The following is a 144,179-nucleotide window of genomic DNA, read 5'->3' as shown; positions in this document are numbered from 1 at the left end:
CGCAACAGGTTAAAAATACTCTAGCTTTTTTTTTACTAGTACCTTCCGGACTATAAATCAAAATGTTGCATTAACTATATTGCATGTCGCATAAATATATAATTGTGTAATTGAAAGTGTCATCAGTCCTTGTATCGTCTTAATGAGTAGTTAAATATCTAATTTTTTTGTTTAATTCTGATTAAATATTTTATACTTGATTTTTAAATTTTTCTCAATTATTACTGTTGATTAAAATTGTTGATAGTAAAAGTTAATCAGTGTCAACTTATTTCGCTTTGGTCCAATTAATAGATTTGCAATAATTCGTATCCGAAAACAATGGGAATATAATAATATAATAATTATTGTTGTCCTGATTTAACATGGGACCTAAAATATTTCCTTCTTAGCATTGGATTTTTTTAACATAATTTCAAGCTTGGCTAGTAAATGGTGGCTAACCCTGGTTTCGCGTCTTCGTGCAAGCTTGTTTAGGTTAGATTATAATGGCTGTACACGAGGAACACGCTTATGCCACAGGGTCGATTGTGATACCGTTATGTGTTTTACCCCCTTTCCGCTGATAATCCCTCAATTATTTTCAATTATTCTCTCTCGCTCCTCAATTTTGACCACATTTCAGTTTTTGGCGCTTTTAAAAGAAGGTTAAATTTTCAACAATCTGAGGTCAGGCCGATTTTTTAGGACTAATAGTTTCGCGGGATCTTTTTTGTAGACAATTTTATTCTCTATAAAAATGTTTCCGACACTTTTTTCTCTAAAATCAATAGTGTAGCAGTTAAAGTAGCATCCCGCCTTTTCAAATTTAAACTTATCTTTAATGTGATTTAAAAATATAGGATGATTGTCCAAATATTTAATCAATCAGTTTTGAAAATTACTCAAAAGTAATAGCATTCATTGTACTTACTGAAATATAGGCAACAATATTGTTAACAAAATGCTCCTCATATAGCGCGATACAATCGCAAAGTTTTATTTATACTTCAACTGTATAAGTCAAAGTGTATATATCGCAACCAATTAGCTTAATTAGCCTTCCAATTAATAGCCTAGCCTTTTTACTAAACGGTGCTTTTCAAGTAGTTGCCTGAATGATTTCCAGCCGTATCGTCTAATTCAACATTTAATGAACTGACTGGTTGAAACTTAGGGCTTTCATACAATAGGGTAACCATTTTTCGAAAAAAGATTAAATATCGGACAATAGAAATTGTTTATTTTCGTAATTTCAAAAATAAGATATTGTTTTTTGGTAATCATGAGATCAAATAGCGTAAATTAATAACAAAATACACATATTAGTAATTCAAATATTATTCATTAACGCAAGTTAAAATTCTATGGCATTTTGATCCACAAAGAACTTTCATTTTATATCAAGCACATCTATTATTGTGACACTGAAACACGACAGGCTTACAACTATATTTTTTGAATCTCTGGCCACCAAAAGGTGTCTGAGTTGCTCGAGCCTGTCCCAAAAAAATTGAACTTTCCAAAATTCCGTCCCCATTACTAGGACTGCAACTCTTGCCGGGAAAAACAGTTTTGAATAGAACTTTTTTTTTCTGTAAACTTAATCAAAATGTGAGATATACCAACAATATTGTTCCTTGCTGACTCCAAATTCACATTGTATAGGTTTTAGCGCCAGTTGGCCGAAAGAGGAAATAACTAGACAATGCAAGTAATAAAACGTTATCCATTCAAGTCATTTGCCTAGGTTTTCAATTGAATGACTGAATATCGCCTAGTCTACCAGTTGAAAAACATATAAATTATAAATAAAAAATTTCAGTAACAAAATACGAATAATGAGATAAATTCGTGAGTAACGTCTTGATACTAGACGACGTACCCGTTACTACGAATTCCTCATATACGGTTGGTTACAGCTTTATTATTTATACTATAAAAAGTATAGTGAAAAGTTAACCCAGGAAAATAGATCGGACATCGGCGAAGAAAATCTTTGTAATGAGGTAGGATTGCTGGCTCTATTTTATAAAATTAATAATAACGCAACTCAACTCGACGTACTAAATAAAATTTATTCTTATAATTTAATGTCCGTATTTCCTAATGTTTCAACATCTTTACGTATATATTTAACATTTCCTGTGACAGCAGCAGAAGGCGGAACTCCTATTCGAAATTGATATTAAGTTTGACCATATTAAGTATCGAATCGAAAGTAGATTTCAAAACAGACCATATCATTAAAAAGTTTACCAACCTAAATGCTAGAAAAATTGAATTTGATGTTTAAATTACCTAATTAGATTAACTATTAATTACTTGTCTAACAAGTTATTTGTCGTAAACTTATTGTTGAATAACAAAAAATAAATAAATATTCTTAGGCTTGAGTGAGTTATCAATTACTTAGTAATTGAGTTATCAACCTACTTTGGCTTGAGTATCTCAGGAATACAAAGGTTGTTCTGCTTAAAAAATCCAAGTAAAGTTATCCATCAGGGCTAATGATAAGAGTAAAGTTATCTTTATTCAGATATAAAAAATGACTTATGTAAAGTTCATTGCAAAATTTATTCAAGGTTCAAGGTCGCGAAAATAAGTTTTTTTCAAATATCTCGTAACTATTAAGTTTATGGTAGCTTTTATAAAATTTGTAAATTATTGTTTTCTATACTACACGAAAATATTAATAATATTTGATAAATTAAAAATAATACAAAAAAAAAAAAAAAAAAAAAAAAAATACAAATAAAATATATACAAATATTAAAAATAAGTATTGTTAATTTTTTAAATATTAAAAATATTTTTGTTGATATTTTTTTTCAACCAAATATCACTAATGCTTTTACTGTAATTTTGTGCAGGATCTTTTTTATGCAAAATAACTCACAAGAAAATTTTATAAAAACTTAAACTGCCATAAACTGAATTGTTTACGAAATATTTGAAATTAAAAAAAAAAAACTATTTTCGCGACCTTTGACCTTGGGTAATTTTTTATTTTTGTGCACAAGATTTTGTCATGGATTTTTTATAGGTCATTTTTTGCATGCGAAAAAAGATCATTCCGATGAAAAATCTTCACTTTGATTCTTTAATTAGCAGATCGGCTACTTTATTGTCTTATTTCTCTTTTTTATTGTTTTATTTATTAAGCCAAGGTCTGGTCTATTTTTGGGCCAATTATCTAACAAAAAGTTCTTATTTAAACACTCGCATAATAATAAAACAATTTTCGCTTTAGAAGTACGGCATTAATCAAAGAGATTATACATAGAGGCTTAAAAGCAGAGGCAACACAATAAGTGAATTATTGCCCACTAAAAAAGAGACCGAAAAGGGGACCGTCTTCCCTCTTTGTTTCGCAGTCTGACAAAGCGCGAGTGTTAATATTTTGAATTATTTTATAGAAGTAATAACAAAGAGCTGTAATGTGGCCTTCCTAACGCTTGGTCGTTATAGAGAGAGACCTAAAAAAAGTACGCGTATAGCTGTCTATACACCGACATGCACGTGTTTATACAATAATTCAAAATATTAATATTAGCGCTTTGTCACGCTGCGAGACAAAGAGGGAAGATGGTTCCTTTTTTTGGTCTCTTTTTTAGCGGTCGATATTTCACTTATTGCATTTCCTATGCTTTCAAGCCTCCATGTTATAGGTATAACCTCTTTGGTATAAACACGTACATGCGTGTGTATTTCATAAAGATTATATAAGAGAGCCGAAGACAGCTATATGCGTAATTTTTTTGTGTCTCTATAACGAACAACCATTTGGATGGCCACATTACGGTTCTATGTTGTTACTTCTATGGTTTTAATATTTTATTAAGGCTTATAATAATTGTAAGAGTAAATTTTCAAAGTGTATTATGCTTGACATATAAAATAAAAGAGCTCTAATTGGGAATTTTAAAGAAAATTAATGAAAACTCACTAAATTTTTTCTTATCATCGCAACCACTGGGTTAACAATTTTGGATGAATGGAAAAATATATAATTTTGAGCCTTTTTCTTAAACAATAAACACGTAAATTTATTATTATAATTGTTTATTTTTTGTTAACTAAATTTTGAATACAAATTTAAACATCAAAGTCGATATTCGATTTATTATTAATGTTCACAATACAATGTCGTATACTGTAAACACAAGTAACTTGTCTAACTAATTATTTAATGTTGACTAATAGTACAGTAAATGAAGATATTTTACTTAAAAAAAAAGTGAAAAGAACCAATTAACTGACTTAATTGTTGGAATACCATGTATAAAGTGTTTATTATGAAATCGTTGGTTTTTTAAAGATGGCCACTCTTAGATAGTCACACAGAACTGATATTCCTATATAATACACACTATATAATTTGCGCCTCATTTGCATGGGTAAACAGGGATGTTTTCGAAAAAATGTTTCAAAAGTAATTTTTTTTATAAGGAACATTTTTTACATTTAATCTTTTGTTCTATCTCTAACGGTTTACAAGATGGGTTCTACGGACTCAAGATCCGGTTGAACTATGTTGCTCATTTAAGAAATCGACCTCACTTTTTACGTCCTGTGCGATATAAAATTTTCAGCTTGATATCTTTTTTCGTTTTTGAGTTATAGTGTTCACAGACGAACGGATGGGCGGACGGACAACCGAAAATGGATTAATTAGGTGATTTTATGAACACCTTTACCAAAATTTTGTTGGTAGCATCAATATTTTTAAGCGTTACAAACTTGGGACTACATTCAGTATACCTTGATATATATTACATACCTATACATATAAATGGCATAACAATACTTAATGGCTGAAAATTCTATGGGGTGTTTGGGGGCATGCCTTAAGTCTTAAACCGAGTTTTGTTATTCGTGGTGGCGGAGGAAGATACCACCCCGTGTCAATACAGAGTGACTTGGTTTTTATTAGTTATCTTTGTTGCCATCGCACGTAAAATCAAGTTCTGTACATCAATTTTTTGGAATTTTCAATATCTTTCGAATGGTCAATGGCAATGAAAATCAGTAGGTCAATAAGGTCAATGGCAATGACCGGTCAAAGGTCAAATGTGAGAGGTAGTTTTCGTTTATTTATAAATACTCAATAATTGTCTTGTTTTTTCGTTTATTTAGACTTCAAACCTATTACAGACACTAAAAAGTAAAAAATTAAAAAAACCGACTTCAAAAACTAAAATTTAATTTAATATTAAAATAGTATTTTCTTAATATTAAAGGATTATTATTTATTGTATCCATTTTACTTACAATAGATTTAAATTTGATGATATTTAATTCTTTTTTATAATTTTGATTATCTAAACGTACTTGCAAAAGTCGGTGTACGTAACTATTAAAGGGGGACATTTTAACAGACCATGATTGACATGAAGAATTTGGAATAACTGCATCCGTAGTTGTTGGTTTTCTATAAATACTATAATTCAATTTATTAATTATTTGTATCAATTGATATGTTTAAAGAGAAATAGTTAATCGATTTATTAATTTCTTTTATATTGTGAATTGAATTTTGGGATTAAATTTTTCAAGAAGTACTAAAAAGCTGGATAATTGTCTAGAAGTTCCGTACCAAATAAAAAAATATATCATCAACATGTCGTCGCCAGAATATTATATTGTTAAATTTTTTAATAAAAAAAATTTCTATCACTCAGGCTTAATTATACGACAGGAATTCAAAACATAGAGACATCGTAGGTAGTAATTTCCCGTTGCATTCCAGTACCATGCATGTTTTTAAATTTGGGTCAGATATACAAAGCTACAAAGGCAATGAAATTGCTCTCCATGCAAGTTCAACTCATTACTTGGCTAGTTTTTTTAAAATTAATTTAAGGTAGTGCGAGCGCCAAGGAAAGTTCAGACTTGTGGTGGAAATTATTTGTACCTTATTTTCAACTTTAATAATGAATTTTGTTCATCACAGAACGTCATGAATGTAGACGAATAATAATAATAAAATTTTTCGATCAATAGCTTTTCAAAATATCGAAAGCTAAATAATTAAACAAAATTTTTAATTTCCGATATTTTGAAAATTACTCCAGATATTGAAAAATTGTAGTCTTATTAATCGGGCACAACGGTTTTAAGTTTAATTTAAATAGCTTTTCTTTAATTTCCAATGACTAATTTTGGAGAAATCTATCAAAACAAATCACCCATCTACCGTTTTCCCGAAGACCAGTGTTAAATATGCCTACTTTTGAAGTGGTTTGTTTCCAACTTCATATTTAAAAAAAATCAAGCCATTTAACCAAAATTATCTTGGCACTCGCTCATCCTTAAACTTTAGGAATTTAGACGCCCTTTCGGAATTAGCTAATATCGGCTAATTCCGATAAATCATGTTAGACTACACCAAACCGCTACAAAGCGTACATAACTTATTTGTAGTAGCCTTATCAATTTGTGAATAGCTTATCCATATTCATTTGATTTATATTACTCCAAAAGTGTATGCAAATACACCCATTACGGCGTGCTACTTTTTCTGCTCGAAAACATTTTATTTAGGTGTATGAATATTATGAAATAGGAAAGGGCTTAAAAAGCTAAGTCTTTAAGCAACCTTTTCCTTCAGATAAATATTTTTCCAGATGGAAATTAGCCGAAACAAATACTGAACCAGGCTTGGTAACCTAGAAGTTGTGAGATTCAATGATACCGCAGTGTATTGGCTAATTAAAATTAAAAAATTATAAAACTAAAACCATTTTACTCTGGTTTAAATAAATATTTTTCTTAAAACAGTTTGTTGTTGTTCTAAAATAATAACAACTCTTGTATCGATAAGCAGCAGCGTGGCGTGCTGTTTGTAAACGTATTTGAATTGTTTTGGTTGAGATTAATAATAGATGTCTGAACTTAATATTAAAGTACAGGTAATAGATGTGAACGAGTATACTAAAAATCGTTGAGCAAAAGTCTATTCTAACTACTCTTGGAATCATTGTAATAAGAAATTATGAAGTGGGTTTCATTTAGATTTTACCGCTAGGTCGGCGAGGGTAATGTGTTTGACCGATTTGTATATACGTATATTCAACTGTTCTCTCATAACTTCTAAACTACTTATCATACTTTTACAAATGAGATATTGTTAAAAGCTTTTTGATCGTCCGCTGGTTATAAGGTATGAGACGTCACATTAAATTGAATATGGCGTCCTCTAGAAGACTTAAAGTCATGAACTAAAATAAGCTTTTTTTTTAAATATGTATATTGTTATATTTTATCACGAATTTATAACCTCATAATCATTTAAAATGAGATATTTTTGAAAGCGTCTTGATCGTCCGCTGGCTATAAGCTAATGACGTCACATTAAATTGATTATGGCGCCCTCTACAGATAAAGTTAGGAAATAAAAACAAATTTAAGTTTAATGACACCGTGTTAGGTATCAAATGAAAGGACGTAATTAGCAAGCGGCAAGCCGTTATAAACAAAATAATTTGTTAACTAACAGTGGTTTTTACCCTTGTGTTTTTTTCGAAAAGATCTTAAGCTTTAATTGACTATTTTAAAAAATAGAAAATATACATTTTTCTCATCGGAAAATCTATGTATACTTGTAGCGTTTTTTTCCGAGTTAAAAGATATTATTTATTATACGCATGTAAAATCGCGTCAACTTGTAAACACACATTAAATTGAATATGGCGTCCTCTAGAGGACTTAAAGTCATGAAGTAAAATAATCTTTTTTTAAATATGTATATTGTTATATTTTATCACGAAATTATAACCTCATAATCATTTAAAATGTATTTATTTTCGTCTTTTTCCTCCTAACTTCTTAACTACTATCATATTTTAACAAATGAGATATTTTTGAAAGCGTCTTGATCGTCCGCTGGCTATAAGCTAGTGACGTCACATTAAATTGATTATGGCGCCCTCTACAGATAAAGTTAGGAAATAAAAACAAATTCAAGTTTAATGACACCGTGTTAGGTATCAAATGAAAGGACGTAATTGGCACTTATTAAGAATCAACCCTATTTGTAAATTTGTAGTAGATATGCGTATAATAATGTCGTTAACTCGAAAAAAAATGCTACATGAATACACAGATTTTCCGGTGAGAAAAATGTATATTTTCTCTGTTTAAAAAATAGTCATTTAAAGTTTTAGATCTGAGGACCATTTTTCTGTAGGACTTTTTTGAATTCAATCAATTTAAGACATTTTTTGACTTTAAAATGTTTATAACTTTTTATATACGCATTTATTCGAAAAAATTTCAAGAGTAAAAAGTCTATTATTTTACCCACAGAGAATATAAAAACAACTGTTTACTAGTTAACAAATTAATTTGTGTATAAAAATTAATAACCCACTCGCACAAATGTGTTTTTTTACCAATCGACTCTTTGGTCTAAGGTTCACGAAAAGTTCAAGCATGCTTAGTCGCATTCACATTTATGTTGATTAGTCAGTCATTTTAGTTTTTCAAGGGGCTTGCCGATTGCCTCAACATATTTTTTTCTTTCTTTCCCATTCATTTGAGCACGATTTAGACCTTGTAAAATCCGTCATTGAGTATGAATAGCATGGGAAATTTTTTCAGGGTACCGTTTTAAAAATGCTTCTGAACGTAATAGTAAAGGTTGCCGGTGGGTAGCACGGTAATTTTACGAATTTTTCACTCGAATTTTTTCACATTTTTTGTTCATATTGACCCAATTATATGATAAAATTTCCGAAACGATTCGGTCAATATTATTAATTTGTTTAAAAAAATTTGTTTAAACAATATTCTACCGGGTTATCCACCGACTACCTGTACTATTTTTCCATGCGAAAATTATACATGCTCAATGACGGATTTAACCGATCTTATTATAGGTAATCGAAAAATAAAGTAAAAAATTTCTGAGAGTTCCTAGAATGCTTGCATCACGAAATGCATAATTATTTTACTTTGTCTTTTAACTGAAAGAATCTGCTCATCGATTTTTACTATCTCATTAACGGCTAGATGTACGTAATAATATACGTACTTAAACTTTACTTATTACAATTAGTACATGCTATAAATGTTTTAAAATTCTTAGCTGGGCAACTATGAATAGTTTTATTTCAATTTTATGTTTAAAAAAATTCAGCTATAATTAAATTTTTCTCGGATTAAATGATACACTAGTTAAATAATTTGTATATTTTAAATAAAAAATAATGACTTTTGAAACGGATGGCTTAAAATAAACAATGAGTAGTGTCTAGTAACTAGTTGGATATATATTGTTTTACTGTCCTAGACTTCTATTTACTAGGTTTGAAATTTATTTACGATACGACCGACTTGTTTTAAAAACTTAAGAAAACGACTTATACGCAAGCGGCAAGCCGTTATAAACAAATTAATTTGTTAACTAACAGTGGTTTTTGCCCTTGTGATTTTTTCGAAAAGATCTTAGGCTTTAATTGACTGTTTAAAAAAATAGAAAATATACATTTTTCTCATCGGAAAATCTATGTATACTTGTAGCGTTTTTTTCCGAGTTAAAACATATTATTTATTATACGCATGTAAAATCGCGTCAACTTGTAAAGAGCACGCACAAAATGGGTTCCTATATTCTTTGGATTATTTTTCCACAATATTGAAGTGGAAAGCGGAAAATCGAGAAAATTCGCCGGTTTTTATTTTAAGGAAAATGTAACGAGTTTTAATGTAATTTTAACTTATAAAAGTGAAAACAAACAATTGACTGAGTTAATTGTTGAAATATCATGTATAGATAGTGTTGATTACACTGTCACATTACACATACATACATGCCACACATATAAATATAACTGATATACGCATATAATACTATACAATTTGCGTATAATTTGCGCTCTCACGGGTAAACAGTGACGTTTACGAAAAAATGTTTCAAACAAAAGTTGTTTATTTTTTTATAAGGAATTATTCAGATTTAAACTTTTGTTCTATTTCTAACGGTTTACAAGATGGGTCCTACGGACTCAAGACCCAATTGACCTATGTTACTCATTTACTAACTTGACCTCATTTTTTACGTCCTCTTATTTCAGCTTGATATCTCTTTTCGTTTTTGAGTAATCGTGATGACATACGGACAGACGCCAGGCAGACAGACAGACAGACAGACAAGTGAAAATGGACTAATTAGATGATTCTATGTACAGCTAAAATATCTGAACAATGTAGAAGAGATGTGAAAATTTTCAGATACATGTGATTGCTTGATTGTGTGATGTATCATTTTTGAGTATTTTTCGCTGATGTTTTTGAACAGTAAAAAAAATAATTTTTTTCCAAAAATCTGTGAAAAATTCCTGTTTACTCAACTTACGTTACATTTTTAAAATCTGGAATTTCAGTAATTTAACTGGTTTTTTCGTGCTGAAAAATTTATATAAAAAATATTGTAATGGCGCTGAGTGAATATTGACATTTTGTGCTGTTGCGGTTTTAATAAAATTAAAAATATTATCTAAGGGTGTTTTTTATTTTATTTGTGAAAAACATAGTAATAACCAATTAAAGGAAAGCTAATCGTTTTAAAAAGTTAATTTAAGTGTTAATAAAAGTGAAAATTTCTAAAATCTGTAGGTGCATTAATAACCTAAAAGCAAAATTGGGTTTTATCTTTCTGATGTAAACCAACCTGATTAAAATACTAGTTCATTGAGACGAAAAGTGATTATTTAAATCATTGTGAATTTTTAATAATATAATTAAGAGTGTTTAAAATTGATTTGTTTAAAAAAAAAAAAAAAACAAAACAAAAAACAAACCAACAAAAAAAAAACTAAATCCTGAACACATTTTCAAATAATAATTGGTTTACAATCAAAGCGATTCGAATTGATCATTAATCTATCAACATTACATTCATAAATCATTACGTGGCTGAGTGGAATAGAGAGATAGACTTACAAAGTTTGATATTATAGTGACCTAGGTTCGAAGCCGATTAGGTGGACGGTTGTTCTTTATTAATTTATTTATTATTTTCCCTGTGACTACTTTGGTTTTGTTTAAATTATTATCAAACTGAATTACCATACAATGAAGAAATTAAAATAATAGTATTAATCGTAATAATAATTAATTAAATTCATAAATAAATAATAATAATATTTGAAAACGTAAAATGTCTAAACTAACGTTGCAAGATACCATGAATGAATTCGTTTCACTAACAAAAACAGTCAAGGATGTAGATAGTAAAATCGAAAAAGTAGCGAACAACATGAAATATTGAATGAGAAAATGAACCATATCAATAAAGAAATTGCAGAAGTTAAGAATGAAAATGAACTGCTTAAAAAAGAGTTAAATATTCAAAAAAGTGCAATATTAGACCTAAATATAAATGCCAAAAAACGAAATATGATAATCATAGGAGTACAAGATATTGAAAATGAAGATCTTGAAGAGCAAATTAAAAATCTAATGGAAGAAAAATTGTAAGTGAAATTAGAAGAAAATGATATTGACGAACTATTTAGAATGGGTAAAAGGGGCATTAATAACCGACCAGTATTTTTGTCAACATCAACAGTAAATAAAAAAATGGAGATAAATAATCAAAATACGTGCACAATTAGGTAGATTCATGATCAAAAAAATCCAAAAAGGAGCGAAGGCTAGCATAAGGAAAGATAAACTCTACGTTAATGGTAAATTCTACAGATTAAAAAATCTAATAGAAGAAGAAAAGGGTGAAAAGAAACGATCAAGAGATGAAGACAGTCCACCGAGTACTGAAAATCAAAGAACTAATGAGTATAAACGCTTTGCTTCACCAATAAGAAGATTTCCTAAATCGAGCAGAGCAAAAGAGGCCAATAACGATGATGGTAAAATATAGCTCACACATGGCAAAGGATTGGAGTGTATAAGGTTATGTGCATGGAATATGGAAGGTTTAAAGAATAAATTAAATAATAGTGACTTTTTAAATTATCTACGGAATTTTGAAATAGTGATATTAGTGGAAACATGGCTTTCTTAAAATGACAATATACAAATTATTTCTTTTTTAGGGTATCATAAATATAAAATAAGAAAAATGGAAAAGGGTAGGCATCCTGGTGGAATGAGTGTATTCATAAAAACAAATTTATCTAATCGCGTTGCAATATTAGAAAATAAAATGGATGATGTACTTTGGATGAAGCTGTCTCTAAACGACGATTCATGCGTAATTGGGGCATGTTATAACCCACCAATAAGTTCAAATTACTGCAATAAAATTTTCTTTCAAGAACTTGATGATGAATTTAATCAAATGAAAATAATCATCCTGATTCACGTATAATAATAACTGGGGATTTGAATGCTCGCACAGCAGAACTAAACGATGTTAATCAGTATGATCATAGTGCGTTTGATCCTAAAAACTATATAGACACTTGTACTCCAATTAACTACAGAAAGAATAAAGATAAAGAAACTAATAACTATGGAAAACAGTTAATCAAGTTATGTCTTCAAAATAACATGATAATTCTGAATGGTAGAAGTAAACAAGATGACAATGGTGAATATACATTTATATCGAAAATGAGGAAAAGTACCATTGATTATGTAATAACCGAAAATGAAACATTCGATGAAGAGATGCATTTGAAAGTCGATGAGAGATCTGAATCGAATCACTTACCAATTATATTCCACCTATATGATACATTACACTATACAAAAGCAGAAATCAAAAGTGGAAAAAATATACGAACATTATAAACATATAGATGGGCCAACGATAAGAAGAATAGCTTCCTTAAATTACTAGATGATGCAGGATCAGAATTAATTAGTATAGGGATTCATGATTTCCTCAATATCGGTAACATAGATCAAGCAAGTGAACTAATTGACACATGTATTCAAAGAGCTTCCATATCCATGATTAAAAATAAAAGAAATTGTAGATATCTACTAAGGACATATAGGAGAACTGATGATGATCGAAACAAAATACTTATTGGAAAAATATTCAAAGAGTAAACAAATTTATAAAGAAACACGCAAAACAAAAATGGAAGCCTACTATGAAACAGAAAACCAACAATAAAATATATTATTGAAAACGAAAGAGGAAAGCGATTTTGGAACATTTGGAAGAGCAAGAGAAACGATTCCCTTAACCATCTTGTAAATGATAAAATATGGATAGATTACTACCTAAATATGTTTAATAAAGGTAAATATCTAAACTCGGTTCAACTAGCATACCATTATGATCTTTTTGATACAGATATAACGATTGAAGAAGTTTATTCTGCAATAGTATCCATGAAAAACAATAGATCTCCCGGATATAATGGAATTCCAACAGAAATATACAAAAATGGTTTGGATACAAAATATATTAATGGTGAATTAAATTGTAAACTCTTCAATAAGATATTTCAGCAGCAAGATATACCGAAAAAGTGGAAGATAGTTGTCATAAATAACATATACAAAAGAAAGGGAATTCCTTCGAGCCCAGATAATTACCGACCAATTACAATAACAAATGGATTATATAAAGCATACGAGTAATAGTTAATAGATTACAACAATGGCTGGAAATCCATGGAGCTATATATATGTATCAAGCGGGATTCCGAAATAGTTACAGTTGCATTGACAATATTATTTTAATTTAAACTATAATTGAAAACACCTTACGTTTCAAAAAGAAAAAACTTTATACAGGCTTCATAGACCTACAAAAAACGTTTGATACAATCGATCGAGATGCTCTGTAATATAAACTGGCAAAATGTCCATTTTTCCAATAAGTTTATAGATGTCCTTAAGAGTAGTTACAAAAATTACTCTTTCTGTATAAAAGTCGGAGAAAATGCAGTAAGAGAAAACTTTCCAACTAAATCTGGTTTAAAGCAAGGTTGCCCTCTCTCAGCAATACCCTTTAATGTATTCATCAATGACATTACGGATTATATGGCAAAAGCCGATACACATGCTCCTAATATTGGTAATACCGAAATACCCCAACTATAATTCGCGGATTATATTACAATTTACTCCCTATCACCTGTTGGATTACAACGAGCTTTTGATGTAGTGAAAAAATACACAATAGAATGGAATCTTAAAATGAACATCCAAAAGACAAAAGTCATAATATTTAGAAAAGCATTCAAAATAAATACAAAAAAATTAAACTTTTACATAAACGAGCAAAAAAATAGAAGTTTTTGATAGTTTTGTCTATCTTGGAATCCTTTTCAACTGGAATGGAAAGATGGAGAAGCACTTAGAATGGAAAAACGATCAAGCAAAAAATGCCGTCCATAGTATTAGGAAAGGAATTTTCCAAAAGGATTATCTACCAGTTAAAACTCGATTACTACTATTCAATACCATTATTAATCCAATTATCACGTATGGAAGTGAAATATGGGGTCCCCTAGTACCTGAAAAACATAAAGACACAATTAAAAGATCTTACTGCAAAGAAATTTTATAGTTAAGAAAATCGACTCCAAACTGTGCTACAGACATACAACTTGGCAATATTCAGACAACAGGTAAAATTGAAATGTTAAACCTTAACTTTTTTGTAAAACTATGACATGATAGTCGAAGAAAGTTGGAAACCATTTGCCTTTTTTCCAACATGAAAAATTGGATAATAACTCATGGGCCAACATAATTCTTAGTCGTATAGAAGAACTTAACATCATGTTTCTACTGGAAGGCGATTTGTATAAACCAGAATCAAAGACAATTATCCATAATGCAGTCAAAAATAGATTAATCCAACTAAATATATGTAAGATTATGGAGTTGAAAACGCTTACTCATCTTAATAAAGAGAGAAGAAGACCTCTATCCTGTCTAAGATTGGGTACATGGATTAGAGAAATTCCAAACCATCAACTATCAGCGGCAAATAAGTATGTTTTATGCAATGGACCTGAAGACGCTGAACATTTCTTCATCGATTGTGACGGTACGTCATCTATGAAAATGAAAATGAAATACAAAATACCTACTTGTGTCTCGAAGTATGAAGTGTACGAACTATTTAACACTAAAGATCACTCATGAACACTCTTAATGAACTAGGCCGGTTTATTGAAGAGTTTCTACTAGCGAGGAAAAACAAAATATAACTTGATACCACGATGCCTTCTTCTTACATTCAAAAATTTTATTCGAGTAAAGTAGATAAAACAACACACAATGTAAAAATTATTATATAGATTGATTTAATGTCAAATAAAATATACTATTATTATATAAAAAATTAATCTATAAGCTACAACTCAAGTCAAAATACATAATTTTGCTATTTTTTACAGTTAAATTACATTTTTTTCCATTTTTATACCAGCGTTTTCTTAATATTTTCAGAAAATTTTTAAAGATCCTCGCTATAAAATCGTGTAATATTGCAAACAAGAATTTTCCACAGATTTTCGATGAAAAAATAATTTTTCACTTATCAAATTCATCATCAGTGACCGAAAAATAGTCAAAAACGATACATCACTCGATCAAGCAATCATATTTTTCTTAATATTTCACGTCTTTTCAAAAATTTTCACCATTTCCCACAAATTATCTCTTTTTTAAGTTAAAATTCGTTATCAGCGTGCTTAAATATATAAAAGGATATAAAACTCGTTATTTTTTTCTCTAGTTAAATTGTTGTTAAATTCTCTAGTCATCTCTTGCTGTTTTAAGCATGAATCGCAACTCTCACCCATACAAAAACAAATCATCGCAATTTTTGTAAAGATATAAGGACTACCATTAAGTCCCCTTGGTTGACAGATTAATTCATATATGGCCTCATTAAAACAGAAACAAACGTAAATATTTTCTGTTACTCGGATGAACAGCAATTAAATAGTAGGCATCTTTTATTATATTGAACCCAAAAAACAATTTTTCTAAATTAGCTTGCATACCGTACGGTGATCTGGATCTAAAGAGGCATTTAAATCCTTTAGGTTTATGATAAACCTATTAGCAACGTCCAGTTTTTGGGTCAGAAAAGAACGATGATATAAATTGATCATCAACAGGTTCACATAACTCAATGGCCCCTAATTCTAGCAGCTTATGTATTTCTATTTGAATTGTTTGCAATTCTTAGAGTGACCAATTATTTGTGAAAGGAAGCTGGCCCTGTCAAACCCTTCTTACAAAAGGTAATATTTATCCTTTAATATAACCAACAATAAATTCGCCCGGGGTCATTGTAGATCATTGTTTAACAAATTCCTTCAGTTGGCCTGTTGGCCTACTACTTTATTCTTTTTTTTTGCGAATTTTTTATTTGCTCTGATATTAGTGCTTGAATTTGGTTGCAGACTTATACGCAGATTTTTCGTTTGTTATTATTATTATTTTTTAAACTTTGGCTGAATTTTTAATTCATTGCCACGTTTTGAAATCCAAGTTGAACTGGGTCTGATTTTTTAATACTGTGAAGATCGATACTTTTCTGGCAATTGTCTAACTATTCCGGTGAATTTCTATTATCCATTGAAGTGCTTTCTATAAATATTCCAGCCTCTTTTTAAAATTAACTTTTTTATTATGTTACAGTTATGGCTCAATAACTAAAAGAAAAATTCAATAACCAAAAGAAAAATTTTGTGTAATACCAAAATAATTATCTTTCCTTGAATTTTCCTCATTAAGACAAAGTCATTATCTCCATTGAGAATTGAGTCTTGATATAACAATCCCCTGAACGCGGATATTTTGTAAAACAGCATCCTTGGCCTACTTTCAGGCAGTTCATCCATCTTGATGAAATGTGTATCGCAAATATGTGTCAAGCCAGTCTGTTGAATAACTGGGTTTTTATCAATATAATTTCAAGTACGTCCGCTACAAGTGCATCTTGCGCCAAAATTTCCGTGAGGCTTTTATATTGTAACCCTAATTCAGCAGAAGCCATACTTGGTTTCATAACTGATTTTGGTGGTGTTCCGAGACTAAACATCTGCGTAAAGTCTGAAGTCTGATAGCACTGGGCAATTAGCCCATGGCGAGGTATTCATGGAAATTCCAGCGCCTTAAGCAATAGTCTGCACTTAAATTTCATTTTTATTAAGGAAAAAACCGCCTTATTTATTAATTACACTAATTAATATTTAGAAAAAATTAGGAGTAATCCATAATTTACAACTCTGTCATACCTCATGTTTATGCTCAGCTGTTCAGTTATCCACATGGATTTTATTTTCTGCATTTATATCCTTTATAAATTTAATTTGCAATATAGGAACAGCTACGTCAGAGCTCTGGCGAAAGGTACACTGTGCAAATACATCAATTATCCACATACCTCATGACAATTTCACCGACTCTTAACTATTTTGATGAATTTATATCCATAATAAATAATATTTTACAGCTATGCCAGAGTCCCTTGGAAGCTCAGCTGTGTCAATATACCCGTATCCACATAAGTCATGACAATTTGACTTATTTTTAATTATTTTTATGAATTTGTATCCATAATAAATATTATTTGTAAAAAATACAGCTATGTCAATCCTGTCGTGAGAGCTCAGCTGTACAAACATACCAATTATCCACATGGCAGTTTCATTAATTTTTAATTATTTTTATGACTTTATATCTCAGTTTTCCGCATAGCTCATGACAATTTCACCGATTTAGAATAATTTAAATGAATTTATATCCACAATAAATAATAATTGCCAAATTCCAGCAATGTCAGTCCTCTCGTGAAAGCTCAGCTGAACAAAAACATCAGTTATCATCATAACTCATGACAATTTGATATATAATTACTGTTATGATTTGATATTCAAAATAAAAATTATTTACAAAAATTACATCTACACCAGACCTCTCGTGAGAGCTAAGCTGTTCAAATACATCGGATATTCACGAAACGCAAGACAATTTTACTTCTTTATTTACTTAGTATTTTTATGACATTATATTCATAATAAATATTATTTGCAAAAAACTTACAGCTATGTCAGACCTCTCATGAAAGCTCAGCTGTGCAAATACATCAGTTAACCACGAAACTCCAAACAATTTGACTGATTTATAACCATTTTTATGAATTTCCATCCATAATAAATATGATTTGCAAGAACTGCAGCTATGTCAGACCTCTCGTGAAAGCTCAACTGTGCAAATACATCGGTTAACCAGGAAACACCAGACAATTTGACTGATTTATAACCATTTTTATGAATTTCCATCCATAATAAATATGATTTGCAAGAACTACAGCTATGTCAGACCTCTCGTGAAAGCTCAGCTGTGCAAATACATCGGTTACCCACGTAACTCCAGACAATTCAGTGATTTATAATCATTTTTATGGATTTACATCCATAATAAATATTTATATCCATTGATATTATGACCATAAATTATACCATTTCCATCAATTACATTGATCTTTATCTTAGTTCCTAGGAACTAGACTTTTTTATCTTGTCTCGCTCTACCATTGTTTTTGCAATGCCCAAAATGTAGGTGTCTACCCGTGTGTAGTTGTATCTTGATAATAACTGACAGTTAGTAGGTGATATTCTTAATACCAAATTAATTGCATGCTTTGCAAATAGAGGTGTAAAAGTAACGAAAAAAAAACCTATATACCCGTATGTATTCGTTACTATACATTCAGTACTCGTTACTATCGTATCGTTACTCGTTACTCCTAATACCTCACAACATGCTATGTTATGCTAGAGAAACAAGAGTCGTATTGTTCTTTCTATAATTATACCATGTATATATATAATATACATAGTATATTAAGTTTAGTCCCAAGTTTGTAACGCTTAAAAATAATGATGCTTGGAAAAAAATTTTTTCATAAGTGTTCATAAAATCAAATAATTAGTCCATTTCCGGTTGTCCGTCCGTCTGTGGACACGATAACTCCAAAAAAGGAAAAAAGATATCGAGCTGAAATTTTTACATCGTACTCAGGACGTAAAAAGTGAGGTCAAGTTCGTAAATGAGCATCATAGGTCAATTGGGTCTTGGGTCCGTAGGAGCCATCTTGTAAACCGTTAGAGATAAAACAAAAGTTAAAAGTAAAAAATGTTCCTTATCAAAAATTAAACAACTTTTGTTTGAAACATTTTTTCGTAAACATCACTGTTTACCCGTGAGGGCGCCAATTAGGCGGAAATTTTATAGTATGTACCATACTTGATTATCAGTTATGTATGTGTGACATGTATGTATGTGTAATGTGATATAGAAATCAACACTGACTATGCATGGTATTTCAACAATTAACTCAGTCAATTGTTTGTTTTCATTTGTTTTATTATAAGATATGACTTATGCACTAGGTGCGGCATCGCAGCATTCATAATTTCAATTTGTAGAAATAATACATATTCATTACATGCCAAATTGCATTTTTTACTTTGCCGTAGTTTAACCAAACTTATATTTATGTTTTAATGAAAAAGCTACAAATAGGCGCCAAAATTATTTATTGTCAATAAAATTTAAACAACATTTCAACCATAAATCAACATAAAAATAGTTTTGCTTAGATTGAAATTAAACATAAAATTAAACACAATACCTTTAATGAATATTTAAATATTAAGAAAACCTGGATAACGAATCTCACAAATCATCAAACAACGTTATTTTCTTTGTACGTCCTTAAGTTTACATTACCTTTTTAATTCGCGGAAAATACGCACGCATGACGCAAAACGATCAGTAAGAAACGTTTCAAAACATGTATGTAACCATGATACGAAACATGCGAGTAACGAAAAGTATTCGTGAGTAACGTTTCGTTACTCGGTACTAGATGGCGTACCCGTTACTCAGTAACGAATACATACGGTTTGCTACAGCTTATTATTCAAATTAAAAACGATGGTATGAACATTTTCCGTTCATACTATTAATATCACTATCTTTATTGGTTGTTTGAGTTTTATTTTTTCGATATTGAACAATTTTTTCCTCCGTAAGTTTAACTTTACAATCAAAATATCGTAATCAATATGATTATGCGATGATTTTCTTTCTCTTCTTCGATCACTATCATGTGACGATGATTTTTTTTTTATATTTAGACATAATTACACGATTAATAAATTAAAAATTTTTATAAAATAACAGAATAAAAATTTTTACGTGTGACTTATAACGCTCAAAAAAGTGTTATGATGAACATGACGGGCGGATGGTGCTGCCAGGAGAATGGTGGTCATTTTGAATTACTACTCTGAAATCGTGGACTTAGAGCGCAACCAGTGGTACTACAAATGTTTTCTTATACTGCAATCTTGAGGGTGAGCTTCGAAGTATAATTTAAAATTAATTTGTCTATAACAATTAATAGCCCATATATATCTATAAAGAATAAGAAGAGAGAGTTCTTAATACTTTTTTTAAGTTTCTAAGATTTTTTCAGAGTTTCCTTAGACTTATTAAGACTTATTCTTTTTTCAAATATTTTTTCCACCAGGGACTCCTGTTGGTCGAAGTCTTACGAAAAGTATAAACATTTTCAGTCGCATTTACATATTCAGTGATTGGTCAGTCATTTTCATTTCTGCGCACTTTTTCAGGGGTTTGTCGCTTACCTATTATTCCAAGCGAAAATAACTAGGTTCGAAGACAGCAGAAGAAGACTTCTGGTTTGATCATTTCTGAGAAAATGTTTCAAATTTCAACTTGTAAATCGCATTCAATAACACTAAAGGTCTTGTTAATATCTTTTAATGTCACATTCGAAATAGACATTAAACATTTATCTGTCTTATACAGTAGAAATTATATCTATTTAAGAATTGCAAATTAAGGCTTTAAAATGTAGTGATCTGTTTATTCTTCAGAATTTTTTTAAGGAATGTTTAGAGATTAGGAGTTTTAGGAGTTTGGTATGGAAAAACTTTCAGCATACTTTTTCAGCTTTCATAAAATAAAATTAATGTAAACCAAGTGAAAACAAACAACTGACCGTGTTAATTGTTGAAATACCATGTATCGACAGTGTTGATTACTCTTATCACCGTACACATAAACCTATACATTCGGTTCTACAATTTTTTTCCGGAGTTACCCACAAGACAAAAAAAAATCAAAAATAACAAAAACAAAAACAAAAGTCAGTATTGTGTAAGAAAATTAGTGAATTTTGTTGATTCAGTCATTTTTAAATTCCAATTTTTCCAGAAGAAAAAAAGTGAGTTAATTTTGCGCGCTTGGGGAAAGTGTCCCCCCTCATTTTAAGTGAACCACTAAAATCATCTAGTATATTTATCGATACATTGCTCTCACGTGATCAAATTAATCGTTCAACAAAGACTTATGGCGATGTATAAGCTATTTAAAGTATTTAAAAATCAATAACTTTTTGAAATTAAATTTACTTTAAATATGTTTTAAATATTTCATTTAATTTTTTTTTTTTTAGCTAAATATCTTGAGAACTATTGCTACTACGTATATTTTGTCTAGACCCATTTTTATTTAAAATTAAACTTAATAGTTTACGAGATATTTGAAAAAATGATTTTTTCGCGATTTTTGAACTTAAATAATTTGTTTTGCACCAATGATTCTTCAATGAACTTTTTACAGGTCATTTTGCATCCAAATAAAGATGATCCTAATGAAAATACTTCAATCGAATTTTTAGCTGATCTGTTGTTGTTTTGTCTTATTTCTCTATGTGATGTACGCGTTAAATAATCTCCGTTGCACTAGGTACGGGGTTTTTTTTTCTATGAAGATGTAATGAACAAAATGGTCCTCCCTTATTAGTCATCATGTGGTGTTGCTTGAGTGTTGATTTAACCTCTGATACTAATTGATGATGCTAGGTAAGGTTAGGTTAGGTTATATTGGCTGTCCACGAAGGACACACTTAGGCTATAGAGCCCATTGTGATACCATATAAAATGTTTTACCACCTATCCCCTGATAATTTCATTTATCAGCTCCTCAATTTCAGAGACTGAGTGCACCACCTTTATGCATATACCACTAATAATTATATTAATTTTGTTGCGACGGCGGGAATCGAACTCGCTACCCAAGCATACCGCGGCGGGAATTGGTTACCCCTTAACCAACTGAGCTAATACTTTGGTGATGCTAAATAAATTAACAATTAATATTCTTTATAAATTGATGACCAAACAAAGGATTTGGAATCATTTTACCCACGTAGTTTATAAGTTGGGGAAAATGATCCCTTTTGAGAAATATTGAATAAAGATGTACAAATTTAAAAAAAAGAAAGGAATGCTAATATTATTACAGTTAAATAAAGAAACCAAAACATTTTCTTTACTCTGCATATCTTGAATAAAATAATATACAGACTGTTCTATAATCGACTGTAGAAATCCAGATAACCAAAATAAGCTCATCAAGATCAACGAAAAAACTCTTTTCCAAACTTGAATCTGAGGCCTAATTTGGAAGATACGGGGATGGCAAAATTGATAAATTTGTTCATTGACTGACTATCATTCTACCAATGATAATCAATAGACGTTAGTAGGTGTCATTTTATAATTGTAAATATGATTGTAATTTAATAAATAAAGATTAACAAATAATGATGTGGGTGGTCACTGTGATAAGGCGTATTTCACAAAAACGGAGGTTAAACCCCCATTATTATAATTTAATAATATGGAACTATGGAAGGGATTTGAAAAAAGTATAAAATTATTTAATTAGATTTGGTCAAATTATCCGACTTTTTCTATTTTTATTATATTATTGTGAGAAATCAAATATTATTGTGAGTAAACATTACATTATTGAGGTTAAACAAACAAACCATGAACTTCATAAACCAGGAGCCAGAGCTAAATATGTGTATTGTGACAAATGTATCTTGTACAGAAAATAGATTTATATTTCCGATGTTACCAGAAACCCTATTAACCCCTCCAATTATTCTATACATCTCCCCTTCAACAGAAGCAGTCAAATATCTATCTTTGAACCCAGTAAAGATATGTTATTGGCAGTTTAAAATTCTATTGCCAAAATCCTAAAATGACGTTTGAACATTTTTTTCTAGTGAGTAACTACATTTTGTTTAAAGTATAATTATGCAATTAAAAGATATGTGATGTAACACCAAGGGGAGGAGTCTTCAAAAATGTGGCCATAAAAAATGTTAAATTTGGGTGGCATAATTTACGGATGGTCCCTTACTCTTCTTGACAGGATGGGCGGACAAACAAAAATTGAGCTGATAGGATGATTTTATAATAATATACATTTTTACTTGAACATACTTAGAATTCATACTTTTCCTATTCTACATAAATCAACTTGCCCACCTATTTGCAATCGGCTGGCAACAACTTTGAGGGTCACCACTTTGAAACCAAAACATGGCATAAATTTAAAAGCTTTTAGAAATACATCTGTTTTTAATAACTATAGTTTCAGACACAAAAGAAATACAAATTTTCTTGTAGACCAACTGAATGGTATTTTGTTAAGGAAAAAATTAGTTGCAGGATCGGACCGGTTTTTTTGTGTAGGACATAATATGTATAACTCAGGAAACAAACTTAAAACAGCTTAATTTAGCCGGAAAGGGGTGCGCCGGGGGTGAAAAGGGGTAACAAATAGTTTTTAGCGATTTATGGCTAAAGTATTTAATTTAGGGAAAAAAGTTAAATTGGAAAGTTATTGGTAATAAAAAAATCTATAACTTTTTAATTACCATTTTTTACATAACCTCAAATTTAACGAGGAAAATGTGAAAAAATAATTTTTTTGTTTTGAGCTTCTCTTTTTTAAAAAAATAATCGGAAAATTTTGAAATTTTCAGGAAACGTTCTTTTTTTAACTAGCAATAAGTGGAATTTGGCTTTTATAAAAAAAATTGAATATTTTTTGAGATATTCAATTTTTTAGCAAAAACCACCCCTTTGTTGAGCTGTATGAACAATCTATTTTTTTTCATCGTATAGAGTTGAACATTTTGTTTGTTAGGATGTATATTTTAATTTAAAAAAATAAAAACGTATCATTGCAATGAAAAAACATTGTTGAAATCGCCAAAAACTAAAATTTAATTTTTTTAATGTATACATTTTTAATGTATATTGCCTATGATAATTATACAATTAAACATTAAAAACGTTTTCATAATTAATGTTTTTGCGTTCCCTATTTGTTCACTGTCATTTTATATATAAATTTCAAAAAAATTCAGTACTAGGAATGAAATATTAGGTTTTAAAAATAATTGAATGAAAAACCAAAAAACTTAGAATTTGGAACAGAGAAAAAAGATCTAAGGAAAAATAGTTGCGAGAAGTGCAAAATTTGAGCGAACTAGATATTTTTTATAGTAAAGATGCTGATAAAAAAATACTTTAGTTTCTGACCAAGATTAAGAACAGCCAAATTATTTGTTAAACATTCAAGTTAACGAAGGAATTACTATCAAATTCGCGTTAATAATCGACCAGAAGGAAAAAGAAAACAATAAAAACCCCAAGAAAAAGAAAGTTTAAGGCAAAAAAATAATTGAATGTGTTACTTAAATTTGTATAATATTAAAAAAATCCAAATTCTAAGCTTTTTGATTTTTCTTGCAATTATTTTTAAAACCTAATATTTCATTCCAACAATGAAAATGAAATTTTTTTAGAAATTTATATATAAAATGACAGTGAACAAACAGGGAACGCAAGAACATTAATTATGAAAACGTTTTTAATGTTTAATTGTATAATTATCATAGGCAATATACATCAAAAATGTATACATTAAAAAATTGAATTTTGGTTTTTGGCGATTTCAACAATGTTTTTTCATTGCAGTGATACGTTTTTATTTTTTTAAATTAAAATATACATCCTAACAAAGAAAATGTTCAACTCTATACGATGAAAAAAAATAGATTGTTCATCCAGCTCAACAAAGGGGTGGTTTTTGCTAAAAAATTGAATATCTTAAAAAATATTCAATTTTTTTTAAAAAAGCAAAATTCACTTATTGCTAGTTAAAAAAAGAACGTTTTCTGAAAATTTCAAAATTTTCCGATTTTTTTTTTTAAAAAAGAGAAGCTAAAAACAAAAAAATTATTTTTTTTAAATTTTACTCGTTAAATTTGAGGTAAAAAAATGGTAATTAAAAAGTTATAGATTTTTTTATTACCAATAACTTTCCAATTTATTTTTTTCTCTAAATTAAATACTTTAGCCACAAATTGCTAAAAACCATTTGTTACCCCTTTTCACTCCCGGCGCACCCCTTTCCGGCAAAATTCATCTGTTTTAAGTTTGCTTCTTGAGTTATAAATATTATACCCTTCACAAAACAACGGGTCCGATCCTGCAACTAATTTTTTCCAAATTTAACTAATATCAGAGGTATTTAGATTGGTGTATTGATTTAATTTTAAAAAGGTACCATATGTACGATGGCCATCAGTCAACACAGTATGTTGTGTTTATAGTACAAACAATGAACATAGAATTTTTTTATTCTTATGAAAAAATTGTTTGCTGGGTGTATTGAGTTGCGGTTTGTTGAATTGGCTTCAGAAAATTATCCTTACAAAGTCTGTATGGCTTATTTCGGAACTTTTTAATTTTAATCCCCGCGTCATTGCAGTGAGTGGGGTTTATATCATAAAGTATATCAGATAACTTTTAAAAGATTTTAAAGATATCAAAAAAAGATCAAAATGCTAAAGCAACTCGAGATTTAAGATATTTTTTATTAATAAACTTCTTTTTCAACTGCCTCTCCCTTTCATCTTTTTAATGACGTATAAGAGGGTTTTTGAGGTCGCTGTTCTCAAATTTTAAGTCGAAATGTTTAATTTGTTACCCCCTCTTCTTTTTTTAGCCCACATAAGTAGATCCCTTAGATAAATAATACCATTTTTCTGAAAACAAGCCTTTTTAAGGCATTTAAGAGGGTTTTAAGGTTGTAGATCTTGATTTATGGTCAAATTGATTTTTCCTTTTCCTTTTCCCCTCTTTTAGCGTACATAAGTAGACCTTCAGGAAAATAATAAATTTTTTTTTGCAAATTAAGACTTAAATTGACGTATAAGGGGGATTTTGGGATCGCTCGATAAATTTATAACCCCCCCCCCTCTTTTAGCACACATAAGTAAACCACCGAAATAATAAATACCATTTTTTGGCAATTTAAACCTTTTTTAAAGGCATTTAAGGTAGTTCTTAAAGTCACTGATATCGAGTTGAAGGTCAAATTGATTCAATTTTGTCCTCCTCTCTTTTAGCTTACATTAGTAGAGCCACGAAATAAAAAATACCATTTTTAAGAAAATTTCATCCTTTTTAAAGCATGCATAGGAGTTTTGAAATCGATCTTGAATTAATGGTTAACTTGATTCAATTTTCACCCCGCCCTCCTTTTTAAGCTTAAATAACTGGGCCCACGAAACAACAAATATCATTTTTTTGAAAATTTAAGACTTAGGCATGCTAGTGTTATAATTTATTTTGAAGGTTTATTTATGCAAGTTAAAATAGACGGGTTGAAAATTGACTCAATTTGACGTCCTTTGATGCTTTTAAAAATCTTAAATTTAAAAAAAGTGGTATCATTTATTTAACTGGTCTACTTATGTGTGCTAAAAGAAGGGGAGGGAGTAACAAATTAAACATTTTGATTGAAACTTCAAGATCAGCGTCCCTAAAAACCCCCTTATACGTTATTAAAAGTCTTCATTTGCAAAAAAAATTGTCTTTTTCATTTTAAGAGTCTTCAGACCCGAAAAGCAGGGGCAGGTGCATAAAGAAGTTTATTATTAAAAATATTTTAAATTTCGGGTTACTTTAGTATTTTGGCCTTTCTAAAATCTTTTAAAAGATATCTGATTCAATGACGCGAGGATTAAAACTAAAAAGTTCCGCTTTAAACCATATAGACTTTTTTAAGGATAATTTTCAGAAACGAATGCAAAAAACCGCAAGTCAATACACCCAGCAAACAATTATTTCGTAAGGGAAAGGTTCGTTTTATTACTATATAATAGTACAATAAATAGAGATTTCAAGCTCAAAAATAGAAAGTTTAAAAGATATAAAAGATATAAGATATAAAAAGTGTGAAAGATGCTTTCATGTGCAGCTTTCTCAAAAAAAAAAATTGGAAAAAAAAAACAGTTTTCCTACAACAACTTGAAACTGAACTCCCCCCCCCCTAAAATTTTCAGAATTGATTTAGACTTAGTCCAACTTCAGAACATTTCAAGTCTAATTTCTTTCTCTATTGCTTGTGCTATAATATTTTCACGTTATAGTAAATATTTAAATATTTCATTATTATTTATCATCATGCCACTTTCACCTTGAAATTAAGTAAGATCTTGTATTTTATTACCAATTACAAAATGAATTGAATCATAATCGTTCGAAAGTGAAACGAAATAGAAAAGTCGATCAAGAGTTTAACTACTGTCAGGATCAATCCTAGATCCTTTTTTTGGGGGATTTCACTTATTCTTACTAGTTTAACATCTCTTTCTTTCATATTAACCAAGTAAGAAAGTGTGTAAGTATCGTGAACCGATGGCAAGGGCTGTAAAAGCTCCGCCTGGTAAAATTCTCTACAAACCAAACTTCTAGCTATTTTAACGATTATATAATGCAAGTAACGATATCTAGAATAATTTTCAAAATATCGAAAATTGAAAATTTTATTTAATTATTTATTTTTCAATATCTCGAAAACCAAGGAGGATATCGAAACATTTTTATTTTATTTTTCGTCTACATTCATGAAGTTATAACAAAATTCATCATTAAATTTAAAAATAAGGTACAAATAATTTCAACCACAAGTCTAAATTTGCCTTGGCCCTCGTACTATCTTAAGATATAACATGTTTAAGTTGCTGTAAGGAAAATGTTTTAGAAATTGTTTTTTCGTTTTTTCGGGTTTTTAATCAATTTTTTGTGGACTTCATTATATTCACCAATGTTTTCAATACATCGACTGTCGCCCTACTATTACCACTGCTAGCCGCTACGTGGCGCTACTCGAGTTACTTGCCTCAGAGTATAAGTTTATATTTTCGGTAAAATTATGACCGATATATAATGTGAATGGTAATGAGTATTTAATCATTTTATATTTCAATTACCAAAACCAGACAGTTATAATCAAAACTCAAAACTTGAACTGTATATGTTCATGAATTGATTGCACAAACCAGGAGGAGAATTTAGTCTAAGCAACAAGTTCAAATTGGTGAAATATAGAAATATAGAAATACTCGTCGCAAAAATACGTGTGATAGCTCATTAGATACGGAATAATGTCTAAAATATGTGCTAGAAACGTTTTCAGCACATAAAAAATTTCTAAAGTTATAAACATTTAAAGATGAAAAAAAAAGGTATTTCGAAAGAGTCTCAATCTTTTTGATATTTTTAGACTTTTTCAGAGATAGTTAAATCTTCACATGTTCTTTTTCTCCAGAGTCCTAGAACAGATTTATTTCCACAAGAAAACAACAGTGTTTTATTTGTGTAAAACATTTGAGCGAGGGTCCAGTGAAAGTTGTAAAGGTAAAAGGAATAGAAACTTTACGTGATGCTAGTAAAAAAATGATAGAAAGGGAGTTGTTTTGGCGGGTAAAACATCGCTATAAATACATGTTTCATGTCAGAAAACACAAAACTGCAAAAATGATAGCTGCCTACCTAAAGAAGGCTGCTCAACCAAGCACATCTTCTAGAAAACTAAGATCATTCTCTGACTTTTACTTCAAAACAGATTGTTTTGACTGTCGAACATGTACTCCTGTAGATTACACAAGGTCACAGCAACGACTGCCTCAAAATAAACATAATTTGGTGCATCAGGATGAAAATAGAGATGAAAGATACAGTAATGAAACAGGCTCAACTGCGGAGATGATTTCGGTGAAGCAGATATCAAGAAGATCCAACCGATAACAGATATGGTGGCTGCTGACTGTCAATACCATGATAATTGTTCAAAAAATCTGTACAGTAGGCGCAAGTTAATGAAAAAAAGGAAGTTGGCCCTCACACTGAAGAGATTGTGAGAGCTATGAGAGAGTGTCAGGATTGATTTTTTTCACACAAGGGTTGTTTTTTATCTCAACAAAAACACTCGAAAACGAAAATAATTGGACTTCATACCGTTGCAGAGAGAGGCAAATAACACGACCACGGCATTGGCAGTACTGATGGCCTGAAGACGTGTCCTTGAAACGTACTCCCTAAAGTCAGCCTAGTCGAACCGAGCGATCTTTGCCTTTACGCCGAAAAGGGAGGCGCTGCAGATGAAGTCTTTCACTTAAAAAGCAAATTGAATTGCTTCATTCATTATTTTTTGCTTTTTTCCAAAAATTACCAATTTCTTCCATATTTCGGCACTCACTTGCGACACTTGCAAGAAAACCATACGACGTACAAAAAAATTTTAAGAGACATAAATTGTAGGAAATTTTTTCTTCTTTATTTTACTGCATAAATTGCTTGCTTTGCAAGTTATAACCTGAAAACCCCTAAAAGACATGATTTTTAGTGATTTTTTGATGATTTCTCATATTTGCCGAGCAAATTTTTGTTGGACAACTTCAGATTCATATTAAGCACCCCATAAAACATTTCAAACAGAATAAGCCAACCAAAACTATTACACCAAAACTTTCCACTTCGGCCCCTTTTTGTGCAACGTTTTACTAGGTTATAACTGAGAACTGAGACAACATCGTTTTATTTAATTACTTACTTAACAGCAATGGTTAGTTGGAGTAGTTAAAAAATACAAACGGTATAGTTTTCATAGCAATTTGTGGAGAAAGTAACGCTGTTGATCTTAACAAATGCAGTCAATGGATTGAGTACGTTATTTTAATTAATAATTGTACCTAAATAACTGAAATAATCTGTGTTCTGACCTCTATTAATGGACCCTCTGTAAATGAGACAGATATTACTTTATACCTATATATCTGAGACACTGGGTTTCCACTTACCCTATAAGTGAGACATTTTGCAGGTCCTTTGATGCCTCTCTTAACCAGATTTCACTGTATTAATGTTTTTAAGCCAGCCACCAATTGCATTTTCCAACACTATTATATTGTGTATCAAATATATTTAATGTACCTTTGTGTCACAAAAAACGCACATTTTAGTATACAATATACTCTGCTAGCACGGGTGCAATGTTCATACTAAATATACTACAGAATGTCTTTATACATATAGTAGTTATAGTTCGGTTGTAATAACTCAAGTTTTAATTAAGATATTTGAAAAAATAAAAAAGATTCCTAAGCTAGAACAAATTGTCAATTTTCTCATTTAAAATTATGTGATAAATTTCTTTTGCTAAGGGTAAGGACTCAGTTTCGACTTATAAACTAATAGCGAACCGGAAAAATGATATAACTTAATACTTGCAATCGTACTAGCTTCGTTACTTTTGCATATAAACGTATTTTAATGCCCATAGCATTCAAATAAAGACCCATACCTTTAGAATGAGTACCTCCAAGTACAAAAATATTAATTACTGGCCAATCTACGGACGTTTCAATCCGATCGCAGCTCGCCGACCTTATGCATTATCATTTATATTTACAATTTTAACCATAACTCCCCAGTTCTATTGGTTGTATCAAAACGAGTAAAAGAAAAGAAATATATTTTTTATTTTATTCTTTCATATAGAATAAAATAATTCCTAATAATGTTTCCGAAAATTTTCAAAATTTAAGGAGATATGGTCGTATAAACAATTAATTTGTTTATAACAAATTTCCCCCCATTCCGAGCGATGAGCAATTCGGCTTCAGCGGATTAAAATAGGTCAAAATACACTTCTTGTTGGGTGCCTACACTATAAAAGATAATGGATTTATTATGTATAATAAAATAAAGATTAGATGATCAATTAACATATAACGGATATAGGAAAAAATATACCGAAAAAAATGTTTGTAATAGCGTCCCATTTTTGAACGCAAGAGCCAAAATCTTCAGATTCAATCAGCGGCTCTATAGTCAACAAACTCAATCCAGCCACCTCGTAATATTAGATCGTCAATTCAAGGATCTTGAAAGTAATCATAAAACTATCAAATTTCTCTGAAAACATGAATTGGGATTGTAAATTTAAAAAAACACATCGAGTGATAAAGTGAATCGATCGAATTTAGTCAAAATTTATATCAGTAACAAAAGACGCTCCTTAATATTAATTCAAATAACATACAAATTTCTCCTTACTCAATTTACTACTCAAGTTACTCAATTTAGGAGGAGTGCAGAGGTGAGAACAAGTGACACCCCTATACTTTCTTGATAGCAATCTTTCTCCTTATCAATTTTTAACCATCTATGCCACAATTTTTTAAAGAGAGATGCCCAAAATGATAAAACTTAAGTTTTCCTCTGGAAAACCCCTTCAAATATTTGAAATCAATCCCCTTTTATACCATTGATCTGCTTGGAATGCAATCTTACATACCGATTCTCAGCTCATTGGCTCTAAAATCGGTATGTCATAAAAACACACCCCACTCCTCCCCACTTAGATACCATCGATACGGTGCAAAAGTCTATAATTTTCTAAAAAATCTATTTACCATGGACACAAGTTTTAATATTTGCAAATAGGTAAGACCTAGAGATTTGATATATTTTTTAACAATCGAATTTACATTTGCAAGAGACGATGCGAATGTTTTTGACAAAAAAATCATCATTATTTGTATCATAAATCCCAAAATAACCCCAAACTTCACTAAAATGTACTTAACTCATATTTTTTTATCACTTTTTAATCACAGTTCAATTTGAGTGTTGGGAAAATGCAATTATAGCAAGAAAATTCAAATAAAAACAAAAAGTTTGGTTTTATGGACTTATACGGTTTGTTTTAAATTGTTTTTATAGGGCCCCGGGGAACATTCAGCCAACTTCACCTAGTCATAGAGGGGAATTGGGCCCCAGCGGAGGGCATTCGTAGCAAAAATTTTTTGAAATGCTTATTTTGCCTTAAAATTGTCATCTAGCAGGTATTTTTCGTCACTGAATACGAATCTTATGTCAAATCACAAGGATTCTGTCACGTGTTCCGAAGATCATGCTATTTTTGCCAATAACTAAAAATTAAATATTTTTTTCTGTTATTGAAAATTTATTACTCATTTCCAACGGCTATATTTATCATGTTTTTTTGCCAAAATAATATTGTGTGGGTGTGTGTTATTTTGTTAAAAAAGTTAAATTCTGGGCCCAAAATGATACGATTTTTGGAAAATGTGATAGAATCTGTCTTATCTGACATCGGATTCGTTATCAAAGACCAAAAATACACCCTAGAAAACACAGTTTGAGCGATAACTACTTAGTTTTCCGTTTTTATCGAAAAAGTGGAATTTCAAAAATGACACGATTTCGGAATTCTTGATAGAATCCGTGTAATCTTACATCAAAAATCGGTGTTGCTTCCCAGCTTTTCCATTAACAGTACTTTTTTTCCAGCTTATTCACTGTATTATTTTGCCATGTATACATGAAATATATTAAGGTATACTATATTTGGTCTCAAGTTTGTAACGATAAGAACAAAAAAATTAAAAATATTGATGCTATGAACAAAATTTTAGTGTAGGTGTTCATAAAATCAGCTCATTAGTCTATTTAGGTTGTCTGCCTGTCGACACGATAACTCAAAAACTAAAAAAGATATCAAGCAATTTTTACAGCGTGCTCAGGACGTAAAAAGTGAGGCCAAGTTCGTATATGAGCAACCAAGGTCAATTGGGTCTTGGGTCCGTAAGACCAATCTTGTAAACCGTTAGAGATTTGAATGTAAAAGTAAGAACAAAAGTTTAAGTGTAAAAATAAAAATTTTTTTTTTTCATAATTTTTTTCATAATCGTCACTTTTCACGCGTGAGGGCGCTAATTGGGTATTCTATACTATGTATGTATTTACATTTATTGTATATGTATGTGTTTGTTTCTAACAAATAAAATGTTCACTGAAGAATTGAGAAGAAATATACTCCTATTATTTTGTGTGTAAGAGCGGTTATTTTTCTTTACTTACATGACATAATAAACAACGATTGCCTTATCACCACTGTCTGTACGTGGTATTTAAACAATTCACTCAGTCAATTGTTTGTTTTCATTTGTTATATGTACGAAGTTAATACATAACAATTTGCGAACACCTTACTTGAAAGTTGACATCCGCAATGTACAAAATACATCATTCGCCCAACACTAATAAGAACTAATCATTTATGTTGAATTGATATGTTTATTTCGGATAATCAATTACAAGTGATCAATAATTAGAACTACCAATTTATTGCATTACTAACTCATCGCTTAACAATCTTATTTTGTTTGCTTCTTATTGATAAGAATTTGAATTAAATTATTTTTTTAAATTGACAACATATAGATCTCTATTCAGATAAAATATAATTTTCTGGTATTTATTAATGGACAGTAATTGGATTGCGTGCAAAATGCAAATTTTAAGATAATTATTATAATTTAGACAAATATAATGAATAGCCATTGATTAAAATAAATTAAATATAAGTATAACGTAATAATATGATAATAGTCCAGTATGCAGGGGCAGGCGAATTCGGAAATTTTGACCGAAACTTGACAAAATGACGACAGTGAATTTTTATGATGCGTGTACACAGGGTGACGTAGAAACTACGTGTTGAAGTTTCAATTTTTTAACACCACGAAGATAGTCGATAAATTAAATTTCACTCATAGTAGACAAAGACCAAAAGATGGTAGATCATGTGTCATCTATGGGCACAATAAATAGTTTAACAGGAGTATTATTTCTTTACATGATTCATAAATTATTACATTTGTTGTTACTGAAGAAGTATAACTTCTTACGCGCATACATACATACAGACATTCATTTTCCTTAGGCTTGAGGAATGTATTAGTTTTTCAAAAAAGATTTCGAACGAAAGTAATAGGCTTCCTTATAAAGAACAACTTTCCAACTCGAAGTATACCCTTATCTCTTACAAGTAATGAGTAACAGACTCTTTAGGTATTTCGAGCTTGGTATTTGCAGTTTCTATACTAAGTTATGATAAAAAATTTTTTCGACAGAATTTAACGAGAAATTAAATTTAAAAACTTAAAAAGCTTATTATTAAATCCCAAAATTTTAGAAATTTTGACCGTTTAAAACACGATACAATTATGTCAACGTTCCCAATTTTAACAAATTTACGTCAAAATACCTCGAAAACGAAAATCAATATCGAAATTTTTTTTATTCTAAAAACATTCCCGTCAACTCTGCAACTACGTCAGTCAAATTCTGCATTAAATTCGCAAAACGCAATGTAAAGCTTCTTAATGTTGTGCTCCAAATTTTCGGACTTTTTTCAGTTTACACCTATTACGGAGGTAGCACAACTTTTTTTTTTTGTAGTTTTACACTCCACTCAGGGTTCCAAATAATATACCAAAAAGAAGCTTAACATCGCGTTCCGGCTGGTTTCGAAAAATTTGTATGTATTTTCTAAAAAAAAAAAAAAAATTTCATAAGGCTCGCTAGTTGAAGCTACATACAAATTTTCATCTCTCTATCTTTTATATTTTTGGAGAAAATGGACAACAAAGTTTTGTCCTAATTTAAATTTAAACGCAAAATTTATTTTTTGTGTTAATTTTTTCCGAATGGTTGTTTTACTATTGGACGCTGTTGAATTTTAATAATATTATAACATATTTTGATAGGCGTATAGTAAATTTTAAGGTTAGTTTTTATGACGATTTTTAATTTGTCGTTACGGTTAAAATGATTGCTTTTATCTACGTTAAAATGATCCCTATTTTGTGTGTAAAATTATAATATGTAAAATGATCCTCTATCATGTCGTGATTGTGTTGATTTCGATGATTTTATCGATTTTATCAGAAAGAAACCAAAATAATTTCGACGTTATACATATTTCGAAAGTTTGGCTATAATTTACATTTTTTCTTCGCTGGATCATTATAGGAGACCTTCCCCTAAATAAACAAATTAGGGATATTTGAGTCCAAATAGGATGTAATTGACCGTTCAGTTTACGAAAAAACAACAAGCAGAGATTACTTTTTCACGAATATTTTGTTTCATTCAGAAGTGAATTATATAAGCGGCAACGTTGTTCATACTTGTTATTCATTTCATGCCCATAACGGCACCAATATTTAAATTAGCTTGCAGAGCTTTTTTAATGTAGTTATGAGCGGGTGGAATGTACAGATTATACGAGAAATTCATTGAAGTTTTTTCTGATTTGCGTTTCCTAAATATAACTTGTCGCAGTTGATTCATTTTTAAAAAACGTTAGTTTTTGCTCATAAAAAACAATATAAATAATATAATTATTTGACAGACGAGCAACATGTAATTATGTTACAGGTTACAGCGTTGTCAGATCATTCACTAAACAACTACTATTTAGAAAGCTATCTTTTTTCTTGTTCTAAAATATCGCGTGCTCTCTCATATTTTTAGAGAGTATATAAATTTGTAGGTTATTTTCTTTTCATCTTTAAAAAAATTTTCGAAAGATTCCATCCCAAAATTTTCTTGATTCGTTCGCCGCACAGTGAAGTATTTTTATCAAATTTCTGGAATAAAGTCAAAAAACTCAACTCTTTTCTTCTGCATAAGGTTGCTTTTTGGTGTAGTGAGATAACCTCTCCATCACAAATACGTCACTTGAAATACCACAACCTCGCCCCCGACGGTTTTTTTTTTCATATTGAAGACAAGGATTTGTGTTTTATTTAATAACATTTAATGTTAATGTTTCTATTAAAATAATTACTTATTTGCGGTTAATATTTGAGTTTAAAAAGGTAATTTTTTTCATTAAATTTATCATACTCAAAGCTTTTTGTTTATGTGTCAGGTTTAGTCGGGAAAAATTTTTTCTAACTAGGCAAAGTATAAGTATTCTTTAAAATGTTTATGAAAAAAAATCTTGCGCAAACCTGCGCTTTAAGATTGCTGAAGGCAAAAGTTAAAAAAAATAATTAAGCAATTTTCCAGTGACACTTTGTAACTTATAATTCCAAAATCTAGTTACGGGGAAACAAGAGCAAGCATAGATAAGACAAAAAGTGACACCAAAACAGAAAAAATTAAAAAAATTGAAGAAGAAATAATTGGGTTTGAAGACGAATATGATGACGAAAAATGTAATCAAAAATTTTCTTGTTTATTATTGCTTAATAAAAGGTACTTTTGCATCTAAATAGTCTTTTGAATCAATTTTTAGCATAAAAATCCCTTCTTTATATTTTGTCCAGAAATTTGATATAAATACTCGACCACAATGCGCCGCTCCGTGCTGCACTAATAAGACCTTCGTCACGAATAATATACTTTAAGTTGTATACATTCTAAATTAGCGACTATACGTTATTTTTTGCTTCATTAGCATTTAATTATGTTATCTGTTTTTCTATGAAACTGTTAATTTTTTACCTAATGACAATGGATTATCATATTCATAAATGTCTGGCATCAATCATAATTTATTTACATTTAATTTGGTGAACATATTCTAATTAAAGATATTGATTATTTGACAAAAGAAATCCTGTTTTTTAAAGAGTGTTGATTATTAGTTGTTAAAAATACGATTATAATATTTTTAATGACTTAAGGCAATTTGTGTCAAGCGTTGTTTATTTAATAATCTGATTTATCATTAAAAGGTATAATTTTTGGATATATCATTAAATTAAATGTTTTTTTTTTCGTAATAGTCAGATATTTTTATTGAATTTTCATCTTCTTTAAGAAAAGTTATTCATGATTTATATAAGTCTAGTCGACTAGTTCATATTGGCGAACTATAGATATACTGATCATTAAAATACGTGCGAGAGCTCGGTGGATTCGGAATGATATCTATAAAAATGTACTAAAAGCGTTTTTCAGCACGTAAAAAATTGCTAAAGTTATAAACAATTAAAGAAGTTATAAACAAAAAAAGGTATTTCGTTTTTCGTCAGTATTTCATAAAATATTAATATTTAAGAAATTTTAAAGATTCTCAACGAGGAGGGATTTTTGAATAAACAACTCCCATAAGTCTAATTCCATTATTTATAATTTTTATTTAACGTTGGAAATAGGTGAAAACAAAAATAACTTATATTACTCTTACACAAACACACAAACAGCCTCGAAAATTCCCAAAGTTAATATTTTTTGCTTACACCTTTACTCTCGTGATAGGAGCAATTCGCACAATTTCTGAAGCAATTGAAAAAAAAAAAGTTTGTAAAAACTGTAGATAGGCTAAAAAAAATCCCAAAAATCAAAAATAGATAAAATTATATGAAGATAAAAAAGTTTCAACCACATAAAAATAAGAGTTATTTATGTTTGAGCGTGAGCCAAATGCTCATAACGCGAGTGCTGACATTAAAACAATTTTAACAAAACAATTTAATTAAAACAATTTCGAAAGCTAAATCTATATTTATTAATCAATGAAAAAACAAAACGAAGAAGGTTTGTTGAATTTGAAGACACCCTTATAGAAATATCGACAAGAAACTTTACACAGTATACAGGGGGATGGGCTACATTTTTTAGGATATTTAACCGAAATCTGAACTTTAAAATCCTATAAATAATGCCTACTACAAATTGACAAATAGGGCCGATTCTTAATATTTTACCTAGCATCAGAGATGGTTAGAGATATCGAAGAAAACTATTAGATAAAGTTGCTCAGAATATTTTTTACTCATATGTCGATTTTCATGACAAAATTCGAATTTTAAATAATTTTTTCATTATTTTGGTCTTTACTCAAAATTATTACAAGTTTATTGAAATATTTGAATGTATACACTATGAAATAATCGATTTGTCCAGTTTTTACATTCCAAAGCGCACTAGTTAAAAAATTACGAAATAAACTAGTAAAAATTTTGAGTAAAGACCAAAATAAAGAAAAAATTATAAATGCGAATTTTGTCATGAAAATCGGTTGTATGGGTATAAAAAAATATTGTAAGAAAATTTTTATAATAGTTTTATATCTCTCACCATCTCTGACGCTAGGCAAAATATTAAGAATCGGTCCTATTTGTCAATTTGTAGCAGACTGTACTGTAGCAGAGTTTAAAATTCAAATATCGGTTAAGTATCGTAAAAATGTGATCCATCACCCTTTATGATTATGCAAAATTTATAGTCGATACTCCTATAAATAACGAAAATATGAGGGTGTCTTCATCTTAAATGCGACACACTGTATATATATTTTTTTAAATGTATGTATGATTACGCATAACTTTTTACAGACTAGTCCGATTTTGCTTATTCTTTTTTAATTAGATGATAAAGTACCGTCTCAAATAAATAATTTCCTTGTGAGCAATTAAGTTTTGAAGTCGATGCGAATGAATCAATTTTTAAGCTCAAGATATAGTTAGCGTCGATTTCAAAACGTAATTTTTCACAAGGAAACTTATGATTTGAGGCGGTACTTTATTAAAATTATTTTTTAATTTTTTGTACATCTTTCGTTGGTCCTAATTGGCTTCCGCTGTAGCGATTATTATTTTTATAATATTTCGTAGCATATGAACGAGAATCGAAACCATGATCTAGGATGTTCCGAGTGAGTGCTCTATCCCTGCGCCACAAGATACTAATTGGAACTTTAAACATTTCTTCAATTCTTGTCAATTATATTCCACTCCTGTGATATCCCTTCTAAAAAAATTGACAACTCCAATCCCCACCAATCAATTCCAATCAATTTTTTTACAGCTTATATAAGATTAGTATAACGATCATTTTGAAGAATAGAATTAGAGGTTTTTGATCGAACTTTGAATTTTGACTATTTCTATTTTTATTTTCAGTTATATCAACATGTGTAAAACAAGATTCAACATTAAGTGTCTTTTCAAAATTGCCAACATTAAAATTTAAACTGTGAAGACTCTTTGGAAAGCATGACGGAAAAAGATCCAAATAAATTATGGGTGCCACCATTGGCAGTGCCGGACGAGGAGTATGGTTTGGGATACCAAAATACTTTGGTAAGTGTTTTTGCTTTAGTAATAAAGGCTTTTTTAGTATATGTATACATGAATGATATTGCTTTTCTTATTTAAGACCAGAAATTTTTCGTTTATAAATACATATAAATATAAATTTTAATATTTTGCTACAAACCTCTTACAACATACTTGTACAAACACCAATTTCTTGGAGCTACCACTTGCAAATTCTGTGATAAATCGACACATAAATACTATATTTTTTATAATGAGACAGAAAAATTGAAAGAGCGTTTCGATATCATACTAAAATTGAAAAAAGTTATGTACTTTTTATCTAATTATTTTGAAACCTAAAATAAAACTTAACAAATTAAGTGGCATAGCTAGTCTTGAGAAAGGCTCATATCAAGTTTTCTATGAGGACCTTTTTTGCCATATTGTTTCGTCAGTTTGTAGCCTTACTTATTAAAAAGATTATTACAATTAAAATAAATTAGCGAATATATTCCTCTGAAATCATAAAATTGAAAATTAGAAAAATTGAAGCAAATTAAGGTCAATGAAAAAGCAAAAAAGGTCAGTATATTTTTTTAAAAGCTGGGATTTTCTTTTTCTGATGGCTGTGGGAGCTCAATATTATTTCTAACACTAATGTGACAATTTTTACCGCCATGCTAAGGCTGTTATGTAAAAATTTTTGTTTGGTGTGAAACATTCTTTGATTGGCGTGAAACTTAATACTTTTTTTTTAAAGAATCCTCTTTAAGATTCATTGGCGAAAAGAAAAATTTATGAAAAAAGCAGTTTTCCAGTTAAGAATAGTTAACAATTTTCATTTTTCACACCCAGGTACAGTGAAATAAGAAAAATTTCCATAGTCCCAAGGCACGTAAAAATACCCTCCCATTAAAACTTTGCTCTCACCATTTTAATGGGAGAGTATTTTTACCTGCCCTGGAACAATAAAAATTTTTCTTATTCCAATGTACCTGGGTGTGAAAAATGAAAATTTGGGAAAATCAACAGGATTTTCGAAAACTAAAAGTACCCAGAGTAGTAAATTTCGATTTTTTCTCAATTTCCTAGATCAATTTTTTATGTATTTTATAAATACTTATTTCGACTACCAAAGTAGTCATCATCAGTATGAATTAGCTCATCGTAATTACTCTTATTGTGTATGTTGCTCGCTGCTAATTTGATGGTGGACTGCACTGCACTGCACTGATGGCGGAGTGCAGGCCGCCACCAAATTAGCAACGAGTAACAAACACAATAAGAGTAATTACGATGAGCTAATTCATACTGATGATGACTACTTAGTAGTCACTATACGTATTTATAAAATACAAAAAAAAATTGATCTAAGAAATTGAGACAAAAATCGAAATTTATTTCGAAATATCTTTCATAATATTTATACCTAGAGTAGATAAATTTCAAATAGATAGAGTAAAAGGCGTAATCTTATCTGGAAAACCGCTTTTTGTTTATCAATTTTTAATATTTAAGACGATTCTTAAAAAAATTATAGTTTCCAGCCAATCAAAGAATGTTTAAAATTTGTACATAACAGCCTTAATAAATCAACATGAGAACAAATTTTTTTTTATGTATTAAAATGTTTAATATGCAACCCACATTACCTTTATGTGATGCATTTAAACTATGGTGTAAATTGATCTATATGATATAAAATAAAACTGGTTTTTGTCAAAAATAAACCATTTACGATTCATTCCGAAGAAATTCTTCGTCTAGAATGTGCGCGTATCGAGATAGGCTGTCACCATGCTTAATAGCATTTATAAGTCTTACCAGATGGCCAGGGACCGATCTAGGTATTTAACCGCTCCGGGCAATAATAATATTTGCCGCCCTTTACACACTTACCATATATAAAGTGGCTTTGTAATGCTTGAAATTCGATAAATATAGTTTAATGCTTCAAAGAAAAAATATAAATATCAAAGGGACACATCTTAATCCGGGATCGAATTTGAAGTTTTGAGTTTCTATTAAGACCTTATTTAATTCATAAATGACAAACATTAGATGAACGCTTTAAATTAGAAAGTTGTTTTTTATAAATACGCAAATAGTTTTTGTAGGAACCTTTTTTCGTAAATCGAATACTTTAGACAATAATTAATAGCAAAAATTTAGCATTTTGTGCATTTGTTCATTGAATTTGAACTAAAATGGTTTATAAAAAAACGAACCACTTTTATTGGAAATATTAGAAAATTTATAAATTTATTTTCGAAGAGTGCATAGATTGCGCAGAAAAAACAATTTTGATACGAAAAAATAATTTTGGGTAAAACTTTTCAGTTCGTTTTTGCCAAAACTGTACGGTTTGCGGAAAAAGGTTTCAAACAAAAAATGTTACTTTTTTAATCAATAACAACTTTCGAATTTAAACTGACATTTATTGATTACCAGTTATAGAGTAGAGAGAGCTTTTCCTTGAGCTTGGAAACCTAGATCAAGTTTAACGCCTGCGTAATATGTGCGCTCACACACTCAACATTTTTCGCTTGAAGGCTTTTTATCGATAAAGGTAATTTTTCGAGTTTCAAGCATAGTTCAACTTAAAAAGCATTCTGTATACAGGGTATATGTATTATTTGTACTGGGTATATGTATTATTTGTATTATTTGTAAAATTTTGGCATTTTTCGGTCCGATTTCGATTTTCGACCAAAATAGATATATGTCGAAAACAGTTAGGATCGGTAAAAATTGTTTGAGTTAAAAAATACTTAATATCGTTCAAAACATAATATAATTGCTTTTAAATTGAAGCTCTGACCGGAAACAAAAACTAATATTTTCCACAGTAATGAGTTTACGACGAAAATCCACATTTTATTTTTTCAAGTGCTTATTTCTCGAAAACGTTGAGGCTAGGTAAAAAATGTTAGGAATCAAGAAATGCTGGAAATTTTTTATAATATAAAATACAATAGTTCTCAATGTATATGACTTTGTTAAGTAAAATCTGGCAAAAAAAGGCATTTTCCAACCGCCCTCCTGTACATCATGTACATAATTTTAATTCAAAAATTTGAATAAAATTCATGTATTACTATCTTGTGAGATAATAATAATCTTTTTTTTTGTATTTAATTTTATGATAATTAAAATTATGTTATTAAATAGTAAAACAGCGGTATCCAAAGTTATGCTACAAAAGGCTTCTAAACTTAACCAACACTTAATTAATTGACACACCTGACATCCTAAATAGCGATTTCGTTTCGAAAGCAAACATAAAAGCCACTCTTGAGAAATTTCAAAGATACTACGAGGAACAAGACCTTAAAACGGCTTGTGAACATACAACTCGTTATTTAGGGATCTTATAGTCACAGATGGATATCAGAACTATTTTACTTATAACTGTCCTCTATCTTTTATTAGACTATTTTCACAACTCCGTACCTCGAATAAACAAATTTTGCACGTTGTTTTCAGAAAAATCAGTTATGTCAAAGATTTGGCTGCCACATGCACTCTTTGCAATTTAATGTTTCAAAAACCTTTACATCATCTGTTGTTTGTTTGTCCTGTTTACAACTTTGAGCGTGATAGTTTTGAAGAAACTCAATTCTACGACTTGGGACTTGGAAGGTTTGTTATACGGTGAAACTATTTCACATATAAAAAATGTTTTTTATTTTATGCAAACAATTCTGATGATAAGGTCTTTTCTTTTGAATGAATGAAGAAATTAGTTATTCTAGTTTTAGAATTTATAAATTTTTCATTATAAATTAAAATGATTGTTTACTTGTAATTCTAAATTTTTTTTCCTTTCATTTGATTATTCCTAGAATTTTTATTTTCTCTGTTCTTTTTAGTTTGATTTTTTTCTTGTTCGTTTTACATTTATTTTTGTTTTTCATTGTTTAATGTCTAGGAACTCTTTGTAAAAGGTTGCAGAGTCTTGAAACAAATAAATTTTTTATTATTATTAGTAAAACGGCGTGCCATATGTTTCCTTACTTGGTGTGTGCAATATTATTTTGAAAATGAAGCGCTACCATATTAAATAAATATTATAGATTAAGTGAGTAGGTACGCCTAAAACACTGTTTAATTAATATTGTAAATAAAAATTTTTCTATAGTGGCAATACAAAATTTTAATGTAGAGGAATTTGGGTCAGTACTTGATTATAAAAAAAATATTCTTATGTGACTAAGAGTATGGAAATTTGTCATACTCTTGGAAGATAAATTGACAAAAGAAAGCTACATCACCAAATTCGTGCCTATTTTTCTTAGAGGTGCAAGACTACTCCAGAATTTTTTTACGTAAGTTTTATTTTCTAAAGTTAAGAAATTTGGATTACCTTAGAACTTTTTTTTTCAAAACTGTTTCGAACAGACATTTTTATACCATGTATATATGAAATATACATAGTATATTAAGTTTCGTCCCAAGTTTGTAACGCTTAAAAATATTGATGCTACGAAAAAATTTTGGTATAGGTGTTCATAGAATCACCTAATTAATCCATTTCCGTTTGTCCGTCCGCCCGTCCGTCTGTGGACACGATAACTCAAAAACGAAAAAAGATATCGAGCTGAAATTTTTACAGCGTACTCAGGACGTAAAAAGTGAGGTCAAGTTCGTAAATGAGCATCATAGGTCAATTGGGTCTTGGGTCCGTAGGACCCATCTTGTAAACCGTTAGAGATAGTTTAAATGTAAAAAATGTTCCTTATAAAAAAATAAAAAACTTTTGTTTGAAGCATTTTTTTGTAAATATCACTGTTTACCCACGAGGGCGTTAATTAGGTGCAAATTTTATAGTATGTGTTAATATAGGAATATCAGTTGTGTGTGTGTCTATTTAAAAGTGAATATCTTTTGTTATTTACGTGACGTCAAAAAAACAAACGATTGCGCATCAACAATGTCTATACATGGTATTTCAATTTTTAACTCAGTCAATTGTTTGTTTTCACTTGTTACTTCTGCGTTCTTAAAATTTTAATAAACAAAATATTATAACTCGAAAAGATGTACAAAAACAATAAAATTTATTGTTTTAATTACCTCAAAAGGTTTATGCAAGCTAGAAAGTTAATTTTTCTTGTTTGATTCTAAAAGCTTTTACTAAGAAATAAAGCAGATTGGCATAAAGTTCTTAATTATTTAGCCTTAAAAATTTAGAACAGTGTAACTATTAGGCCAGTCACCTGGTAGGTTTTGTTGATTTTTTTCTGCGAATTGCTGAAAATACTTATTTATGGGGTAATTTTGTGCGCTCATCACAATTATTTGGGTCATTTTGCTCCCCGAGGTGAGGAAAAAAAGATATGGCCATTTTTAAGCGCGAAATTTGAAATGAATATTGAAAATTTGTTTTTCTTGAGCTAGCTTTGATCTGAACCCTCAGACAAAAAATATTTTCAGACAAAAGTTGTACAAAGAGTACATACACACATTTTTACGTCCTCTAAGGGCCATTTCAAGGTCGTTGGCCCCAGATTTGGCCCTTATTCCCAATTTTTAGGTTTTTTTATTGGGTTGGAGGTAGATTCTAAAAATAAAATGCATGTCGGGAAAGATCGTCGTTTTAGGCCTGTTTCACCTCGCTTTTGACTTTTTTGAATATCGCCTCTTCCAGCCCCAAAATCAACCATTCCCGGAAAATGCTAAAATTGAGTTTTTTGGCTCCAAAATGCAGTTATAAAAAAATATGTCTTGTAAATTTATGTCAGTATAACCTAAAAATACCATACATTGTAAGTTTGGTCAATACCCCGACCTCTGAGCTTAGTTAGAAAAATTCGAAGCCGATTTATTTAAAAATAAGTCATCTAAAACCGGTGGTATTGATCAAGATGCGTTTGGAGCTACCATGGGCCCAATTTTGGGACTAAGAAAACAAATTAAAAATAAAGGATTAGTTTAAAACCAAACTTGCGACCTCCTAGCTATCAATAAAAAAATTTTACAGCACTTGGAATTCTACCTTTTTGTATGATTTGTTTTAATGAATGTATAGATAGTTAATACATATATTAGTCTAAGCGTACTACTTTTTTAAACAAAAAAATTCGTTACAGGGCAAACTCAGCGGGAAAGGGTCGAAAAAGTGATTACAAATGATGAGTAAAAAATCCAATACCTGAATTTTGATGTCTTTACGAAGAAAATGTTCACACACACAAATTGCCAGTCCTTAAAAAAAACTTTTTGAGCGATTTAAAAAGAGGTCTTCTTTATCAATTTCTCGAAACTACTTAACTTAGAAAAAATAAAAAAATACCAGGCTATTAAGAATTCAAATAAATACAATTGTACCAACTTACATACCGATTGCATTTTTCGCGGAATAACAAATTAAAAACCAAAAAAATTGTTTTTTTCGTTTAACTCGAAAATTTTGAGGTAATGTTAACAAAGGATAACAATAAAAGTGAATTTTTGTGGTTTCTGTCTAGTTTTTTGATAGGACGAGTATATAAAACCGTTTGCTACCCCTCTTCACCGGCAAACATTCAAGTGTTGAATTTTTACCCAACATTTTTAACCTCTTTATCGACCTTTCCAACCGACTTTGCCCTGTAACAAATTATTTTCTAAATGTACTACTTTTTTAGGAGGTACTTTTAGTCTATATATATATATATATATATATATATATATATATATATATATATATATATATATATATATATATATATATATATATAAAGTGCTCCAAACAAACACAAAGATAGCAATTTAGTGTAACTCGCACACTTTTTTTGATCTTCAAAGTGCTGTAGAATTTTTTGATTGATAGCTAGGAGGTCGCAAATTGGTATTTAAACTAAACGTACCCAAATCTACCGCCTGTATTTTGAATTGTTTTCTTAGGCTTTTTTTTCTTAAAATTTTGCCCAGGGTAGGCCCAAACGCATCTTGATGAATATCTCTGGTTTTTAGATGAGATAACAAAAACGGCTGTCAAAAAAAGGTTGGGCCGTAGTCTATTCCAACAACGTCTAAAATTTGGCAAATCTGAATTAATTCTAACCTAGAAAACTTACCACTTTCAAAGTCCAATTTCTAAGTAAGCTCAGAGGTCGAAGTATTGACCAAACTTACAATGGATATTACTGACCTAAATCTACAAGTTCTTCTTTGATTTTTTTTCAATAACTGCATTTTTTGGCCTGAAACTCAATTTTACGATTTTCTGGAAATGGTTAGTTTTGGCGCTGGAAGAGGCGATATTCAAAAGCGAAAAATTGTGTGTATGTACTCTAGGTAAAACTTTTGCCTGAAAACTTTTTTGATCTGACCCCTCTTACAAAGAGTGTTAATAATGTAAAATTTTTAGATCTATTTATACTGTGGGCAAAAAGTAGTAAGACTTTGTTCATAATTTCAAAATTCTTTATTTATTCTTATAAATTTATTTCGTCCCCTCAAAGTAATCCCCCCCCCGACCCTAATACACTTGTGCCAACGTTTTTTCCAATCCGAAACAGTTGTTAAAGTCAATTTCCGGAATAGCCTTCAATGTGCGTAGCGATTCACGTATGATGTCTTCAATTGACTCAAAACGGTTTCCCTGGAGCGGTCGTTTGATTTTGCTGAATAGCCAGAAGTCCCACAGAGCTAAATCAGGCAAATACGGTGGTTGCGGAACGATATTGGTTGAATTTTTGGCGAAAAAATCACGAAGAATCAATGAAATATGCGACGGTGCATTATCATGGTGCAAAAACCAAGAGTTGTCGGCCCATAATTCCGGCATCTTTTTACAAATAGCTTCGCGCAAACGACGCATAACACTCAAATAGTATTCTTTGTTGACAGTTTGGCCGGCTGGAACAAATTTGGATTGCACCACACCTCGATAATCAAAAAAAACTGTCAACATTACCTTGTTTTTCGACAGTATTCGGCATGGATTTTTTGGTCAGGGCTCACCTTTTGTGCGATATTCGCCCGATTGGTCGGTTGTTTCTGGGTCGAATACATAAATCTAAATCTCATCTCCAGTAATAATACGTTTCATGACATCCTGGTAGTCGGAAAGCATTGTTTCACAGACGTTAACGCGACGCTATTTGTCGAAAAAAATTGAGTGATTTTGGAACCAAGCGTGCTTTCACTTTTCTTAGGCCCAAATGATCTTTCAAAATGGTTTTTACTGATCCTTTCGATATTCCAACGATCCCAATAAGGTCTCTGACTGTTAATCGTCGATTCTCGAGCACCAATTCCTTGATTTTTTGACGTGTTCATCATCAGTTGATGTTGATGGCCGTCGTGGACGTGGTTCGTCGCCAACGCGTTCTCGACCCTCTTTGAACAACTTTTACCATTCAAAAACACTTGCTCGCGACATACAATTATCACCGAAGGCCTTTTGCAACATTCTGAATGTTTCGGCACCAGAAATTTGATACCGCATACAAAATTTAATGGAACTTCTTTGTTGAATAATTTCACTCATTGTAAAAATCGCTGATTGCACTTTTAATACTTCAGAAAGACAGACGTATACTAAACACTAATGATTATTTTGACGTGACACTTGGCACAGATGTCACTGACAGTCATACCAACCTAGAAAAAAAACTATTTTGACGAATAGGGTTTCCGGGCAAAATATAATTCAAAAGTCTTACTATTTTTTGCCCACAGTATTATAATAATTTAATTTCACTTTTAAAATTTTCTGGGTAAAACCGCACTTAATTCTGCCAATTTGTGCAATTCTAAAACTTTCTTGTACCGTGTCGTCATTGTCTTACTTGAAATATTTATTTAATTGGTTACCTTGGACAGATACCAACAGTTGTGTCTATGTACTGTTTGAAATAGACCGAAGCGGTTCTAACTTCTTCTCTCACTCTATCGAATCGATTCACTTGTCCTAAGTTCATGTACTAATGGACTTGTACTAAGTCCATTTGAAAGTCTTTGGAATACCTATGTGTACAATACTCCCCTATTTAATTTTAAAAATAGAATGTTATATTTTAAATAGTGCCGATTAAAAAAAACCTTGATACTAGCTATGGTCCATTCATCTATTTTTAAAATACGCACTTTCATAAGAATGCACGTAAAATAATTTAATGATTTAATGATACTCTTATGAATAAAATTATCTTACATATAATATATACCTAAAAATTATTACCAGTCTATCGAAAACCTGGCGTAGCAATATGTTATATCTTATTAACTTATTTTTCAAAGTATCATTTAAACAAATTGTCAAATTCGACATAAAATTTTGTATCTTCGAATTTTACAAAAATATGATTCTAGACTTATGATGAAACTATCTGCACAATCTTGGTTTCTAATCCAGCAATCCAGTTACAAAACCATCAAGCGACCGCTAACCCTGTCTAACGCTAATGAGACTAGTATTTCAAGCCAGAAAGCAAAAAAGAGAATAAATGTTAAGGTCTTACCAAAACGACAGTGTTACCAAAAAACTGAAATTTTGTCTGTCAATGACTAATACGCTTTCTGTATAAATTACAATTTGATTCTCTGTACGAATACGTGCGATCTAACGAAAACGAACTTAATTAGATTATGTAGACTTAAACCAAAATTTGAACATTTTTGAAATTTACAAAGTTAAGGTATTTCCAGCATGGTATCTACAGTTCTTTGCAAAGATTTATTTTCGACAGCATTTAAGGAGAAATTAAAGAATTTAATAGGGTTTAGGTACAATTAATATCTAAAATTTGACCGTTTAAAACACGAAATAATTTGCTTAGGTTCCCAATTTTGACCAATTGATGTCAATTATTACCAATAAAAATTTTTGTCACAATCCTAAAAACATTCCTTTCATTCTTTCAGCTCTCCTACTGTTTTTTCAATTCTATCGAGAAAATTTTTTTTACATCGTAAACAAATACCTGGGAGGACAGTGAGTATAACATTCTTTGAATGAGGAAATTGCAAACTTGGTCACCGATTATCTGGCGATCACTGGCGACCACTTTTCTACGAAATTTGTTGTTGTTTTTTATTCACGAGTACAGAGTTGCCATGGTTTACAGCGACGGAGCAGAATTCCTCACGGATCGAGCTAGTACATATAATTAGAAGCGTAAAAAAGTCCGTCGTATAAGTCCATTAAAAACAAACCATATAAGATGTATGTCAAGTTAGCAAAGCAATTTTTTCCGATTAAATTGGAAATAGGCTATTAATAAGTCGCTATTTAACCGTAAATTAAATGAGGAAAACAAAAATTTTCCGCTTTTTAATCATTTAAAAAATAATTATGGAATATTCTTATTGTTAAAATTTCTTTGAAATTTACCATTAAATTCAGTTATTATGCACAAGTAATGCACCATAGATGTTTGTGTATGTACATGGAGAGCTGCTGAGTAATATTATTGATATACCTTCTATGAAAAGGTCTATTATCCATATTGCATATCCGAATTGTTAGTAGCATTAAAAGCCATCAACGGTTGATAATATTAGAATTATGCATTAAAATAAATGAGTGAAAATATGAAATATCCCTAGTAAAACAAACATATTTAGTCATTTAAGTGCATTAAAATTCGAATAGTAACTATAATGGTCGGCAATTTCATAACATTTGGCCACTTTAGTTTTATCTATCAAGCTGTTCGTGGCCAAAATTGAGAAGCCTTAATTTATTTTAATATCACTCACTTCACATTATGTCAAAAATTATTATGTTATAATGAAGATGTTTGTTTTAAATAAAAACAAATTATTGCTGTAGGGATGCTTAATCTCTGAAGGTCTGTTAATGCAGTTTTATGCTATCCAAAACAATGTGTAGCCATCAAAATTATCTTTATAAATTATGGCATTCCCTCAATTTTTGCATATTGGTTAATGCGGTGCTCTGTCGTCCAAAACGCGCTAAATATATTAAAATAAATTAATGCTTCTCAATTTTGGCCACGAACAGCTTGATAGATAAAACTAAAGTGGTCAAATGTTATGAAATTGCCGACCATTATAGTTACTTTTCGAATTTTAATGCACTTAAATAACTATATATGTTTGTTTTACTAGGGATATTTCATATTTTCACTCATTTATTTTAATGCATAATTCTAATATTATCAACCGTTGATGGCTTTTAATGCTACTAACAATTCGGATATGCAATATGGATAATAGACCTTTTCATAGAAGGTATATCAATAATATTACTCAACAGCTCTCCATGTACATACACAAACGTCTATGGTGCATTACTTGTGCATAATAACTGAATTTATCGGTGTTTTAAAGAAATTTTAACAATAAGAATATTCCATAATTATTTTTTAAATTATTAAAAAGCGGAAAATTTTAGTTTTCTTCGTTTAATTTACGGTTAAATAGCGGATAATTATGAGCCTATTTTCAGTTTAATCGAGAAAAGTTGCTTTACTAAGTTGACTGTCAAGTTAGCTAAGCATCAAATATCTCCGTTATGAAAAGAGCGGAAAATTTTTGAGTAAAGTACATATTTGTGAAGTTTGGGGTTATTTTGCAATTTATGATATACAAAATGATGATTTTTATTCAAAAACATTCGCATCGGTATTTGCGAATGCGAATAAGAATGTTAAAAAATAAGCGAATATTCATCCCATCACTAATAAATAGTCATTGTGGGATGCTCAAGACGTTTCAAGCCAAGAAACCGAGTTTGGTTTTTTTTTATTGTACCTACATCCTTAAGATATAATATGTACACACAAAAGTCAAATGATTGTAAATATTGTCACCCAAATTCATGAATCACGGTATGATCATAGATAATTATCACTGTTATAAAATTCAAGTAATTTTATACCAAATTGTAAACAAACGCAATTGTAAATATTTGTAATTCAATAATATCTCTTCTTAGATTTTAAGGCCGCAAATTTGGTAAACTTATCGAATCAGTTGTGAAGTTAATTTCATTATAAATTGATACGCATTGTTGTATCCATTCAGTGAGTAAATTATGGGGCGGTATAGACATACACTTAAAATGGAACGTACCAGACGACATCATCCGGAATTATATGAATCTAAATATTCAACAGTCGAGGTATTTTGACATAAATTTGAAAAATCTATTAATTTGATTATATTGAATTGACTCCTGAATAATATCAAAGTTGGGTCACTTGCCGTAAGCAAAATTTGCAAAAACTAAGCCATTATTTTTTGCTGCTGAATACGAACTTGTATGGGAGTTGATATGACATTTTCAGGTAAAATGTAACCGTCTTCGGGTTGATAGATTTGATAATTGGTGATAAAAAAATACTTTAGTTTCCTCTTAACTTGGCTGGGAAAACCAAACGAGGGCTGGATAGAATTAAAGAGAGTGACTCGTCAGTAATTGAAAAAAATAAATTAGTAGATATTGATCCGAATTTTCAGTATTTAATGGTTATTAGTCATTAGTGAGATATTATTGGAAAATTTGGGGATCTTACCGATCAATTAAGATAGTAGTTAATTAATTAAAAATGCACTAAACAACATAGCCATCCTCATAACAGGGTATTTTTAATTAATTATTTAATATCTTAATTGATCGGTGAGGTACCCAAATTTTTATATAATAATATGTTTCGATAACTACAACATACTAAAAATTCGGATCATTATCTACTAATTCATTTTTTTCATTACTGGCGAGTATTCACCTTCCTTAAATTAAAAATTTTTCTTTGGCCTTTTTACAGGATGATTCGACTACCAAATGAATCTATAACTATGCGTTCAGACAAAAATATTAAGTTTTACCCCTTTGTTTATCAGTTATTATCTTTGAAACCAAAAAAGGGGATTACAATTAAATTTATATTAAGCGCGTGGTTATACATTCATTTGTTTTTCGATCCAGCCAGGGGGTTAGATTCAAAAATTTAATCTTACTCCTTTCAGCAACCCAAAACCCAAGAAAACGGTATGTTTTTCGACCCACCGTAGAGGGAACAAAAGTTTTGTCCTAACATAACTATCAACCTACCTGCCAACAGACGGTTAAGATTTTTACATAAAATATATGCCAGCTGTTTTTCTAAATCTAATGATATTGACAACGTGTTGAAGACAATATTTTGTCGACGGTGGTTCCCCATGTTTTAAATAAGTCAGCAATTTAACAACAAAAAATTAGACGTTATTTTCAACACGATTTTGGGGTAACACATCGAGTGCATACAAAACAAGTGAAAACAAACAATTGACTGAGTTATTTGTTGAAATAACCTTGTAAGAAAATTTTGAATGTCAGTGCTTGCATTATTTTGATTAAATTAGAAAAGTTTAAAAGACAAACACAATTATGGCGGCTTGTTGGTCGCCATTTTTCGAAATCTCTCGAAAATTTTCGAAAGTATTTTCTAGAATTTTGTTTTTGTTTTTTGAGAATCTTTTACAAGACCTTCAGTTGAATCTACCTGCAAATTTTAAACTCCCTATCTTTTATAGTTTTGGAGAAAATATCAAACAGCTTAACAAGATGGGTCCTATGGGTCCTAAAAATTTCAGTTTGGTATCTCTTTTCGTTTTCGAGATATCATGTTTACGGACGGATAAATGGACGGACGGACGAACGTCCGAGAACCGCAAATGGATTAATTATTCAATATTGTTAAGTGTTAATACAAACTTCTTAAGTTGATATAATAATAATGAGGTTTCACCTCTGTTCCTCTGTTCCTCAGACGTACGTCTATAACATAGGCCACCCGCATCATTATTTTTTAATCTTTATTTATTTGAGGTAGTGCGAGCGCAAACATAATTTTAGATTTACCGTTGAAATTATTTGTACCTTATTTTCAACTTTGATGATGAATTTTGTTTCTATGAATTTCTATGAATTTCTATATTTCACCAATTTAAACTTGTTGACTAGATTATTAAGATAAAGTCAATCGTTCAAACAAAAAAGGTACTGATGACAAGACGTGATTACTTTAATGGTTTACTCAAAGGTAGCAATTTTTTTTCATAAGAAGCAGATTCGGCTCAAAAATTGAATTATGTTCAACTACTCCGAAATATCGTATACCGCAAAATCATTATACCGAAATATCTATGATATCATAATAAGGCTAACTATGAAAGTAGTTCGCGCCAATGCAAAATTTGTGTTTCGAAATTATTTTTACTTTAATTTCACCTTTGATGATGAATTTTTTTATAACTTCATGAATGCAGACGAAAAATAAGAATAACAAATGAAAACAAACAATTGACTGAATTAATTGTTGAAATACCATGTGTAGACAGTGTTGATTACTTTGTCACATTACACATGCATACATGTCACACATATATAACTAATATTTCCATATAAATACATACTATACAATTTGCGCATAATTTGCGCTCTCACGGGTAAACAGTGCTGTTTATGAAAAAATTATGCAAACAAAAGTAGTTTTTTTTTTATAAGGAACATTTTTTAAACTGAAACTTTTGTTCTATCTCTAACGGTTTACAAGATGGGTCCTACGAGCCCAAGACCCAATTGACCTATGTTGTTCATTTACGAACTTGACGTTACTCTTTCCTCAGAACTTGTCCTCAGAACGCTATAAATTTTTCAGCTTGATATCTCGTTTTTGACAGACAGGCAGACAACTGGAAATGGACTAATTAGGTGATTCTATGAACACCTTTACCAAAATTTTTTTTCGTAGCATCAATATTTTTAAGCGTTACAAACTTGGGACTAAACTTTATATACTTTGTATATTTCCTACACATGATTATATAATTAAACAAAATTTTCATTTTTCGATATTTTGAAAATTATTCCAGATATCGAAAAATTGTATTCTTAATATATATATATATATATATATATATATATATAAATTTTTTATATATATATATATATATATATATATATATATATATATATATATAATAATATTTATATATATAATATTTATTTATTTATTATAAATAAATAATATTTATTTTTATATTTATTTATTTATTTATATAATATTTATATATATATATATATATAAATTTTTTTTTTTTTTTTTTTTTTTATTTTGTGCCCCCACTACCGTGCTCATACATCCTTAGCTAGTCGGACACAACGGATTTTTTGTTTTCAATAATTTATTAAGGTTTAAACTTTAATTAAAAAATTTCTTTTTAATTTCCAGTTTTACTAGAGAAATGTATGGAAATGCTCTATAGCCTAAGTGTGTCCTTCGTGGACAGTCAATATAACCTAACCTAACCTAACCTAACTTTTATTTGAATAGTTTTTTTTTAATTTCCACCGACTAATTTTGAAGAAGTCTATGAAAACATATCATCCGTCTACTGTTGCACCATAAAACCAATATTAAATATGTCTACTTTTAAAGTCATTTATTAATGTTACTGGGTGAATGGAATACCTCTGTGAGATCAATTTGCAAGTCTCTAGATGTCTCAGTTAGCCAGGTTCCACTGTATATGTATAGCTGCTGTATTCATCACAAGGTAAATTTATTTGAAGAATGGTCATGTATTTGCCGGTTGTCAAACATTTATTTTTCGGTGTTTGCGAAATATCGAATATGTGACACAGTTTTAAGGTATGTTTAGTAGTTGTTGTAAATTGTATAAGTGTCGTGGTAACATTGTGATCTTAGCCAGATTACTACAATCTAACTAGTCTATTTTTGATTATTTTATGTGCAAAAAAAGAGCGGAGATCCACATTTTTAGAATAGGGTATTTTACTCAATACGAGATATAATTAAAAAATATATTATTGAGATAACTTAGACAAAAAGCAGTCGGAAAATTTTAGTTCATGAAATAACAAAATAAATGTTAAAATTCAATTCAAAGTTTTCAGGTTGTTGAATCTGTTTATAAACACTATGAATTAGTAGTCGGCCATGTTTCTACGTCATACAGCTATGTAAACAAAAAATTTTAAATTATAAGCATTATCAAATTATAAACAAAATATCAGCGCATTTGTTTAATAATAATATTTTATTCGTTCTCTTTCGATATACAATGTATACATAGAATTCGTCAAAAAAAAAAAAATATATATATATATATAATAATAATAATAATATTAAAAGATAATGCGGTGATGGCCGACTTTTCGTAGACTATCCCGGTATTCACCTTAAACATCGTGGAAAACCATCAAAAACTCACGAGTAGGATAGCTGACATCCTTAAAAGTAAGAATGTCTAAAATAAATAAATATGAAATTTGTTTACCTAAAAACAAAAATTAATATATTAATTAAATTTCTTTTTCCGGTGATAAAAAAAAAAATCTACCGGAAAGTGTCAAATATTATAAAAAATAAATAAATATTGATACCGGTGTATAAAAATTTCCACGGTACATGTTATATAATAAAAAAGAAAAAAAAATTGATTACCGGTGTATAAAAAATTTCCACGGTAAATGTCATTTAATTAAAAAAATATTGATACCGGTGTATAAAAATTTCCACGGTACATGTTATATAATAAAAAAGAAAGAAAAAATTGATTACCGGTGTATAAAAAATTTCCACGGTAAATGTCATTTAATTAAAAAATAAATAAATTAATTAATTAATTAATATAAAATTATCGAATTCCGGTGATTAAGATCAACACGGAAAGTGTCAGAAATTAAAAATTATAAATACAATTACTTAATACATATATTAAGTTTAAAAATTACTTTTTAGTCCTTCCTCCAATGAATAGAAACACTGCTGTTGCAGGTACCTACGAACTGCATTGATCGGAGCCATTCTATTATCTCTCATAATGTCATTAACGGTTGACCCTTTACTGATTTTACCATAAAAAAGAATTGCAAGATACCTCGTATTTTTTTTTTTTAATGAATATTTACACCTGGGATTAACATATTCAGATGGATTTCGAATCATATAACGATTGCCCTGATTTATATTAATTTCGAACACATTTTTATTTTGGATAAAAAATTTGTAGATTTCAAAAATATAATGAGAGTGAAATGTCAGTATTCTGTTGTTCAGAAAGAATATTTTACAACTTTCAGTTCTTTTTAAGTTAAAAATAATTCTAATTGCTCTTTTCTGTATTTTAAATATTTTTGAGGCATTTACTGAAGCACCCCATATTACTATGCCATATGTCATAATTGAAGCAAAATTTGCATAGTAAACTGACAGTAGTGTCTTTTGGTCAACTCTTGATCTTAACGCTCTTAATTGAAAGCACACTCTGCTCAATTTTACACATAAGGTGTCAATATGAGATTTCCAATTCATTCCTGAATCTATTTCAACCCCTAGAAATGTCGTTTTACTTACAAACAGATTATGCGTAAAGGCGACTCCACCACCAAAACACACAATTGCTGTTTTGTTACGATTAAGAAACAAATCGTTTTCATGGCACCAGCTGTCCATTAATTCCAGTACATTGTTAATGACTTTCATAAGCTCATCGGTATCTTTATGTGAAACGACGATGGTCGTATCATCGGCAAAGAGTGCAACTTTACAAAATAATTTACTAAATGAATTTGGCAAGTGATTAATAAATAGGAGAAACAGCAATGGCCCAAGAATAGACCCTTGTGGGACCCCAGACCTGATTGCACCCCAACTTGACTTGAAAGTATTTCCGTCTATGTTTAATTCAACAAATTGAGCTCTATTAGATAAATATGACTCTATAAGTTTATAACATTGGCCACGAATACCATATGCATAAATTTTGGAGAGGAGTAAATTATGATTCACGCGATCGAAGGCTTTAGAAAGATCAAAAAATAAAGAGGCTACTTTAAAACCTTCATTAATTTTCGTGAGAATATGATCCGTGACGGCAAAAATTGCATTTGTAGTTCTTGTATTCTCTCGATATCCAAATTGATCGGGTGTCAATATGTTGAATCGAGTTAGAAAATTTGAAATTTTATTAAATATAACTCTCTCTAGAACTTTGCTGAAGATAGGTAAACATGATATCGGACGAAAATTACTGACATCCATATTATTGGGTTTCTTTTGAAGGGGTACTATTCGTGCTAATTTGCCACGATCAGGAAAGATTCCCTCCCTTAACATACAATTAACAATTTCGACTAGAGGAGCCAATAAGGTTTTTGAAACCGATTTTAAAACATTACTGGAAATGCCTAAGTAGTCCATGGAGTCTTTGGATTTCATATTTCCAATAATTTGTTCTATGTCACGGGAATCGATTTCATCAATAAAAATAGTTTTTTCAAAATTTTTTATTTCAATTATGTTTTTGGCGTTATTATCCTGACCAATAGCAGAGCCCAAATTAATAAAACACTCATTTAAAGTGTCGACCATGGACATAGGGTCGCATATTTCAATATTATTTATACTTATGTGTTTAATGCTCCTAGATATGTTTAAAGTTTCATTTTTTATAATGTTCCATACAACTTTGGGATTGTTATTCGTGTTTTTTAATTTTTTGATCAAGGAAATTTTCTTGGCCATTGTAATAACTTTCTTGTATATTTTTTTGTACTTTTTGACATAATTTTAGAAATTTTTATTTTTTGCCGTTTTTTTCCGAATATTGAGTACTTTCAAGTTTTGGGACGATTTTATGATACCAGGGGTGATCCATTCAGGTCTGGAATAATTAAAAATTCTAACATTTGAGGAAGGACATGTCAAATCATAGTAGTACACGAAGGTAGTTAAAAAACTATTAAATTTATTATTAATATCGTTACTCTCAAAGACTAGCTCCCATTTTTCCGTTTCCAAATGCCGGTTGAGTTTAACAAGATTTTTCTGAGTTATATGACGCTTTTGAATTATTTTACATTTCTTAGATTGTGGTTTCAAAGCACTAAATTGCAGAACAATGGCGTCATGATCGGAAAATGCGCAATCTTCCACATAAGCATAGAAGTTTGGTAAATTAACGAAAAAATTATCTAACAAGCTGGAAGAGCTTGTAGTAATTCTTGTTGGCTTATCAGTAATAGCCAATTTACTGTCAAAGGTTGTTAACAAATTAACTAATGTCTTAACCTTCTCATCCAATATGACGTTTACATAGCTGTATGACGTCATGATCACAGAGCAAAGTGTAAATTTTAAATGTTTTGTTATGGCACACTTATTGATTGAATAAAAATTTTTATTTTTATTTATTTATTAGTAATTACTATTAATTATTTTTATTATTGTAATATAATACATAAAATGTGGAGGATGGACCCATACCCACAGAAGAGGGTCCAGTGGGTTATTATTATTACTTCGTGGGTTATTATTACAAAGTTTGGTGACCTAATCACGGACATAGTATAAAAAGTTTCGGATGATTAGTTAGAAAGTTAAAAATAAAAGCTTTTCGCAATTATAGGTATGTTGTGACTTATCAAATTAACAAGCTTATCATGAAGAATACTAATATTATTTTCAAAGCTGCTTTTCAAGGATTTTAAATGTTGACCAATGATCATATTTAGATTAGAAATATTTAACCCTTGCAAACAAATTGATGATAAATAACAAATATTTCAATATTATTGTTATTGGCAAAATTCACCACAATTTTTTTTTTTAATTCATCTCTTTTATTATTAATTTTCTTAAAGGCAATTGATTTACTCGCATAGATAAAAAAAAAATGTCTACGAACTGGTCGAATTCCTCCGTGGAACGGTGATTGGAAATCGCTGTTCTAGAAAAAAATTTGTTTCTACCATCAACATTTTTAAAAGTAAGGTATTTCCAGCATAGTATTCCAGTACTTGCTCAAGCTATGACAAAATTTTTTTCGACAGAATTTAACGAGATATTAAACTTAAAAACCAACTTAATAGAGCTGACTATTAAAACCCAAAGTTTCAGGATTTTTGACCGTTTAACACACGATATAATTATGCTTACGTTCTCAATTTTGACCAATTTACGTCATATTTGGAAAACAAAACGACGTGGGGCTATTTTTTATTTTATTTTTAAAACATTCCTTCCAACTCTTCTACTTTTTTTCAATTATGTCGAGAGAATTTTTTAATATCGTAAAAAATAGGTGGTAGGACAGCGAGTTTTACATGCTTTGACCCTCGCAATAGCGAACTTTGCAGCTGATTGTCTTGCGATCTAAACAATCAACAACTCTGCTTCTTAGAGATCTCTTAGTTTATATTATTCTGAATCTGTGAAAAAAATAGGCCAAATCTGTCGGCAAGTGAATTCATGCTAGAAATACCTTAATACCTATATAAATTATAATTGTAAAGTCCCTTAACCTAATTAAAGAGAATTGAAAAAAAATACACTCGAACCAGGACTCGAACCCGGACTTCTTGGATTCATGTCAAGCGCCCTACCAATTAGGCTATTCGAGTTCTAGACACGAATGCAATTTTTTCAAATCAATGAATTTTTTAATTTGTTTATCCACTTTTATTTATTATTATTACTCATTATTGTTGTTCACATTTAATCATGCACACAATATTTACATCATGGTCTGTTCGACTAATTTTGATATATAATATGTTACATTCATTCGTAAACTAATTATTAACAAATATCTTGTCTAGTAATCTTAATTAAAGAGAATTGAAAAAAATACACTCGAACCAGGACTCGAACCCGGACTTCTTGGATGTTTCAAACAAAAGTTTTTTATTTTTTTATAAGGAACATTTTTTACATTTAAACTTTTATTCTATCTCTAACGGTTTACAAGATGGGTCCTACGGACCCAAGACCCAATTGACCTATGATGCTCATTTACGAACTTGACCTCACTTTTTACGTCCTGAGTACGCTGTAAAAATTTCAGCTCGATATCTTTTTTCGTTTTTGAGTTATCGTGACCACAGACGGACGGACGGACGGACAACCGGAAATGGACTAATTAGGTGATTTTATGAACAGCAAAAATGACAAAATTTTTTTCCTAGCATCATTATTTTTAAGCGTTACAAACTTGAGACTAAACTTAATATACTATGTATATTTCATATATGCATGGTATAATAAATTTCCAGCGATAACAAATTAAAGTGTTCAGAATACACACTAATTTTTTCAAATTTTTAAATTATTATTTAATTTCTTTAACAAAATAATTTAATGTGAGACACTTATTTATGTAGCTACTACAACAATCGAAAAATGACACAAAAATCTATTTTCAACGTTAAATTAAAATTTTAATATTAGAAATAGACTTCCAGGAGTTTTTATTGGAAATTTCTTTCTCTTTGAGCATCTTTTTTTAAAATTTCATAATATTAATATTTTATGAAATATGGCGATAAACGAAATACCTTTTTTTCATCTTTAATTGTTTATATCTTTTGCAATTTTTTATATGCTGAAAAACTCTTCTGGTACATTTTTCATGACATTATTTCGAAAACTCTGAGCTGTCTCACGTATTTAAAGATCATTATTTCTATATTTCACAAATTTGAACTTGTTAACAAAACTATTAAGATAAAGTAAGTTAATGCAGATAAATTGTTCAAACAAAAAAGATACTGATGGCAAGACGTGATTACTTTACTGGTTTACACAAAGGTAGCAATTTTTTTACATGAGAAGCAGATTTGGCACAAAAATTGAATTATGTTCAATTACTTCGAAATATCGTATACTGCTAACTAATTATACCGAACTATCATGATTTCTTGCCGGTTTTTACTTTTATATACTTTTACAATGCAAGCTTTAAGAACTTAATAAGGCTTACTATTAAGGTAGTTCGAGGGCCAAAGCAGAACTTGTGGTTGAAATTTTTTGTACCTTAATTTCAACTTTGATGATGAATCGAAATATCGAAACCTAAAGAATTAAAAACAATTTTCAATTTTCGATATTTTGAAAATTACTTCAAATATTGAAAAATATTATTCTTATTTTTCGTCTTATATTGTCAAGTTATAACATAATTCAACAGCAAAATTGAAAATATATATTTTTTTAAATTTGTTTCTCCACTCTTGTGCTCATACATCCTTATTTAGTCGGGCACAACGGATTGTTATTGTTTTCGATAATTTCTTAAGGTTTACACTTTAATTTAAATAATTTTACTTCTATTGTACATCTTTAAATCCCAAAATTTCAGAAATTTTTGATTAAATTTGTTTTTTTTTTTTTTTTTATGTTTAAATCACGAGATAATTATTTTTTTTGACCAATTTACGTCAAAATTAATATCTTGAAAAGAAAATTAATATCTAAAACTTTTTTTTTTAAATTTTATTCTAAAAAAAATTTTGTAAAAGATAGCTAGGAGGACAGTCAGTTTTATATGTTTTAATGTCAAATGCTGGAAATACCTTAATAATCTGAACTCTGTTCTGGTGGAATGTTCGTTTACAAGATATTCGCTGTCATTCAGACTATGAACCGTACGCTGTATATAAAAGATCCTATCTTTAAGATACATTATAATTCATTAAAAAGGCTAATAGAATAATTGAGACAAATATATTGGTTTAAATTAAGTATAACATGCTTTTAAATTTACTAGTTAGTAGTTAGTTAGTAATATTAGTTAGTGAACAACTACAACTCTAATATAAATATTTACATCTTCGTCTAATTCATATTGTTACATATAACAAAATACATCACGTCTATATCATATTCGGTAAAATTTGTCTGATCAATTTATTTATTTGTTGATAGAAAACTATTATTTTCATCTGGAAAATCGAAACAAACATTTTTGTAATGCTAGTCACCGGTTATAATGAAATTGAAAGAATCATTTGAATGTCGGATATAATGACCATAATTGTATATATACAGCGTGTCACATGTAATGGGTCACATTTTTTAAGATAGTTAACCGAAATCAGAACTTTAAAGCCTACTATAAATTGACAAATAGGGACGATTCTTAATATTTTGCCTAGCATCAGTGATGGTAAGAGATATCGAAAAAACTTATTAGTAAAAGTTGCTCAGAATATTTTTTAGACCCATATACTGACTTTCATGAAAAAATTCGCATTTTTAATTTTTTCATTATTTTGATCTTTAATCATAATTATCACAAGTTTATTGAAATATTTGAATAAATAACGCTATTAAATTATCAATTTGCCCAGTTTTTACATTCCATAGCACTAGCACTAGTTATAAAAGTTTATTTTTTAATTATATTTCTAGTGTGCTATGGAATGTTGTATACGTACGCCACTTAAATCATAAGTAGTTCTATTGATTTTCAATTCTTTACATGTAAATGGTATAGTGCATGCCCAGTTACAATTATTGAAATATAGCAATTAATTAAACTTGTTGCATTAGAAATTGTGAAAATAAGATATAAAATTGTATAAATAATATTTTTTATATGTAAATTCACATAATTATTTATTTAATATTAAGATATATGTCCATCCATAAAATCATATGACGATTGCAACTCTTCCAACTATTTGAATCGTTATATCTCAGAAACGATAGCTCTTGAGAAAAAAGTTTTTATTATTTAATCATCTGATTTACATTTTTGTCTGAACTAATTTTATGAAAAAAATTACCGTTTAGCTGAAAATCTAGAAAACCCCGCTTTTGTGTTGACCCCGCGTATACTTTTTTACACATCTTAGATCGATTAGGACTTTTTGATTTCATTTATGATGGTGTTTTGATCAATCCTACCAAATTTCAGCTGGGTGTAAATTTATGTACCTTCGGTTGTTTAAATTGACCGCCGGATAATACGTAAATATTGGTTGTTATAGACAATTAATTCTGGTCGTTGGCCACTATAACTGATACACATATTTATTAACATTTAGATTGAATTGAAACCTTTCCAGTAAGTCGTTCTAAACGATGTCGCTATAACCAAATGATCAAGGACCATAAAAATGATATCATCAAAAACATGAACATAAATTGTTTTGACTTGCAGCCAGACTTGGACAAAGCTGAAAATCACGCTTAGGTCAATGTTTGGCACCCAAGCTTGAATCGATGCTATGACTTGATGCTAATGCAAGAACGAATCTTGGTTTGCAAGCAGAAATCAATGTTCAACAAGCTCGACCCAGGCTTGAACCTATTGGCACAGTTGTTATTTACTCTATGGGAATGACTTCTTTGATCAGAAAATAGACCTCTTTCATGAAAAACAGAAATGCTTTTTGTAAATTTTTTATGAAAATGTAGGTCGAGTAGAGCCTGTAACTCGAAAATTACGAATTTTTAACAATAATAAAATTATCAAAAAAATTGTTAAAATAGTCACAATATTTGAAATAATTTAAAACGATTTTTTTTGGCTCCACTCCACACGTGATCTGTGATGTCAATCCGACAAGCAATGAAAATTAAACAGTGTCAACAGTCGTATTAATATATCATTATTGACGTCAAACCGACCTTCGTGTAACTTCGTGTGTTTCCGTATCGTTTTCGCCAATTTGAATTTTAATGACTTTCATTGTCATCGGGGAAAATCGGGGAAAAAAATTAGTCCATTTATCAAGACTTTTACTTTCATTTAAAAAAAAAGAAAAAAAATGTGAAAAAGGGCTTTTTGAGAAACTTTTTCCAACCCATTCTGATAAAAAGCTCTCACAGCCACAAAAATTTTTAACGAGTAATTTGCAAGCTACGGGCTATATTACTATAATATATGTGTAGTTTTAATTGCTCGTAGCTCGAAAACTGCCCGTTAAAAAATTTTATGGTCGTGAGAGCTATTGGTCAAAACGACCAGGAGAACATTTTTAGGTTGGTTTAAAAAAGTTTCAAAGAAAGCGATTTTCCTAATCATATAGGTGTTATAAATATAATATACTAGCTGTGCCCTGCCACAAATCGCTGTAGGGCATGGTTGCATGGAAATACATGAGATGTATTTAGTAAATTTTATGAAATTTGATAAACCTTCGATAAAAGAGTTCACAACTTTCAAACTGCCGAAATGATTTTCATGTAACTTACAAACCACGCCTTTTATTTGGTACCAGACTTGTGTATATTTGAAAATTCATTAGTAATTCTGTTCTAAGATCTTTGTATGATATTTATTTTCGTAAGAAAAACTTTTATACTGTATTTGCTTTAGAAATCAGTTAATAAATTCAAATTTCTATCTTCAATGGTGTGTCAAACTCTGTCGGTTGAAACTTTATATATATTGCTTTATAACCTGTTTGAAATTTGTCGTATAACATACTGCTTGTGAGAATAATAATTAGAATTATCTTAAATATATTATAAATCACATAAAATTAAAAAAAAATCCTAGTAACACCAAATTTTTTTCCATCCTTACTTACACCCCCCCCCCCCATTATTCCACCTCTTTGAGGTTAAATATAGATAAAAACCATCCTCGAAGCAGGTTGTATATTGTGTAAATATTTGAGCTCAATCGATGCAGAACTTTTAGAGTCTATAAGCAATACACAAACGAGCGATTAAACATGTGTAGCTTTGATCGCACGTAGCTCGAAAAGAACTTGTTAAAAAATTTCAGGGGAACGTTTTGAGATTGGTTTGAAAAAGTTTCAAAAAAAGCCATTTTCCTAATCATACAGGTACTATAAATATAATATATGTGTAGCTTGATCGTCTGTAGCTCGAAAACTACTCATTAAAAGCCTTTGTGGCCGTGCGAAGTTTTGATCAGGAGGATTTGTAGAAAATTTTGGGAGTGGTTTCACAGAAAGTCATTTTCCTAGTCATATAGGTACTAAAGCTATAATATATTCGTAGCTTTGATCGCCCGTAGCACGAAAACTTCTCGTAAAAAATTTGTATGGCCGTGAGAGCTTTTGAATGATCCAAAGAAAATTTTAGAGTGAGTTAGATAAAGTTTTACAGAAAATCATTTTTTTATCTAATATTGCGGGGTCTTTTTTCTAAAGGCCATATCCACTGCGGTTTGTTTATTACAGAGTTAGAACTGATGAATTCTACACTCATCCATTTCATTTTAAACGGACATATGTATTTAAAAGAACATTATTGAAACATTATTGTAATAATTTTGTTCAAACGTTATAATTTTTTTCAAACTTTAATTTCACAAACATATATGAATTTTTGTAAAATTGTGTGTGCAATAATGGTTTTAGTTTTTGTGGTAAATTTAGTATGATTTAATAAGAAAATTATATTTTGTGTTTCTGGCTGAGCGGTTTTTTTTTATTACGAAAATGGGTAGCAAAACAGTAGACGATTATGATAGTTCCGTTGCAATTTTTGGTGTTGAAGATGACGGCCTTATGGAAGCTATTCATCATCACTTACATGGATATCGCCCACGTGAAAAGAAACAAAGGTATATTTCAATTTATGCTTAAGAAGGAGCTTGTACTAAGCTTTTACGAAATTATTTTCGGGTGTTTTATTCTTGTTAAAATAAATGTAGCATAGTGTCTTAAATGACCAAAAAAGTAGACTTTAATATCTGTTCTAATAATGAATCTATTAATATCTGTTCAAATTAGTCTAATCGACAAGTTCAAATTGGTGAAATATACAAACAATGGTCTTGATAAAAACATTATTTAAAAAATCAAAAAACCCAATAAATATAAACTGAAAACAAAAAAGCATGAACAACAGTTCAGATAGCGACTTTAACAGTCAGGGCCCATTATAATCTACACCGGCTCTAATTTTTGCGGTCTCGACTGTTAAAGTCGCTATGTAAAATGCTGTTTTTTACTTTTCAGTTTATATATTTTAACTCTTTCGGTTTTTTGCTTTTTTAAATATTTTTATTTTTATTTTATCCTTTTTAGTCAAGGATTTTTAAATACCGATTCAATGATTTTTATTTTCACAACCTGTGTATGTATGTTTGGTCTTTTGTGTCTTGAAATTTTAATGATTATTACGTTAGTTATTATTCTTGACATAGTTAGCCGAAATTAATTTTTCTTTTTTGACAATATGGCGTTTTTATTACTGCCATATCTTCAGTATCACACGCAAGATTAAGACAAATCGATTGACATAAGAATCATCAAAATCAGCCGCCGCGTTGGGTCTCTAGTTTGCCACATAAGAACACACATTTTCACAATATGGCGCCTGGTAATCGCCGTATTGAATTTTCATTACTGCCATATCTTTATTAGCACTTGCAAGGTTATGAAAAATTGATTGACGGCAATATTCAGAAAATAGATGATGTCAGAAAATAAGCAACCTGGAAGGGCAAGGAAAAATTTTATATCTTTCCAGAAAATATTTACTAGCTATACTTTAGTTTTCAAGCAATCAAATAGTTTTTTGTGGAATTAAATTTGGAGACCGTTGCCTCATGAAATATTTATTGTTTATTATGAAATAAACACGCATTTATTTGTTATAAGAACATCAACTGCCAAATTTTACTTTAATCGAGTAAATTTTTTTTGCAATGTTATGTATAAATACTTGATTTATTTCTTAAATAAACATTAATTTTCAATGAAATTGCTTTTCCTAAACACACTTTTAAGAAATTTTAAACACAAGTTTAAGAAACTTTTGTATTTATCGTTCTACAAAAAATTTATCGTTCTACAGTTTTCAATGTATAATGCATAATATATGTACAGGATGTTATAGGTAAAATAATAGCATATACTTAATGTGGGTAATTTCAAGAGGCAGGAAATTTTTGTTTTTAATTGAAAAGCTTAATCTTGAAAAATTTCTAAATATTGATTACTGGCTTTAAAATACGCAATTCAAATTTCACCTCACTATCTTCCTTCATGGTTCGCTCAAAATAATGTTTTTGAACTAATTCAAAGGCAAAAAAACTAAACAAAAAGGAGGGTTTTGGCATCTAGTATAAGATGATACTAGGGGCTGCGTTAATTAACGCTATATATACATAAAAAACGATTATTGGAAAATATCTCGGAAACCATCAACTTTATATAAAAAAGTTTTTCTCTAAAGAAATTTTGATATCTTCAGCCACTTTCCCGCAAATCAGGAAAAAAGGCCAAATACATATTTATATGCTATTTAACAATATCGTGAAACTAAGTTTTTTTTTTTTAAATTTCAAAAAAAATTTGTGGGAAATTTTTTTTCACTTCTGAGACTGCGCGTTAGTATAGTCTTAAGCTAGATACCGAAATCTTTTTGTTTAATTTTTTTTTCCTTTGAATAAGTTCATGAAATCGCTTATTTTCAATTATTTTGAACGGCCTATCATTCATCAATGTGATCAATTAAATCAATGTGACAGGCAAATTTGTGAAGATGCACAAACTTAATCTGTTTATAAACACACCCATTAAAAAATTTCTGAAATCAATAAATTTACCTACCATAAACTTTTAACGAAACTTAGGATATGTATATAACATACAATGTACATTTTGCGGTAATCGAAAAAATTGCCGTGGGAAAAATAGATATGGAAAAAATAGACCGAAAAAATAACATAGACCCAGAAAAAATTAATCCTAGACCTAGAAAAATTAGTTTCGGTAAGAATAGACTCAGAAAAAAAATCCGGAAAAATAGACCTGAGAAAATTGCGACGATAAAAATTGATAAGAAGGTAGACAAGTGTTAATTTTTTTTATGGTTTTGAGTTTTATGAACTGCGAATCAAAAGAAAAAAATTTCGATTTTAATAATATTTAACAATCGTTAGTATCGTTGCATTCAGTTACCCAGTTTTTTTCAGGTGTTTTTTGCTTATTCATTTTTTTATTTTATGTTTTTTTATGTATTTCATTTTTGTTGCCTTGAACATTTCTTTGTTTTTATAACTAATTACAACATGTATTGTTGTAATTACGAGTTGGTTGGGTTGAATTTGTCGGCTTTAGAGGATTTGGTTAAGTTCCGAAGTTTTAAGCCCTTGCGTTCTAAGATGGGACACTATTACAAGAAACGGCAATATTATAAAAATAAATAATAAATATTTATATTTATTCATTGAATTTATATTAGGTTTTTGGTACTACATACAATAAATAATTAAAAAATAATTTTATTATTGGTGTATGACTAATAAAGTTGTTACTGGTGATAAAACGTTAATAATTTTAGTTCATTATATTCGGCAACAAAATGATTTTGAACAAATACATTTATTATTTGTAAAGTGTTAATTTTTTCATTTAAAAGGTTAGAAGCTGTGATTAGTTTACTAACAAAGATAATTTCCCTTGAAAAAGTTTACAATTATTAAGAAACTGATTTTCCATCAATATTTAATATAATATAGCTGTGATGCCATATCTTCTTGTATTATGGCGCAGACAAGTCAATTTGTCTTTTTTTTTTAACTTTTGAATATCAAAATAAAAATCACGAATGTGTTGAAATTTCACGAGTGCATTACAAAAGTTTTTATTTTTATCATTTTTGTTTCCATTTTCTTATCGTAAAAAAACGCCCTTACCCCCTTAAGCAATTTTTTTTTTTCAATTAATACCTGAACTCTGTGAAATTAAATGAAAAATTATAATAAAACTTTCAAATGTTGATGATTGAAAATGTTGTTTTCCTCCTCAGCTTTCTTCGATAAAAATACAATTTGAAAAATATCAACGTTTAATATCTTAATCTACCCTGCTCGCACGTTTTCCTCTTTGAAATCAATTTTCTATTTTATTTATGTCATTGCTATCAAGAAATATCAAAATATGTGTTTTGAGGTTTTTCCATAAAAGCAATGCATCAAAACCCAAATTTTATTAATATGAAATAGTTATTTAAAGATTTCGAAGATCCCTCCTCGAAATTTGGACTTTTAAACTACGGATAAATAAAAGATCTCTCATTAATCTTTTTGAAGTTACAGTAACCGTCTTATCTTAAAAGATTCATTCATTTTAAACTTAATTTAGTAATTCCTATCTCTTCGTAAGTCTATAAGTGTTATCCTCCTATAGATATTAACGAACTTCTTGTATGAAAATTGCGATAATTATTTAAAGAATTATATTAATTGATAAATTATATATTCTTGATATGTCTTTAATGGGGTCTTTTAATAAGAATGAAACTTTTTCAAATTTGAAAAAAACCTCAACATGTCAAAGTAAATTATGCTTCATTTTGAAGCTAAGATATTAAAATTCTATTGTGAAAAATTTCTTGAAAATTTCAACCACGACTCTTTTACCTACATTCCATTCTAATTTTTTTGTATTTCCTGAAATTGAATTAATTTTTCTATTGATTGACAACATAACTTCAAAGGCGACGCTACAAAATAATGCAAATTTAAATTGATACGTTGAATTATCTTCATTATTGAAATTTAAAAAAATATCACTCTCATTGAAAGACCCTATGTTTTAATTTTATCATTGCTAAAAAAAATAATTTATAGAAAATTGTATATTAAGACTGATAGTTTATTAAGACGTCAAAAAGAATTAATTATATTTTTTTATACCCTGCTTATATGTAATATATTTCGAGGTATGCAAAGCTTAGTTAAAGTTTGTAAAGCTTATATTTATTGATTCTACCAACAAAATTTTGCTAAAGGTCTTCATAACATCACCTAAAGAGTCCATTTTCAGTTGTCTGTCTGTCTGTAAACACGATAACTCAAAAACGAAAAGAGATATCAAGTTGAAATTTTTACAGCGTGCTCAGGACGTAAAAATTGAGGTTCGTAATCTAAGTTCGTAAATGAGCAACATAGGTCAATTGGGGCTCGTTAACCGTTAGGTATAGAACAATAGTTTAAATGTAAAAAATGTTCCTTATAAAAAATAAACAACTTTTGCTTGAAACATTTTTTTTAAACGTCACTGCTTATCCATGAGGGCACAAATTTAGACAAAATTTTGGTATCTATTTTCTCCTACTCTAAAAGATGGGGAGTTGAAAATTTACAAGTAGCTTCAACTAGTGGTCTTGTGAAGTATTATCGAAAAACGAAAAAAAAAATCTGAAAAAAGGCCGCCATAATAGTCTTGGTTTTTTAAACTCTTCTTATTTATAAAAAAAATCGAAGCACTGATATTCAACACAGTCTATACAGGGTATTTCAACAATTAACTCAGTCAATGGTTTGTTCTCAAATGTTTTATTTATAGTTTAAGACGTAATAGCATACTCTTTAAACTGGGTGGATATTCGCTCAGAAAATAAAGAGTGTTACAAAATTAAATGGTTTCTTACTTAAATTTAATTTAATTTTCTTAATTGAATAGTTTAACGTTTTTTTGTATTTTTTGAAATTTTTTTGGTATTTCAATATCAATAGTTCAAAAAATATTTATCCGAAACTGCTAAAACTTCTTGAGCCTGTTGCCTAACGAGTACCTAAATAAAATATATTGGGAAGCAGCAATTTATTATTTAATAATAGTTAATTTTATTTCCTGTGGTAAATCAGTTTTTGTACTAAATAAAAGATAAAAAGAAATGTCCGATAAACTTTGTTTTCATCATAACTCCTTCAATTTTTATGCAAATGACTTGAAACTTTTTTCATTTTCAAGGTTTTTTTATAGTGCTTTAAAAAGTCGACGATGTACTTTTTTCAAAAAACGTTAATCTTTTCTATTATTTGACGTTAAAAACTCCGAATTTCAATCGCCAATAAATCGGAAAGTATTGACTTTTCGAAATATCTCAATCCCATCGCCTGGACAAGATCGCACAAATTTTTGTTTTTAACTTCTTTAGGTAAGCTTTAAACAATGCAGTCGCACAGTTTTTATAAAGATTCATTGACTCTCCCTGGGTTCCGAAATTTTAAGATATTTATACCTTACGACTCTCTGTTAATGATGACGATTTAAAAAAAATTTATTAATTTAATATTAATAATTGCACAATACATTAACTTCCTAATTATTAAAAAAAAAAAAAAAAAAAAAAAAAAAAAAAAAAAAAAAAAAAAAAAAAAAAAAAAAAACGGAAGATTTTAGAGTGCAATTTGGTAACAATTCAAAATTTATATGTTGGCGACTATCAAATTTTCAAACATACAAAAAGATTAAGCAAGGCGAAGTTTAGCCCTTTCGCAGGATAGGGGGTTTCGTAGGAAGCAGCGTTTTCTTTAGGTTTTTAGGTCGCTGATTACGAATAAGTGCGTCGATTTTACTTTACTTTTTTTATTTTACGTAGAGTGCAGCAAACAAAAGTTCTTAATAACTAAAGAAATTGTTTAAATCGCTATAACTCGGAAATTATCAATTTTATCGAGGCCATACTTGAGCCGCGTGGCAAGTTGAGGTGCTCTATCTTTTTCGTGGGAATAATTTTTGTAACTTGGTAAAAATTAATAAAAATTAAAAAAAAAAAAAATGCAAATTTTATTTTTGCACAAGTTTTGTCAACAACTTTTGTCGTTACAATCGATAGCTTTCCAGTTACAGCGATTTAAACAATTAAATAATTAATAATTTTTGTTGTCACCACTATGCGTAAAATCGACGCTCATATTCGTTAAAGCACTTCAACTTGCTGCGCGACGCTCCTCAGGAGCTCAAGTATGGTCTCACGCTAAGTACCGATAATTATCAGAAATAGATCAAAACTTCATGAGACTTTTTTTATTTTATTTAAGAAAATTTTAATTCTATACTAGTTTTGTTTAGTTATTCGTAATATATTCGTTCAGTTATTCTTAATATATTCGTAATCAGATCAGCAACCTAAAAACCTTCAGAAAACACGTCTACTCCTAGTGGTTTAACTTCCTACGAAACCTATTATCCCGCATATGGACTAATTGGTATATTAACGCATCCTTACTAAAGTACATAAGTCTCCATTGTGGTTTCGCCGTAGGTGGATAATTCATCAGATGACAATTCGATACATGAAAAGTACTGGTCAGGGTATCCTTTATAGACACATTCTAGTTCAACATTTTTTAACCAAGTTACTACTCACTGTCAAAGAAAATTCTACACAAGAATTTCTTTTTTGTGTAAAACATATTTTACGAAAAACTTTTTAGATTCGAAAGCTTTATTTCTCTGCAGAACGCATGCGCTTCAAGTTTCATTTCTCTAGGAGTTTTTTTACTGAGTAACAAAGTCAAATTTGCTTTCACAGTGTTAGTAAAGAAAGCAATAAGATTTTATTAAAAAAATTTTAAATTCGCGAGTGTCCAATTTGGTTGGACAGCGCGTTATTTTATCAAAAAACTCGCACGAGGACGTGGAAAAACATATTCTACAGAGGAATGCATGTGTTTGCGAATGTGCTCCGTATACGCTTTCAAAGTTCTTAGAAAATTATGAGGTATCTTTTCTCATCTTGCGAACGCCCGACATAACGCGCTGGAAGACGATTAAAAATATTTTCAGCTTCATATTCTAAAACTTCAATTTTTCGAATTAGTTGTAGATGCTTGAAATTATGTAAATATTTGAATATTACTAATGGAAAAATCTTCTTATGCAAAAGTTTTCATTTAATTGTGGTTGGATTCTCGAATAAAACTTCCAACCAACACTTTGTAAGTTAGGCTTGATTATCCAAGTGCATGATATGTAAATAGTAACGATATTACTCTGATTATATTAAAAAATTCATTAAAGCTAATATTGAAATAGCGATAATCTTCGATTCAAATACCGATTTGTATACCCTGTATAATTGAAATGTATCATAGTATATTAAGTTTAGTCCCAACGTTGTAACGCTTAAAAATTTTGGTCTGTCAACTCAAAAACGAAAAGAGATATCAAGATGAAATATTTATAGCGTACTCAGAACGTAAAAAATGAGGTTGAGTTCGTAAATGAACAATGTAGGTCAATTTTGCCTTGAGTCCGTAGGACCCATCTTGTAAACCGTTAGAGATAGAACAAAAGTTTAATGTAAAAAAAGTTCCTTATAAAAAGATATACAACTTTTGTTCAAAACATTTTTTTGTAAACATCACTGTTTACCCACGAGGGCGCTAATTAGGTGCAAATTTTATAGTATGTATTAATATGGGAATATCAGTTATGTGTGTGTGGCTATTTAAAAGTGGATATCTTTTTTTATTTACGTGACGTCAAAAAACAAACGATTGCGTCATCAACACTGTCTATACATAGTATTTCAATAATTTACTCAGTCAGTTGTTTGTTTTCACTTGTTCAGTAGAACATAATTTTCCCAAATATAGATTTTTCGATTTTATCGAAAAGCTACATCGAAGCCTTATTTGTAAGGAATAGTAATTGCGAACCTTTGGATTACTTCAGTGCTTTTGTAGCAATTATCTATAGGGCATTCTGTATAATGAAAGTGAAGTGATAGATTTTGTCATAAATGGCACTTAATCGAATAATCTTAATAATTTACTTCCTTTTCATTTTTTGTGCTGCTACTAAAATAAAGAACAAAAGAAACATATAAATGCATTTTCGACAAAAAATAGGCGAAGCAACCTTCGAAGTATTAAACAAATTTGCGTTCTCATGTCTAATATGTCTCTTTTTTTCTTTAATTTTTAGTTTTTCAAATTTTTTTGTAGAGAAATTTTGTCTATTCAATAAAACAGTTCTGTGAATATCATTCTAAACAATGCTACCCTGTTAAAAGATTTTCTTACACTCACAACTTTTAACTGTTGTCTACAATATTAGACGATTGGCAATTTGCCGAGAATCCGTTCTTTAGTAATAAAACAATAAAATAATTAAAATGCGTAATACTTTCATTTTATGTCAAAATGTAAAAACGATTAATATAGTTTTTTTCAATAAGTTTTGCAAAAAATAATAAACAAATACATCTTTTTTATATTTAAAAGTTTTTATTTTTTTCCTTCACAAGTTTTTAACCTAAAATAATCGTAAAATCAGAAGAAATACAACAAATAATATGTAGTTCCACTAAAAAAACTAAAGTTGAGGTCAATTTGACCATGAAAACCTCCGTATAAAAAGCTAGATACTGTATTTCCAATCAGCCTTAAAATTCGCCGATACTTGATAACTTACTTGATCAATTCTGCTCGTTTACCACAAATCTGCATCTAACATTAATATTTTTAAGCGTTATGGGCATACAGAAATCTTTTTGGATCAAGTAATATTCGGTGAAAATCATTTACACATGGCGGTTAACGTGCGGAATGACGTAATTTATCTATTAAAATCAATAGTAGCCAATCGCTAACGATTTTTATATGTCTTTTTTAATTTCTTGATATGATTCGTTGCTCAGCTATATTTTTTGAATGAATTTTAAACAAAAGTAAGTCAGAAGTCAATTAAGAAGATTTTCATTATTAATATTAATCAGTTATCTTGATGTTAACACAATTGGCGGTTGAAGGCTAGACAAAAAAAATTTAACATTTTTGACGTCACGAAAGATTATTTCAAAAATTTAGTAGTAACCCAAGCTGGAAACGACCTGCGAGTTTTGTGTTCGAAATTATATTGATAATTTTAATTCATCTAAAGCTGGTCCATATAAGAAACCTTGTAAGGAATATTTTTAAAAAATCAAGCGCGAAAGTAAATTTTTCCTATTGTTTTTTACTTAAGAAATTATACTTTTATTTTTATTTTATTATATTTTATTGTTATCTCTTATCATTTTTGAGTTATCGTGTCCACAGACGGCCAGACAGACAGACAACCTAAAATGGACTAAAACACCTATACCAAAATTTTGTAGCATCAACATTTAAGCGTTACAAACTTGGGACTAAATTAGGAGAAAACTTTGGTATCCATTTTCTCCAAAACTATAAAATATAAGAATTTGAAAACTTGCAGATAGCTTCAACTAGTGAAACATTCTAGAAAATACTTTTTTAAAATTTTCGAAATCTAGTGATGTTTAAGAAAAATTGTTGAAAACAAGAGTTGTTTATTTTTTATAAGAAATATTTTTTCATTTAAAATTTTATTCTATCTCTAATTTTGCGTAAAATTTAGCAACTTGAAAAAATAGACAAACTGTGGAAAACTGTATCTCCGAAGTTTTTGGTCGGTTTTATCTCAAATTGCTGCAAATTAAATCTTCGTTAAATATAAATACTAAAATTTTTGAGTAAAAACCAGGCCTTACGGTTCAAAATCGGTAAAGATGAAGCTCAAAATTTTTGAGGTTTTTTAATTTTTCGGCATGATCCGTTCGTCTACCAAGGCTTGTTTTTCCTTGCCTAAGTAAACTTTGTCTTCAATAGAAACAATATTGTTATCTCGTACATATCAATATGTTTCCATAAACTGAAAGAAGGCGATCAAAGGTACATTATCAGGTACAATACTTTACCGTATTGATAAAAAGATTGAACTGGTTATAAGCAAATCCTTATACCGGTTGCGAAAACCGATAACAAAATTATATAACTCCACTAAAAATATTTTTGTTAATTCGTTTCCTCAATACCATAAACGAGATTTTCTCTCTGAATTATCAATTTTATTATGGAGCGTGAACTCATAATGAAGCGAAATTTATATGATTCTTTTGTCTGCCAAGATTGCAGTTTGTTAATAAAGAAGTATGAAATTTTTACCGTGTCTTGAGTGTCGAATTTATGGAAATCGAGTTTTTCGATTTGCGTATTTCAACGATTTTTCCCCTGCCTTGTCCTTAACACATAATACGTGAATTATGCAAAGCTAGCTGCGCCTCGCGATTTATAGTTATTTTCATTTTTATTATTCCAAGAAAGTGGTGTTAACCACGATTAAAAGAGATTTCGAGAGTTTTATCGTTACTTTACATAAATTAATCAAGCTTTGTTGAGAAAAATGCGCTAAAAATCTATTTCACGAACTTTTGCAAAACCCTTTAAAAAATACGGTTCCTGTATGTTATCTTGTAGTAACTGTGGATAAAAAGTAGCGTATATCGTTTTCTGGTCCCTAAACTACTACTACTTATTCAAAAAATGTCGATCCTTTGCTCTATGAAAAATTAAAACAAATCTCTCCCACGAGAACCTAACGTTTTACCTCCTTCATTCTAAACTTTCTCGGTTATAATATATAGCAGATATCAGATTTATTGTAACATTTTTCAACCTCTAATTATGCCCCTTTTTTATATATTATGCTGAAATTGAATTTGTGTATGAAAGGTGGGCAAAAAATCATCGAAATACCTAAATTAAAGTACGAAAATCGAAAATTTGGTTTTCATAAATTCTACACTTAAGCCTCGGTTAAGCCTTAATTATTATATTTTAACTTATCTAGATCCTCCTTCAAATCCTTCAAATTTGAAGCAGACAAAAGCATCATAGAAATTTCGAATTGTAAACTTACGATCAATTTAGTGATAAAAATTAATATTAGATAAAATCGTGTTTTCTGAATGTCTATTAGTATAGCCTTCATATTACAGCGAATTTAATTCAACTATTTATCAATCAACATTAACTTCTTAGATCATCGTCACCTCCGGCACAACCAAGAACACAAGTGGCTTTTTATCCATGTCCTCCACCAGAAAATGAGGAATATGCTCCGGAAGTTGATAGAGATAATATTAGTTCTGTAAGCTACTAATTTTTTTCAGTTTGGAGCATGCATGTTCAATGTATACATATATAATATATGGTACGGTTCCTTCTTAGCTCAGAAAAAAGAACAATTGCAGTTTATTTTGGAAAAAAGTATGAAATTTTTAAAAGCTGAGAAGAGAAGAAATCCTATTTCTTGTTTTCGGTATTCTTAATTCTAAATGTGAAAATACTAAATGGCAGTCGATTAATTTTTTGAATATACTACTACTATCCAGAAGATCTTTATGAAAAAAATGATGTATGACTAAACTTTCACGGGCATAAATATCTAAGAAAGGTTACTTTTTGAAATACAAATTTAGAGTCCAACATTCAAATATTGGCAAGGAGCTTATTGTAGTTCATTTCCCCTATTTGTATGTTATCAAAAAACAAAATCCAAAAAAGTTGCAAAAAAATGTGCCACGAAACGATCTTTTTTGGAAAAAATTCGGTTTTTTCCGAAAATTATTTATTTTTGCTGTCATCATTAAATAGGAAAGCTAAAGATAATTCAAAAATGAGTATCACTGGCATATATATATATATATATATATATATATATATATATATATATATATATATATATATATATATATATATATATATATATATATATATATATATATATCAACAGACATTCAAGAAATATATACCAAAAATTTAAAAGCATTTCGAATTGTTTATCCGTGTAAAATTCGTTCGCTATCTAGAATCAGTTTTCAACAAATAAGTATATAATTTGGTCTCAACTCAAAGGTTCCGAGTTCAAGTCCTGGCAAAAGCAACATTTTTTTTATTTTTTTAAATAATTTTTATATTTTTCTTAAAACAAAACTATTAACTAAAAATGCAATTTTAATATTTTTTTTATAACACCCAAAATATTAATTCTGTAATTACTGCCAGGCAAATTAATAAAAAATATTTGAAGTTTTGATATTTTGTAGATATTTATTCATACTTCAACTTGAGGAGGTTAATTTTGGTCGGTAACCCCCTCAATTATCAGGGGCGGTTCATCAATTTTCAAAAATAAACAGGTATATTGCCCGTTACAAATTCGAAAAAATATTATAAATAGTACCTGCATAAGAAGTACTACCTTTACATACTATTACTGTCTCCTCGCACCCCCACCGTTTCCGAGAAAAAAATTTGTCAATTTCGATTTTCGTATTTTAGATTTTAGCATTTTCAGGTATAAGAACAAGTCCTTACAAAGCAAATTAGTATCTTCAAGAAATTTAACTTCCAATGCAATTTTCTTTATTTACGTTTATCGTACCTTTCTTGAAGCGACTACATGTAATTACATGTTTTATTCTAAAATAAACGGAATTTTCATCAAAGGAACCGTACTAATATGTATATATACTACAAAAGCCTTTTTGTTAATTTTTTATATTTGAATATTTTTATTTTTATATATTTTTTAATTATTTATGTAGATGTATGGTCGCTATACAAAAGATCTAAGTCAATATGCGAAATCAGAAGCTAAAAGATTAGAAAAATTAAGACGAGAATCTCCATTGAGTGATGTAGGATTGGATAAACCAGCAAAAAAAACTGTTTGCGGTAAGATCGTAATAAAATTATACTTCTCTAAGAAACTTCTTTAACTATCGTAAAGAAATATCTGCTTTTTTCCTATCATGAATGTTTAGGTTAACTGTGTGTTCGTTTAGTTAACTGAGAGATCTCTAGGTAACTAGTAAGCCATGCATCGATAATCCATTTTTGTTAAATGTCAGTTACCTGTAGATCTAGGGAATTAATCGAGCGCTCAGTTCGACCAATCGCAGAATAACTACATATGAAATACCGATTTTTTTTATTCCTGCTCTTAATTGTGTCTTGGCAATGTTGGTTTTCTTAAAGACACACTCCATCAAATCATGTTTTCACCAAACCTATCCAGGTAGATGAATGATATGGAATGCCACATTACCCATAAAAATGTAAAAGTAGTTGATACTATAACAAAATTTGAAAGTTTAATTAAAAATGATAAAAAACCGAAAAAATTATAAGCATTCAAAGATTGTTGTCCGTCTCTATCTTCCAAAATAGAATTTTATATGCAGTGCTGGATTACCCATTAGGCCGGACTAGGCCATGGCCTAGGGCCCCCGACGGGCAGGGGCCCCCACGAAAATCTGATATGATTATTTTTGAACAAAAATTTGCCATTTCAAGTTATTTTTTTTTTTCAAATTTCGAAAAATTTGTTCATTTTATTTCGTTTATAACCTTGGAATAAGCTGTACGAATGCTATGAATACACAAATAACGATTAATTTTACAATTATTCAAAAAATTTTATTGGCCTAGGGCCCCCGATGGGCTTAATCCGGCACTGTTTATATGTAAATCTGTATGGCTATACTCAATAATGACGTCAGTTTTTAAAAAATCATCCTCTCTGTTTGATTAGGAGTTTTAATTCATATTTTGCGTACTTCTAACAATTATCCAAAACGAACTTCACTTTTCTGTCCCTTGCAGTGAGAATTCTTCACCTAAAGTTATAAAAAAAAAAATTTATTCATCATCTCAATTGATATGGTTGGTTCGTATGAGCTAGGACTTGCCTTTGGAGTGTACTCCAGATATGCTTATAATGAGAGTAAGTTCGGGACGTCAAGTTCGTAATTTCAATGTCCATTTTTAATAAGTAATTTCTAACTTCATAAGTTTTATGTTGTCGAGTATTAATTTTGTGCATAAATGAGAGTCGAATGAGATAGCATGTTCCTCGAATATGTACGTTTTAGAATAAAGGTTTCCGCTGTTCAACAACACAAAGACTATACGAAACGTGTATCACAAAGACCAAACGCGATACAAAATTTTTCCTCAAACCAGTATCGAGCTTTTAAAAGACGAACTAGTTTGTCCCAAATATCCAAGAAACATTGGACTATTGTCCTATTCTGTGTCTCAAGAACTACTTCTCGTTGAAATCACCTTCATGAATCTTCTCTGGGTTACAAAATTAAATTTTATTTTGTTGCATTTATGCCAGTTTTTCTTTAGCAGCTCTAGTTTTTGAGATACAGCTATTAGACATAATTTTTGCACTAGTTTCATTTAAACTTCAAATCAACCGAGCTGTTTTTTTTTAAAAGTTTTTTGTTTAATAATATCTACTTCGAAAAATATTGGTAAAAACGATCCCAACTATTTTTGTAATATCTGTAGTGAATATGTATGCATTCAAAAGTTATAGACTAAGCGTGTCGAAGTTCATAAAACAGGTGTAGTTTGATTACTTTGGACACCCGTGGCATGTGATGGTGATTGTTTTAAATACATCTCTAAAAAGTTCTATAATTAGAGCATAAAAGAACTTAAAGCAATAAGAAACTTGAAGGTTAAAATAAAATAAGAAGGTTGATAAAGGATGAAAACTATTATAGTTACATGAGTGACATTGAAAAAAATGCCTGGAATTAATTCGTTAATTAAATGCCTGGACTGCACTAAATTTTCTAGGAAACAAAAAGGATAAAAGCTATGTGGAACATATTGAACTGAATTGTGATCCTTCCAGGTTGTAATATAAGCTTCAAGGTACACTTTCTCCACAGCCATTTGGACCGTTGACAATATTGGTAATCATAGTGAATGATAGAACCTTAACAGGATCACTGGAATGCTCACATGATGGTGTAGGTACTATTGTTGGAGCATTCATACCTCGAGAACAAAGTCAAGCATTAAAAATATTATAGAAGAAAATTTAAACAGTAGTGGTTGCTTTTCTAATGGTTTTCTTAATAAAATATAGATTTTTCTTAAAAAACTCGTTTTAATTATATCTCAAAAAGTAGAGCTGATACAAGCAATCTGACTGACTGGCTGGGTGAATTGACTTGCGGTTTTTTGCATTGGTTTAAGAAAATTATCCTAAAAATCTATGTGGTTTAAAGGAAGACTTTTTAGTTTTAACCCATACGCCATTTTGAAAAGTGGGTTATATCGTAAAGTAAATCAGATAACTTTTAATAGATTTTAAAAAGGTAAAAATGCTAAAGTAACCCGCAATTTAAGATACTCTTATTAATAAACTCCTTTATGCAGCTCACCCTCCCTTTCGAGGGTATGAAAGACTCTCAAAATGAAATAAACCATTTTTAACCTATTTTGAACTTTTGAGCTCACCATCAAAATTTAAAAAATATATTTTTTTAATTTGTGTACCCACTTCCGTGCTCATACATCCTTAATTAGTCGGGCACAACGGATTGTTTTTGTTTTCGACAATTTATTAAGGTTTACACTTTAATTTAAATAGTTTGTTTTTTAAATTCCCACCGCTTCGTTTTGGAGAAATCTATGAAAACATATCATCCATCTACCATTTTACCATAAACCAATGTTAAATATACCTGGTTTTTAAGTAAATTTATTTATTTAAATAATCGAGCTTCCTCTTTTAATTTTCTTAATTGATTGAGACTTAGTCCAACTTCATATACAAAAAAATCAAGCATTTTATGCAACATTGCCCTGGCGCTCGTACAGCCTTAGAGCGGGTCACATTTTTTCAAAATTATTTAGTTCAGAGTTTCTTTTGATCAAAATAACAAATCTTGGTTTCATTTTCAGGTAACAGTAGAATTGCATTATGGTTTTCCTGGATATGGAAACACACATTTGCCAGACTTGGAGAGGACTGGGTTTTCCTTGCTTTATTAGGTGTTATTATGGCTGTGCTTAGTTTTATAATGGACATGGGCATTACAATGTGTAACAATGGTAATCACAATTAAGTTTTGTTTTCTTTATTGAATTATGATAGATATTCAGATTTATATTTTAGCTCGTATATGGTTGTATCGTGATTTAACAGAACATCCATTAGCACAATATGTGGCTTGGGTTGTCCTTCCATTCTTCTTGGTATTATTCTCTGCTGGTTTTGTACATATTGTAGCGCCACAAAGTATTGGTAAGTTCATTTAAAAGGAAATGTTCCTTTATCAAACCTTCATTCTCTTAAGATTGAGGTCAATCTACATGAGAGCTAATTGGGCTGCAGCCCAAGGCCCCGATTTACCCCAAAATTACAATTCATACTTAACATTTTTTAAATATTTTTCCAATAATAATCTAAAATTAATAATGTACTATTTTTCTAAGCATTATGACTGCTATTCCTAAAAAGTTTACATACCTCGCACTGGGGACTTTTTATATCAAATTTCTGCACAAAATATAATGAAGGGAATTTTATGCTCAAAATTATTTCAAAAGACTTTTTTTTATGACCAGATCATTATTTTTAATTTTTATTTATTTAAACTACATCCGAATACATACAAATAAATTTATGATGTGGGTGGAGTCGGTTACTTCGTTCTTATCCAAGAAACGGCAGTATGATCAATTTTCCCCCGATTAATTGCAATAATTGATCAGCGACTGCCGCTACCTCTCAGATTAAGTAGTCAAACGGTTAAAGGTTGTTGCGCCTTTACTCGCTCGGCCACTTAACCGGTTGATTCAAAATACTATTTAGATACAAGGGTACCTTTTATTTGGCAAGAATAAAAAAATTTTTTTAGTAATATTCGTGGTCATCATATTGTCTTCAAACCCAATTATTTCATTTTTTTTAATTATTTCTGCTTCTGAGCTACTTTTTGTGTCTTATCTATGCTTGCTCTTGGTTCCACGTAACGTGATGTTGGAATTATTAGTTAAAAACTTTCACTGGAAGCCTCCTTCTTTTTTTTGACTTTTGTCTTAAGCAATCTTAATCTCTACCCTTTTGTAAGTCTTAAAAAAAAGCCGTAAGTTCGCGCAAGATTTTTTTTTTAAATCTTGCGGGAACTTACGTCTTTTTTTTCATAAATATTTTATAGAATACTTAAATTTTGTCTTGTTAGAAAAAATTTTGCCCAGAAAATCCTGACTAATAAACAAAAAGCTTTGAGTTTGATAAATTTAATGAAAAAAATTACCTTTTTTAACAACAAATATGAACCACAAATATTTAATTATATTAATAGAAACATTAACATGAAATACTAATAAATATAGCATAAACATTCGCCTTCACTAAAAAAAAATCCTTACTTAATTACACTAACAAGCAAAGTAAACGTAAATTGAATGTCACAGTAAATCGGGAGCGCCAACCATAATAACATGCATCCGTAAGAGCAGTTAGATTGCTTCTTACAAAACAGGAGGGGGCAACGTTAAGGTAACTCAAGTGACCTGTTTGTGATGGAGTGTTTATCGAATTACACCAAAAAACAACTTTCAATGCAAAACAAAAGAGTTTTCTGGCTTTTGTTCAGAAATTTGATATAAATACTCCACTGTGCCTCGTGTGATTTGATACCCTACAATTTTCACCCTGTGGTACTCCTTTAATGTATAATGATATAGTTTTACTATAGAACTCCACTTTTAGTATGAAAATTTGAAAAAAGGTTAATGAAACAACAGCTAGTGAACCGTTCGTTTTTCATCCCCTTTTCATAAAGTCAAATATGTTCAAATGAGTCCTGCAACAAGTCAATTAATACTTTCTACGAAATGTTTGAATTTTATCGAAATCGGTTCTACACCTGCTATGATATAATATACAAATTTTGGTAGGGACATCATTTACGAACCGAGGTTTCCCGGTGTATTTCTGGATATTAAGTATCCATGTCAATGAAAGTAAATGATAACACCTCCTGTGTGTGACATAGGAAATTTTACAAAAACTCCCGTCCACAATATATTGATGTTTGGTTTCGGTTAAAAATTTTTGTAAACTATGCATTAAGGTAGCCTTAATCGTGCTGATCAAAAGTTCTTATAGGCTCAACCCTCAAAAATCCTTCCCTTCCGAGCTATGGCCCTCCAAAGGTTATGATTACCTTAAAGGCTCGGAAGGGAAGGATTTTTGAGAGTTGAGTCCATAGGAACTTTTGATCAGCATGATCAAAACTACCTTAATCCATAGTTTTCAAGAAATGTATATTTACTATGACATGAATGTTGAACGAACAATGTTGGGACCTCAAACTTTATGATCGCCTGAAGAATTGCTAATTCTAGCACGAAACGTTGCGTAAAATAAAAAGTTCTTCTCAATCGAATTTATTAATTGTTCCTCTATAGTCTTACTTTCATACAATAAATGATAATGGCAGACATATGTGATTCTGTATATAATAGGCATTCCTCTTGCACTAATCTAAATATTTTCTAAATATAATTGTTTTTGTTATGCAATAAATTTAGATGCAAGAATGGAGTGGTCAATAATTTTGATTTTTTTTAAAACTCTTTTAGAACAAAAACATGAAAATCAAGTTACTTTTTTGAAAATATCTTAAATCTAGTATTTTTTCTAAAATTAAAAGACGTGTTAAAACTACAACAACACACAACCTTTCCTATGCTCACCATTTTAATTATCCGAAATTTAAATGAATTTATCTCGAGTTAGAGACGGTTAATCGACTCCAATTTATGGTAAATGTATTATTATATTCTTAATAAGTATATACATTTTTCTGCCGATATACAGACAACAACCTTAAGATGAAAACACCCCCATGTTTTCATTATTTACCTAACCGAAATCTAAACTGTAAACTCAGCCTATTACAAATTGGCAAATAGGGCCGATTCTTAATATTTTGCCTAGCGTCAGAGGTGATAAGAGATGTCGAAAAAACTGATTTGAAAGAGTTGTTTAGAATATTTTTTTTATACTCATATACCGATTTTCATGACAAAATTCGCATTTTTAATTTTTCATTATTTTGGCCTCAAAATTATTATAAGTTTCTTAAGAACCCAATTTATTATAAATGTGAAAGTCAAGATGTTTGTTTGTTTATTACGCTTTCAAGCAAAAACTAGCGAATGGTTTTTAATGAAACTGTACAGCAATATAGCTCATACATCAAAATAACACATGAGCTATAAATTAAAACGATAAAGATAATTTAAAAAAATTTTTTTTAATAAATTTAATCTGACATTTACTATTTTAAATTTTTACAGAAATCTTTAATTTGTGGTTCTAAATGATGATTATAGATGGAACAGATGTATAGTCATAATTTTGAACCAGAAATTAAAGTATTGTGTAAAAATTTAAAATAGTTGTTGGGGCTATGATCGCTGGTTCACGAAAACTAAAATATTTCTCAACAATTAGCGAATTTAAGAAAGTTTGAAAATAATGGACCGTATGAAAAAAAAGAGTTATGTACTCACCAGTTTTTATCCAGGTTGCACTCACCAGTTTTACACTAGTTAAAGAAGAAAAATAACTTGATATTTAAAAGGTTTGATAGGATAAACTTAGGAGAAAGGAATTTAGGATAATTTATCAAACCTTTACGGTGAATTTGTTCACGCTTTTTTTTAATGATAGTTTGTTGGCTTTTGACTGATGCACCTTTCTTATAATAAAAATTGCACGGGTAAATCACCTCAATGGCGCGAAAAGTATAAAATGTTTAGCTCACTGCACTAAATCACATGTGGTTCACTTGTAATTATCAATATGAATTCAAAATTAAACTTGATTATCAAGATAAAAATCGATTTAGAAATTAAACTTTAACACATTGTTAAATAAAAAATAAAATGTTGAAGACCACGCGTTTCAACATTGAAAAAGTTGAAAAATTGCAACTTTTGAAGATGAAAACAGAATCACTGACTCGACAACGTTTAAATTATATTTAGATTGATTAATTAAATCAATCGAAAGAACAAGATCCATTCAGATCGAGAAACGAATTAATAATAATTAAAAAAAGAAAAAGTTATGAACTCAATGAACCGGCTTCCGAGCCGGCCAATTTGAAAATGAATAAACAACAACCACAGCACAACGATGACTGTGATTCGCGGATTCTTGGTATAGTCAGTTAGTACTAACTCATTATTAATTAAAATCACCAAAGAAAAAGCAAAGACACTAACTTTGTGAAATGGCCCTAACAATAGTGAATGTCAAAATTCATGGCCAACTATTAAACTCAAAGAATTATGATATACTCAATGAATTATGACTATTTTACAATTAACAAAATAAAAACTGTACACATCAAGAGAGGTGGAAGCTATAAAGCGGTGTTATTTACTTTTTAGCCCAGTGAAGCGGGTGGGTGTGAAGCTAGTATTTGAATACATAATACTATTAAATTATTAATTTTTTCGAGATTTTACATTCCATATCACACTAGTTTTTAAATTAAATATAAACTGTTATAACTAGTGTGCAATGGAATGTAAAAACTGGACAGATTGATAATTTAATAGTGTTATGTATTCAATATATTTTGAGTAAAGACGAAAATAATGAAAAAATTAAAAATGCGAATTTGGTCATGAAAATTAGTATATGGGTGGTATGAACAAATATTCTAAGCAATTTTTTCTAGTAGTTTTTTTTCGATATCTTTAAACATGTCTGACGCTAGGCAAAATATTAAGAATCGGCCTTATTTGTCAATTTGCAGTAGGCCCTATTTGTCAATTTGTAGTGTAAAGTTCATACTTTGGTTAAGTATCTTAAAAACTGTAACTCATAACTCTCTATCACTGTGCAAAATTTCAAATCAATATGCTCATAAATAACGAAAATATGAGGGTGTACTCATCTTAAATGCGACACACTGTATATGTTATACAGTAATAGTAAAACCTGAACAAAAACATACATTTACATGGATCATTCTCACCCTTCTATGCGAACAGGTCCGCAGGCAGCTTATTACCGACTGATAAAACAATATTTAGAAAAAATAATTATACCTACTTTCTTTTTCCTTCTCCTTCAGTAGCATAGTTTCTCAAGAGAAGATCGATTATACAATTTGTTTCCATCTCGACAGACAGCTTTCTGTATGCAAAAGCCTTAAAAGTAAAATGCATAACAAGTGAAATCAATACTAGGTTTTTTTTCCATATAGGCTCAGGAATACCAGAAATGAAAACTATTTTAAGAGGTGTTGCATTAAAAGAATACTTAACATTAAAAACGTTGATCGCAAAGTCTGTGGGCTTAACAGCAACGTTAGGAAGTGGAATGCCTTTAGGAAAGGAAGGTCCTTTTGTGCATATTGCAAGTATAGCTGCAACTTTATTAAGTAAATTGGTGACAAGTTTTCAAGGAATTTATGACAATGAATCAAGAAATTGTGAAATGTTAGCAGCGGCTTGCGCTGTTGGTGTCGCTAGTTGTTTTGCGGCTCCAATTGGAGGTATACATTTTTTATTTCGGGTGCCAACGAAATTATATAATTTTCCTAATTCGCTGGCCTTTGGTTAGATGATAGTATAGATCCAGTGAAGAAATAAATATTCTCCATAACCTAAAAATGAATTCGTTTCGAAGAACTGACCAAGGGGATGAAATGCGAGAAATGGTTTCGCTGTCCACGAATGGATAATCTACAGGGGAATTATTTTCAATTACCCCTCGACAAGCTTACGTGCATGATTTCACCTTGTAGATAACGTGTAGATAACGTAACATACTAAGAGTTACTGTCGACTCTAGTAAGAAATTTTTTTCGTAGCATGGATGAGTTCTTTTTTCAAAGCTTCATCACGGAAAACGGATTCATTTTTAGGGCATGGTTCAAAAGAAAAATTCTTCGTATTACCCAATTTCCACAAATCAGAGAACAAGCACTTTTATATTTATATGCATGACGACTCTTACACTGTTTGTTAGTATTTTTGCAGTCCGTTCTCGGACCATTAGCATATGATAAAAAAAACAAAACAAACAAAAACAATCAATATACGTCAAGTTATTTTTTTATTTATTTTAGAAGTAAATAAAAGTGATATTTTAATTTTATAATCCATATAAAATGAACCTCCATCAAGTAAAAAAGGCGATATGTAGGACTATTCTAAATTTGTATGCTATAAAGTTCACAGATTGTATTTAAAATGCAATTTCGAGAACAATTCATAACTTAAAGAATAGAAATGATTTCGTTGACACTTGGAATATTAATTGTTGACTTGCATATTAATAGTTTGACAATCAAATACTTAAATAATTGTTTTTAAGGTGTTTTATTTTCAATTGAAGTAACAACTGTTTATTTTGCTGTACGAAACTATTGGCGGGCTTTTTTTGCCGCTGTATGTGGGGCAACTATTTTTCGATTATTAGCTGTATGGTTTGACGAAGCAGATACAGTGACAGCCGTTTTCAGAACAAATTTCCAGCAGGATTTTCCTTTTGATCCACAAGAATTATTTGTGTTTGCACTTTTAGGGTAATAGTTTTTAATATCTAGTCAACAGTTTCTGAATTCAATTAATAGTTTTTGATATTTAGAGTTATTTGCGGATTTGGTGGAGCATTTTATGTATGGACACATAGGCAGTATGTGTTATTTATGCGATCCAGCAAGAAAATGAATGCTTTCTTACAAAAAAAGTAAGTTTTTTTAATTTTTTTAAAATTTTAAGTCTTAAAAATTGACTTACCATATCTCACCAAACGTAATATAAAGTTTTCCAAAATTTACAGATTTTCTAATCTAAATATTTATACAGAATTAGTAATATAATTAATAATTATACAGAAAGTATTAAAGAAAAATTATTGCTCAAATATTTGTATCACCCCTTGCCGCTTTTTACGAAAGATTTAAAGTGTGAGAAATAAAGTAAAAGCGTACTGCAATTTTTAAATTTCTTTTTCAACAAAGTTTTTAAGACCACTCGAGAGGTTGTATGTTTTTCTTAAAAATTAGCTGCAAACAGTTGCCATACGCCAAATTTGAACGCAATGATTATACCATGTATATATGTAATACATATCCAGATATACTAAGTTTAGTCCCAAGTTTGTAACGCTTAAAAATATTAATGTTACCAACAAAATTTTAGTATACCTGTGTCCGTCCGTCTCTGAACACTCTGACTTATCTGACAATCCTGCTAGACTTTTAATAAAAATAAAATAAAATATAAATATATATATATATATATATATATATATATATATATATATATATATATATATATATATATATATATATATATATATATATATTTATATATATTTATATTATATTATTTTAATTCATCTGTCGGAAAGATTTATTGGCTTCAGCCATGAACAAGAATGATAATTCTAGAATGACTGACATTTATCCTAACAAAGGAAATTGTCTTCTCATTATTCCAATTCTCAATTTGAATTACTCTCAGTTTTACTTAAAACGGCTATCAATATTCTATGCATAGATGTATCCAGGTAAACCTACGGCTGTATCAAGTACTAATGTTTCAAACTGAGTCTACTTAAAAACTTTGTTCACTTATGCATCAACAGATGTCGTCTCACACTTATCGACTTCGTTTATTTATGCACCAATAAATGGTCTATGTCAAAATGCGAAGCATTAAGATTTTGCGCACATTTAAAAAAAAAATTTGATTCTAAGCCATTCCCCATAGGGATTGGGTATAGTCCGTTGCCCTCGATTCTACTAAATTTTGCCTAACCAAAGTACTACATGATGCAATGACGATAAACACTTGCTTCTTGACCGAGAATGTTTTGCAGTCGGTATGATTTTTTCTATAAAATCGTAAATTTTGACCTGTGTAGTAGGTTTTCATCATCGTTGTATACAGAATTTTTGATAAGTTTAGTAATAAAACATTTTTAAATAGCACGGTGGATAAAACGGTAAACTGTTTTATATTTTATATGCCAGCAACAAACGCTATTTTATTAAAATGACAATTATTTATGTTTAGTCGATTTTTGTATCCTGGAATTGTTGCTATTGTTGTATCTTCGGTATCGTTTCCATTGGGCTTCGGACGTTTTATGGCTGGTGATTTAACTACTCATGACCAAGTAAGCATACAATTTTACAAAAACTGTGGTAAGTAAGATACTTAGGAATCAAATCAATGACTTCCTGATTATTTCATTTACTTCATTCATTCTGAAACGATTGTACAATAATCAAATTTTACTTTCAATTAATCCTATTATTATTACCCATATAAAAAATAATAAATAAAAAAAAATCGTTTAAAAACCCGCCTGTAGTTTTTTGCTATGATATTTAGTTCTTACATAGATCAACTCCTTTGATTAGCCGATGGTTAAGTAGTAACCACTTACGATTTTGCGAATTCTAAGATGTTATTATATTTGGTATTATTTTTTTTTAAGCGAGTGTAGGACAAGCGGAGTTTGAACTAGTTTACATTCTTACTCTAATAGGCCAATCAAATGAAACATTGAAGCTTGCATCAAATCAGGTATTTTTGTTTTTTTGGAATGTTGTTTGCAATGTAAATACAGACAAGACAAGATTCGGCAAACGACCGGGTCATGCCGAAAAATAAGAAAAACCTCGAAAATTTAGAACTTATTTCAGTTTTTGCCTACTTTGATTGGAGGGACTGGGTTTTCATCAAAAATTGCAGCTTTCATTTTTAAAGTAGGTTAAATTTGCATTTGAGATAAGACGGGTTTTTATAGGACCGATAGTTTCGGAGATACAGCTTTCCAAAGTTTGTTTATTTTGTCAAGTATTACACGAGTTTACGCAACATTGCATCTTGTAAACCGTTAGAGATAACAAAAGTTTTAATGTAAAAAATGTTTCTAATTAAAAAATTAACAACTTTAGTTTGGAACTTTAATTTTCCAAAGTATTTTCCAGAAATATTTTTCGTTTTTCCAGAATGTTTCACAAGACCACTAGTTGAAGCTACCTGCAAATTTTCAACTCCCAATCTTTTCTAGTTTTGGAGCCTTGACGATTAAACCGTGATGTTTACGAAAAAATGTTTCAAACAAAAGTTTTTTTATAAGAAACATTTTTTGTATTTACACTTTTGCTCTATCTCTACGGTTTACAAGATGGAATTTTGAGAAAAAGCGTAAAACTTGAAAAAATAGACATATTTGAAAAGCTTTATCTCCGAAACTGTCGGCGCTATAAAAATCGGCTTGATCCGAAATTGTTGCAAATTCAACCTTTTTGAAAATAAACACTACTTCTTTAATGAAAAACCAGCCCTTCCAAGTAAAAATCGGCGAAAACTAAAATAAGGTGAAAATTTTCAAGATTTCCTTATTTTTCTGCTTGATTCGATCGTTTGGCGAGGTCGAAAACTTGGATTTAACATTGTCTTTACATAACAATCAACATGTCAAAAAAACAAAAATACCTCATTTGATGCAAGGTTCGCCCCCTTTTCATGTATAATTTGAATGAATCACAAATCAAACGCGTTTGCTACCCTGGTTATTCTTTCTACGTTCAAATAAGCTTGGCAAGGGTTTTCAAACCAAGACATTATTTATTATCCTTCGTTGAATCTTCGAAATTCAACATTAGAATCATCGTTGAATCTTTGAAAATCAAAATTTCAAATCGATCACATCATTTATTTGGGAAATTTTGGTAGTATCCTTTTGTAACGCTGACAGAGCATCAGACGTCATTGATTTGATCCTCGTCGCTGATCAAATGATCAGTGATGAGGCTCACAGATTATTTGATCAGTAATCAATTGATCAAATAAAATAGAATGAAATAGAAATAATCTGTATTTGCATCAAAGTTTACAGAGGTTGGTAATAATAATAACATAATAAATATCAATAAAAAATAAAATGATTAAATGATCAGTGAATGGTCGGTCAAGTAATCCGAAAGTGAGTTTTGATGCAAGCTAATCTCAATACACGTCTTTAAACTTTAAACAAAAAGTATATAAAACACTTTTTAAATTCTTTTATTAAAGGTAACAGGCCTTTTTACGAGCTTTACATGGACAAAAGAAAATTTTACAGTCGAGGAATCGGCTATACTTAAACATTGGGTGAACTCGTACAGTGGAAACGTATTTGTAAATTTAGCTTGTTTTACAGCTTTTACTGTAAGTGATACGCAAACAAATTTCTGTATTATGTAGGTATCAATATTTTAGTTTCTTTTTTCTAGTTTATATTTTCAATTATTTGTTCAACTTTACCAGTTCCCAGTGGAAGTTTCATCCCTGTATTTAAGGTAATTTTTTTAATATGCAATTTACTATATTTTTAGACCATGAGACAGAAAAGGTGCTATGTAAAATGATTAATACATACTATAAATTTTGTGAGTTGCTTCCTTTTGGCGAGTCTACCAAAAGAGCTGCGTTCTCAAATGAGCACGATGACGTCATATTTAAGATATCGATCTGAAAAAACACAGAAAGGAATTTGTCAGACACTATGATCATTTGATAACATTAATAATTATTAAACAATAAAATATTTTGTTGGACAAAAATACTACACCGATGAGCTTGCCTACGACCTCGAAGATGCCGTACTTAAGTATTTTTGCCTTTTAATACATACGTAGTTCATTTTTTCCTGAATTTTTACATAATTTTTGATGTTATCAATTGGTCATGGTGTCCGACAAATTCCCTGCTACGTTTTTCCAGACAGATGCTTTAAATATGACGTCATCGTGCTCATTTGAGAACACAGTTCTTTCGAAAAAAATGAGTAAAACAGTGCTTTCGCTTAGATGCATTAGTAAACGGATGTATTCAGTCATACTACAGACATATGTATATCCCAAGATGATAGAAACAAACTCGGTATGTAATATGCAAGGTATACTAAGTTTAGTCCCAAGTTTGTAACGCTTAAAAATTTTGATGCCAAGTAAAAAATTTTGGTATAGGTGTTCATAAAATCACCTAATTAGTCCATTTCCGGTTGTCTGTCTGTCTGTCGTCTGTCTTCTGTCGTCTGTCATCACGATTACTCAAAAATGAAAAGAGATATCAAGCTGAAATTTATTGCGTTCTTAGGACGTAAAAAGTGAGGTCAAGTTCGAAAATGAGCAACATAGGTCAATTAGGTCTTGGATCCGTAGGACCCATCTTGTAAACCGTTAGAGATAGAACAAAAGTTTAAATGTAAAAAATATTCCTTATAAAAAATAATCAACTTTTGTTTGAAACTTTTTTTCGTAAATATTACTGTTTACCTGTGAGGGCGCAAATTAGGCGTAAATTGTATCCGTTATATCAGCAATATCAGTTATTATGTGTGCCATCAATGTATGTGTAATGTGATAGAGTCATCAACACTGTCTATGCATCTATGCTGTCTATGTCCACTTGTTTTAATATAAAAAACTTCTTATTTCTCATGGACAGCGTCGATTTTGATGATATTATTTAAAATCAGAAACATCCCAATTTCAGGAAATTATTTTTTATATTTTTTAACCAATATTTGCCTAAAAAATAAAAACTGTTTTTAAGGGAATTACGACTTTTAGAATTTTTGTTTTCAATATTTATGAAAATTTCAATTGATATTATTGAACATTTATCATCAACAATGTCCCAAATGTTATTATTGTTTAAACAATATAAATAATTATTTGTTTAAATTGTGTAAAATGTTATTTATACTAAATTTTCAATAAAAAACCCCCACTTTGTTATAAAAACAAGAAAAAATTAATTTCTCCTGTAAATGTTGCTATTATTGTTTAAATTATATAATTAATTATTAACTACGACTGCGGGGGTGGAGGGCGTTGTTGATGATTAATGTTTAATACTATCAATTGAAATTTTCAAAATAAAAAAAAATAAAAATTATAAAAGTAATTATTCCGTTAAAAACAGTTTTTATTGTTTAATCAATATTAAAAATTGGGATGTTTCGGAATTTAAATAATATTAAAAAACACGCATTTTTGAAAAGAAATTCTCAAAGTCGGAGCTATCCCTAAGAAATAAGAAGTTAAAACCTTCACAGACACAACTAATTTCTGTCCCATGGTCTATTTCATCTCATCTTAAGAATGATTCCATGCAGAAATATGACACAAATATTCCAAAATAAATCCGATTTTTCGGATTTATTTTGACCAAACACGTTTATTCCCCATGGGATGCAACGTGACTAACAATACACCGTGTAACAATAAAATTTTTTCATACACCTAACCTCGATATTTTCTATTCTTTTCTGAAACAGATCTTGTCAATTTTCATTCGAACGTAACTTTTTCAATGAGAAGTACCAAAATAGCAGACCTTGCTACCTCAACATGTATTGACACAGCTCAATCTAAATGAGTTTGGTTGAGCAAATACGAAATGATTTAGCTAAAATGACCGATAGGGAATATTCATGAAATTTACATTAGGTTCAAATTTTTTTTTCCGTAACTTTATTGGCTGTACATTTGAACTAAACTATATTTTAGTAATTAATATCTTTTTAATTACTTAAAATTAATTAATAAAAGTACAAATTCAGTGAGGGAAATTCAAATTTCTAAAACGGAAATTCAAATTTTAAAACGGGCATGACGTGTCGTACACTCACTGTCAGAAAAAGTGCCATAGTTAAAACATTCTAAGCGTACGCATCATATGTTATGTTATAATAGTAACACTTAGAATGTTTTAAAACGAGCATTTTTTGTGACATTGAGTATACATGGCTTGTCAGATTTGTTGACATACTAGTAGTGTAACACCGCACCGGTAGTAAATAAGTATATTGAACTGTCACCAATTGGCAGGTCACATATTAATACGTCATGAGCAGAGAGCGCCAAAAAGTCTGCGTTTAAACATTTCAAAATTATTCTTTATTACAGGATTTTTAAACAGTATTTATATTTTTTACTATGTTATAACGGTGTAAACAATGAATTATAAATATTAAAAAAATACATGAATATTCCCTTTTCACTGTGCTACAAAAAAAAAATGGAAGCATTTTATGAGCGACATGGCCTACGTTGTAGATATTGGAAAAAATTTCTTCGACGAAAAAATTCGTAAAATTTTTAAAAACTTGTTATTTACTATTTTTTTCCACAAAAAGTCAATCAAGTACACGGAGTACACGAAAAATGGATTTTGCACAATAACTTGAAAATTTGGGGGTGTTAGACAATTTTTTAACACATTTTCATGTTTTACACATCAAGACCTACAAAGTACACTAGGTCCTTCAAAAAGGGACGCAACGTTTACGCTTATTATTTTCCATATTTTCAGATTGGTGGTGCTTTAGGACGTGCAACAGGCGAACTCATGCATTTAGCAATGCCTACAGGTGTAGCATTTGCTAGTCAAAGATTGGCTCCTATAATTCCTGGTGGTTATGCAATTGTCGGAGCCGCAGCTTTTAGTGGAGCAGTAACTCATACTATTAGTGTCAGTGTAATAGTTTTTGAAATTACTGGTAAGAACGTTTTCCTGTAACAGTTCAAATTATGTCAGTTTAAAATCCCTACGTTTAAAGTTTGCCAAATATTTTTAACAGAATGATTACATTTTTGGTGTCTTTACAAAAAGACTTTATTCATTTGGAAAATTATAAGTTTCTGAAGTTTATACATTAGTCTTGATTTTCTTTAAGCTTTATACAAGTTTTATAAAATGTATATTTTAAATATATCAAGATATACTAAGTTTAGTCCCTAGGTTGTAACGCTTAGAAATATTGATGCTATCAACCAAATTTTGGTATAGCTGCTCATAAAATCCATTTCCGATTGTCTGTCTGTCTGTGGACACGATAACTCAAAAACAAAAACAGATAGCAAGTTGAATAGCGTGCTCAAGACGTGAAAAATGATGCTCGTAAATAGGCAACATAGGTCAATTATGTCTTTAGTCCATAGGCGCCATCTTATTAACCTTTAGAGACAGAACAAAAGTTTCGTTCAAAAAATGTTCCTTATACAACAATAAACAATTTTTGTTTGAAATATTTTTTCGGAAACATCACTGTTTACCCGTTAAAGTGTTGATTACATTCTCACATTACACATACATACATGTTACTCATACATAACTGATAATCCCATATTAATACATACTATAAAATTTGCATCTAATGTGTATCTTCGTGAGTAAACAGTGATGTTTACAAAAAAATGTATTAAACAAAAGTTGTTTATTTTGAAAATGAACATTTTTTACATTTAAACTTTTTTGAGAAACACCATTTTGGAGGCCTGGTATTCAATGCGCATGATCGTATAACCGGAATCAGCTGCTTCAATGATATGTTTATATTTCAAATTCACATGTGTTTAAAATAAAATTATATTTTTTTTTAACGTTCAAACGAGTAATATTGTTAGATAATTTTGTGTGAATTCTATGAAAAAAATTTTTGAAAAGGATAAAATGGTAATTTGTACAAAATATACTGTTTTAATTTTATTTAAAAGTGGTATAATCTTATTTTAAATACGCGCTAGGATATTATGTTGTATATTAAGACATGCGTATTATGACTAGGCCTCGACATTTACTATCCCTGTCGATCTACTTTGAGACGTTGTTCTCACTCTGTTGACAATTTTCAAAGTAGTGAATTTTCAAAGGTAAATATCCTATCTAGCATGTATAGAACAAAAAATCGTTATTTTCGGGTGGTTTTTCGCGCGCCCCCTTAACAATTAACAGACAAGCACTTAAAATTCAATTAGGTCAAAAATTTTTGCAAAATGTTGTTGAGTAAGCCTTACACTGCAGATAAAATCATTGGTACTTATTAAAAATCTGATTCTTTTATACGCTGTTTGAGGGAAGAAAGTCGTAAAAATCGCGTTTTTCAAATTTTTATAAATTTTTTACTCGAAAACTTGAGGGTTTAGATCAAAATTCCAAAAAACCATTTTTGAAAATGTTGACCTCAATTATATGTTTAAAAAAATTTGTTTAAACAATATTCTACCGGGTTACCCATCGGCATTTACGTTTAAGAGCATTTCTGCAAAAATTTACCATCCGAAAATTACTCATGTTTAATGACAAATTTTACCGGGTGCATATGTTCATTTAACGAAACAAGTACCATTGTATTGATATTTTGTTGTTAATAAAATTATTATTATTTCAGGTCAAATAACTCACATAATTCCAATGATGCTTGCTGTTCTTATTTCAAATGCCATTGCTAGCTTTCTTCAACCAAGTATCTACGATTCAATTATTTTAATCAAAAAGTTACCATATCTTCCTGACTTATTACCGAGCTCTAGTGGAATGTACAATATTTATGTACAACATTTTATGGTTAAAAATGTTAAATACATTTGGAAAGGTAATGTACAACCTGGTTTTAACAAAAAGTAACTAATAAGTATTATCAAAGATAATAAATGACAACTCTACGACTTTTCGAAAAAAATTTCAACTCTCGCCCCCAATTTCCTAGAAAAATTAACGTATTTCGGCTACCAATTAGTCATCATCAGTATGAATTAGTTTCACATTAGTATTTTGATCTGTTTACAATTTATGCTGACAATTGTGACGTCAGCCTTCATAACAACTATCACGTGACCCTATTTGGCCAATGATATCCGAGTATTATATCACCTGATTTTGACAACTAAAATAATAAAATCATTCCAAAAACAATATTAAATTAAAAATTCTAGACTAACATGCCATTGCCAAAAACCAACAAAAAATCATGAAACTCTATAAATCCTCAACTTTAAATTCGAAATTATCAAAAATTTTCTGTGGAACTTATAATAATAATAAAAGAAAAAGTGATTTAAGTCACTTAATGCTAAACGAAGTAAATTGGAAACATATAAGTTCCACTTAAAGATGACAGAAAATTTTAAATAATTTCGAATTTGAAATTGTAGAGTTTCATGATTTTTTGTTGGTTTCTGGTCTGTTATTCTAGAGCTTTTAATTTAATATTGTTTTTGGAAGGATTTTATTATTTTTTGTTTTCAAAATCAGGTGATAAAATACTCAAATATCATTGGCCAAAGAGGTTCACCCGATAGATTTTATGATGGCTGACGTCACAATTATCAGTATGAATTCTAAACAGACCAACATACTTATGTGCAGATGTCACCAAATTAGCAATGATTCATAATTCATATTGATTATGACTAATTGGTAGTCGAAATACGTATTTATATAACACAAAAATTCGTCCAAACTCTTAAACATTCTGATTGAGTTATTTAATGGACCCAACTCTATCCTAAGAGACGTTTCAAGTTACAAAAACACAAACTAGCTCATGTTGTTCGCAATATATAAAGTGTGTAAGTGTTAGGCAAACGAAAAGTGGAACATTTTACATATAAAATTTGTAGGTTCCAAAACGGAGAATTCATTTGTGATTTTTGAATTATGCTCTTAATATACTTAATAGGCCCTTTGAAATTGTTTTTTCAATCATAGGGAATATTTTATAATTATATTAGCTTGAAGGCCGCCCGCTTCACTCGGTTTCAAAGTAAATACCACCGCTTTATAGCCTCCAACTCTTTTGATATGCACAGTTTTCAATTTTTTTAAATGTAATATAGTCATAATTCATTGAGTATATCAGAAAAGTTGGCCATGAATTGTTTGACATTTACTGTTTTAAATTTTTACGGAATTCTTTAACTTATGGTTCAAAAAGATGATCATAGATCTGCTCTATCTATAATCATTATTTTGAACCATAAATTAAAGATTTCTGTAAAAATTTAAACTGGTACATGTTGGATTAAATTTTATTTTTTTTAAATATATCTTTATAAATTATACCTCATGTGTTATTCTGATGTATGAGCTACATTTCTCTACAGTTTCATTAAAAACCATTCGCTAGTTTTAGCGTGAAAGCGTAACAAACAAACATCCTTACTTTCATATTTATAATATATAGGGATAGGGATAAATCAGCCATAAAATCGAGGAAATAAAAACGAAAAACAGTCCAACTAAGAAATTGATTCCTCGTTAGTAGATTTAAATGGGAGCTGGTGGAAAATATTTGCGTCTGTGTACTTACAGTCATATACATTCGAACTTGTACTTTTTCGAATTACCGTCATAGGATGGGACAGAAGTACCCTACTTCCGGACATCACATTCTCTTTACTTTAAATTAGAAAAAAACTTTTGTATTTTGTATTATGGAAAATTCTCAACATTTTTTGAATAGTGGCATTTTTTATCTAGTCTCGCCGTTTTCGAGATGTAAACATTTGAAGAAATAAAATTCTGATGTACGCCAAAAAATTGTAATTGTGGAAAATAAAGATTAGTTTGTGGTTCGTGACGATTTTCACTGTTCTCGATATATAAGCGTTTGAAAAAATAAACTACAAATTTTTCTCGAAAATTCGTAATTGACGAAATTAAAGATTATTTTGAGATTCTGGTCAAAAATTTGATGTGAAAACCATGGCTTTTGAACAATTCTATAAAATTTTTTACTCTTGATATTTTTTAACTTATCTCATCGTTTTATTTAAGCGTTTGAAGAAAAAAGACGTGTTTTTGCAGAAAATTTGTTATTGACGAATAAAAAGATTATTTTGTGGTTCTGGTCTAAAAATTTCTTTATATTTTGGAAAATTGTAAAGACTTTTTGACCCTTGACATTTTTATCTTACCTCACCGTTTTCGATATATAAGTGTTTTAAAAAATAAAATAATTTAAAAAATATATAGCTAAAATTAAGGCTTAAAGGCGCGTTTTTTTAAAAGCCTTATATATCAAAACTAGTGAGATAAATCAAAAAATATCAGGAGTCAAAAAGTGTTCAAAATAAAAAGTCATATAGTTTTTACATCAAATTTTTGACCAGAACCTCAAAATATTCTTTATTTACATCAAAAACGAATTTTCGACAAAAATTTGTTATTTTTTTTAAACGCTTATGTATTGAAAACGGCGAGGTTTTCAGTTTAAAAAAATACTTAAAAGCGTCCCAAATATAATATCTAATTGCTTTTAAATTAACTTTTTGACCAGAACCACAAAATAATCTTTAATTTCCTCAATAACGAGTTTTCGGCTAAATACGCATGAATGATCAAATGATTATCTCGAAAACGGTATGGCTAGGTAAAAATATCAAGAATAAAAAAATACTGGGAATTGTTCATAATATAGAATAGGATAATTTTGTTCAAATGTAAAGTAAAGAGAATTGTATGTCCGGAAATATTATATTTTTGTCCCATCCTATAGAGGTAAATCGAAAAAGCACAATTTCACATGAATATGACTTTTTTAAGTACATTCAAGCAAACATTTTCCACTGGCTCCCATAAAAATCTACTGACGAGGAGTCTATTCCTTGGTCAAATGCATTATTTCCTACATTTATAGGATAGAAACATAATTATATCACCTTGTAATTCAATTTTTGTTAAATAAAATAAATTTAATTAAAATTATGTTTATTATAAAAACTGCGGAGCTCAGAGGAATATCCCAGAGCTATCCTCCTAATTTATTTTGAGAAAACGCTGAAGATTGAAGGTGAATTACAACAAAATGATACATTAGCGTGAATCATTCAGTATGTGTAGTACCTGAAACGCTATTCGGTAGAATTATGGTTAGATTTAGATCGCTCCGGATACTTTTTCTTGAAAAACAACTTAACCTTCAAAAAGATTTGAAGCTTACTTACTGTCAAAACCACGAAATTTTATCATAAGATTCTCATTTTGATTTTAACAATTTTTATACCATGTATATATGAAATATACATATTATACCATGTATATATGAAATATACATAGTATATTAAGTTTAGTCCCAAGTTTGTAACGCTTAAAAATAATGATGCAAGGAAAAAAATTTTGTCATAGGTGTTCATAAAATCACCTAATTAGTCCATTTCCGGTTGTCCGTCTGTCCGTCCATCCGTCTGTGGATACGATAAATCAAAAACGAAAAAAGATATCGAGCTGAAATTTTTACATCATAGGTCAATTGGGTCTTGGGTCCGTAGGACCCATCTTGTAAACCGTTAGAGATAGAACAAAAGTTTCAATGTAAAAAATGTTCCTTATCGAAAATTAAACAACTTTTGTTTAAAACATTTTTTCGTAAACATCACTGTTTACCCGTGAGGGCGCCAATTAGGCGGAAATTTTATAATATGTACTATACTTGATTATCAGTTATGTATGTGTCACATGTTTGTATGTGTAATGTGATAAAGAAGTCAACACTGATTATGCATGGTATTACAACAGTTAACTCAGTCAATTGTTTGTTTCCCTTGTTAATGTGGCCTTTGCCCTATCTCGCTTGTCCGAAAAATCGGACAAGCGAGATTTTTTTTAATAAGATAAGCCGCGGTTCATAGAATGAAGTTGGGGATATTGGCTCTTTATATTGCGAGAATGTTTCAGAAATAAAATCTCGATACTTAGACATAATTCTCGAAGTCGAATTTTAATTCTTGTGTGGCGTAAATACTTTATACTTTTAAATACAGTCGAACATCTTATCTTATAATTCAAATTCCTTGACATTTTGTTTTTTTTAAATCACTTTCCCTCTCTTTTAATGATTAAAACATCTATTAGTAGAATTTTAAATTCCTTTCCACAAATCGAAATTTTAATTCCGTTGTCTCCCTAATGCGAAATAGGGCAAAGTTCGTAGAAAATAGACCTTTCCCAAGTTTATTTCACAAAAATTATGTGTGTGTGGAATATAAAAAAAGATCAACGACTTTGGACTTCCTACGACTAAACTTCCTACGATTCGACTTATTGGAGTGCGACTGTTAATCCAGGTCTAACCAAGTCTAACCAAGGAATTGACTACTCGTCAGTTGATATTTATGGGAGCCGGTGAAAAATGTCTAAGTTATGAAACGCTTATATATGGAAAACAGTGAGGTAAGATTAAAAATGCCAAGAGTAAAAAAGTGTTGAAAATAGTCCAAAATATAAAATCATATGGTTTTCCAATCGAATTTATAACCACAGCCGCAAAATAATCTTTATTTTCCTCAATTTTCGCCAAAAACTTCCATTTGTTTTTCAAACGCTTATATTTCGAAAACGGTGAGTTTTAGTGAAAACTGTCACGAGTTAAAAAATACTTAAAATCCACAAAAATATAATTTGTAATGGCTTTCAAATTAAATTTTTGAGCGAAACAGCAATATAATCTTTATTTCCATCGAAAACGAATCATCAGTGAAAATCCGCAGTCTTAAAAAAATAAAAAAATGCTGAGAATTGGCCAAAATATGAAATCTAATAGTTTTTTATGTTAAATAAAAATAATGTGATGGTCGGAAGTAGGATACTTCTGGCACACCCTATGGGGGCAAATCGAAAAAGCACAAGTACCCATGTATATGACTTTGTTAAGTACACTCAGACAAACATTTTCCACCAGCGCCTATAATAATCGATTGACGAGGAAACAATTCCTTGATCAAATGTTTCATTTCCTACAGTATGTGTATATTATAAGAACTTGAACCGATTTGTTACTTAAGGACTCGCACTGAAGAATTTTCTAATAATTAAACAATTTTTTTAAGGGATAACATACAAAGAACTCAAAAATGTTTTAAAAGAAAACAAAAAATTACGAAGCTTCCCTCTAGTTGATTCTCCCAACAGTATGGTAAGGAAACCTTCTATTGAAAATTAAACAATTAACCGATAACTAATGTAATGGCTAATCTTATTTTCAGATTTTATTAGGTTCAGTTCCTAGATTAGCATTAATTGGTTTAATAGAAAAACAAATAGGCAGAGAAAGGCGTTTAGAAGTTGCAGCTAAATGGCAACAAGAGCGAATAAACAAAGAAAGAGAAAGGAAACTTTTAGAACAAGAAAGACAAAGGCGACCTAGTAGGCATGTATATTAAATAATTAATTTCTATTTTCAGAAATATAGAAGCGAAATGAAAAACTTTCAACCTTCCAACAAATTAAAATATTCAAAGATAACCTTAAGAAGGTGGATATATTATATGCAACTTGAGAGCTGTTATCCCAAAGTATTGCAACAAAATAACGTGAAAATTTTAAAATGACATTAGTTTGGTCAACAAGTTGAAATTGGTGAAATATAGAAATAATGGTTGAAAAAATACGTATGATAGCTCGTTGGATTCGAAATGATGTCTAAAAAAATGTACCAGAAGCCTTTTTCAGCGCATAAAAAATTGCAAAAGTAAATAATTATAGATGAAAAAAAGGTATTTCGTTTTTCGCCAATTGGCTGAAAAAAGGGTTTTTTGCGTCATCAAAAACGAGTATCTAACATTAAATAATTTTTTTATTTAAATTTAAATTAGTGTGAGATACGTATTTTTGATGTTATTACAACAATCTAAAAATGACGCAAAAGACCTATTTTCAGCATTAAATTAAAATTATAAATAATGGAGAAAGACTCCTAGGAGTAGGTTTTTATTGGAAATTTCCTCCTCTATTTTTTTTTTTTAAATTTCATAAATATTAAGAGTTTATGTTATATTAGCGAAGAACAAAATACATTTTTTTTCATCTTTAATTGTCTATAACTTTTGTAATTATTCATTATGTGCTGAAAAACGCTTCTAGCACATTTTTCTAGACATCATTCCGAATTCAACGAGCTGTCCCACAATTTTTACCATTATTTCTATATTTTACCAATTCGTGCTTGTTGACTAGACTACATGTCGTCATTTTTTGCAAATATAATTTATGTTTTAATGTAGGCTTTATAATGTAATATTTATTTGAAGGTTTGAGGTAACACCAGCACCAGACATTCTAAAATTACAACCAACCCATCATAATCCAATTTTTGGATCACAGCCTAAAAAATCAATTTTAAAGAAAACAAATTCATTTACATTAAAAGGTGAGTCCAGTAATTTCAACTATTTTTATTGAAACTTGTTAACATTTCAGCACCTTTCGAGGCGAAACTATACCCCACAATTTCTTTAAAATATTTCCTAGTAATATACAGGGTGTTCCGTGACTCGATGAACATAGCTTTAGAGCGTATTCGTTGGAAGATTTTAAGTCCAAAGTGCCTTACATACTTCTGTCCAAAACGCAATAGATAAGGAGTTAGGGGCACTATTAAATTTAACAAATAAAGTAAAAGCATTGTTGAGTAAAGTAGCTATTAATTAAAAATTTGCATACAAAAGTTATAGTTGATGTAATTCTGCACATTTTCGTTTTTATTCGACTTTATAGCATCAAAATTGGCTGAGATATGTCACTTTTAACGATAAGTACTAATATCGACAATCTTATATACATTACTTTAGCAAGTTATTTTCTGTCCTGCCCTTATCTTCCCTATTCCTTTATCAAATTGCATGATTCACTCCTGTTCTTCAACTTTATTATGTCTAGGTTTGACGAAAAGTATAATCACGGTCTGAAAATATACCGCTTAAGCAAAAACACACTAGACAAATAATTTGAACGAAAATATATAATATAAATAAATTTAATCAATAATTTAACTAGCCAAACATGCTAGTTTTTACAAATGCTTTCTTAATACTCTAGACATATAATACTCAAAATATTATTAGACAAACATGTTAGTTTTTACAGATGCTCTTCTAATACTTTAGATATATAATTACTATTTTTAAGACATGTTCTCCTAATATTAATTTAAGAACTTTTGATTTTTTTTGAACACTTTTCTGGGAAATTTGCTGTTTGTTATGGTAACTACGAGAGCGAAATTTCGCACGGATCGAGCTAGTTATAGTATATTAAACTTAAAAAGTTTATTATCGTAAAAAGTGGCAGATTTCTACCAATTTTGATGCTAAAAAGTAGAATAAAAAACGAAAATGTGTAGAATTACATCAACTATAGCTTTTTTATGAAAATTTTTTAATTAATAACTACTTTTCTCAACAATGCCATTACTTTCTTGATTAAATCCAATAATGCCAATAATTCAATAACTATTGGCCCCCTTAACTTTTGGGTTTTGGACAAAAGTCATAAAGGCATTTTCTACTTTAAATTTTTCAGAGAATACACTATTAAGCTAGGGCCATCGCGTCACGGGGCATACACCCTGTATATGCATTTCTATCGAAGCTTACGAGAGGCAGCTTTTCATTATCGTCAACTAACCATTCTTTCATTCGATATTTGAAAAGCGTATAAATTTTAAACTTTCAATATTTTTTCGTAATTTTAATAATGGATGATAATTTGATCTAACTCTTTATTTGACTATTATAGCCAGTATTTGTGTAAATTTGTAAACTTCCGTATTTTTTCGATAACAATCGGCATCGCCCGCAGTATCTAGATTTGGCCTCCAGCGGCATAGAAACAATTCGAAGTGTATTTCGTAAAAAAAGCTAAACTTATCGTAATAAAGTCGTAATTCATCATGGAAGTTTTCGAACCATCTAATATAGTGGACGTAATTTTTTCGTGGACGTGTTCTCTTGATGGTTAGGTTAGGTTTGGTTAGAGTGGCTGTTCTGGGGTGGGGCACACTTAGACCATAGGATCCGTTGTGATACCGAAAAAGCATTGGCCCGTCCCCGGCCACTACTCCATGAACTATTTGGAGCTGTTTAAGGACAGCAGGCTTTGACGTCGACGGACTTGAGGTCGGAGAGGTCGTCAAAGAAAGGCTGGCTCAAGTAAGTCCATCTCTCCATGGCAAGAGCTGGGCAGTTACAGATAAGATGAGACATTGTCTCTTCCTCCTCACCTCTGTGACAACCAGTGTCCTGTAATAGCTGCAACAACTTTGCTAAAAGAGGCCCTTGGAAGGGGTATAAGATCTTCGGAACGTCTACAGTGTACTCAGACCATATCTATCTTGTAGTATCACAAGTACGCTCCTCCCTCCATCTAAGATTGGCCCTTTTTAAGATATTATCTTTAAGCAACAGCTTACATTTCGCGAACAAAATTTCCGGATGCCTATTGAAGCTTGTGTCCGACAGCAATTTGCCATTTCTAGCAAGCTCGTCGGCTTCACAATTTCCTGCAATGTCTCTGTGTCCCGGTATCTATACCAGGTTTACATTCATTTGTTCCGCCAGCGTATTTAAAGACGAACGACAGTCCTGTGCTACCTTTGAAGTTAGATAGACTGAGCTGAAGGATTTAAGGGCTGCTTGGCTGTCGGTGAAGATTTTCGGAGAAGATCCCACAACTCACCCTCCTCTCTAACTTAGATCTGTCGGTAAAAAAATAAGACGGTCTTTGGCTTAGCCAGGTTCTTATCCCAATCCTGATGGTATGGTTACTCGCAAAACTTTGCTGAGAGCTAAAAAGACATAGACTTTTCGTCTGATTGATCTAAGATTTATCTTTACCTAAATTGAGCCATTTTTTTATATAACGCTCCCTAAAATTTGATATATATTTGGTATATTTTCTTGCTAAAATAAACCAATACAAACTTTGGAATACAATGCAACATGACATGTATCAATCTTTGCGACAAACTAAAGTCATCAGAGGAGCTTTTGAAGATTGCTATCTTTAGCGTGCGATATTTTGATTACAGTTCAATTTTTAGATTAATTAGACGAAAGGTATTTTTGCTTCTTCCAAAAATATCGTGAGAGTACTTGAATTACTTTTCAAATAAGCATTATGAGATCTACACTAATATACGGTGTCCCATAAAAGTACGCAGGTTAACGAGACCTACCAACGACTTACAATTTCTCTTTTTGCGAAGAAAAAAGTCAAAACTGTCTAGAATGTCCTTTAGAACCAGTTCGAAAGATTATCCACTACCCACAAGAGAAAGAGAAAATTTTGCGACAAGCGGTTTATAGTTCAACTACTAATTCATCGATCAGTTTTAGGTGGACTATAATGGCCGATAATTTGACCACTTTTGGTAAATGAGTAGTTTCTGCTATATTTGCTGACATTATTTTGGATTATGACTTTTCCTTACAATAAAAAATATTGTATAAATTTTTTGGGACACTTTTTACTAACCTCCAGTTTTCAATAAATATTGAATATTTCACAAAACCATGTATAATGAACAAATTTTTGATTGCAGGGTTTAGTCCATTAGCACAAACTAGTCCAAACACAACACCATATACAACCGTTACCGGCGCTGAGTCTCGAATAAGACTTGCATTCGAAGCTATTTTCCGTAAAAGTTCCACTCTACAAGACGTAGAACCATCAATGAATGTGTCAGATAATATCAACGATGAAACATCAATACTCCATCAAAGTACTTTACAGCCTCAAATAATGAAATCAAATACAAGTATTCAATCAAACATTGGTTCTGTAATTACTGCTCCGTTACGTGAAGCTGCTGTAAAGCGGCGAGTTACCCTTCCTCGAGAACGTGTATGCGATATGTCCATTTTTGAACAAAAAGAGTGGCAAGAAACTGAACTTGCTCAACCTGTTAACTTTAGTTTGTGTAATGTTGATCCAGCACCGTTTCAACTTGTTGAAAGAACTAGTTTGTTAAAAGTACATTCACTCTTTTCAATGGTGGGTGTAGATCATGCTTATGTAACAGCAACTGGAAAATTGGTTGGAGTTGTAGCTTTAAAAGAGGTAACAGTTTTTATATGAAACTATTTAAAATAGACTCAAAATACTATGATTTTCTGGTGTCCAATTCTTATAAAAATCAGTGTAGCGCTACAGCTTATGAACAGTTTTGGCCTCACGTACGGCATTCTTCCACTTCTACCATTTCACTGATTTCCTCCTTCAACCCCTGACCATCCAATTTTCTTAGGCTTTATTCAATGCCTGTCCTCCTAGATCCGCTGTTCGCTGCACATATCTAGCCCATCCTATTGTTCGTTTTTTATATCGGTTACAATGTTTTCTTTACCACTTAGCTAGTAGCAGCTCTTTGTTCGTTCTCATTCTCTAAGTTTCGTGTTCCTCGTGGAAAAACACTATTCCCAAGCAAGAAGGAATACTTAATGCCAAAAACCAGCTTTGTGCATGAGTTTTATTTGACTCTCATTAATGGATGCCACATTTTTTTCTTTTACTTTGTAGTCTGGTGAACGAATTCATTATTATTTAAGTAATCTTAATTTAACGCTGAAAATGCGTCTTTTAGGTCAGCACCCCTATTTGCAGACCAACTTTTTTGAGGTATACACTTTGCGACCATGGGGGTTGGATGCTTATATGATATATGTTATCATAAACAAAAATTCAAAAACTATTGATTTTTACTGAACATTGAATGGGAAAGTTGAAGATAATAAGAAATACGTATTTTGAACTTAGAGTCGACCCTGTATCTTTATCCGTTCTTTAGTTACAAGCAATTATAGTTTTGAAATTAACAAATTTTTTTCTCGGAAACGGTGGGAGACGGGAGGATAATAATAGTATGAAAACGTCGAAGTATGGCTAAATATCTACAAAAAATCAAATTTTTATTTACTTGCCTGATAGTAAAATGCCGAAATAAAATTTGGGGCATTTTTCCCATTTAATGTTATCAGCGAAAATCAATAGTATTCCCAAAATACCCGTCAAAAAACAGCGCTCCGTTGCCATATTTTGGGCAAATTTTTGTTTTTGTGTACCTCAAAAAAGCTTATCTCGTTTTTTTTTTGTTTGTTTGTTTCTTTGTTTTTTTTTTTTTTTAATTGTTTTTAATTTTTTAACTGTTGCAATGTTGTATGTACTGAAAAATGGTTGTAGCACAATTTTCTAAACGTCATTCCGAATCCAATGAGCTATTACACGTATTCTGACGACTATTATTTCTATATTTCACCAATTTTAACTTGTTCAACTATACTAGTAAAGCGCGTAATCAGCTCGAAACACAATTTTATGTGACGTTAATAATATTCGAGTTGAAATTGGTGAAATATAGAAATAATTTTTTTATTCTCGAGCCAAACGTTACTAATCCAAGATCATTTAGATTTATATTGAATCGTCGACGAAATTCACGTTGTATTTCATTCACCAAGTCTCCATTCCAAACAGAACAATCGCGATTGTAAAAACTGAAGAAAGGGTTTGAGTTTAGGAATATATTTCAATCACACATACCTGTCATTTTTCTGATAAGCGAGTACTTTCCAATCAAAACATGGTTTTTAGTTTCCAACCTGTACTTAACATCAATCATTATTTGTTTTAGTTACGGCACGCAATCGAAGAAGCAAACAGTGGTAATTTAAAACCGCATCGTAGTACTGAAAACATTGATTTAGCACAATGTACAACACCATTGATGTCAGATAAAGTTCACGATTATATAGATAGTGTTGAAAATGAATTGAACAATCGTCATGAGTCCACAGTTACCAGTATTGACAGTGCAGTTAGTTCAGACATCGAAATGGAAATGATGAATACAAATAATAATCGAAATTCTAAATGTTAAGAATAGATATAAATGTTATTTCGTTTATATAAAAGGAGTCACAAAACTATCGCTTTAAAAGAGTACAGAAATATCCAAAATAAAATTATAGAAAGTTCCTTTACAATTTTTGAATACGAACTACCATTAACGAGACAGAAATCCGTTAATTATCGTTTGTAACTTTGAGAATATCTCGTTTAATTGTTAGGCTAGGCTAGCTTATAATGAGTGTTCCAATAAGAACGTCGGTTTTAAATTTTATGTAAACATATATATTTGTGACATAAGTTTGAAAAATTTATTGAATAATGAAGTGCACATCATGAGATTATGAATGGAATAAGACATCGGATAAATGACCGCCTCGACTTTGCTGGCACAAGTATGCTCTTTTCATGAAATTTTTAAGCACTGTTGCGCATAAATGTTGCGGTGTTTCAGTGTAAAACCGTTGAATTTCACCTTTTAAGACTTCAATCGTTGTGCGTTTGTTCACATAAACTTGTGATTTAAAAAAACCCTAAAGAAAAAATTTGGCGGCGGTCAATGCCGATTTCTATAACGAGGAATAACACGACCAAGAAATGACTCGTGCAGTAATTCAACACTTTCTATGGCTTTATGGCATGTTGCACCATCCTGTTGAAAGTACATGCTGTTGAGATTCATATTTTACAATTTTGATACAAAAAAGTTAGTTCTCATTTCACGATATCGAACATCATTCACAATTAATGCTTAACCAGCTGCATTTTCGAAAAAAAATGATTCGATGATACCTCCAGCTCAAAATGCACACCAAACAGTGACTTTTTTAGAATGCATTTGTTTCTCAACAATCATTCGTGGAATTTCGGAATCCCAAATGCGACAATTTTGACGATTAACATAGCCATCAAGTTAAAATGGGCCTTGTCACTAAAGATGATTTTCGTTGAAAAATCACCATCCAATTATTATTGTTAAAAAATCCAATTAACAAAGTCTCTCCATGGTCTTCCGGCTTCAGCTCGTGAGTCAATTGAACTTTGTACGCTTGATGTTTCAAGTTTTTTGTTAAGATTCGACGCATAGTGGCTATGGAAACTGGAAAGACCTTCCTGAGCTCTATGCCGAATTGACGTGGTTCGACTTTCCTCAACATTTGCACGCACTGCTACGATATTTTCAGTCGAGCGAGCTAGACGAACCCGTGTTTCACGGGATTTACAGGTCCAGTTTGCTAAAATTTTTTCATTTATCTCCTTATAGTGGCTTTATTTCGAGCATTTTGATGACCCATAGTTGTACGTATTTTGCGACCTGCGACTGTAAAACTTTCACCACTTTGATAAAAATTTTTCACAATAAAAATTCGTGTTGTGTATTTTATCGCTCTATTTTAATTAACCTCCAGCTGTCTAATAACGAACAGGCGATTGTTTTTGATTGTCAAATCATTACACTTCAAATGGCGTGCAAATTAAAACCGGCGGTCTTATTGGAACACCCTTTAGTTGCTGTTCTCGGGTGAGATACGCTTATTTCATAAAAGGCATGTTGTGATACCATAGAAGAAAGCTAACTCATCTCCAGACTTAAGAACAGCAGGAGTGCATTGACATCAAAAAATTTTTAAATCGGAAATTCGTCAAAAATGACGGACGCCGAGTCAATATTCTCATGAATGCTTGACAATGATAGAGAGGCTGAGTCATCGTCTTCTTTATCTCCTCACATGACAACTCTCATATAAAACGTGTTACACTGGTAGGCTAAAACGTTCAATGTGTTTGTAAGCGTTTAATTAAGGTAGTACGAGCACCAAAGCAATTTTAGGTTGAAATTATTTCTATCTTATTTTCAACTTTGACGATGAATTTTATTATAACTTCATGAATATAGACGAATAATAAGAATACAATTTTTCGATATCTGCCTTGGTTTTCGAAATATCGAAAACTAAATAATTTAACAAAATTTTCAATTTTCGATATTTTGAAAATTACTCCAGATATCGAAAAAAATTATTCTTACTTTTAGTCTTATATTGTCCAGTCATAACATAATTCAGGATCAAAATTGAAAAAAAATATATTTTTTAATTCGTGTGCTCATTACCGCGCTCATACATCCTTAAAAACTGGGGTACAACGGTTTTTTTGTTTTTATTCAATAACTTATTATGGTTTTGACTTTATAATATTTAAATAGTTTTTTTATAATTTCCTTCAACTAGTTTTGTAGAAATCTATGAAAAAATATCATCCGCATACCGTTTTCCCATAAGACCAATTTTAAATATGGCTACTTCTGAAGCCATTTATTTATTTAAATAATCGGGCATCCCCTCTCCTAAAATTTTCAGAATTGATTTAGAGTTAGTCCAACTTTGGAATTGAAAAATTTCAATTTGACTATAAATCAAGATATTCTCAAAGATACAAACGATAATTAACTAAGCTTCATCACCTTCATGGCACGTCGGAAAAAAAAAGTTTTTGCTTCGAATTTTCTAAATTGCTAGGCTCTTATTATGAGATAGTTTTGTAACATCCTGCTTGTTATTATCAGAGAACAATTCATTCATTAGAAAATTAGCATAATTCGACACTGAGCTATTATTCAAGCAGTTGTTTCATGAAATTTTGACAAATTTATTTAAGTATTTGGTTATTGGAAAATGATATGTTCTTAAAATATACGCTTAGATTATGGTAGATAATTTAAATGTTATGTACACTATGTCAGTATTTGAAACAAGCAAGTATAATTGGCTTCGTGTAAACAAAATTGTTTTGGTTCTTAATCTAGCAAGCCAGTAAAAAACTATTAGCTAGCGTTCCAAGTTTTCATAATAAAATTTAAATTTTTAAGTTCCTGGCTGGCTTAGGTACAAGTATTTTCTATTATCAAGTATTATTATTAGACACAATATTAAGGGTGCGTGGTAGCTACTTTCAAAAATTTTGTGGAGTATTCTTCGAAATGATCTGAATTTTTAAGTTCCTGGCTTAGTCTCACCGTCTTACTTACACTTTCCATTGGAATTATACTGGCTGAATTTCATACCCTCGTGTAGACAGCACATGGGTTAATGCCAAGCTACCAAATAATTCAATTTATCTGCAAAACGAGTGACAAAATTGCTATAAGAAAACAAAAAATACGTTGTTATAGAAAAAAACAAGTCAAGAAAGATAGTTTTTTTTTACGGATAATCAATGGCTAAGTTAATATAAAAAATTCGCGAGAGTCAACTAGATCTAAAAAAACCTATTCATTCACGTCAGATAAGCCCAATTTGGATGCGTAGGTGCCGAGAAACTAGAAATTGGTGAATTTATGAGTAATAGGTTCACAAACCTTCTAAAAATATTTTTTTAAATGTAAAGTAAGTATTTATTAGAAAAGTGTGTAAGTTTTAGAGCTCTACGACTTTTACTTTTTAACGCGAAAAACCCATTAAATAAATTGAAAAAAAAAAAAAAACACTTTTTCGAAGCACGAATTTGGCATGAAAAATTGAAAAATTACACTTGTTGCTAAAATATCATGATTGAAGAAGTCTAGGCGAAAAGATAAAATTCCAAAAAACTGCTCTACCATAATCCTTCGACCAAGAGGATTATTTTTATAAAAATTTGCCAAATTATTTTCTAAAAAAAATTAAGTTTTTTCAACTTATAACTGCAACAAATATCAATTTTAAAATTGAAAAAGAATTATAAAGAAATTTAAAAATGACTATTTTCGCACATTTTTCCAAGTTGTCTCGTCGCCTACGCATCCAAATCGGACTTACCTGACGTAAATGGATAGATTTTTTTGAGATCTAGAACTTTCCCATTTAATCTTTTTGCATTGACTTTTTTACGTTAACTTAGCTATTTATCGGGCCTCCGGAGATTAATTGGAATAAAAACAAAACCAAGCCAGTGCGATAACACTTACTACTCTGACTTCAAACACTGCCCTCTTGTATGCTTAAAATGAAGCTTTCTCGAATTTTCAACTAATTTCAACTAACAAATTTTAAAATTTCTTCTTGACATTCACAAGTCAAGAATTTTTAGAACATTTCATTATAATTTTTTTACATGTAAATTGTTTCTCATTTCCAACATTTAGTAGCAAAAATGAAAATAAAAAAACTGTGTGTATTATAAGAAAAGATCATTTTCCAATAGATAAAGAATAATGTTTGCTAATAATTCTGAAATTTAAAAATGTTTGACTATTTAGAATCGGAAATATTTTAAATCAAAGCTTGTGGTTTCCTCACTTCCAATCATTGAAAGTATGTAAAACTCCACATCCGCACAAGTATTTTCTATTATCAAGTATTATTATTAGACACAATATTAAGGGTGCGTGGTAGCTACTTTCAAAAATTTTGTGGAGTATTCTTCGAAATGATCTGAGCACACCAAAAAACTTCAACAAATCGTCGTTTTCAAAAGTTATAACTGTTAACAGTTTACATTTAAAACAATAGAAATACATATATCGAAAAAACTGATATAACATCTGGAAATTCTCATGCAGCGGCAATGATTTCTTTAAACAGAAAGTTTATTTATTCAAGAGAAGTGCCTTTTTTCAATACTTATCCTTATATCAAGGACTGACCGATAAATAGTTTCGGTCAGTCTTTTTTATTTTGAAAAAAAAAAAAAAAAATTAAAATTGTGTTTATAATTTTAAATGTACACTCCGGAAAAGGACGGAACAAATTTCAAAGTTAAAGAAATTGAATACTTTTTTGACCGGAAGTTCAGGATCTCTGCAAGATATCGTCCTCCATAGGTGGATTCCTTACTCCATAGATTTTTAAATAGCTACAGAAGTAATAACCCAAATTGTTGTATTAAATAGAGACTTTCATTTCCCTTCATCGTGGTTTAGTTTCGAATCAGCCCTAGTACTTGAGGATTTTAACGTAGGAACTATTACGCCTTCTTTACATTATATGACAACGAAGAGGTCTACACATATTTGGGTGTCGGTGAAAACCACATTCAGAGTGTGTCTAATGGTGAGGAAGCTCTTCGCGGCAGGTATAGGCACCGTCTTCGACAAATTTGACAATCAGAATTGTCTGGGATCCATAAGGTTCGTGCTACTAATATGCTTGCAATTCCCATCCTTCTCTATTCTTTTGCTTCCATTAAATGGACAATAGAGGAGCTTAAGGAACTTGATAGAGGCACTCGCAAACTCATGAACGTCAATCGTAGTTTACACCCACGTGCCTCAGTATCCCGAAACTACCTCCCACGTCAGCAAGGAGGTAGAGGTCTCCTATCCGTTGAATGTCTACATGATAGGGTAGTTTTAGGTATAGCTTGTCAGGTCATAAATAGTTCTGACCCTCTTATGCAACTCGTGCGTGATCACGAGTTACAGGGTAAAAGAGTATTCTTGTTCTCTGCAGCACAACATGCAGCGTCTAAATTGGGCCTTCCTTTTGATCCGTTCAATCGTGATCTCGAGGATAACGTGTCCTTCTCTCCAAATCTCGACTTCGTTCAGCTGTGAAACGATCCTAAATACGCTCCCTGTTCGAAGATCATCGGAATCGTGACCATCATGGAATGTTCTACAGTCATCTAGACACCTGTAGTCTTTCTGTTGATCCGTATGTGAGTTGAAATAATATGTGAGTTGATTCTCTTTTAAGTACAATAAAATGCAAATTTAAACTACTATCAAAACGGAAGCCTGCATTTTTGAATAAAAGTTTTTGACATACATTTATACAAAAAAAATATTGTATTTAGGGGATAGAAAACATTCAAAACTACTCCCAAAATCACTTATTTTGAAAATATCTCGAAAACATACGAAGATATGAAAAAATTTTTGTTACTTTTGTCGTATTTGCAATAGAAACCGAGATATTTGCATTAAACAAATATAATTTATAGCTCAGTCGCATTAAAAAGTTCCTTCTTTCTAGTCTATATAGAACTGAAAAACCGTAATTTTGTGGGATTTTATGCGGCTGAGCTATAAATTATTGCATATATCTCGATTTCTATTGCAAATACGTCAAAACTGATCTACATTTTTTTTCAAACTTTTTTCCATATCTTCGTATGTTTTCGAGATATTTTCAAAATAAGTGATTTTGGGGTTAGTTTTTAATGTTTTGTATCCTCTAAATTCAATTTAATATTTTTAAGTATTTATACTTCAAATTTTTTCAAAACGAACTTATATTAAAAAATGCAGGCTTCCGTTTTGATGGTGTTTTAAATTTTAATTTATTGGACTGTTTAGTATGAAACTTAAATTGATTCTTCTGAATACTGAATGTGAATATAAAACCGCGAAATGTGGTACACATTATTTAAAATATAATTTTTTAATTACAGAAATTAATATTTCAGTCTAAAAAAAAAGACCGTACACTTCTTCATAGAAAATTAGCAGGTCTAATTGTTTAATATTTTGTGAAAATTATTTGTATTTTACTCTTACTCTAAGACCTTATTTCCGCTTTCTGAAGAGTAATCTATTTATAATATATTTTAATTATATTACAACAATGGAATGGAAAGAAAAAAGGCAGACTTTGTCCGATACGTTTTTAAAAAAGTAATTTTTGCGGATGACATGCATTGAGAAATTTGTAGATAATAAAAGAAAAATTAACCAAAGTATACTAGTGCGAAATTTTGGAGAAATTTCCGATTTTCGTTAAAAATTAATTTTTTTTTAAATTTTGCGGGCAAAATATTTATTGTAGATAAGTTTATCAAGATATTGACTTTATCGGATAGATGAGAGGTAAATTGCAAAAAAGCAACAAAAATTCTATTCGACGTACGCCGTACATTAAAAATTTAGTGGAACTGCCGAAACTACATGAGATAAATTGTTGAAAATTAGTATGTTGGTTCGTGTTTTAAGTCTTAAGTACACAATTTTAATACTTAACCCCTTTTGATTATCTATCAAAAACCTTGACACGATTATAATAATAAACTCTAAATCAGTCTATCAATCGGGAATCTACCAATCGGGAGTTTTCTATCTCTAGGTTCTATCCCCTTCTTAGTTTCGAAGAAAAGTTCCGTACACCCAGGGCACTGAATTGCGTAATTTGTTTTTCAGACATTTTGTTCAAAACAACGGAAGATAGACAGTTGCCAATTGGTATGTAGCTTCAATTTGTCGTTTTTAATGTCTAATATCATACTTACCCCATTTGATATTATTAAAGGGGTGAAAGGGGAGGACTCACTTAAATGCTTTGACTCCTCGCTTACGCAGTAAATATTACCAAATGGGGTTGGCATAGAACCTTCTGTCTCTTATAATTTCGAAAAGCACTGAAAATCACAGAGATGTTCTAGATGTTGATTTTTACTATCTAATTTTATTCCTATCTGATAATATTAAGGAGATGATGAGGTTTTTTATGAAACTCTATAAGATAGAAAGTTAAAAATTTGTGGCAATTTTACTTTATGGACAAGCATATATTTTTATGAAAAATGACTATCGAAAAATTGAGTTTGGCCTCCGAGTATCCTAATCAGTGGACATACTTTATATTAGTGGCAATATTTTTCCGAAATACATGAAGTGAATTAATTAGAAATAAAAATGTATTTAATTAGAAATTGTAGACAATTTAAAAGAAACAAAAAACAAAACAAAGTTTTCATTAGTAGTTTTGTTTTTATAATATTAAAAAAATATAAACAGAGTGTGCCTTTTTCAACGAACCAGAGTCGCGTTTCTTCCAGTTTCCAATTGTGGGATATATTCAGCTTGGGATTAATTCTGAAATCCGAATACGGAATTGCGTCCTGTTCTTGTCTTTGTCTCAGGATAACAATATCCCGGCCAAGAGACTAGATCGAATATGACTCAGGCATTTATCTTGTCAGATTCAGTCAAGTCATTTGAAAGTGAAAATGAGTTTTTTCATTCGTGAAAGCTGTCAAGGTGAAATAATAATCAATTTCATTTTAGTTTTCAATTTTCACCTTTGCAAAAAAAAACAAAAAAATATTACTGAAACTTACTAAACAAAACTTAATTTTCGTTGATTTTTTTTTAAAACTATAAAAGATAGATGATCGAAATTTTTAAATAGCTTCGAATCGAGGAGGCTACCAACCAATCACATTTTCTTCAAATCCGATCGAAACTGGAAAAAATATAATAATCGCAGTGCAATAACCTGCTTATTCAATATTATTATATCATTAATTTTTGGCACTCCTTTGGTAACAGTCCAGAAAAATCTCTTTTTGTCAAACATTTGTTTAATCATTTTTTATTTTCATCCAAAATTTGCATAAGTAAAAATTTTTTTTAAAGCATGCAGATTTCGAAAATATGTGTATAATGGGTCACGCGGACGATAATTTACACACATAAATTTTTCCAATTATAAATTCGTATCGAGGTAAAAAAAATTTTACTCAATTTCAAGAAAATTAGAAAGGCTTAGTAAAATAAATGCTAATTAGAGCATGCACTAGATAGAGTTGATTGTGCAATAGTTGAGGAACATATTTTATCAATTGATTCTTGTTCAGAAAAGCTTATAGATTAATATTCCGGATGTTATCAGAAACCGTATTGGGTCCAATTTTTGTATATTCCCACCCCCCTCGACAGAAACATTCACTTGTCAAGTTTTTGAATCAAATAAAGCTATCCGATGTTTTTTGGGTAATTTTACGTCAAAAATACTCTTTGTAATTTTTTCCTTAAGTTCACCGTTTTTGAGTTCTTGACAGTTTATTGTTTGGAAATAAATAATAACTCCAGAAAGGTTATTTTCGAAGTAAAATTTTTAATTTTTGAAAATTAATGCAAATAAATTCAATTTTTTAGCTTTTCAAAATCTTGAAATCAACTTTTCAAAATCTTGAAATCAACAAGTGCTGAAGGGTAATTACAGATTGTTTAATTCTAAAGCCTCAACTCAAACAATTTGTAATTATTCTTCAGAACTTTATAAATGATGTTCAAAGATGATTACAAGATTTTGAAAAACTCAAAAAATTGAATTTTTTGTATTAATTTTCAGCTTTGAAATAAACTTTTTGAAATTTTTCCGAACTGTTAATAACTCAAAAACAGTTTATGAAAAAATCACTGATAGAAGAAACCTGCGATAGCTTTATTTGGTTAAAAAAATTGACATTTGAATCAATAGGATTTCTGGTAACATCCGGAATATTAATCTCTAAGCTTTTCTGAACAAGAATCAATTGACAAAATATTGTTCTCGACTTTTTTACTATCAACTGTATCTAGCGTCTGCTCTAAATATCTTTGTGTATTTTCTATAGCTTGAAGAAAACGATTAAAAAATTATTTAAAATTTTTAACTTGCTAGTTTTGTTCTTAAAAATCTGGAAAAAAATTTTCTAACCAAAGTTGCACTTTTTTTTACCATTTCATTTATTTTATCAAAACTGTAGTATGTTCAACCAAAAAAATAATAAAACCGGAATGAAATTGGTGCCTTAATCTTTTTCAAACTGGAACGAACCGTAATTGGTTTAGATTCAAAGTCTAGTATGTATCATTTTTTGTATAAAAAGTGTATACTCCAAGATAAATGCTTAAATCGTTTAGAAGCGCACCCTGTATATGTTGTAAAATTAAGCATAATTAAATTTTTTTAACACCGTAAATCAAATACCACTAGTGTGCTTCTAGTTAAGAGGTTTATGGTTCTGACCTTTTAATCAATCTTATTTTATTAGAGAACCAAAATCCATTTCAGAAAGTAATGAGTTCTATTAAAAATAAAAACAATTATTTTGTATATAAAATGTGAGCCAAAATTAACGCAAGATTTGAATTTTGATCTGTGTGTGTTATGCAATGTAGGTTACAAAAAAGCAATGTAATAATGTTTAGTCACATTTGTGCAAAACGGGCATGCAAAATTTTGGCAAAAAATTTCGTATATTCGTCAGCCGATGATATTACACATATTCTAGGATATGGAATGTAAAAAATTCATGAACCGTAACTTTCTGCCACGTGGTAAATAAGCTTCTGAGTCCATGTGCAGTATTCCTCTTATAGGAAATATACAGAGTGTTCTATAATGTTTGCAAGTTTTGCTTTCTGAATGAGATGTGAAAAAAGATGAAAATATTCTTTACCAAATTTAGATCTGCGGCCTAATTTACGAGATAATTAACCTATTCTTATATTAATCAATTAAAAAAAAATAAATTCATCAAAATAAAATTCACTCAATAAAACACTACTAAATTAGAGGATGTGTTTTATCATAATGTGAAAGAGTGACCTAAATGTGAAATTACAACACACACAAAAAAACTCAAAATGTAATACATCGTGTCAACTTACAACTTCAACACAATATACATAGTGTGGTTTATCCGTAAGAACACCGTCCGTTTTGACCAACTACATGCTTAAGGTATGTGATACGCGCTCGATAGGTTACGTACAAAACTTAATTTCAAAGAAAGGGAATGCAACAAAACTTGATTTTTATGGGTTAGCTCTTATGGTAATATATGTAGCCAAATAGATTTTTTTTGTAGTAGTTTTGTATTTAGGCCATTCCTTCACACTATGATAAAACACATCCTCTGTTAAAGTAGTGTTTTATTGAATGAATTTTATTTTGATAAATATATTTATTATCAATTTATTAATATAAGAGTTGGTTAATTATCTTGCAAATAAGGCCCCAGATCCAAATTTGGTAAATAAAAGTTCTGTAGACAATTATAGAACATCCTGTATATGGCAAAGCGGCCATTTTATAAATAGAGGGGAAGGGGGAAATAAAATTTGTGAAAATAGAGAAAAATTTATGCTCCTTACCAAATGAGCCCCAAAATGATCGCATAAACGTTACATACAGCTGGCAGACATTTACCAAATCTCTCTTCTCCCAAACGCCCGAAAAAAGGGTAACATGGTTTGATTGATATTAGTCGGTAGGAGAACGGGGATATGTCTGCTAGCTTATTCTCCCCTTTTCCTCTATCTCGAAAGTGGCCGCTGTGTCATATATATGCCCTACGAGAGAAAATGCTCTGCATCGACTCAGAAGCTTATTTAACACACGGCAGAAAGTTAGGGTTCATAGATTTTATATACATACTTCTATACCGAATACTTCATGAATGACTAAAAAATTTACAATTGAAATTATGTTTATCAAAATACTTTTTTCGTGAATTTTGGGACTTATTTTTGAAATTAAAGCTATAAAAATACTACGTAATATTGTTATAAACGATACTTAAAATCATGCAACTTACATAAGGATGTAGGGGAAAATGATTAGAGTTTATTTTTTCCGAGATATAAAAGGGTCAAGGTTTATCGAAAGCTTCTGTTACACACAATAGTTTCATAAAATACTTTTATCGGTACAGAATTTGAACTAGAAGTACGGCCCCTGTTTTAGCTTTCATGTTTCTTTATTTCATTTTAGAATTTTATAGGCTATAATTTTTTGAAGTGTATATTTTTTGGTAAAAGTACTCTTGAGTAATAAGCACGATTCAAAATAGGCAAGTTATTGTATTATTAATGTCAAGGCTAATGTTTTTTTTTGCGTTTTTGACATGTTTTAAAACGAAAATTCAGATGCTTTTTTGCAAAATTGAATAAAAGAGTTTATGTGCAAAACATACATTTTTCTCAGCGACCATTTATTGAGTTGAAATAGTACGATCCCTGTAAGTTGTTCTTGATATCTTTATCATCGTTTATACTCAATATTGTATATGCTACCGGACTATTGTAAGTCTCGTTAGTTTATATTAAATTTAGTAATTGTAAATTTTCGATAGATTGTGAATCGACAATAAAATTCACAATCTAATGCTATTATTCTCGTAGGTGGATAAACTAACTTTGGTTAAGTCTCAGTTTATAATCTAGCGATAATCAGTCGTAAGTTTGTAAACCATTGACTCCATATTATCAAATAGATTTCAATGTCGTAAGCGAACATGTAAGCTATGCACAGTTGAGTATTTATATCAAATTTCTGGAAAAAATATAATAAAGGAATTGCGATGCTCAAAATTGATTCAAAAGACTATTTAGATGCAAAAGTACCTTTTCTTTGGCAATAATAAAAAAAAATTTTTAGTAGTATTCGTCTTCAAACTCAATTACTTCATTTTTTTTTAACTTTTTCTGCTTCTGAGCCACTTTTTGTCTTATCTACGCTTGCTTTTGTTTCCACGTAACGTGATTTTGGAATTATAAGTTATAAAGTTTGACTGGATAACTGTTTGCTCTTTTTTCGACTTTTGCCTTAAGCAATATCTTAATCTTTATCCTTACCATTGTCTTAAAAGAAAAGGCGCAAGTTAGCGAAAGATTTTTTTTTTCATAAACACATTAAAGAATACTTAAATTTTGCCTGACAAAACCTGTCAAATAAACAAAAAGCTTTGAGTTTGATAAATTTAATGAAGAAATTACCTTCTTTAACAGTAAATATGAATCAAAAATATGTAAATATATTAATGGAAATATTAACATTAAATGCTAATAAATAAAGCACAAATCTTAGTCTTTAATATAAAAAGAAAAATCATTACTTAATTGCACTAACAAGCACAGTAAATGTAAATAGAATGTCAACAATAATAACATGCATCCGTTAGATCAGATAGATTGCGTCTTACAAAGCAGGTGAATGGCGAAGCTGATGTAACTCAAGTGACCTGTTTTAGTTGGAGTGGTTATCTAACTACATCAGAAAGCAACTTTCAATGACAAACAAAAGAGTTGAGATTGGATATAAATACTCCACTATGCTATGGTTCAATCATTGCACAGTTACATTGTTTGTGGTACGTATTTGTGTCCATAAAGTTACAAATACATAATAATTAGTGAGATTGTTTAGGAAATATGCTTAAAAATTTATTAAAATACAAAAATTATTAAAAATAGCTATTTAGGGTACATGTGCCGTTTAGCATAAACAAAGAAATAAACAATAAAAAATAAAAAATAAATAAAAAATATTAGTAAAAAAATATGGAGGCAGTCATGAACACTGCCGACAGAAAATTTTTAAAATAAGCGTGAGAGAATCTTTCTGAACTGTTCTGAATGATTAAACACTAAAGCTGATAATATATATAATAGCGTGCACAGGATCCAATTATTTATGTATTAATGTCTTTAGAAAAAAGTTACTTTGCATTTTATCATGCGCAAAATTACGACTTGGAATTATAAATGGTCAGTTTATAAACTTTCGAAAATGGAAGCCTTATATTGTTAGTTTTATTGTCCGCTCACAATCTATCGCCAGTTTACAATCTGACTGGAATTATTATAAACTAACGATTCTTACAAAATCCTATGACATGTCTCATGAATAATTTATTAGCTAAACTTCTAAAGACAGCTACGTTTTTCGTGTGCTTTTATTTTTATAAAATATGCCATAGTACCCTTATTTTTAGAAAATAAAAGTCATGAAATTGTGGTGATTTAATCGCCAAAAAAAAAAAATTATGTTGTTATTGAATTGTTATTGAAAAGACAATTGTGAAAGACATTTTGTTTAATTTTAAATACAATGTGATATTTCCAATATATACCTATTTTAATAAAAATACTATTGTTTCATTTTGTTTTATTATTATTTTGTACATTCCTTTTTATTTCAAAATAAGGGCGGCAGTTGTAAATTTTCTGAAACGAATGCTGCTCATTTACGAACTCCACCTCACTTTTCACGTTCTGAGTACGCTGTAAAAATTTCAGCTTGATATGATGGACGGACGGACAGACAACCGAAAGTGGATTTATTAGGTGATTTGATGAACACCTATACCAAACTTGGGACTAAACTTAGTATATCTTGTATATTACATATATATATATGCAAAATTAAAACAAATAAAGACAATTGAGTTAATTGTTGAAATACCATGTATTGACAGTGTTGATGACCTAATTATTTGTTTTTTTACGTCATTTTAGTAAAGAAAAATATTATACCAAATAAAACATACTAAAAAATTTTCACCTAATTAGCGCCCTCGCGTGTAAACAGTGATGTTTACGAAAAAATATTTGAAACAAAAGTTTTTACATTTAAAATATTTTTTCTATCTCTCTCTCTGTAACGGCTTACAAGATGGGTCATACGGGACCCAATTAACCCATGTTGTTCATTTTCGAATTCAACCTTACTTTTTACACCCTAAGAACTGTTGTAATGTTTTAGAACCACTGGCATCTAATATGAATATGATGAGATAGACAATTGAGATAGACAATGAAGTTGGTTACTGAACGGAACTGTCAGTTGTGTAATGTCTTTGTTATAAGTAAAAAGTATAATTTTCTATCTGTTAATTTTCACCTCAATAAATATTATTAATCAAACTATTTAACCACTTACATCAATTAAACCAATTCTGCTTCCCCATACAACAGGTTATGGGCCCAGTTACATGGTTTTTGTTGTTTTGGGAGTGGTCCGTTTTATAAAACTTCTCGTAATCCGTTAACCTATAAATAGTTTATTACGCGCTGTGAAGTTTAAAATTTTATTACAAAATGTCAAATAATAGTTTGCCGCAAATTGAAAAATTACGTGGGCGTGAAAATTATAACACATGGCAATTTGGTGTTAAGACTTATCTTGAACATGAAGGTCTGTGGTCGTGTGTTGATGGTACTGACGAAACAGCCGTCGCTACAGAAAAATCACGTCGGGATGTTAAGGCCAAAAGCAAAATTATTCTCATGATAGAACCGTGTAATTACGTTTACGTCCAATCAGTTAAAGTGCGAAAGAAGTTTGGGATAATTTATCGAATACGTTCCAAGACTCTGGTTTAACCAGAAAAGTAACTTTAATGCGCACTTTAATAACGACAAAGTTGGAAGATTCTGACTCAATGGAGAGTTATATATCATCCATTATGACAACCGCACACAAGTTGAGAGATATCAAGTTTGACATCTCTGATGAATGGCTAGCAACTTTTTTACTGGCAGGTTTATCCGACAATTATAGACCAATGGTTATGGCCATAGAAAGTTCTGGCATGGAATTAACAGCTGATGCCATTAAAATTAAGTTAATGCAAGAAACCAAAGAATCGGTTCCAGCATCAGTAGCATTATATTCTAAAAAGAAAGCAACCAAAAAGTGGAATCCTCGATGTTACAATTGCAACAAATTTGGTCATTTATCAAAAAATTGTAGTATTAAAAAAACTGCATCTTCGACACAATCAACTACTACCAAACCAGGAACTTCATTAATCACAAGGTCATTGAAAACAACAGATGATGTGATTCCGGAAAGTGACTCGGTTTGTTGGTTTATAGATTCCGGTGCTTCTGCGCACATGACCAATAACGAAAATTGGCTTCAAAATGTAAGAAAAACAACACATACAGATATAGTAGTCGCAGACAACAAAAAGATCTCCGTTAAAAGTGTAGGTGACACATCCGTCAAAATTGGGTCACAATTAGTAAACATTTCAAACGTGTTATACGTTCCAAATCTATCAACAAATCTGCTATCTGTAAGCCAATCCGTGCAAAATGGTAACTCTGTTTTATTCGATTCTAAGGGTTGCACAATTTACGCTTCCGAAAATAAAATAATTGCTACGGCGAAAAATGTGGATAATACATACAAATTAAATTGTTCACCAGAAAAAGCATGTTATGTGAAAAATAAATGTGATGGTTTGTTATGGCACCGCAGATTCGGACATGTCAACTTTAAAACTGTAAAAAATCTCAATCTTGACAAAAATTTAATTTTCCCCGAAAACAAGTCCTGCGAAATATGTGTGAAAGGAAAGCAAAATCGATTGCCTTTCAAAACAACTGGATCTCGCGCATCTCAAGAATTAGAACTTATCCACTCCGATTTATATGGACCGCTTGAAGTTACTTCCTTGGGTGGTGCGCAGTATATTTTGACTTTCATCGATGACTTTTCCCACAAAGTTTTTGTGTATATGTTGAAATCAAAAGACCAGGTTACACAATGTTTTATTAATTTCAAAACGTATGTTGAAAATCAAAAAGAATTAAAAATCAAGGTCTTACGTTCGGATAATGGGGGTGAGTACTGTTCCAAATATTTTAGTGAATATCTCAAACAAAATGGAATTCAACATCAGTTGACAGCCAGCTATACACCTCAGCAAAATGGTGTTGCTGAGCGTATGAACCGCACCATTATTGAAAAGGTTCGTTGTATGTTGTTTGATGCAGGCTTACCCAAATCATTTTGGGCCGAGGCAGTAGCAACTTCTGCCTATATTATTAATAGAACGCCGACTAGAGCCTTGAATAATAAAATACCCGAAGAAATTTGGACCGGAAAAACCATTAATTGTAATAATTTAAGGGTATTTGGGTGCAAAGCTTTTATGCACGTTCCGAAAATCAAACGTAAAAAGCTAGATAGCAAGTCAAAAACATGCATTTTTGTTGGTTATAGTGTTGATACTAAAGGCTACCGACTTTATGATCCAGAAGTCGAAACCACTTATATCAGCCGTGATGTCGTTTTCTTCGAAAATCAAAAGTTTGTAGACAACTTTTCTCCGATTTTACTAGATTTAGATCTAAGTACCGAAGAAGTGGGAGAAACATCAGATGTGACTCGGGAAAATATTGTGGATGATCATGGTGTATGAAATGCTGAAGCTGTGAATGATAATGCCCCTGAATTAACCCTGGATTTAGACAACAACGAAAATCAAGCACTACGTAGGTCAGCACGGATACCACAACCTAAAACTATTGAAGCAAAAAGAATTAAAGAAAACCCATGAGGGGGTTTCATGAAAGAGAATATAATTATTAGTTAAGATTAACGGAGTTACGAGTTGAAAAACGTGATTACGAGTACGAGTTAAAAAGTGTGCTAAGGGCCCAACCCATGCAGTTTTCCGGGATAATTGTACTTTTTAGAGCCACCCTGATATTTAAACTGACAGGTCCAGAGGTTAAGATCAGAACTGAAAGGTATGTTTAGTGTTCAAAGTAAAGGCTTCATTTCTTTACCTTTCCAAAAGTTACCGTATGGATTTGAATTTCACATCTACAAAACAAAAATGTCCAAAAGGAAAGAGTTAAACACAATATCAAAGGTAATTTTAAACTTGAAGATATTTTATATAAACATAATCAAATACAAATTTAACGCGTTAAGCGCCATTATGAAAATTTACAAAGTATAGAAATTTAACACATTAAGTGTTTACTGAATAACATAAACCAAGTATTTAATAAATACACATATTCTAAAGTGTTTTACGAATAACGATTAATAAATTCTAAGTCATTTTAAACCTAGAAACCTTAAATAAACTTATATCAAAGGTTTAAACGGATGCATAATATATTGAAATTAAACATTTCAAACTATCTCCAAAAACCCAATAATTATAATAAATCGAAACATACCAGATAATTTAATAAAAAAATCACTGTTTGCTCACATATTGTTTAAGTGTGCCACGTGCAAATAATTTAAAATTGTACATTGAATGTAGGATCCATTACTGTTTTTACATTGCGATCCTTGCTGTCCGAGAGCCCAAATCGAAGAGGACTCATAATCAATACTCAAACAAGTAGGTTAGTAAATTCCTCCGCGTAGCGATCACTGCGCATAAGAAAATAGATCCATTATTTTATGTAATATGTTGTGTTCGTAATTTATGTACTCTAACCGACATAAATTACGGAACATTCCCCAAGAGTCAGGAAAAAAAAAATTTTTTTTTTTTGAAAAAAAAAAAAATTTTTTTAAGCAACCACCGTAAGTTCAAAGAAAGCAAGAAATTCGCCCCAAATTAATCATTCAAACGATATGCATCCATTTTCACATTTGTATAATTAAGTATAAACTATAAATTTAAGAAAGAAAGAAAAATTATATTAATGATTAATAGAATTTTAGACAACCTTAATTAGAATCTATAATACAATTTAAATAACAAATTTAAGAAAAACTTCCAACAATCATAAAGAATTTTTTAAGCTTTAACAAAACATTATTAACTTATCAAAATTTTTAATAAAATATTTCAAACTAACTATCTCTTAATAAATAATTTTCACATTAATTATAAACCATAAATTTAAGAAAAAAAGGTACAAATATCTTAACGATTAACCAAATCATAGACAAACTTAATCAGAATCTATAACACAACTTAAATAACAAATTTAAGAAAAAATTTCCAACATTCATAAAGAATTCTTAAGCTTTAACAAAGACATTACTAACTTTACTTATAATAATAATAATAAATAATTTTCACATTAATTATATATGTAAAAATTTTCTAAACAAACTATTTTAATTTATAAAAAACTTGTTAATAAATTACTCTGACCTTTTCGTAAGTTAAACTTTAACCACATATGTAGAAATTTTCTTAATAAATTACTTTAACTACATATGTAAAAAAAAATTTTCTTAATAAATAATTTTAATTTATTGACTATACGTGCAAAGAAATAGTACAACATGAAAAACGATATCATTAACATTTATAAAGACAAAGAAAAAAAGAAAACAAATTACACCTCTGACACTCTTTAGAGGGTCAAAACGAAAATACAATGTCAACTGACGAAAGAATTGCTATGAAAAAAGAAGAAAATTGTTTTTTTTAACAGGTATGTCTTCAGCATAACCTGATTTACAATTTTAATTATAAAATTAAAAAAAAAAATTTATTTAAAATTATCTAATGTGTTGAATTCCCACTTTTCCATATACAAATTTACTTAACAAAGAAAAACTTAAACTATTGGACTCATTAGGTGATTTTAATTTGTATGTTTAAAATTTAGATTAGGAGTTAATTCGCACCACTACAACAAACCATCTTCATGCCACTTTGCTCTTCATATATACTGATACAAAAAAAATTCCAGAGTACACCCGTTAATAGCACTTAGAAAATCATACACTAGGCAAATTACAAATTAATATGTCAATCAGCATATGATATGTCCAGGTTAAATATACGTAATTAAACATTCAAAATGTTTTTCCAATGGTCAGGCAAACAGTTATCAGTAATGTTATATCTATTGCATAAAAATTGACGCCAACATCCAATTATGAATTCATTTACATCGTCATAAGTTGTTTATTGTGAAAAGAAATATACAAAATCTTCCATCGAACTTGCGTTTCCAAATATAATTATGCATAATCCATTTTTGTAAAACTTAATAGTTCATCTCCATAAACAAACATAATTTGTGCCATAAGCGTATGAAATTTCAAATCGTTATCTATAGCGGTGTACTTTCAGATTTCTGTATTGTAGACAACCATATTTGTGTCAGATGACATTTACGAACAATGAGGTTATGTTTCACACAACACAGTTTTTTTTGAAAAATTAGACGATTTAATTATTTGTTATTAAAGATAATTATTAGAGTGCGAAAATATAAAGGAAAATAAATTCGATCAAGTCCTTTCCCTTCTTTGGATGAAAATTATTTTATTCATTTAACTCCTAGTAAAGTGTAAAATTATAAACATTGTATTTGTTCAAATACACCAAGGTATACAAAAATATTTTTTTTAAGAAACGGTAAGTTTTAAGAAAAAGAAAAAGACTTGATTTTTATAATAAGTTTTTACATTATGCAATAAAACATTTAATTTGTAGGAATTCAAAACAAAAAGAAAAATCAAAATTAAAACAAAAAATATACTAGATGTTATGCGAATTTTCCGCTCTTCTACTAGGAAAATGAACAATTTATCTAAAGAAACCTTTACTCTAACAAACAGAAGTTTTTTCTTTTTATTTTTTTAAAGAAAAATACGTCCGCGGTATAGGCAAAATTCCTTCAGATAACGTTTAACCAAAAAGATAATATTACGGATCTCTATAGAAAATTCTAGTATAATATATTATAAGTGAACAATTATTAGAAAATATAATAACAATCATCAAATAAATTATAATTGCTGATAGGTAATGATTTAAACAATTTAATATTTATTGCACGTAATATACGTTTTATAAACTGTTAAATAATTATTTTTATTTCAGTTTTAGGTTATGTTTATGATAATTTACTTTATATAAACAATTGATGATGAAACATGGTATAAATTTTACGGAAAAATTAAAGTTTGAGAAAAAAAAGAAAATTTAATATTAAATAATAAAATAAAGACAAGATATAGAACTTCACCCAACCAGACGACTAAGTTGTCATTAAGAATAAAGTAATTAATAAATAGGTCAATAAATTTTCATTAATTTACAATTTTGATGTACCAGCTTTCTCTTTCAGCTATATCTCTGTACAGTTTCGTGAAACGGAATGAGATAGATTATGAAAAATATTGAAGTGTATAATTTAAAAATTTTCGGAAAGAACTATTCTTTTCACACGATTTTTACCCCCAAATTTACACAAAAGACCATCCCGAATAAAGAAATCTATGACATTTAAACCCGACTGGACGTCACGGTAAATGAATTTGCAATATTCCGAACTTTTTCTGTGATTCTCGTAGAGATAAATAGCGTTGAGATAAATAGCCCTAGATAATAACAGTTTAGACTCCGAAATATGAACTTTTTTTTTTTTTTTAAATTATCAACATGGTATAAATTTTACGAAAAAATTAAAGTTTGAAAAGAATAAAGCAATCTATAAATAGCTCAATAAGTTTTCATTAATTTACAATTTTGATGTACCAGTTCTTTCTCCCAGATATTTATCGTTAAATAAGTATTAGTATCCTTAGGATAATGTAATTATCTAATACTATGATGGACAGGTTTAAGATGTGTAACATGGCATTTTTTAATTTCGTTTGTATTAATATGTTTTACTTGTACAGAAGACGGTGTATTAAACTTTGTAATCACATATGGACCCGAAAATCTAACAGCGAATTTTTTATCAGTATCAAAAGTCGAAGATGGTTCCATGTTTTTAACCATAACAGTATCACCTATTTTTAGATTAGATTGAAGAGGATAATCTTTATACTTCTTTAAAGCTTTTACGTTCGCGGCATGAATCGCGACCTTCACATCATCTATCGAAAAATCGTTTTCAGCCAAATTAATACTATACGCTAAATCGAAAGGAGTTTTCAATTCTCTACCCAGAAAAACTTTTGCTGGTGTCGTATCAATAGACGAATGGTACGTACGGTTGTAGTTGAAAGTAATAGACTTCAATAATTCTGACCAATACTTATGATTTAAACCTTCCATTTTTAAAACAGCGGATAAGTTTATTTTAATATTTCGATTACTACGTTCAGATAAATTACTTTGGGCGTTGTATGGTGAAATGAATACCGGTCGTACCGCGCATTTCATTAGGTAATCATTGTATAAATTTGACCTAAAATTCGGAGCGTTATCAGAAATAACAAAATCCACGTAACCATACTGACAAAATATATTCTTTAAATTTTTAACTGTTACAGCCGCCGTGGGCCTACGAGTAGGAATTGTAATTAGGAATTTGGAAAATCCGTCCATCGCTACGAAAATGTATTTAAAATTTTCCACGGAGTTTATTAACGGACCAATATAATCGATGTACAAATGCGTCCAAACATTTTCTGGGGATATATGTGTTGGTTTAACGAGCATTGACTTATTGTGTGGTTTCATGATCGCACAGATATTGCATTTATTAACAAAATCTTTAACCAACTGAAATAGATTTTTACACCAGAATCTTTTGGCTATATCTCTGTACAGTTTAGTAATACCGGAATGAGATAGATTATGAAAATACTGAAGTGTATAATTTAGAAAATTATCGGGAAGAACTATTCTTTTCATACGATTTTTACCCACGAATTTACACAAAAGACCATCCCGAATAAAGAAATCTTTGACATTTAAACCCGACTCGATGTCACGGTAAATGAATTTGCAATATTCTGAATTTTTCTGTGATTCTCGTAGAAATAAATAACCTTGCGGTTCTATGTGAATAATATTAGATACTAACAGTTTAGACTCCGAAATATGAACTTTTTCTAAATTATCAAGTATTGTATCTTTCTCGCTTTGTTCGAACATACGCGACAAAGTATCTGCTATAACATTATCTTTACCTCGAATGTGTACTATAGAAAATTTAAACCTACTCAATTGTAAAATCCATCTACTGAGTTTATTAAAAGTTTGTGGTGTTTTAAAGAGCCAAACTAAGGCTGAACAATCAGTTTCTAACGAAAATTCCCTGTCCAAAAGGTAATCTTTAAAATGCGCTAGGGCCTTGACCACAGCGAGTAATTCCAATTCGTGCGCACTGTAGCGAATTTCCGCTCCTTGTAATTTTTTTGAAAAATATTCAATAGGATGTCTGCCGTCCACAAAATCTTGCGACAAGGTTGCCGAAATACCGAAAGAAGAAGCATCAGTAGTAACAATAAAACGTAAATTAAAATCTGGGAAACGTAATAAAGGGGGAGATTATAAAGCTTTTTTAAGTTGTTGAAAGGCTGTATGATGACTTTGATCGATTTTGAACTTTGCGTTTTTCTTTTTGAGAATATTAAAGGGATTAACAATTGAGCTAAAGTTTGGAATAAACTTAGCATAAAAAGCACACATACCCACGAATTTTTGCACTTCTTTAAGATTTCTCGGAAAAGGTAGGGTATTTATCGCTGCACATTTTTCTGGATCAGGCAATTTTCCCATATTACTGACAACATGCCCTAAAAGTCTTAAGCGTGTCATACATAAACGAAGTTTTTTAGGATTAATTGTTAGATTTAGTTCCTGGAAACGTTTAAACACTCTTCTCACAACTGAGAAATATGCTCATCCAAGTTATCTGAGTAAATAATCAAATCATCATAATACTGTAGGAAAAAACCTTCTTTACGAAAGTCAGAAAATTCACGTAATAAATACCTATTAAGAGCTTGAGAGGAATTTACCATACCAAAAGGGACCACATTAAAACGATACTGGCCAAAGGGGGTTACAATCGCAGTGATATCACGAGACTCAGGAGCTAAGGGAATTTGATAAAAGCTACTACTCATATCCAAGCTCGAATAGTACCTAGACGAACACAAGGAATAAAAAATAGAGTTCATTTTCACTCCCGTAAGCGCCGTTTAATCAAACTGTATTTTAGGGTTTACGAACCTATAATCGGCACATAAACGAACACCACTTTGTTTTGGAACGAAAAATACTGGTGTTCCCCAAGGAGAAATACATGGAGAAAGAATTTTCCAATCTACTAATTCTTGAATATGCGCCTCCAAAAGTTGCATTTTATCTTTAGGTAAATAGTATGGAGATTTTCGTAGAGGTTCGCTATCTTTTAAAATTAATTTATATTCAAAATTGCGAGCTAAACCCGGTTTATTAGATAAAACAGATGAAAACATAGATAAAACCTTATTTAAGCGTTCGGTTTGAGGTTGTGATAACACCGCTTGAACCTCTGAAATTAGATTACATAATTTTGAATCACTTTTATAAGATACAAATGGAACTTCAAAATCTGAATCAAACTGAAATTTGATTCTTGAGGTCGCAAAATTAATTAAAATACCCGTGTGAGTAAGAGTTTCAGATCCTATAATAACAGGAAAAGGGATATTATCCGCAATTAAAAAGGTAGATTTCCAAGAAAAATAGCCCAACTTAAAAGATAGTTTACACGCTTGCTTAAATTGCATAAAGTTAGAACCCGGTAACGTTGCCGTATATGAAACAGTTTCGAAATTAATTTTTATTGTTTTGAGTAAAGAATTGACTGCTTGTCGTGAAATAATATTACATGTGCTGCCCGAATCCAAAAGAGATAATAAAGATGTACAAGAAAAATTAAGATAAACCAAAGGCAGGTGTATAGAAAAGTTAGGGAAGTTAGAATTTAGTTTTTTGAATTACTCGAACTATTCTTTGGTAAAGGTTGAGAAACAATTTCTGTAGTTGCTACAGAAGTTTGTCGCCTTTGAGGCCTTGTAGGGCAATCTGAAATATGATGATCAGACGCTTTGCAATACGCACAGTTAGTGAAATTACTACGAGAATGATTTAAACTCGAAATTGATGTACTATTTGAAAAATTTGAAGCCTGTGCAATAGCATTTCTATGATTACTAGTTGAAGCATTCATACCATAACTATTTGTAGGTGATCGAAAACTAGTACTTGGCAAAACAGTCGAATAGGAAGCAACACGGTTTTGTATTTGTTCGATTTTCAAAGCAAAAGAATCTAAATTTTCGAAATTACGTGGCATATCCATAGTTTTAATTAAATCATATGTCTGTGAATTTACATGAGAAAATATAATGCTAATTATTTCTTCTTGCGGAAATAACGGACAAATTACTCTAGCATATTTACGAATAGAAAGACAAAAACTGTAAAATTTTTCATTGAATCTCTGAGTTCGTCTCACAAAACGGTCTACTAAAATTTGAATTTCTGGATAAGGGATACAAGCTATTAGACTATTACGGATTATATTCCAAGGCAAATTTTGTACAATAAATTCAGACCACTTATGTCGTGAGTGCACATTAACTTTCGCAATTAATGATCTTATTAAAATAGACTCTTTAATAATGCGAAGTGAAACTACTTCATCAACTTCTATTACAAAATTCAAAATCGACTCAAAATTCAATACATCCAACACAGGAATTTCCTTAATGACATCATGGGGTCGAACAGATTCATTATTATTGTTACTACTGTGGTTTAGCTGCATTTGCGCATTTCTAGTTAATTCAGCAACAGAGTTTTGTTGTTGGTTAACGGCCAAGGATAAATTCCGTAACAAGTTTGTGGTTTCTTGTAAAAATAATGAAGTTTGTCTTAAAGGAGGACTCACCAAATCATCAATTCGCCTTCTTGCTCTTCTAAAAGTAGATAATGGCGTACGTTGTCGTCTACGTGGACTAGTGCCTGGGACAGGTTCTGCTGGTCCTTCCGACTGTACTTCAGTAATAGACGAATCCATATTGTTACTAAACTCAGATTAATGAACTTTACCAAATCAATATCCAACCTATAAGAAACAACTGTACATAAAATGTTCAACCAAAAACTTAAAGAGAGAAAGAAAATACACCAGGTATTTAAAAAAAAAAAAAAAAAAAATTTAATAGTATAACATCAAGTTATCTATCAAAATATTAACGCACAAAAGGTGCTTCAAATGAGAAAAATCTCAATTTTAAGGTAAAAACTTAAAGAGAGGAAGAAAATACACGAGGTATTTTCCAAAAAAAATTTAATAGTACAACATCAAGTTATCTATTAAAATATTAACGCACAAAAGGTGCTTTAAATGAGAAAAATCTCAATTTTAAGGTAAAACTGAGGAGAAAAAAAAATTAAAAATCATAAGTAATGACAATAACATATCATATTAAGGGTTTGAGATAGAATTGAAAGATAAAATTTAGTGTAGATCAAAAAGAAAATAAATTATCTAGTTTGATAACCGACGAAATTGGTATATCCATCAGTTTACGGTAAATTTCGGTTATAAAACACCAAACATCCATCCATTTGGCTCGCTGCCAAATGAAGCAAAAAGAATTAAAGAAAACCCATGAGGGGGTTTCATGAAAGAGAATATAATTATTAGTTAAGATTAACGGAGTTACGAGTTGAAAAACGTGATTACGAGTACGAGTTAAAAAGTGTGCTAAGGGCCCAACCCATGCAGTTTTCCGGGATAATTGTACTTTTTAGAGCCACCCTGATATTTAAACTGACAGGTCCAGAGGTTAAGATCAGAACTGAAAGGTATGTTTAGTGTTCAAAGTAAAGGCTTCATTTCTTTACCTTTCCAAAAGTTACCGTATGGATTTGAATTTCACATCTACAAAACAAAAATGTCCAAAAGGAAAGAGTTAAATACAATATCAAAGGTAATTTTAAATTTGAAGATATTTTATATAAACATAATCAAATTCAAATTTAAAGCGTTAAGCGCCATTATGAAAATTTACAAAGTATAGAAATTTAACACATTAAGTGTTTACTGAATAACATAAACCAAGTATTTAATAAATACACATATTCTAAAGTGTTTTACGAATAACGATTAATAAATTCTAAGTCATTTTAAACCTAGAAACCTTAAATAAACTTATATCAAAGGTTTAAACGGATGCATAATATATTGAAATTAAACATTTCAAACTATCTCCAAAAACCCAATAATTATAATAAATCGAAACATACCAGATAATTTAATAAAAATATCACTGTTTGCTCACATATTGTTTAAGTGTGCCACGTGCAAATAATTTAAAATTGTACATTGAATGTAGGATCCATTACTGTTTTTACATTGCGATCCTTGCTGTCCGAGAGCCCAAATCGAAGAGGACTCATAATCAATACTCAAACAAGTAGGTTAGTAAATTCCTCCGCGTAGCGATCACTGCGCATAAGAAAATAGATCCATTATTTTATGGTAATATGTTGTGTTCGTAATTTATGTACTCTAACCGACATAAATTACGGAACACTATGCCCGATTACGTCTTATATCAGGCACAATGTTCCATTTATGTGGAACCCGAAACAGTTTCCGATGCTTTAAATTGTGCTGAAGCAAGCTCATGGCGTGATGCTATGAAAGAAGAGTTCGATTCTCTTATGGAAAATAACACATGGTCTATGTGTGATCTACCGGCAGGAAAAAAACCATTAAAATGTAAATGGGTATTCAAAACTAAACTGTCTCCGAACCACATAAGATACAAAGCCAGATTAGTAATCAAAGGATGTTCTCAAGAATATGGCATAGACTATCAAGAAACATATGCTCCGGTTGTTAGGTACACCTCCATACGATACCTAATGTCATTGGCGGTGAAATATGATTTGGTTATACATCAAATGGATGCAGTAACAGCGTTCCTGCAGGGTGATCTGCAAGAAGAAATTTATATGGTACCGCCAGAAGGCTATGAAGATGGTAGTAAGGTATGTCGCCTCAATAAAGCCATTTATGGATTAAAACAAGCAAGTAGAGCTTGGAACCAAAAACTTCACTCTGATGTACTAAAACTTGGCTTTAAATGTTCTTTGAGTGATCAGTGTGTTTATTTTAAAATTAACCATAAAGATATGTTAATAATAGCTGTGTATGTGGACGATTTTTTAATTTTATCAAATAATGAAGAGTTACAACAAAGTGTTAAGACTGAACTTTGTACAATATTCAAAATGAAAGACTTAGGTGTAGCTAAAAATGTCCTAGGCTTTGAAATATCGCGTGACCGTCAACAGGGCAAATTGTGGATAAATCGAACAGATTATATTAAACAAATCTTAAATCGTTTTAACATGTTTGATTGTAATGCCGTTTCAACGCCATTGGATCCGAATCAAATTCTATCCAAGTAAATGTGCCCTCAGTCCAACTCGGAAAGGTTAGAAATGGAGAAAATACCTTACCAACAAGCAGTAGGATCTTTGTTGTATGCAGCTCAGAGTACTAGGCCCGATATTGCCTATGCGGTAAGTCTAGTAAGTCGATACAACAATGACCCAGGTAAACCGCATTGGAACGCCGTCAAAAGAATATTCAGGTATTTAAAAGGTACAATTAACAAGAAGATTCAATATTCTAAACACGAAAATTCTGCGATCATGGGATTTTCTGACGCCGATTGGGCAGGAGATGTAGATAACCGCAAATCCGTTACGGGCTATGTTTTCCTGAGTCAAGGTGGTGCAATTTGTTGGAATTCTAAAAAACAACCAACCGTTGCATTATCTACGACGGAAGCCGAATACATGGCACTTTCAGCTACAGTCCAGGAGGCGTTGTGGCTTCGAAACTTTATGAAGGAACTGGATGGAAAAGAAGCTGAACCGACAAAAATTTATTGCGATAACAAAAGTGCAATAGACTTAGCTGCAATTGCGAATTATAGACCACGAACCAAACATATAGACGTGCGCCATCATTTCATAAGACAACATATTTTAAACAATGAAATAATTTTAAGTCCGGTTGGCACTCGTGAAATGACAGCAGACGTTCTAACAAAAGGACTACCTCGGGAAGCTCATCAAAACTGTATTGAAAAAATGGGTCTCTTGAATGATCAATACCAGCAGTCCTAGTGGGAGTGTTGTAATGTTTTAGAACCACTGGTATCTAATATGAATATGATGAGATAGACAATGAAGTTGGTTACTGAACGGAACTGAACGGAACGTCAGTTGTGTAATGTCTTTGTTATAAGTAAAAAGTATAATTTTCTATCTGTTAATTTTCACCTCAATAAATATTATTAATCAAACTATTTAACCACTTACATCAATTAAACCAATTCTGCTTCCCCATACAACAAGAACACTATAAAAATTCAATTTGATATCTTTTTTCGTTTTGGAGTAATCGTGTTGACAGACAACCGAAAACGCATTAATTAGGTGATTTTACGAACACCTTTGCAAAAATTTTGTTGGTAGCATCAATTTTTTGAAGCGTTACAAACTTGCGACTAAATTTAATATACCTTGTATATATTTCATATATATTGTATAAAAACTCAGCAGCAAAGCTCCATTACTAAGCTCACATTTCTCCCTCTTCTTATTATTAAATGATCTGTTATTAAAATGGAATTTTTGTCTTATATATGTTATGTAGATATTTTATATATATCCTTAAAATTAACTCAATTCACATACAAACAAAAACAACCTTTTTTTGCATTTGCTTCAGAAAATTATGCTAAAAAAGTCTATATGGTTTAAAGGTGAAATTTTTAGTTTTAAGCCGTGCGGGCCATTGGGGTGAAGCGAGTTTAAACCGTAAAGTGAATCAGATAGAATAAAATCACTTTTAAAAGATTTTAAAAAGGTCTAAAATTATGCCGAAATTTAAGATATTTTTATTAATTAACTTTTATATACCTTCCCCCCTTTCGGGGTCTGAAAGACGCTAAAAATGAAAAAAACCATTTCTTTGCAAATTAAGACTTTTAATAACGTATTTTTTGTTTAATATTTGGACTAAAATCTAATCTAAAATTTGTAGTCCAAATATTTTAATTTGTTTTTAATAATTCTCAGGTACATAAACCGCTGACAATCTAAAAAATTTCACATATGTCACAAAAAAAATACATTTTGAAATTGTTAAAAATACAGTGAAATGTATTTTAATTGTTAAAATATATATTTTAATAAATCACTGGAGTAAATAAGCAAAGAATTGTGTTTTTTGATTTAATTAAAAAATGTTCCACAAAGTAAAACTCCAAACTAAACCATAAGAATGATACAACTAGCAAGTTTAATGGAGTAGCTCAAATTTTATTTTAAATTGATAATGAAAGCTCGAGGTTTTTCTCAACGCAATTGGTTCATTCAAGAATGCCTGAGAAAAGAGTGTTAAAAAAAACACAAGTCAAAGGTGAAGCACCAGTGAAAGAAATTAAATTTGCAAAGAAAATTTGGTTAAAAACAGAAGCTAAAAAATGGTATAATAAGCGTAACACTATCTTCATTTATTTAAAAATAGTCCATATGGAACTCACTGCAAAATTACATCCTATAGAATTCCAAGTTTATGACGACCAAGTAAGGACAAAAGTCAATGAAACAATACACACAATATTTTTGAAACAACATGCTAAACTGAAGAAATTGGGTTCTGTTGAGACAAACACTCCACAGATTATTACCCCTCAGTTTCAATTTGAGAAACGCACTATTATTCTAAGCAATACTGAATTTAACAATGAAGAACTCCGGTTGTTAGACAAAGGATTGAAATATGCACTACCGACCAATTTAAAATACGAAAAAGAAATTTTAATAGCCGATGTAGAAGTTGCTCTCAGAAATAACAATTTTCATCTTACAAAAGAACTGATAAAGAAGACCATACAATCAAATTCAAAAACAAATAAAAGTAGTTTGAGGATTAACAAAGTTATTAAAAACATCAACAAAAAATTTAAAGACGACAACCTTATTATCACTAAGGACGATAAAGGTTCACCCATTATCATGAAAAAACAAGATTACATAAACAAGGTTGGAGATTTTATACAAAAAGAGAAAATTCAACGCATGAGGACCATTCCTACGGATAAGTATCAACAGCAAATAAGAAACTGTATAAAAAATGGGAATTAAATTTTTATCAATAATGAAATATCAGTTAACCGAAATGAATCCAAGAGTACTCAGACTCTATGGTCTTATAAAGAACCATAAAGAAAATAAACCAATTAGGCCGGTTGTCTCATACATGGGTTGCCCCTCAAGAAAAATTTCTAAGAAACTGGATCAAATAATTAAAGAACTTTCCGACTTTCAGAACATTCACTCTGTAAAGAATTCATTGGACCTAACATAGAAGTTAGCCAAAGTCAACATGCGTCCCGATACAAATTGGTATCGATAGATATCTTCAATATGTTTAGAAACATTCCCTGTCAAGAGTGTATTAGGCTAAGAGTGTATTAGGAATGTGCAAGACATCCTAGAGAAAAAAGGCACCAACCCATTGATCATTGATGATGTCATCAACACCTTACGTACCATTCTCAAACAAAACTATTTTGAATTTAACTAGAAAATATACAAGCAAACCTTTGTATATTTTCTGGTTAAAGAGAAGAGAATTTTTTGAAAATAAGAAACGAGTTTAAGAAAATTTGTAAAAGCAAGAAACGAGAAGCGGAGGAAGCCCAAATCAATGAGATAATAAACTTTATGGAATACAACAGTAAATGTCTTTGGTCTTACATAAAAGGAGATACCAAACCTTCAAAAGAACATGACCTGATCACCACACAAGAATGGTTGGAACACTACGAGTCACTGTACAGAAGCGACAAAAGTCAAATATGTCCAGACTCAGAGGATATCAAGTGTATACCGAGAATAGAACAACTGGACTGTGCATTTAAAGAAGAAGAATTACGCGAAACTATTGAAAATTTAAAGTTAAGAAAAGTAACTGGTATAGACGGGATACCAAATGAAATTTACCAATACATATTTAGTAATCAATCAAATTTTAATTTATTGAAAGACATCTTCAACAAAATGAGTGAACTAAAATATTTCCCTGAACAGTGGTCAACAGGAATAATATGCAATATATATAAGGGGAAAGGGGATAAGAAAAATGTAAACAACTACAGAGGTTTAACTCTACTACCAATCTTGGGGAAATTTATACAAAAATGTTATCTGGAATGGAAATGAAAACTGGATCATTGAAAATAATATTATATCCGAATTCCAATCAGGATTTAGGGCATCATATGAAACTATAGACAACATAGTCATAATAGATGCCCTTATGAAAAAATGTTTAGCAATGAAAAGACGAAAACTTTACTGTTGTTTTATTGACTTAACAAAAGCTTTTGACTCAGTCGACCGAAACATGCTATGGCATAAACTGAAAAATATAGGAATTTCAAGTAAAATGTAAGAAATAATTAAATCAATTTACACCAGCGCGAGCTGCTGTACTAAAATAAACCTTTTCACCGTGTCAAAAAGCATCTATACCTCAAAAGGACTGAGACAAGGATGCCAACTCTCAGCGATCTTGTTCATACTGTTTATGAATGACCTACCTGATGCCCTAGAAGAAGTTGATACAATAGCACCTTGTATTAAAAACTATGAAATCAAAACCTTGATGTATGCTGATGATATAGTGCTATTTTCTGATAAGTGGAGACTAACAATAAACGCCCAGAAAACCAAAATGCTAGTCATAAGCAAAGGAAGTAGGGCAAGCAAAAAAGAAATGTTTTTCATTGGAGAAAAGAAAATCGAAATAGTTAATAAATTTAAATACTTAGGAGTATTTTTAACACATAATGGTAGCTGAAAATTTCATCAACAGCAAATGATACTCGAAACAAGCCCTCATATCTCTGAGAAAGTATATCTATAAACTCAAAAGCTTACCGGTTAAAATTATTCTCATGTTATTTAATGCGCTGATTATACCCATTCTATCGTATGGTAGCCAAATTTGGGGAGCACAAAAAATTGAATATGAAAATGAAGTATTTTGTAATAAATTTTATAAAGAAATATTATGAATATCAAAATCATCATGCAACAGCGGGGTTCTAGTAGAAATTGGAAGAAAACCGATTGCAGCGCATTTTATCTCACTATCATTGGCTTATTATAGAAGAATTAAAAATGGCAACAAAAAACTACAACAAGTAGGTCTTGCATGCGGATTAGAAACTAATATAAAAGCACAATTAAATCTTATGGAAATGACAGCTGAAAATTGCGAAAATTGGACAAAAGGAAGAATAAAAAAACAAGTGCAGGAATACTATCTAGAAAAAGTATTACATGAAGTGAACTCTATGGTATCAATGCAGATGTTTTCATGCATACCCCATTTCGAAACTGGCGCACCATATCTAAATATATTAAATAGAGACCAGAGGAAAATCCTAGCTTCGTTCAGACTAAGCACTTACGCCTGGAACAATGTACGAAATTCATTAGGAGACAAGATGTGTGTTCTATGTGGTGGGCTAGAGTCTGGGCAACATTTACTTATGGATTGTGAAGGTACCAGAGGAACAGAAAGAGATAGGGTTTCTGCAATGGGATTTAATAACCTAACGAACATTTTAAATGTTTCTGAGTATGATAAAGCAATAGTAGTGACGACTTATATTAATTTCATTCTATCGAAGAGGAAAAGTTTGTTGTTTTGATAGCCAGGTTTGATGCTTTACACACATTAAAAATATGACAATTAAGATTTTTAATATAAGGAATTTTATGTTATTTTATTTAGTTTTATTTTATTTTTCATATATTGTAACACAAAATGTAATTTTGTAATGATTGATTTGCTTTTTGTATATCAATAAAGAATATATATATATATATATATATATATATATATATATATATATATATATATATATATATATATATATATATATATATATATATATATATATATATATATATATATATATATACATGGTCTAGCCATGGACAGCCCACTAAGCCCACTCTTGGCTGAAATTTATATGGCTGCGTTTGAAAATATACTTTCAAAAGTGATCAAACCAAAAACATAAAGTTCTGGTATCGGTACGTTGATGACATTCTCATATGCTTCGATGGATCATATCGAAAACTTTCTTCTCTAGTTGAGTGGTTGAATGCAATCAACCCAAGAATTCAGTTTACAATCGACATGGAACGTGATAATAAAATAAATTTTGTGGACTTAACAATCATTAAGTCAGGAAATGGCTTGAAATTCGACATTTATAGGAAACCCAGTTACTTCAATGGGACTATTCCAAAAGATTCCTTCCACCATAATAGCCAGAAATTATCACCGTATAACTCAATGATACATAGGGCTATAACCATACCACTTTCACCTACTAAATTTAAAAACGAAATAAACACCATCAAGAGTATCGCGGTTAATAATGCCTTCGATCTTAATATAATAATAATAATAATAATAATAATAATAATAATAATAATAATAATAATAATAATAATAATAATAATAATAAATTACTGTATTTAAATCCATTAGATTATTACAGGAGATGACATTTATTATACAAAAAAGATCTATTATTGCTTGATTAAAAAAAACCAGCAAAAAGGAAAAAGAAGAGAAACACAATCATATATTAATCCTAAAAATTAAATAGAAAAATAAATATAAAATTTGATTGAATTGAATTATGAAATTGATAAGAAAATAAAACGTAACAAGTATAAAATTAAATTCAAGGAATATCATCCGAGAAAAAAAAACATAATAATAATACCAATAACAATAATAATAATAACAATAACAGCAAAAATAACAGTAAAAATAACAATAATAGCAATAATAACATTAACAACAATAACAATAATAATAATAATAGCAATAATAACAATAAAAGACACTATCAATTAAAACAACACAGATGCTAGTTTCTTATTCTTCTAGAGAAAAAGCTCGAAGCTTTAAGGCATTTATACAAAAAAAGAACAATCTGTTGACTTCATTAGGTCCAGTGTGGGAAAGCAATTCGGCTAGTGGGTTCAATGATTGTTTGTTGACTATCTCTCCCAAATATGCGCATCTCAAATGTGCTAAAACTGGACACTTCAGGATAAAATGTTCTAGCGTTTCATTTTCCCTGGTATTACAGATCTTACACTCCTCCTGGCTGCTCCACTTGTAAACCACTCCTCTTAATAGGAGCCTGATGTGTAACTTTCCCATTACGCGCAGTTGGACAATTAACCTCATGTGTTCTATGTTAATAGGCAAAGTTAGGTAGTCGCATGATTTTGACAGAAGATATTTGTATAGGTAAGAATAAGAAGACTCAAGAATTCTTGAATCATCCTGTTCTTTTATATTTTCTGTGTATTTCTGGACCATGGCTTGTTGGTTTTCTTTTAGTTCATGTAGACTTTGACTAGCCCAGATTGACTCAAACCCTAAGCTTAAAACAATTTTTTTTAGTTGGGATACCCAGTTATATTTTATAATAACGCTATCACTATTTGCGTTATGAAGTAGGTGTAAGTAGCATTTTTTCACAAATCTAGTGTCAGAACAAGCAAAAAGTTTGCTCCACCAATTCAAAACCATAGCAAGAGCATACGCTCCTAAGTGGTCTCTACTATGTTCTTTGCGAATCATATAATGTGGTGTATTACGTGGTAAATTGTAGATTCTTTTGAAGAAGCAACTTTGCACCCTATCTAATTCACTTAGATGCCTTGGACCCCACACTTTTACACCGTATAATGTTGTTGAGGTGACAATTGTAGTAAAAAGCCTAGTTCTAGCTAGCTCAGAGTTACATCTGGCTTTCACAAATAGCTCCCTGACACTACCAATAGCTACGTTTCCTTTTTTAATCGCAGTGTTTGCCGCTTCTGTGAAAGTGCCCGAGCTAGTAAATATAACTCCTAGAAAGTTGAATGCTCTCACTATTTCAATAGGGTTATTTTCAATGCGCAATTGAGTATCACTCTGTAGCCTACCACCTTTGCTGAACACCATTGCCTTTGTTTTTTCAGGGTTGATAAGAAGTTTGTTAGCAACACAATAATTGTTCAAGACGTGAAGGCTTTCTTGCAGTTGTTTTGCAGAGTTAGCTAAAAGCGTGGTATCATCAGCGTAACACAAATGACTCGCACACGTACGTTCATCTAATTCAACTCCCCTTATTAAATTTTGTTCGAAGTAGTCTTGCAGATCCGACATAAAAAAATTAAAAAGAAGTGGACTTAGATTAATAAAGTGGACTTAGATAAATTAAAAAGAAGTGGATGTTTAAGCATTCATGATTTCTGGCAGTAAAAATAATTTTCGCATTACTATATAGGTTGGAAATCACAGATATCACTTTCCTGCTGATACCCAATGCATGTAATTTATACCAAAGGCAGGAATGGTTTATGGTATCAAAAGCCTTTTTTAAGTCCACGAATACTACAAACAATTTCCCTT

The 144,179-nt window shown here is 30.2% G+C and overlaps 2 protein-coding genes across 2 annotated transcripts; both read left to right on the top strand.

The window, feature by feature from the left end:
- Nucleotides 1-38,945: 38,945 nt before the first annotated feature.
- LOC123302328 (chloride channel protein 2) lies at nt 38,946-110,469 on the top strand. Its single transcript, XM_044885214.1, has 17 exons — nt 38,946-39,100; nt 77,932-78,061; nt 81,098-81,247; nt 81,312-81,440; nt 86,434-86,724; nt 87,549-87,759; nt 87,822-87,923; nt 89,258-89,360; nt 91,271-91,405; nt 91,471-91,536; nt 94,559-94,745; nt 96,417-96,620; nt 101,854-101,939; nt 102,010-102,173; nt 103,054-103,172; nt 106,344-106,864; nt 108,435-110,469. Exons 1-17 carry the CDS (start codon nt 39,014-39,016, stop codon nt 108,678-108,680), a joined length of 2,931 nt encoding a protein of 976 aa, XP_044741149.1. The 5' UTR covers nt 38,946-39,013; the 3' UTR covers nt 108,681-110,469.
- A 25,630-nt stretch (nt 110,470-136,099) lies between these two features.
- LOC123302875 (secreted RxLR effector protein 161-like) lies at nt 136,100-136,792 on the top strand. The gene has a single exon (XM_044885969.1). It carries the CDS (start codon nt 136,100-136,102, stop codon nt 136,790-136,792), a length of 693 nt encoding a protein of 230 aa, XP_044741904.1.
- Nucleotides 136,793-144,179: the final 7,387 nt, after the last annotated feature.

This window comes from Chrysoperla carnea, chromosome X (genome assembly GCF_905475395.1).
Source record: "Chrysoperla carnea chromosome X, inChrCarn1.1, whole genome shotgun sequence".
NCBI classification, from domain to species: domain Eukaryota; kingdom Metazoa; phylum Arthropoda; class Insecta; order Neuroptera; family Chrysopidae; genus Chrysoperla; species Chrysoperla carnea.
The sequence above is the reverse complement of the archived record's forward strand: the minus strand, read 5'-3'. Positions and strand labels throughout refer to the sequence as shown.

Excerpts from the sequence above, each read along its gene's own strand:
- LOC123302328 (XM_044885214.1), top strand. The coding sequence starts at position 39,014 with ATGACGGAAAAAGATCCAAATAAATTATGGGTGCCACCATTGGCAGTG. Across the intron at positions 81,248-81,311 it reads CATTACAATGTGTAACAATG|CTCGTATATGGTTGTATCGT; the intron begins GTAATCACAATT and ends TTTATATTTTAG. Across the intron at positions 87,924-89,257 it reads AATGCTTTCTTACAAAAAAA|TCGATTTTTGTATCCTGGAA; the intron begins GTAAGTTTTTTT and ends ATTTATGTTTAG.
- LOC123302875 (XM_044885969.1), top strand. The coding sequence starts at position 136,100 with ATGGAGAAAATACCTTACCAACAAGCAGTAGGATCTTTGTTGTATGCA.